At 23.5% G+C, this 121896-nt stretch overlaps 9 protein-coding genes across 14 annotated transcripts; 4 read left to right on the top strand and 5 right to left on the bottom strand.

Moving 5' to 3' along the window:
* Window positions 1-1708: 1708 nt before the first annotated feature.
* Window positions 1709-34903, top strand: LOC129619205 (RNA-binding protein 24-like). Of its 3 annotated transcripts, none has more exons than XM_055534343.1 (8): window positions 1709-1890; window positions 2599-2892; window positions 14088-14683; window positions 14763-14889; window positions 17660-17732; window positions 33104-33245; window positions 33461-33545; window positions 33676-34903. In XM_055534343.1, exons 3-8 carry the CDS (start codon window positions 14336-14338, stop codon window positions 33828-33830), a joined length of 930 nt encoding a protein of 309 aa, XP_055390318.1. In that variant the 5' UTR covers window positions 1709-1890; window positions 2599-2892; window positions 14088-14335; the 3' UTR covers window positions 33831-34903. The 3 variants fall into 3 exon arrangements, with proteins under 3 accessions (XP_055390318.1, XP_055390317.1, XP_055390316.1); XM_055534342.1 differs by having other exon boundaries at window positions 1709-1911; XM_055534341.1 differs by having other exon boundaries at window positions 1709-1971.
* A 6378-nt stretch (window positions 34904-41281) lies between these two features.
* LOC129619317 (xaa-Pro dipeptidase-like) lies at window positions 41282-64915 on the bottom strand. The gene is made up of 11 exons (XM_055534556.1): window positions 64724-64915; window positions 46914-46995; window positions 46715-46844; window positions 46429-46620; window positions 46057-46104; window positions 45933-45994; window positions 45826-45870; window positions 41882-42378; window positions 41589-41819; window positions 41384-41522; window positions 41282-41318 (listed from the first exon to the last, which is right to left on the bottom strand). Exons 2-11 carry the CDS (start codon window positions 46967-46969, stop codon window positions 41282-41284), a joined length of 1437 nt encoding a protein of 478 aa, XP_055390531.1. The 5' UTR covers window positions 46970-46995; window positions 64724-64915.
* Window positions 42707-45024, bottom strand: LOC129619311 (FAST kinase domain-containing protein 3, mitochondrial-like). The gene is made up of 2 exons (XM_055534549.1): window positions 43854-45024; window positions 42707-43795 (listed from the first exon to the last, which is right to left on the bottom strand). The coding sequence occupies exons 1-2, from the start codon at window positions 44916-44918 to the stop codon at window positions 42860-42862; spliced, it is 2001 nt and encodes a 666-aa protein (XP_055390524.1). The 5' UTR covers window positions 44919-45024; the 3' UTR covers window positions 42707-42859.
* Window positions 63819-64776, top strand: LOC129619312 (bolA-like protein 3). The gene is made up of 6 exons (XM_055534550.1): window positions 63819-63835; window positions 63898-63977; window positions 64053-64139; window positions 64300-64346; window positions 64415-64466; window positions 64529-64776. The coding sequence occupies exons 2-6, from the start codon at window positions 63933-63935 to the stop codon at window positions 64616-64618; spliced, it is 321 nt and encodes a 106-aa protein (XP_055390525.1). The 5' UTR covers window positions 63819-63835; window positions 63898-63932; the 3' UTR covers window positions 64619-64776.
* Window positions 64916-65303: 388 nt separating the features above from the next.
* LOC129619310 (uncharacterized) lies at window positions 65304-73373 on the bottom strand. 4 transcript variants are annotated; one of them, XM_055534546.1, is made up of 11 exons: window positions 73245-73373; window positions 69569-69962; window positions 68268-68712; window positions 67792-68198; window positions 67100-67712; window positions 66895-67034; window positions 66666-66805; window positions 66354-66497; window positions 66187-66289; window positions 65789-66085; window positions 65304-65723 (listed from the first exon to the last, which is right to left on the bottom strand). In XM_055534546.1, the coding sequence occupies exons 2-11, from the start codon at window positions 69651-69653 to the stop codon at window positions 65587-65589; spliced, it is 2511 nt and encodes an 836-aa protein (XP_055390521.1). In that variant the 5' UTR covers window positions 69654-69962; window positions 73245-73373; the 3' UTR covers window positions 65304-65586. The 4 variants fall into 4 exon arrangements, with proteins under 4 accessions (XP_055390521.1, XP_055390522.1, XP_055390523.1 ...); XM_055534547.1 differs by having other exon boundaries at window positions 73298-73347; XM_055534548.1 differs by lacking the exon at window positions 73245-73373 and adding an exon at window positions 73031-73047.
* A 1131-nt stretch (window positions 73374-74504) lies between these two features.
* Window positions 74505-76290, bottom strand: LOC129619275 (chitinase-3-like protein 1). The gene is made up of 4 exons (XM_055534447.1): window positions 76159-76290; window positions 75848-76030; window positions 75409-75688; window positions 74505-75342 (listed from the first exon to the last, which is right to left on the bottom strand). Exons 1-4 carry the CDS (start codon window positions 76235-76237, stop codon window positions 74586-74588), a joined length of 1299 nt encoding a protein of 432 aa, XP_055390422.1. The 5' UTR covers window positions 76238-76290; the 3' UTR covers window positions 74505-74585.
* Window positions 76291-77161: 871 nt separating this feature from the next.
* LOC129619316 (chitinase-3-like protein 2) lies at window positions 77162-80854 on the top strand. Its single transcript, XM_055534555.1, has 7 exons — window positions 77162-77219; window positions 78295-78345; window positions 78427-78606; window positions 79353-79641; window positions 79707-79942; window positions 80125-80636; window positions 80843-80854. The coding sequence occupies exons 1-7, from the start codon at window positions 77162-77164 to the stop codon at window positions 80852-80854; spliced, it is 1338 nt and encodes a 445-aa protein (XP_055390530.1).
* Window positions 80855-81864: 1010 nt separating this feature from the next.
* On the top strand, window positions 81865-84646 carry LOC129619288 (acidic mammalian chitinase-like). Its single transcript, XM_055534469.1, has 5 exons — window positions 81865-81928; window positions 82022-82189; window positions 82931-83207; window positions 83372-83610; window positions 83699-84646. Exons 1-5 carry the CDS (start codon window positions 81907-81909, stop codon window positions 84199-84201), a joined length of 1209 nt encoding a protein of 402 aa, XP_055390444.1. The 5' UTR covers window positions 81865-81906; the 3' UTR covers window positions 84202-84646.
* A 20806-nt stretch (window positions 84647-105452) lies between these two features.
* Window positions 105453-107488, bottom strand: LOC129619341 (ecdysone receptor-like; the record flags this gene model as incomplete). The annotated part of the gene is made up of 4 exons (XM_055534588.1): window positions 105453-106354; window positions 106420-106572; window positions 106651-106800; window positions 106928-107488. Coding segments are annotated over 4 exons (1641 nt in total), but the record flags the coding sequence as incomplete, so codon positions are not given.
* Window positions 107489-121896: the final 14408 nt, after the last annotated feature.

Here is a 121896-nt window from a genome sequence, read left to right as displayed (position 1 = left end):
TCATTAATTCCTAACCCTTTATTCCGTAATGTGATATACAATGACACAAGTTTTTTTTTTCTTTGGCAATAAAGTGAAATTATTTTAAAATTATCAAATGTATATAAATTTTAAATTAGTTTTTATACATTACTATAAGTAGATTCCCTACGCACAAACGTTAAGTGTGATCTATCAAACATCTATCATATATTATGAAAAAATAATGCAAATCGGTGATTTCATACTGTTAAGGTGATTTGATGAAGTTCGTCTTTGACCCTTTTAAGATTATACTAAATTTATCCGATTGTTTATAACCAATCACAAAATTATTGAAAAAAAAAAAACTTGAATAAATTATTTCACTTGAACATCGCTCAAAAACGTTACTACAAATTTTTACCCATAAAAGTTTTACTGGAAAATATCACTCAAAAACTTCAACTCATGAGGAAATTATTAAAAAATCATGCAAAAAAATATACAAATATGTGTGTGTGTGTATTTGAAAAAAAAAAAAACAAAGTAAAAATTTTGATTACGCTTTTATGCCTTGCCTAGACTAAACTAATGCAAATGAGAACGTGAATTGAGAATAAAAAGTGTCCAGTCCTTTCTTTATATTACGTCAAGAACTATGTAGCAAAAATGCTTATTCATATGTACGTATGTATATATAAATATGTATATTTTTTAATGTACACATTATATATTACCAACAGTACAAATTGGATACAAAAGTATAAGGCGTGTGTATTTTATACATTATGACATATTTTGTGTAGAATATATGGCTAAGGCTAGCACATGTATGTACATATGTAAATACAAAATTAAATTATTCTTTATAAAAAAAACGAAAATAACCAAAAAAAAATATTTTTCATTGTTGTATGAAACAAAAAAAATAAAACCAAAATAACAAATAATATCTTAGTACAAAAATAAAGAAAACGAGACGTATTTTGTGGCAAGACTCGTACATATCGTAAGCATTATACGATTTTACGAAATTATTGTTTGTATATATGTAGAGGCTTCAGTTAAATACTTATGCAATCGCATTATTATTGCTTATGATTTTATATATGAAGTTTACACCTATATATAAGAAATCCATACGTACATATGTATGTATGTTAAATGTATGTGAATATTTTCCACATTTAAAATAGGTACATATGTAAATATGTATGTATGTTTGTACAATATTGTGCTGCCGAGCACTGTACTGTGCTGGGGATCACATATTGCACAAATACATGAGAGTAACGGTTAACATTTTTATTGTCACATTTTATTTTACATCTCACCATTCCTTTAAGCATATGTAGTTTGTTTAAATGTGCTCAGTGTTTGGCTCAGTTGGTCATGTCATGTTGTAAAGGAACAAAGCGAAAAATAAAAAAAAAAAAAACAAAACAAACCTAGAATAAAATACAAAAAGTTGATAATAAAAATTTATTCCTATATTTTTACGAGGCTTCAAAAAAAAATTTTTTTTTACAGTATGCACATTGTGTAAACATACAATTAATATGAGAGTATCACATATGAATATATACATAAGTATATGTCATATGTATAAATTACAAATGTGTTTGTAATACTCGCTTTTGGAAGAATACACAATCACACATACGTACATATTTGTATTTACAATGAAATGCTGAATTCTATATACAAAAAATTACTATTTTTAAAGAAAAAAAAGAAAAAATCAAAGCAAAAACAAAAAAAAAATAATGAAATAGGAAGAATTTCACACACAAAAACATATTCACACTTTTAAAAATTTCATTCGGTTGCCGTTGCCGTTGTTTACTGTCAGTTCAGCAAAAATTTTATTCAGTTTATTGGAAGTAATATCGTCGTGTGGTTTGTTGAATTTTTTTTTGAAACCAAAGAGTAAAGATCCAAATTATATTTGTGTGTATTTATTAGTTATTTTTAGTATTTATTTTTTTTTAATAAGAGAAAAAATACCGGGTAATTGATTCAAAAGATCTTATTATACATAATTATTTTGTGAATACTAGTAGCTACTATATAAAATTTGAAAAGTCAAAATTTTTATTGCAATAAAATATTTTTTTAATAGTACAAATTGTATTTGAATAAGTTTTATAATAAATTTTGTGTGTTCTCTTAAAAAATTATCAAATAAATAAAAAATTATTCATAAAATCTGAAAAAAAAAAAATTAAATTGTAAATAAAATAATTAAAAAAATCACAAAGCAAATGTTATATAATTAAATAATTAAAATATAATATGCGTATAACACTTTAAAATTTTAAATTTAATGAAATCCAATTAATGTTAATAATTTTAATAGTTTTCTGAAATTTTTTAAAAAATTAAAAAAATAATCAGTAAATTCTTGTTTTATTTTTGAAAAAAAAAAATCAAAATAATTTAATTATATAAAATATAACAAAATAAAAAAATTGTTTTATAATTACAAAATTTTTTTATTCTTATTACTTAATATTTAATTGAAAAATTTAAATGATAAATTTAAAAATTAAATATTAAAATATTTTTTATAAAAATTTTCTTTTGTAATTATAAAACTAAAAATTTTAAAAACCTTTGACTTTTTAACTTTTAAAGAATTAGAACAGTTATTATATTCAACCGTTATCAACTGACAACCGAATTTTATATATTATTTAATCTACACGTTATTTTTTGTATAACTGTGAGAATAAGAAGAAGAAGAAGAAGAAATAAAAATAAAAATAACATAAAAGAAAATATTATTTAATGCAACATACTTACAGATGTACAAACATATTTCTTTGAATTACAACAAGTCAGTTAAGCTTACCAATTGTACATAAATGTAGTTATTATTCGTTTTAATATCATCTACACATCTACATATGTATAAATTTGTATTTGAAGGTAAATTTTATTTTAAATTTAAAATTATAATAAAAAAATTGAGGTACGAAAGGTGCCATACCTATCTATTTAATTTCAAGAACGGATAAATTCGAAAAGTGCTGATAGGTATAACCCAAAAAAAAAAAGAAATTTTTTATCTCGCAGTAATTCTGGCAACTTGATATATTAAGTTTATGTGCGCCTATTTATTTGTTTTTGCATTAGTCATTTTGCATTTATCCGTTCTTGACATTAAAGTTAAAGAATGTTAATTGTACTAACGCAATATTGTATTTGTGCATTTGCTACGAAAGCATTACTTATGGATATTTTGTTAATTTTAAATTATTTAATTTTTTCTTTTATTTTTTATTGAAATATTTCATGCAATAAAATGGTGTTTATAGTATTGTAAAACATTTTGGTACGTTACTAGGGGGTGAATTTAGATGGAAATTATTTTTATATTTGTATATGCAATTGTACACATCCATTTTAACGAGTAACATACATACATACATATAATAGTATACAATACTTACCAATATATGCACTTATGATATTATATACTTTCGAATCCGTATCGTGTTTATAAAATGTCAATCAATGTGTTCGATTGCGCATGCAATTAAGCTTGGATTCACTAAGTTGCATTATTGCATCTTCATATTAAATTTGAACTTCAGTTCAACTATTGAATTAAGCCGTTTAAATTGCTCTTATAAACATTCGTTGCCGCAAGTTTTTTTTTTTGGGTATGCTTTAAAATTTTTTTTCGATGATTGTTCCTGCGCGGTAATTTCTGTAGTTTACATTTAAATACATGGAATATATACTGTATACCGTATCCATTTAGGTTTAGAACTAAAGTTGCTACATCAACATTTCTTGAAAAGAGAAAAAGAGGATCTATTCTAATTAAAATTATAAGATTCCCGTAATTATAAGATTCCCTTAAATAAAAAAACGATTACCATAAATTGTGTTAATAACTGATTAAGTTTTAAATTTGTAATTTATTGGGATTTTTGGTTGACTGATAAACATCTGATAAGTATATGATGTTTTCGATTACGGACACAGACCTAATGGGAAGCAATACTTGTAACAGAATTTGTAGACTGCGTAAGCAAAAAAAACTTAGTTTTCGCTACTGTTTAACGCCGACTTAGAAATTTTAGTTTTAATGTAGAAATTTTAGCGCAGCGTGCATAAATGAAAACCCCCAGATTGAAACCCTATATGCACTCATAATTTAGTGTTCATTCGGTTCGGATAAATTTTAATACCGCTCATTTTATAAATAAGCTCTAAGGGTGGAATTAAAATGAATAAAAATTAGATAAAAATTAAGTTAATGTGCAATAGATTGTTTGCACTAAATTAGAAGAAGTTGTAAATCAATTAGGTGTATGTCGAGAGTTAAGCTCAATTTCTTTAAAGCATAAATTGTGATTTGAAAATAAACACGACCGTAGACCTGTACTTAAAATTTAAAACCAAATTACAATATTCATGGGTCAATGAAGTATGTATGTACGTACACAAAATTCTGTATGAATATATTAATTGAGTTAGACAATAAAAGTTTTTTTATTGAAAAAATTTTTTTTTTGGCATTACTATATTTTAGCCTGGATGTGATTTCCACTGATGAAACCTTGTGTGCTTGATCCGAAACAATTTTGCACAATAGTTCTCAATTCTTTTGTTAAAAATTATTTTTACTTGTTAATATGTTTGTATTGTACATGTTTCTATTTTAAAATAACAAACAATTATTAATTTACTATACAGATCTATATTATGTATGTTAACACTTACATGTATCAAAGTAGGAACATATGTTTGTAATATTAGTTTTATATATTTATATGTCTATTTCTTTTAAATAAATATTTCGATTGTCAAAATTATGTATTAAAAGGTATACCATGTTAAAGACCACATGTACACATACATATGTATGTTTCATATTTTAGTAATTCTTAATATTTAAGTGCCATCGATCATAAGATCATGATAGTGGAATAGTAGTATAGAAAATAGTCATCATAATAAATTTTTTTGTATGAAATGAAATGGAAAAAATCATTGGTCCCTAAAATGTATTTTGATATTTACCTACATAAGGTACCATACACATATTGTACATAAAACTATATTTTACTCAGATTAAATAAAAATAATCAAATTCAAATTAAATGGTAGATTTTGTCTCGTATATGTAAAGAGTAAGTAACATAGAGTACGTGCATATTTAGTTTATGTTAACATCTCCACATTATGTACACATGTATGTAGGTAAATTTTGACGATTAAAATTTAATTCAAGTAATCTCTATCAACTCATCTTGCGAGCGCTAATATTGCTGAATTGTTTATACTTAAAATTAATTTTATCGTTCCGTTTTTTTTAACAGAAATTAAAGAAACTCATATATATATATATGATTTATATTTGTTTTAAAAACACAAAAACGAAACCTGTTTTGTTTGATTAATTAATTTTTGGTATTGACACCAAGTACAAATCCTACTTATAGTGATGCAGCGGTATAGTGATGCAACTATCGAGTTACTCTTTTCGATATTTTTCAAGTAGATTAGTTACATATGTAAGGTTAACACTATAATAAAAATTGAATCAATATAAGTAATTTGTTTGTTATTATTTCTTACAGCATTTTAAGTTCGTATTCCTGAAGCCCTAGTATTTAGCTCTGCACAAAATTTTACAAACAATCAAAATTGTTTTTTGAATCCATAATCAGGAACTTGGAACATGTACAATACGTATTCACATATACATGTATAATGCATACAAATTCATTTACAATGAATTTGTATTACATGACTTCGGGTGTACGTATATATATATTTTTAGGTAGCAAAATGAATGCTTGTATTGCTTTTGAAAAATATATTGAAGTACTATAAATTGCCACAAAGTTCAATGCAAAATTAACAAAAAAAAAAACAAAAATGTGCACCCTTCAAAATATTTTCATTTGTTCTTTTTTTTGCTTTTTTTTTACAAAAAAAGGGACCCCTTTTTTAAATTTAATTCATAATAATAATTGTATATATAGTATATTGTACATATATACAACACAGCTGCACATATATTTTGACATATACATTGACAAGAATATTTACATCTCTCCCTTCATTTTTATATTATTTTATTTTATATAGTATAAGCAATTTCTTTAAGGATTTTATTAAAAAAAAAAAAGAAAAAATTGTAATTTTATGAATACAGATAAAATAATCGAGCCAAAGAAGCATAGGAATAAAATTTATGCTAAACCAACATGTATACACATATATACCTACACTCATATAAAATATTGTTCAATACAATACAATTATAAATAGCAGGAATTAGGAAAGACGATCAACAATATTGTTGAGCACGTGAATGAAAGTATAACAAAAAAAAAAAAACAATGAAACCAAACAAACTTTGTTGTAAAAGCAAAGAACACCAACATTTGAAATTGTGTTTAATACTCTGAATATCCTGTACATACAAGAATATAATGTACAATTACACATATACAAATGTATATTGCTTTGAGTGTTATTTATTGGACAAAAAAGGAAATTTATTAAAAAATAACAAAATAAAGTAGGTAATAGAAGAAAAATAAAAATTATCTTCTTCTTTCTTGTTCAATAAAACTTATTTCAATCTCGTTTGTATTAAAATCATAACAACGTTTGATATATTACAAAGGTAGATGTGTGCATAGTATTTAAACAAAATTTTCCTGAAAACGAAGAAGAGCCGCTATAAAACTGGTTGTTTGAAAATAAATTTTTTGCATCAATCGACAATCAAATCAAAAACAAAATATTAAATAAATCCTAAACTTTCAAAATAATTTTAATACAATATGATTAAACAAGGTACTAGAATTTTCAATTTTCTTTTTATGCCTACCGAGCCCCTTGTTCCCTTTTCACGTCAACCTATAGGATGTTTTATGATTTCCATCCTCACCTACGTTGGCACTATATCTAGGCCTCTGACAAATTGTAGTATAGCAGCCACCTCAAGTCGCAAGACATCCATAGAGCTAGCTCACAAAACATTTCCAAAGCATCTCAACGAGCTACCGCCTCGTACTCACATAATAAGTGGTTCACAGCTTCGTTTTTTTCCAGACAGATCCTGCCCTCCACCTTGCCCATCTTTTTCATATGGATCATCGAGAGACACCCACCAATCAAATTCCGACGGCCAAGTATGGCCATCAAGTATGGTATAATTTAATCACATTCCCTTAGCAGTTTGGATCCCACTACATCAGACGAAAGAGTCGTAAAGACGACCTGGCCCAACTGTCCGATATAATAAAAATCCTGTCCGTATAAACGCCAGGTCACACAATTCAATAGCATATGTTGTTAGATAGTGTCCGAAGACACTTGTGATATTTACACCCTCCCCGTGCACATCACACCCACCTCATCAATTTTTTATTTTGGACAAGTACTGCTTTTAAAGCTTACAGAATGATTTAGTTAGATGATTAATTTTTCACGTTCTTCTGTGTAGTACTGCAACGATGTATACGTCGATACTATAATGATTACCGGTCTAACAATTTATTCAAGATTTGCGCTACATAGCCTTTTTTGGAATGATCCTACTCGTATCACATCTTGTCATTTTACAAAAAATACAAGCGTAATATTATATTTCTTAGCTTACAATAATACTTTTTATATATTATATTATACTATATATATATATCTGTAAATTGAAAAGCAATATTTCAATTGACCTAGCTGTTATTGTAATATCATTCCCATGATTGTTTAAATTTTTCTTCTCCTCCTGAACGCATGCAATAACATAACATAATATTGTAATTGTGAAACGTGTAAACAGTTTGTTTTTTTTAATATGAACAAGGGGATGTTTCAGGAGTCCTTTTAATTTAAGAAAATTTTTGATATGAATTTTTAATTAAAATTAACGCATGTGTAAATAGTGGGATTTGCATTTAAAAATGCCAGCCAAAAAACATAAAACTGAAAAGAAATTTATATTGCATTTAAAAAAAATACTTAAGCTCAAAATCAGTATCCAAGGAACTACTAGAGTTTTTTTTTGTTGCTTACTAAAAAAAAGGGCTTTGTGGTCCCTTTCATCTTGATCCACAAGATGTTTTGTGATTCACAGTCCGCTTACATAAGCCCTATTTCTAGGTTAGTTCTCAGTATTATGTTTGGTATGAGTTTGGTAAGACTTCCGAAAAGGTAATAAAGCCCGACTCGTAGGACCTAAGATAAAAATTATTTAGAAAAAAGATAAAAATTTTAATAATAAACAGTACATACTGAACTGATATTATGCCGAAGTTATACAAAGGGATGTTAATTTTTTCTTTGCGCAGATGTCTATAAGTCAAGTTTATTATCATTTGCAGGTATAGGGGTACAATATCAATAAAACTTTGAATATCTAATCCAATTTTAAATTTTTGTTTTAATATTCCATTAGAATAAAGTTGGGTCAAACCAATGGTTTGTATTGTAGCACTTTTCCCTTAAACAAGTGAAAATACTGCTTTTAAAAACAGTCTATGTATATCCACGACACTATTAAAATTATTTTCATTTATAAACGAAACTATTTCTAGGATTGCATATATTTAGGATGAACCATTTATGCAGTCTTTGAAATAAAGCAAAATTTAATATAAACAGGGGTTAACATAATGCTCGATTTTAAGGGTTAATTGTGTGAGCTAAGAAAAATAATTATATTTTTTAATTTCATGGAATTTACTGTTAACTTTTTACGTTTATAGAAATTTGAAAAAACTTGCGGTTTCAGAAATATAAGGTGTCAAAAATGCATATTTCACAAATTTCAAGAGGCCATAACTTGAGAGGGGGTGGAGATGGAAAAAAATTTTCTTCTAACGAAATGAACTACTTGTTAATGTCTAAAAGCCCCTAAAATTTCAAGCTTCTACAGGCTGGGGTCTAGAAGAAAAACGACATGAAAAATTTGGAAAAAAAGGACTTTAGATAACGGTAAATTTGAACGGCCATTTTGTTTTTCTAAAGTTTAACTATAGTATACCGCGGTAGGGGAAGCAAGTCACTGCCCTTCTGCGTTTGCAAAATTTCAAAAATGCTTATGGTTTCACTGCAACAAATAGTTAAAATAGGCCATTTTTAGTGCTTTGGGGTGGTATAACTTCTAGAGGGGGGGAGATAGGTAAAAATTTTGTTCTACGAAAATAAGTTTCTAGTAAAGATCTATGTACGTATTAAATTTCAGCTTTCTATCTTTAAGAATGTAGAAGTTTTGTAAACAGACACACGGACAGACGGACGGACGGACGGACGGACGGACGGACGGACGGACGGACGGACGGACGGACGGACGGACGGACGGACGGACGGACGGACGGACGGACGGACAGAGTGAAACTAATAAGCACTTTTTTTCAAAAAATTTTTGGAAAAGTGCTAAAAAAAAACACAAAATATGAAGACCAATGCAAAGTTTCTTTGAAAACTACGATATCATATGGCATTATAATACGAAGTTGAACAAAACATTTACTATATTAACAGGAGACATAATATACAGGAACGATATCCCAGAAAAAAAATTTCCTCCATGTAATAAAATTGCGTCGAATTAAAAAGAAAAAAAGAGTATAAAAGAATTTAAGAAAATTAATGAGATAGAAATAAAATTTTCAACTAAAATAACATTAAAAAATACAAAAAAAAAGGAAAAAGAGAGGAACATGCATATGACACGGATTATTTTTAGAAATTTCTTTCTTTAATAAAGAGGAGAGGTTATTGACTTGTGTTTTTTAGGGAATTTTTAAAAAAAAAAAATTTTTTTTTATGTTAAGAAAAATCTTCCTTTTTCTCTTTAAAGGCAAGAAATTGTGTATTAGGGTTTTAAATAACACAAAAGAACTAAGTTTCAATTAAAAAATTTTTATATTAATTATATGAAATATAGATAATGATATGAAATTTTCGAGGATTCTTCGTATTCAATAATTTTTTATTAGAAATTTAATAAAAATTGAGCACGTGACTTTTATTTGATTAAAAAACTGTACGCTCTTACGACATATACATGTGTGTATGTTACACAACAGGAAAAGGATTTTCTCTTTTAGTCTCTCACAAAAAGACTTAATTTAAGACACATTTTTTAATTATATTTTTACCTCCAACATAGTAGTGATACTAAAGGAAGGAGCATATTTGTATCTATCTCATTCATACTCCCTAAAATATCCTGTATATTGATTAGAAATAAATACAATGAAGTTAAAAATTGAAGGTAGGTGTTGGAAAATTTTTAAACTGAAATTTCTTAAAATTGTTCAGTCAATTGCACGTTATATAGGAAATATGTCATGTTTGTCGTATTGTTTGTGGTTTAGGCGTTAGAAATGATTATAAAACGAGTTAGTCGTGCGTTGTTGTGATGTCCGAAAAAAGAAAGTGGCTATTTATTCTTGTGGTTTAACAAACTTGTGGAATGTTGAATATACAAAATTTGTATACTGCGCTCAGAATTGTTTCGGTAACCGCCAAACCAAATTTTGTAAATCTATCTGAAATCTTAACAATAATATGACCACAAAATTTGTCGACCTTCAATTTTAAAATAACAGAGTTAAAATAAATTTCCCAATAGATTTCTCATATTTCCTCCATTAATAAATATCCTTGAGTTAGTTTTTACAGCATATACGATTTTGATACATTGTCAAGAGTTCCTAAAAAAAAAACAAAACAAAAATATAAATTTTCATATTAAATTTAAATATTTCCATCTTAAGCGTCCTTTAATAGAAATGAAATTTTACTTTTTTCAAATTCTTTTTTATCCTTTTGCTGGGTTTCTCGCCAAATATGCTATTCCAAAACTTGTGCAGTGTAGTGATTCGTTTTTTTTTTTTTCCAAAACACTTCTTATCGAAATAAAGAATAAAATTGTTTTCCAAGTGTGCTATTAATAGAATGATATAATTGTGTGCTCATCTATTATAAAGGACACAAAAGGCATGATATTCGTCATTATATCAGATTATAATGTGGCTACAATGAAAATGAAATTTATGCAATAAATTAATATGTATACAAATACTTACATAATTTGATTTCTTCAAATAAATATGTCTATTTGTATTTATAATAAGATTTTAGCTTATCTCTCATAATTTCGTTAATTTCTATGTGAAAATAGAATAGGTATTATGAAATGAGAAATAAAAATGTTAAAAAAATCAATACAGTAAAGTAGTTAAAAATATGTCCTTTTTTATATTATTTTCCTCTTATAATTTCTTTGATATTCTCTTATCAAAAGATCAGGTTTTTTAATAAAAGTAAATTCAATTCAAATATGTAGTTATTGTGAATACATCTGTGAGCATACATAGTTGTACATTTCTTCCGTTTGTTCATAGTTACCTATTTTTTGAAAAGAAAAAGTTCAATTTCAAAGAAGAATTGTAATTGTATAAGTATACTTACGTATATGTACCTTTACCGTAAATTTGAAAACCAATGTTGTTTTTGATTAACATCCTTTACCTTATAAGTTATTCGTTCTTTTTGCATTAAGAAAATAATTTGAATTTTTGTATAGTTGGTTTAAAAATGTATATTGACCTAAACAGACCTGCCTGATCTCTTAATAGAATGGACAACTTGAAATGTAGCCGTAGCCAACATTTACTGTCGTAGTTTGGAAAATGGATTTTCACAGAATTTTCGAGTACTTAGTTGAGCAGTTTACGGAACTATTTTATGCCAAATTTGCAGTTTTACCCTAGTTTAAATCGGAATCCGTATATTATGTAGTTGGTCGAAGGAGTGAAATATTACAAAATTTTTAATAAAAGCTCAGCAACAAGTTCAAATTTTATGTCTCGAAGAAGGAACGATATATATGTAGGTCCGCCAGAATCAAAACTATTTCAGATAATTTTATTTCTTAAGCTGTAATTTTAATTTCTCCGTACTTTTATTTAATTTATAGTACACAAAGTATACTATCACTTCAATTTCTTTAATCCTTAGTCATTCTACATCACAAAACCATGAGTTCACGTATTGATGCTTACAATATTGCGCACTTATTATTGCGCATACTTTTTATTTTGAATATGATATTGAAATATTTTATTGCGCAGCATGTGAACAAAAAAAACCTTCTTAACTGTAATTTTTAAAAATTTTAATCAACATGCAAGATTTTTAAAAAGTTATTGTACTTGTATGAACTTGTAATTTCTTTCAAAATTGTTTCATAATTTTTTGTTGCAGTGTAAAATATGCAAAATATGAAAATTTTGTGTCATTTTTTTTTTTGATTAAATTACTTTGTATTCGAATCATGAAAGTTAAAAGAGTTATTAGTATTTAAATACAAAACAAAAATGAAAAAGACAACAAAATTCAAAAATTTCAACATTTTGAAATATAAATCACCCCCTTGATAATGTAAGAACTACCCCAAGATTTTACTAGGATTTGTAAATTTTTATATGTAAACAAAAACACACAATACATTTAATAATATACCTATATGAATGTATGTGTAAGATATATGTATATTATAAGGTTGAAATATGTCATTAAGTATATACATATACATATATATGAAAGTAGCTAACATTAACCCATACATGTAAAAAAAAAAGAGTGTTTATAGGAATAAAGGAATAAAATTTAAAAAGTTCCCTTTTTTATCCCATTATTTTTTTGGTTCAAGTTTATAGAGTACGAATACGAGAACCATAAATCGCACGAGGGCAGATGTTTTAAAACAACAAATATATATGCAAATGTATTATTAATGAATACACACATATACGTATGTATATTGCTTCGAAACAAGGATATTAGAATTAATAACATTTCGAAAAAAAAACGCAGTTTTTCAAACCAATACAAAAGCAAGTTCCCAATTTTAACTATGAATTTTCACTGCATTTTTTACTCTTTGTTATAAACAAATACATTTTTAAGGAATTACTGCTTTTGTCCTTTATTTTTGTGTATATTATTTATCCCTTATTTATATTCTGAAAATATTTTTGTGATCTTATAATATTACAAATATATATTTCAAAATATATGTACATGGTACACGAATACATGTAGTATGGGATAGTTAAATTGACGGTACGCTTATAATATTTAAAGACGTGAAATGTAGAATATTTTAGCAAGTCAAATAATGTAAATACAATAATACTCGGTTTGAAAAATGAATGTATGGGTTCACTTGCGAAACCCCCCGTAAGCGTAATCCTACAAATTCTTTCGTACAAATCAAATTTTTATTATATTTCATCAGTGATAGATAAGTTTTTGTTATATTGAATTTGTATAGCAAAACAGTTGACTATGATATGCAATCCCTTTAGTATCCTTGAATTGAACGGAATATTGAGGTAATAAGAGAAGAATTTTTTTTTTTGATAAAAACCACTACATTTAAAAATATGAAAAATAAATAAAGTTTTTACGACAGGGGGATGTTTTTTTTTCATTTAAATTTGATATACATATATGATTTATTTGATATATTTAAAATCGTCCTAGTATTTAGAGAAAAATTAACAAAAAAAATGCTTAACTTTATGTAGCTAGGTATGATGCACTAAATGCATTAATAAAATCAGAATGTCATACAAATCACAAAAACTTAAAGAAATCTAATTTTCCAATATAACAAAAATTATTACGTCGAGAAAATATATGAAAATTTAAGGCTATCCCCAACTACCCATCATATACGATTATGGGCAGCTGGGACAAACGTACATATAAATATTTAAATTAAAAACTGTTATACTTACAGTTAACTGTTATACAAAACATGTTGATTGAGATGCAATATATATATACCTATGAAAAATTTTGTAAGATCGAATGTTGCTAGAAATATAGCGGCATTATTTCTCTAAAATAAAATTTCTTCATTCACCCCACATCTCGAGCTATAGTTCTTTAAAGTAGTAAAAAACTATGTACTGGTCGAAAACTAAAAGCAATTTTTGATTCCTGTCAAATCAACACAAAGGTCAAATTAATTTCTTCTACCACATTTTTAAATGTACTATCTAAATAAATATAATAAGTATAATTTTTATAAATTTAATAAATTAAATATTTATTTATTTTTATTTCAGAATTTTTATTCAATCTTCAAAAACATTAAAGTACTGTACCGAAACTGATTTCGCAGAAACAGTGTCCGTCCATTCAATATAACATTTTTTAAAATAAAGTCAAGCTTTTTTTCAAAAAAGGAACATAAGTAAATTATTCTTGTCCATTCAGTTAACAAAAAGGCATCAAAATAAAGAGAAGCCTACCCGAGAGCGGCGATTATAGTGCACCAAAGATTTTAAAAACAGCCGCCAAAATTCATTTCAAAATGTTAATGCCTGGTGCCACTGAGACAGACGCTGCGGCGTTAGCGTTAGCTGCAGCCCAGGCAAATTCACAAGCCGTCCTGACATCACCAACTGCAGCACAGTTAGCTGCTGCAGCAGCAGCTAATCCTGCATCAGCTCTGGCATCAGCCGCTAATCCTATAGCAGCTGCTGCTGCTGCCGCAGCTGTACAACAAAAAGACACTACGTGGACAAAATTATTTGTTGGTGGTTTACCATATCATACAACAGATAAAAGTTTACGGGAACATTTTGCTGTTTTTGGTGAAATTGAAGAAGCTGTAGTGATAACAGATAGACAAACTAATAAAAGTCGGGGCTATGGATTTGTAAGTGTTATAATTTTCGTTAATATTACAATTTTTAAAAATACATAAACAACATATTATGATATTATATTTTATATAGGTAATTATGGGTGATCGTGCTAGTGCAGAAAGAGCGTGTAAAGATCCTAATCCAATTATTGATGGTAGAAAAGCAAATGTTAATTTAGCAATATTGGGTGCTAAACCTCGTGGTAATATTACGCCTGGTAAGTAGAAAAATTTTATTACATTTTTATAAATAAGTTCTCTGTAGGCTTCCTGAAAATAAAAACGAAAATTCAGAATGAATTTTCTATAAGACATTGTTTTTCGGAACAATAATAACATTTAAGAGAAAATTAGGAGATTACGTAATAGGTTTTTAAATACGGTAAGAGTTTTACATACATATACGAGTATAAACATTCACATATCGTATAATAATAAAAATATTTACATAAATATATACCTACGTAGGTAATAATATACCTATTTCGTACGTAGATAAGTAAATTTTCACTAAATTCTATTGCCAACTTAGAAGCTAAATGTCATAAGAACAATTTCGTGTTTTTCACTTTTATTTGAAATAGAAATTGAACTTTTGGCTTATACTAAGAGTTTTCAAATTGTCGCAATATTGTCAAAGGTATAATAGTGACATAATACGAAGATGTATATAATGACATATGATGTACACAAAGTGTTTGAAGTCAGGAATATCGAATACCAACTGACGGAGGGATCAATCGAAAAATTTCATGTGGCTCGCTTTTCCAACTTGTTGTACGCATTTAATAATCCTAAATAAATATGGCGACCGGATTTTCCTTATTAGAAGGGACAGCTTCTTCTTTTTAAATATTTTATACTCTATAAAATTTCAATTTGCTAATTCGATTAATTGATCTAAATTGTGTTGGAGGATCTATAGTATAATTTCAGTTTCTTAGCGAAATTCTGAATAAAAAGGTCTGAATAATTTGACAAATAGTTTTTAATTAAGCTAAACATTCTATTGAGGGAAATTATATTGTAATTAGAAACAAAGGGTTGTTAACAATATTTACCCAATTTTAGAATAATTCAATGACAATGTTAGTCAGACTGTTATAGTTATTTTCATAAACGCAATATGTCACAATAAATATACAGTCAAAACTGCACTGTATGAATGTCATAAATAAAGTATTACGAATCAGTTTTGTTTATAAACATTTCCAATTTGTGGCTAGTTAGACTAGTGTAGTATGGTACGTGACCCATATTTATGATAGAATATTTGTTTTGTTCTGTTGTTTTAGAATATTGTGTTTATGAAAACCCGTAATATATTACACAATATATTATTTCACATTTTATGAACCTGAAAAACTTGTTCTTTTCAATGTGAAAAAAGACCTGGTCACTTCGTTATTTAAAGTACATATTTTAATTTAATGAACACATACATATATTACGTATGTGTTCATACGTTTATTAAAATAAATTTGTGAAAAATACTTTTAAAACAATATTTAAAAAAAAAAAGTAATTTGTTTGTTTGAGTCCGATCGAATAAATTATTATAAAATGTCGTGCGTGTATACTAGTGACGATAGTGTATTACATACATGATGTATGATCGTTTTTAAATATATTGTGTCTCTCTTAGTATTAAAATTCTCTTTTAGATAAATATCGTTTCACTCAGTGGTAAAAAACATAAAAAAAATAAAAAATAATCAAAAAAAAAATTTTCCGATTGGTTGAGTTTTGACTTTGAAATAAAATTAGCTCCAACAAAGAAAAATTAATATAAATGCCCAACTGACGACAATATGGTAATGATTTTTTAGCATACATTCAAAAATACATATATTTTTTTTTGTTTTTCATTTGTTTTTTTTATTTAAAATTATATTGTATTATAAGTTTTACTGATATTTTGTCAAACGGGAACAAAATTATATAAAATTGAAAATGTTTTCCCAATACACTACTGATGAGTTTGTTAAAATTACAATTGTACATATATGTATGTACATATTATGAGCATTGTAAATCATTATTGTACTGTGAAACAGGGTTGTCAGATGTTACTTATACAATAGTATGTTTTGTAGAACTAAGATTTTCATTTTTTCATTTTTATTGTTAAACTATCGGTCTATCGATTTTTTTTAAGATCTATTACGTAATACTCTTAATAAATGAGCGTTTACTCATCAGATTAATTTTATATTTTTTTATGTCAAATTTTTGACAGCAATATTTTTTGAATACGTATTTACAAGTATGTGAAATTCAGAAAAAACAACCAAAAATCAGCTGTATTTTTAAAAAACCTGACAGAAAATCTGATAAATGGCGAGTAGTTTTCGAATTTTTTTCATCAAATTTAATTAAGCTTCGATTATTTAACAGATTCCTATTAGATTCCAATTAAATTTAAAATTTAATTTCAATTTTAATAAGTTCAAAATTTACAAAAAGACTTAATTTGATGTGTGAACGGAGGCACTTAAATACATTGTTGCAATGAGAAAAATTATCTTTTATGATTGAGTTTTGTAAGTCTTTATAAATATTTACTGCTCATTTTTTTTTTCAAAATTTTTGGTACAGTCTGAATATCCTAAAAAATATTGGTTATCTTCAGGTATGTACAATATTTTTTATGAATCTTTCATTGTGGAAATCGTTTCCGCCTGCCGGAAGTTGTTATACAAAAAAAAAAGTAAAAAAAGAAATAAAATTATTAAAATGGAGTATGAAAATCAAGATATTATTTTATATAAAAAAAAGTGTTATTTTAAAATTGGTTCTAAAAGAAAAAAATAAATTATTACCAAAACTTTTTTATATTGTTAAATTAATTTAGAACTTAGTAATAGGGAATTGTACACATGATGTAGTTTTGCAAGAATATAATCAACTAGCTTTTCTATACAACAAAATCTAATTATAATTGCTAAAATTATACTCTCATTTCTCCTATTATTCTATTTTCTATAGGTTTTCCTTTTGCTGCTGCTGCTGCCGCCGCTGGTTTACGCACTGGATATCCAGTTATACCAAATCAATTTAGGTAAGTACCTATTTATCAAAATATTTTGAACACTCTTGTGTTTTTTTTTATATTGCAAAACTTAATTGAACTGCAATAAATTATTATTGTTATTGTAATTATTCTAAGAAACTATAAGGCAAATTGTATTAATTATTACCCTTATTATTTTTATTTAATTCTTTAATTTCTTCCAAGTAATATACTGTAGTATAATTATGGGGTAAAAATTAATTTGTTGGTATATCTTATTTTTTCTAAGATTTATTGCCAAAGAACGGTTTTCAGAAAGTATATTTCCTACATAATTATTCCTACAAAATTATTCGTCTATTTTTGTATTAAAACTAAAAAATTATTGCACTATATTACTGGGTATTATTGAAAATATGCTGATTAGCTCAAATAGCTCATATTTCATTAGAAAATTTGAAAATAATGTTTATTAATTATAAGAAAGTTGGACAATTCATTTTGTAGAATCAAGTTTGTTAAACAATTTTAATCAATATTAAATGAAATTTGTTATTCAAACTATGTTCGTGAGATCATACTGACTGTCATTTTATAATATTTTAGAATAATATTGTATTATGCTAATTTAATTAAAGTTTTATTAATTACTGTCATAGTAAGTCTATACAGAATGAAAATTAAGAAATTGATTTGAGTTTAAAAAATGTTTATAGTATGAAAATATTATTATTATTATTATAACAGTAATCTTCTATTATCAAAGAAATTCTGAATAAAATTTTTTTAATAAATTTTAATTTTAATAAGTAATTCTTTAAGATAATGTAGGCTGGAAGCACAACATATTAATTTTATTCACTAATTAAAAATATAAAATAATAGAGGTTATAAATTTCGACCTCTATGAAATAGTTAAAAAATATTCAATAACTTAATTAATTAGGAAATTATTTTTAAAATAAAAAATAAAGCATGCACAAAATTAATCAATATTTAAATTTATTAAGAGTCTCTTATCAGATCTCTTAAAATAAATTGAGAATCATTTCTAATTAATATGTAATTTTTATTTAAAAAAAGACTTAAGATTTATTGATTAAATTATACAAGATTAACTAAATAATTATTTAATTAATTTCATAATAATGCAATATCATAAAATTTGATTGTTTTCTTACTTTATTCTTAATATAATGAAATAAGTGTTTTAATTAATTTAAGTAATTGAAGAAATTTATTGTCAATTATTTTCTTTAACAAAATTGAACTTCTGTTTATTATTGATTTAAAGTGATAAATCCACCATTTTCAAATTTTATGAACTAAAATTGAATAGAATTGAATTTTTAAGTATTAAAATAGTGTTAGGGTAGGTTTACACTAGTTAGTGACAATATGACATGAAATTCATGTCAATTTAGTAGCTTAATTTTAAAAAAACTTAAAGTATTAATGGTTTGTTACTTAAGTATGTTTGTTATTTAATTAACTCGACTTTTTTTTTTAAATATAATGTATACTTAAACAAATTTAAAATATAAATTATTTTACGAAATAATTATTATTATAATATATATATATTTCAGAGTTATCAACTACAAATACCTACGTTATCTATGAATTTATTTGAAATAAATTACACAAAAAAAAAAAGAAAATGATCATTTGAAATCCAAGGGAAAAAAATCAAAAACTTGAAAAAGCAAAATGTCATATTTGAAGTTTGTAATTATATAACTAAAAACAAAAAAACGTTAAACTTTAACAATTATTAAGAATGATTGAAATTATTGAAAATTTAAAGGATAATAATTGTTATATTGACATATATAAGCCTCGTATATATAATATAGGAATACAGAAACAACAAAACATGAAACACTTTCGTTATATTGTACTCGTTGTTACATAATGTGATTTACAATGAAAAAAAAAAACATTCTTCTAAGCTATAAAAAAAAGTAAATTTCCATGCAATTTCATTTTTTGTTTCTTTTCTTGTTTTCTCTTTCTGTCTTTTTTTTATTATAATCATATATTTATCGATTAAGGATATTCAAAATACGTTAAGGAATCATAATGAAATTATTATAAATGTATAAAAGATTTTTCTCAACGAATAATGAATATTCTTAGTGAAAAAGTTTTTTTTTCATTTTTTGCTATTTTCATATATTTTTTTTTCTTATTATTCTATTTACATTTATAATAGGACATCTACCAAAATGCAGATCTAACGTTGATTTGATTAATTCATCAATCCAATTGTAATTGCTGCGAATAAGTCAAATTGACGTCAGATTTGCGTTTTGGTAGACGCTCTTAGTTTACTCCTTAAGAAATTGTATTTTTTTTTTTTTGATGTTATTTAATTTATATTACTTATATGTAAATTGTTTGAAACAAAATATGATATTTTTTAATTGTTTTTTATTGTTTTTATTATTTATTTTTTTTTTTAAATTATAAATTTAAATGCTATTAATAGCCTTGATTATATATTTTTTTTTTTTGTGATTTATATTAAAAATTTCTTTTTTTATTTTTGAAATTATTATTATTACAATATATATATATACACATAATATATGTATGTAACTCAATAATAATATAAATTTTATTACTAAAAATGTATACAAAAATTGTATGTGTATATTAACAAAAAACGCACCACTTATAATACAAAAGAATTTTGTTGTTTCAATCACACAAAAAAAAATTTTATAATATTTTAATAATATTTTTATTTATATGTATGTTGATCGCAAATTTCTCTCACTTTTCAGAGTGAATAAAATCTCACTTATTAATATTATATTAATATAGCTACATATTCAGAAAAGAAAATTTATTATTATAATCATTTTGCAATTAGTGATATGTGTAGGTTTTCAGTTTTTTTTTTGCTATAGTGAAGGAAACGTGTATTTATGTATGTATTTGAGTAATATTGTTTTGACATTTCGAAGCATTTTTTAGGCTCGTGTCATCATTGTCACAAAGAAGTGAATAATAGGAAAAATTAGTGAAAGAGACCAATAAACTTCTTTTTTCTTTCACCAAAGCAAAATTTTTTCTCTCAACAAAATAAAAATGAGTATCTAAATAGTGCTGTATCATTAATTTTTTTTTAAGTAACGACACCGAAATTTTTTCCAATTAAAATTGCAAGATGGCAACAATTTTTGATATCGATTAGTTTTTAATGATGATCAAAAATTAACGTTAGGTTCAGAAAAATCTGAACGATGAAAACAATATTTGTGACCGGGCCGTTATTGTACTTTCTCCTTTTTATTTCTTAGTGTCCAATTATAAAACGTAAAATAAAGCCGAATGTTTAAATTTGAGAACGTACATACATACATACACACATATTTTTGCTCTATCCCTCTTTGTTTTGACGGAATTACAATGAAATGTTTGAAAGTTGAAGTTGCATTATGTATAATTCTTAGATATTTTGTCAAAAAAAGTGCAGTTTTAATGTAAATAAAAAAAATTTTCGGATATTTGTCAACAATAGACAAGTTTCCAAGAATTTTGTTAAAATATTACATATTATAATATTTAGCTAAAATATCAACTAGCTACAAATGTATGTATATGTATGCAAAAATTGTTTATTTTTGTTTTGTCAATTTTTTTCGGATTTGTAGAAAAAAATGTGATTGTTGTTGTTTTTTTTTCCCAAAGCGTTGTAAAATAATAATCTATTGGTAGTTTTTTTTTAGAAAATATAAAAAGAGTAATATTTTTCGAAATTTATGAAATTAAAAAGGGGCCCTCCTATAATTTTTTGTTATATGAAAAAGCTACAATTGAAAATACATCAGAATCAAATTCTGCAGTAAAATGAAAGAAGTTTTAAAGTTAATTGTATTGACATAAGCGTGGAATTAGACTGTTGAATAAGTCTTCTATTGTTTACCTTTTAAGAGAAAGAAGGTTATCGTTACATTTTTAACTTCACTGACATTCTTTTTGAATTACATTACAGCTTCGAAGAAATTAGCGAATACAATATACTTTCTCTTAATTTTATAATTAAATACAAAATGCCGACCTAAAATATTAGCCTAACCTACCTACCACTATAAAAAATATTTTGGATATTTGTTTTCCCCTTTTATAATTAAATATATTATAATTAAATAAATTTTAAGATTATTTTTAAATTTTGAGCGCATCATTACATTTTTGAAACTTTTTAACGCCTAAATAAATTAGCAAACACATAAAAATTAAAAACAAAAATGTTAAAATTTCTTAAAATTTCTAAAATTAATTTTTGTTTTCTTCTTATATTATAAATAAATTGTATATAGTATAAAGATAGACCATATAGTATACAAGAATTTTTATAATAAAGAATAATGAGATTTTACATAAATAGAATTTAAAATGAGGCGATTTCGAAGAACTTTACATAATTTTGTTAAGTGTCGTTGAAAAAAAATCAAGAATATAAAATAATACTTGTAAATTATTGGCAATCTTATACCGAAACGAAAAGATTGTGTACTTAATGTTTCTGTTATTGTAAAATTCCTGGTATTGTAAAACTGTTTGAATTTATTAATATTCTGTTATATTTTACGAAAGGTTTATATTATATTGGACAGTTGTTCCTAAGTCTTGTTTTTGACTTTAATTTTGTATAATATGTAATATTTCTTTTTATTCTCTATTTAGGAGATGAACCAGAATTTAGAAAAATACATGCGTGATTATATTTTATATTTATATACTAAACAAATTTATGATTAAATAAATTTATAATAATATAGGTATAATACATTTATTGCATTTGTTCACGAATGAGTCGGATTCTTTAGCAATAATTCCAGCATAATTGTTATTCGGGGCTTTTGTTGTTGTTTTTTTTTATCAATTTCCAAAGGAGCATATATATAAAATTTTATCGATCTTTTCTGGTTTAGATCCATTTTGTTTTATATAAGCAGGGATATATCGGGCAGAAAGTTATCTTAGATAACGCACAATCATCTTGAGTTGGCTTTAATCCTCCGGTATATATTGCGCTACAACCTATCCTTGTCAACTAAATGACTCGCGCAATATAATATTTCAATATTCTCTCATATTAAAGTTAGGGAAGAAAGAACTTTCAAAGTGACAATTTGATATTTGGAAAAATATCCTTGACTTTACAAAAGTACTTTTTGCAATAATACTGTATTAATACGATTCAAAAACCTAGTTGGAATAGTTTCCTAAATGAAAAATTGAAATTATTTATTATAATCAGTGTCAACTCAACAACTTTAAAAACACATACATATGCCAATTATTTTATTTTAATTTTCATAAAAATTTATTTGTATAAAATAAAATTCTGTTCAACAATAATTATATTTATTTATTTCAAGGCTACATTTTTTTTAAATATTAAATTTACATACATATACTCAATAGACAATCACTTACATACATTAGAATAACGTGAAATCAAAAATAAACACAAATTTACTGACATTAAAAAAGGGTAATCATGTCATTTTCAATCTTATAAAGTAATTTTTAATTTGATTTTTTTCTTTTTTTTTTTTTTGTTTATGTCGTACTGTATACGAATGAGTGAAATTATTAATGTAATTTTTTTTTTTAATGTTATTTATTTATTTTTACTATCGTAATTGGTAGTTATACTAATATAACAAATAATGATTAAAATAAAAATATAATCGAATGACCATAGAGTTTGAATGAATTGTATTTTTTTTATGTTGTCTATACCTACATATATATGTATAAATACTTTAATACTAACCCTTAATACAAAATAATACAGTAAATGTACATAATATTTGTACTTAGGTTATGTTTGAATGAGTAGGAGGGGTGGGTGGGATGGAGGCGGAAAGGGGAACTGGCCGGGTTGTACTTTTAATGCAACTAATAATCTAAAAAGCGTTATTTATAGTCACTTTAATATTATTATTATTTTTTTTACATTCAAAATATTTTTTTTAGAAATATGACAGACCTTCAGAAAACACTATTTTTTTTTCTGATGTACGAACTAATTTATGTGCACATGCATGTACGATATTACGGAATGACAAAGAGTTCCTCATGTTTTTATAGCTTATTAATTATTAATGAATTTTTTGAAATAAATTACTTTTACTGTACATATTTGTATTTTTACCATTAAATAATTTTTTTTTATTTTTTGAAATTTTATTGACATATTTACATAGTGGCCCAAACATATTTTATAAAATATATCGATATGTATTATAATGAATATTAATACTTGATAGATACTTGTTCAATGTATGTATCTGACTGAGTTTTATGAATAAATTGATATATGTATATATTCTAGATCTGATAAAGTTGAAATGAAATAAAGTAAAATTGTGTATGACAAATAAATTATATACTATAGTATAATTTGAAGGATCACGCGCACATTTTTTTTTTTTTTGAAAAGTATCAAATGTGATCCATATGTTAAATCCTGTGTGTCACAAATTTAAGACATATTGTCTTCAATTTATAATTAATAAACGTAAAAAAGTATATGAATATTTAGGACGAATTTTAAAAATTTAGAATGAATTATAAAAAAAAATACCTCTTCCGTCATGATGACGACATGAATACATGAAAGATTCAAAAATATAAAAAAAAATATATGACGATTCCAAAAACGCTATGAATTTGGCGATCAAGTCAATCACGTCAATCGTTTTAACTTGTAAAGTAAAACTCATATGCAGTTAAAGTGCTCATATTTAAAAATTATACTTACTAAATCCAATATAACATATAAAAGAATGGAAACAACTGAAACAATGACAATTATTTAGGCTAGCAATTTCTGAACTTATGACAGTAGCGTTATACTGTGTTGGAATCGCCTATTCCATATATTCAATAATAATTGTAATTTTATAATCAATGATTGTAATTTTTTCGGATTTCAAAATTTTTAACATGTTTTCATACTTTCAATATTAAGATGAATTTGACGTAAAAACTCAAAAACTTTTAAATGAGCATAAATATCCCAAATCAATATTGTTTAAAATTTCAGTACAACATGAAAACATAGTTTCTTATTTTTACTTATCAAATTTCATTTCATTACTGTACTCGTACAACTTCAACACCTTTTCACTTAAATTGATTACGTAAAAATTAAATTAGTATTTATTATTCATTGCTTTTACTATTCTACCAGCGGCAATTCCAGTCCTCTAATGGTTTTTCGCGTTTGTCCTTGTTTTCTTTTTTGTTGTTCACAACAATTAAATTTTTTTTTATTGATTGATTAAAAAAAGTATGACAGTTTTATATGGAAATCTAAATAAAAAAAATTAAAAACCAAAATCTGAAAAAGTTTCCTACAAAAAATTTCATTAAAGATTTGTGTATAACAATTTTAAGCACGACAAGCTGACTAAAAACCCAAAAAAAGCAGCAGAAACAACTGCCATTGTCGAATAATATGTAGAAATGTTCAAAGTCTGTTTGAAATTCACGTAACTGCGAAATGAAATCATTACACAATGCAGCGCAAGTTTCCAGTTTTAATTTTCAAATGTCAGCTTTTTTTCCAATGTTCTTTTTGGAAAAATTCGTCAAGTTCGAACTGCATCAGCATTAAAACACCTAAAATAAAATTTAAAAACAAGATAATTAAGGTAACACCTACATACATAAATTATAAATTTCGATTTCTTGAATTTAGATTTCCTTATCTTTACGTCAAAAACTAAATCAAACGATTTGCTTATATAACAATAAATAAGTTTTCTTAATAGAATTTGTTTTAGCTTAAATATTCCTAATATATTGTTATACTTAAATTTTTACAAAATTTTATGAAATTCTATAAAACCTAAAAAAAAAATTTTTTGTCATTTTTATTTATCAATTGTGAAAAATAATTTATTATATATTAATTTTCTGTTATATCGTAAATATTTTATATATATAGTACTTATTTTTAAAACAACGTGGTGAAACAAACATTATTTTTTGATTTTCTATATAGAAAGAGGCAGCCAAAAATTAGCTTCTCTCTAGAAGAAAAATGTGTTTTACTTAAATAAAAATAAGACAATAAAAAAAATTCTTATTTTCTTTTAGACAATCAAAAAAAAACCTTTTTACATACATACAAACATATAAAAGCGATTTGTATAATTAATCGTACAAAATTAATATGTATTTATGTATAAAGTGTTATATGCTCTCCCAATACTTAGCTGTATAGCTTATACATATGAATAAATTTGAAAAATAATTTTTTAAATTGGTGTTTCTACTATCCAATTCTAATTTTGCATTTTGTCATCTGAGTATAATTTTCTAGAAGATCTTTGCAGAGAAACGCATTTATTTTAAATTCGCATTGCAAAAAATTTGAAAATCATTTAAATTTTAATTGCAATATGGAACAACGCACACAAAATTGATAAGTAACAGTATATGGACAAACGTATGGTAATGTTAGGTTGCTACATTTATTGCTACATAATTGTTAGATGTTTTTAAACTTTCAGCAACAAACTTTCGATTATATCTTAGTATAACAGTAAATGTAATAGACTGCTGGAGTTATAGTATTTTTATATTTGTTCATGATTAATGAACTGGATTCTTTATTTTGTTCATTGATTATTTATCATTTTAGTTGTATTCCTTTGACTTTTTTCACTTTTATCATATTGTGTTTATGTATTGGACAGTCACACTATTGAACTACGTATTTACAGAAAAAATAATTTGACGCATGAGTTAATTAAGTTTCATGTTCCTTGAAAAGTCTAATATTTTCAAAATCTTTCTTCAACGAAATTCCATTCTGGCCAACTTGATTGTTGCCCCGTTTCTGATGGATCGCATTTATTAATTGCATTAATTTATATTAAATTTTAAACCTTTAAAAATTTAATGACTGTGTTACTATTAATTCTTAGGATCAAACAAAAAGTGTGTAACGTTCAGTATGTTGTTAGAACTGGAACAAAAAATTGTCGATCTTTCTCATCTTTCGATTGTTTTAAACTTTTACAAGCTTTTTTCATTTACAACTTACAAACTATAAAATACTAATGGTATATCTTGTATCTTTAGCTACAATTCAAAAACATATTGATTGCTCATTATTGTAATTAAAATTTTAATATGTGTTGTATATGTATAACAAAGGAGCGGCGCTGATGTTTTGCTTGCCCCTTTTTGTTAAGAGAATTATTTTTCCCCTGCATTTAATACATTAATAATAATGAAAACTTCGGTATACTCATAAATAGCCGGTTTAAACGTGAGGTAAAAAAAAAACACAAATAAAGCACGATCAAAATTTAAAAAAAAAAAAGAACAAATATTTCAAAACTATTTCTTGTGTATGCCAACTTTTTTTTTTAGAAAACAAAAATTATAAGAGCTACAATATAATATACAAGCCCTGTATAATATGAAAAGCGAAGCAATTTTTAGAAAATATGTGTGTACCTACTTACAAACATACTAATTTACTGATTTTGTTTTTGTTTTCTGATATTTTCCCTCGAGAATGATCCGTTTTTCTTATTTTTCTTTTTTGATGTATTTAATTGCTTGTTGTTCACATATGCCAACGATATTTTTAGATTTGAGGCTCAACTATACTTTCAAGATAAAGAACAAAAAAAAAATATTAAAAATATTACAAAAAAAAAAGAACGACGAAAAAAGATCTGAAAAAAAAATTAAAAAAAAACAATAATGACAATTTACGGAAAATGGCGACATTTTTTTTTATAATTTTCTTTTAAATTAAAAAAAAATAAAAATAAATGAAAATTCTGATTTTATTTTAGGGAAAATGCAGGAAAAATACTTAATACATATAAAAATACATCAACTATAATGTACATTTAATATGTATTTTACCTTATATGTATATGTTTGTATACATAGTATGTACACATGTTCTGGTTAATTCAGTTTAATCTTATTGCCATAAATCACCTTAAAAGGGACAATTCTTATTTAGATTAGAAAGAATGATTCTTAATTTCAAATATGCCTGCCGAAAAATTTAATTTTTTTGATTTGTCTAAAATATTCTTGCTAAAAACACCTCACTCTCTTTGTATGATGATCAAATGAGTTTTCAAATTCTATTTATAGAAACATGATGACCATAAACGTCACAAATAATGCATTAATAAAGAAGAAATAAGGCATTTATTCTCTTTTCTCTTATAATTTTAATGTTGTATTAAAACTTATTTATAATGTGTGTATTACAATAACTAAATTAAATTTGAATTCATTTAAAAAAAATTTATTAAATTTTTTTTTACGGATAATTGCATAATTAAAAAATAAAACTTGCAACACAAATATAAAACTTGTAACTGTTGTATGACAGACCAAAGGTATTATTATTGATTGATAACAAAGACGGTGTTTTATTAATATCGTTTGACATACCATATTACTGCAATTTTGAAGTCGGGTATTCTAAAAAAATCAAAAATTTAGGTTTTTTTTTTTGGTTTTATTCATTTTAATAAAAATTCAAAAATATTTCATGACACCTCCTCCTTCAATATACAAAATATAAGGGTTGCCCGAAACAAAATTGCTACAAAATTTTTATAATATACAAACATGCATATGTAAGAATGTACATATATCACAGAATCTTATTAAGTGACACAAAAATAAACGTGAAATAAATAAAAAACAAAAATGCGAGAAAATTTTATATTCAGAGTCCAAGACAAAAAAAAAAAAATAGTTTTTATTTTTATATAGTGAAAATCATTTAAAAAAAAAAGAAAATATTTTTAGATGTTGAAACTGCGATATAATTCTTTAAATTTTCAACAATAATTTTTCTTTTGTATGTGAATATAAATTTAACTTAATTATAAAATTTTCAAATATATTTCAAAACTCTTTTGTTATACAATACGAATGGTAGAGAAAATGAAAAATTTAGATAAATAGGGCCTCTACCAAAATGCTGCACATCTGTAACGTCAACTTGACTTGTTCAGCAATACAGTTTTAACTGCAGAATAAATCAAATTTTACTAGTTAGAATCAAATTAATTAATTGATTTTGATTACATTTTAAGAGGCACCTTTATACTTAATGCATATATAACTTATAAATTACTTTATATGTTTACATACATGTATGTGTACCCATGCGTCATACGTTTCTAGTTAGAACTTTAATTTTTTGAAAGTTCAATACTGAGCTGACAGATTTAAGTCAAATTAAAAAATGTTTTATGTCAAGAACTAAGAGAAAATCTAAGTTCCATTCCTCTAAGATATTGAGAGAAAATCTAGAGTGAAAATAATTTGAAATCGTCTTTTGCTTTTTTGACATTTATGGTTTTCATTTCTGTAAAACAATATTGAATCCTAAAAACATGTAAATCTTCATATCAATAAAATGAAAAAACAATAATAGTATGAAGTTTTATCTTAGAAAATAATAAATATGGGATAAAAGAATTTTTTATTTGTTATATGTATAATTTTAATTTGTTGTCCGCTAACATGAAAGAAATTTTAAAAGTTTTTGAATTAACTAGAATTTTTCAAAAATTTGCCAATTTTATAATGAATGAAGATTTTGAAATTTTAAGAAAATGTTCTTTTCAATCTTTTGTATTATCATCTCTCTCAATTATCAATATCTTACTTAATTCTTCTATTGAAAGCATCAATGAACTATGAAATTTTGACAGCAGATGATGCTTGTGAATCTTTTTACGTTTATTTGGCAAATCTATCACCACAGCTAAAGCAGTATGCGTGAATTACTTATTTGAGAAGTGAACCGTGGAATTGTGTGTATAACATTTGAATTTGTGAATAACAATTAAATATAACGGGTGCAATATTGCATGAATGTTATTTTAAAACAGAATTTGATGTTAATTGTTTTAAATAAATTGTTAAATATGTATTTTTAATAAAGGTGTATAACTTCACACGTGTCATAGAGATAAAAGAAACTTAGCCTCAAACATTTATTTTTTTTATATTTTTTTTAACATTTTTCAATATTATTTATGTTATGTATATTTTAAGAACTCCCATCAACTATATATTGTTAAAATTTTTTTGTTTTTATCTACGTACATACATACATACATATATTTATTTTAATAATAAATTTATTTCAATATTTTATTTTCCTTGAACTAATTTTGTTACTGCGTTAATAATGTTGTTGATGTAACCGCTGTTGCTGTAGAGCATGTTAAATCCTATATATATATTATGTAACTTAAACTAATTAAGAACTTTTAATTGTCTTGTAATTTTCAATAAAATTTTGTATTCCAACTATATTTTTTTTACTAATACCGACGACTAATTTTTTTATATGAATATAATCTAATAACTGGTACGTAATTCAACAGTTTGACAAACACGATTAAGTATTTACATAATAAAAATAGGCACAAAGTTAACACACATTCAATTGCCAGAATAAATATGTGTAGCCACATTTATTATGAAACATACATATTTTTAAGAAAATTATTAATAATTTATTAAATATTTCTATTCATTCTGATTGTATAATATTTTATTAGACAAATGTGATTAATAGAAACTTAATTCAGTTCCTGAAAATATAGAACGAAATAAATGGCAAATTCATCAACGTCACAGACATTCTCGTAAGCTGCCAAACTCGCCAGCAATTTTTATTAGTTATTATATATCTATGGCGAATTGATTTATTTGTCAATTTTTTTCAAACATAATGGCAGCATTGCATGGTATTGACAATATTTTAAAGTAAACTATCGCATAAATTTCTTTATTCTTTTGACAAATTCGCGTATACTTGTCATATAATTTTTTCATTTGTCAGATTTTTAATTGAATTCACGAAACATAATACCAAATTGTCTATTAAAAATTAGAACTGTAAAATATTTAAATTAATAGATAATTTATACAATTAAATTGCAGTGATTTTGATTTAATAAAAAATATTTTATTAAAATCAAGTTTTAATCAATTTTATTAAATTTCTCATGTCTTTTCTTTTCCTTTTGTTTTTTTTTCTCGTTTATTTTTTTAATATGTTGCAGTTTTTATTGCTTTAGAGACGTTTGTAAACTATGATAATTCTCAAAATAAATATCACAAAAAAAATCGGCGACAGTAATAAATGATTTGTTTATTATTTCCCTCTAATGATGGTAAATTTTTATGTTGTTCCGGTGCAAGTATCATAATATTATTAGTACTTACATATATCACAGTACACGTAGTAAATAGTAATAAACTCTCATACAAAGCTCTTTAAGTCCACTTGTCAAAAACGGAAATTGTCATTTTTGGCCAATATCTCATATGTTCTATAAAATTACAAAACTATCAGATTTATTACATAAAGTTCTTTGTGTAAACTTCCTCAAAATAATGTGTATAATGTCTGAGAGTTTACCACTATGTACTACACTATATTTATATACTGTGTCAAATAATAAGCAATTTTTTTTTAAATTAATTGTGCAATTGTTATTGAATTTGTTTAGCAAATGGTTTTATATATTATTTTTTTTTTACTTTTGTAATTTAAATCAAAAAAATAAGCTCATCACCGTTAATTTAAATAGAAAACTTCATATTACTTATATAAGAGTGGTGTTTACGATTATTTTCATTTAGAGAAATTTTTCAAAATTATCATATGTATGTTACATACCAAATACAATGACTCTACTGTAATCAAAGCCGCTTTATTTATTAGTCACTGAAAATTATTATTTCCAACTATTAGTGCATCGATTATATCTAATCGTTATAGGTGAGCACTATAAATTTTTAAATGTTCAAGATTTATGAAATATTTTTGAAGCCTTTATCTATCCAAATTTGAATTCGGAGATCAAATTCCAAACAATTTAAAGCAATCGGGATTCAACCAATTTTGAAATAATGAGAGTACTCTGATTTTCATTTTAATTTCAAAAATCCTGTCATTGTATTTGAAAAATTAGTATATTTTGTTAAAATTCTTTGTCGCACCTCTACTAAATTTCTCTATTTGGAAAATGAATGTACACTGCGTTCAATAAGACAAAGGTAGTTAGTATATAAAACTCATGACCATAGTCCAGTGTAATACCGTTATAATGTGAAATTTCGAAAAACTCAATAATGTGAATGCAATAATATAAAAGCTTCAATTTTACTAAAGAATATCTGATACATTTCACAAGTTGTTACCAGTTTACTAGATTTTCTGAAATATCAGATAAAATGAAATATATATATACATTATTTTAAAGATTTAAGCAAAATAGCAACTTCAAGAACAAGTTTGAAGTCATCAGAGTTTATGTAAAACACTGTCACTCCAAATTGAATTTTAAAAGCTATTTTAAAACCAAATGGTTTGTAAAGTACATATTATATTGGCTAGCAACAGATGATTAAAAAATTTTATGATTATTTTATATCATACCGGTTGTATTATCCTGTTGCATACAACATATTCAATACATTATTTTGTTAATACAAAAGAACAAGCAAGAAAATGTGAGCACAAGACTTCGCTAAAATCATTATCTCCAATTTATTGCACAGGGTTGTCATTACTGTATTGAATTTTTTCGTTGTCATTATGACGGTATTATAAATGTAATTGATTTGTTTTTTTTGTGAATTATTCTGCGTTTGTTTTATTGAACGGCAGTTGTTTTTATTATGAACTATTAATAATTTTTACAATATTTTCTTTTACTTAATTTTACTGATGATGAAAGGGCCCTTTGTATTTTTATTTTTTTTTTTGGAGCAATATTGTGCTAGTTTTTTTTTCTGCAATATTAGATATAATCCAGATTTTTATAATGATTTAAGTAAAATACTTTTTAGGATTTTAAAAAAAATTTAAATAAAAAAATTTTTGGCGGGAAATTTGTAAATGAATAAAAAAAAATTCGTTCACAATCAAAAACGAGAAATTTGTTTTAGTTTGGTTTTCATTTACTTATTATTTTTTCTTTTTTTTTTTGTTTGTCTTTAAAAATTTATAAATTTTCAATTCTTATTTCAAGTTTTATCAAAAATCAAAAAGAAATTAATTAATTAAAATACATATTTAAAAAAAAAAAAGAATCAGATAAAAAAATTTGCAGAGTTTGACGTTTTTTATTGCTGAGAGTTTCGTTTTCTTTTAACACTAAAAAACTAGACAAAATGAGAGTTTCTTACCAAGTTTTTTTCTTGCATAGTGGTTTTCAAGTGTTCATTTTTTTTTATAGATTTCATTTTTTTTTCAATTTTTTTTGTGTTGTTTTTTATTTAAGTATGAACAAATTTTTATCAATAACTCTTTTTTTTTATCTCATTTTTATTTTTCCTTTCTCAACTGTTTTCAACTGATCCAGTGTGCCACCATCTTACGTGTATGGTTCACCATATTTAGCAGCTACTACAGCTACAGCTGCGGCTGCTGCTGCCGCTAATCCAACTGCCGGTTTAGTCCCGATACAAGCAGCAAGTCAATTAAATCAATTTTATGAATATCAAGTAAGTTAATATTATTTTAAAGAAATTTTGAATACATAATTTGGGTTTGGTAAACGTAAGACAATTTTAATAAATACGACAAAATCTGCAAATAAATCAGTATCCGAAGAAAATTTGATTTTGTCTTATATATAAACTATAATTTTTCGGGTTAAAGAATTTAATATTGTTTTAAAAAATTTATTTAAATCTTGAAAATTATTTATATTTTATAGAATGCTGTAGCTGCTGCTGCCGCTGCACCATATCCAGGACAATATGCGGGCTTTGAAGCATATCCTTATGCTGGTGCTACAGCTGGTAATTTCTCTATTATTATACTAATATAAAATTATATTATAATAATTTTATTTTGAAAACAGACCAAATATTTTATATTTTAATCAAAAATTTTTTGTTATAACATAATAATATTTTATTTGTTTTTTAGCTGCTGCAAATCCTGGTTATATAACACCATACGCCTATGCTCTACCACAAAATTCCGCTGCAGTTGCAGCGGGAGCATTTCCTGGTGCAGCAGCCCTCAATCTCTACCAACAAGCTGCTGCGAATGCATCCTTACAAGAGGCCAGACTGCAATAATATCATGAGACCAAATTAAATTATTTTTATTATTTAAAATAGTTTATTTATATACATATATATTTTAAATATCAACAATATACATACATTATTATTATAATATTACATAATTTTAATTAAAAAACAAAATGAAGTTTAGTTATATAGTTTAAATATGCACATTATACATACATATATACATAAGTACATTATCACAATATTATTTTATTAGTACTTATGTAAATTCTACTCTTTTAAATAATTTTATTTTAAAACCAAAAACAAAATTAATATCTTGTAATAAAAAAAAAATCTTAATAGTTTTTTTTTTAGAACTCAATAGTCAAGAACTGATATATTGATGTACCAAAGATGTTATATATATATACATATATTTTTATATTACAGATATTATGTTATACAAAAAATAAGTTTTCTTTGGTTAAACTCCAACGTGTCCAAACAGAAAATATTGTTTTTTTTTTTTTTTAATATTTTATAATTTTCAATTGAAATAATTTATTTTAATAATTCATTTTGTCATGAAGCAAATAAGCTGTATAAACTTTGTACTTGCAATCATTAAAACAATTTATAATAAAAATAATTTTGTATTGGCACAATATCTTTAATTCGGCGATAGCTATTATGTCTCCGAAAAAATGAATATAAATTATTAAGAAATTAATACAAAAATGTAAAATGAATTATATTTTAAATCAATGTAAACTTCATTATTATATAAACCTATATTTTATTTAATATTATAAAAAATTTAATAATAAAAATTAAATATATATTTTTGATAAAAGAAAAAATAAATATAAATGGCTCAATCACAAAAAAAAAAAATTTTTTTGAGTTAAAAACTGAATAAATTTTCAAATTAATATTTTAAATACACTATCGGTGCGCTGTTAATTTGTCAAACTATTTAATTTTAATAAAAATAAAATTTAACATTCATTTTTAACAAATTTAAAATTTTTTTAAGAATTTTTTCTTTATCTACTCAAATTTGACTATAATTAAAATTAAATTGAGCACACTCTTTTGTAAATTTTAATCACTTTTAAATTTAAATCAGCAAATTGATTAAAATCAGTAAACAAATTCTTTTAACTTTTCCAACAGTAGCTGAATATAAGGTGATTTTAATGCTACGAATGTTATTTTTTTGAAGTACAAAATTATCAAACTGCTCTCTTATTTTTTTGAGTTTTTTAAATTAATTTAAACCTAATACTTTAATGTATATTTATTATATATTTATATGTATATTTGTTTAAATTATAATTTATTCAAAAATTTCACAAATTACAGCGTAAAAGAAAAATGAAAATTTATCATATTAATTTAGATATACATATATATATGTATAACATTATAATTTGCAAATATTTATAATAAAAAACTTAAGTAAACTATTTATTTTTAATTGAATATTAAAAAAAACAAACATTTAAAAAAAAACAAATAATTTTCTAATTAGTTAGGATTTAAATGAATTATGATTTTAATATGGAAAAAATCAATTAATTTAATAATTACTTATTTAAACAAAAAAGAAATTAGGAAAATTACTTAATTGTTAAAAAAATTCACAATTTTTTTTTTTTCGTTTAGTTTATTTAATAAGTTCATATAAAACTAAAAATAAATAATGGTTATTTAAAATAGAGATTTTTATAAACAATATTCAATATTCCTATTGTTGCATTGCATTAAAAGTTTTTTTTTTGCAATTGCGAGTAGCTATATTGTTTTTTTTTTTTATAAAAATCATTATTTTTTACTTATTATTTTAAAATTAAAATATGGTTAAAAAATTGACCATTTACACTTAATTAAGAAAATAAAAAATTTATATTTATTTGCACAATCATAACTTAAATAATTATTAAAATACATACTTTGAATTTTTAAATAGATTTAAATAATAATAACAACAATGGGTAAAGCAATTTCAAACCTAATTTAAAAAAAAAAATAATAATAATAATATGTAAGTAAAAACTGTATTATAGTTTATATTTATAAATTATTTATATGTATATTTATAAATAAACTGGAATTACAAATAATTTTTTTTTTCTGTTCTACACTATTAATTTTTAAGATGTAATCGATAATGTAAAATTGAGTCTATCGATAATGCTAAAATATAATCGATAATGCTAAAAACAAAATGACAAGTAATTAATAGTGCTGATTACGTGTCATATTATTAAAAATTTTTTTTTTGGCAGTTTTGTAATAAAACAAAATTTCAATTGCTGATTTTGTTTTTTATGCAAAATGAAAAATTTTGAAGAGGATAAGAGTAATTTTTATTTAATGAAATTGAGCGCTAGGAAATATTCAAATGATAAATAAATTACTAGAGCAGTTATCAACCGATTGCATTAATATAACCAGTTGTTTTAGCATAAATTCTTAATTGCCGGTTCGTGACCGTCAGATACAATCTTGTTATCGACCAACATTTGACATTATCGATTACACTTTAATTGAATACAATAATATTTTAAACAATATTTAATATTGAAAACAAATTGCTAAAAACAAATATTTCCAATTAAAAAATAAAATATGTATGTATTTATTTCAATATTTTATACAATTTTAACATTTTTGTTGTTTTATATACATACATACATACATACGTATATTTTCAATATTGTTTTGTTTATTTACAAAATATAATATTTTAATTTTATATTATCAGTTTTTATTACTTAGAAATTTAAAAACAAAAGAACCAAAAATTCTTGAATATTGTCAACTTCATTAATAATTTTATTAAATTTTTGAATTAAAAACTTTACAATATAATTAATTAGATGAGATTAGAAGAGTCTCTTAGACTATTTAAACATGTGATAACCATTATGGTTTTCAATGGTGCACAATTTTTTGCAGATAAAAAAAGTGCAAAAAGTGCATACAACTTTTTGTTCTCAAATTCTTTTCATATATTTTTTTTTTTATTTTTGTTATTTCTTTACAATAATTTTATTCAACGAAACAAAGAAATATTTATTAAAAAATTTGTACTAATTTTAAAAAATAAAAATTTTTTGGCATCAAACCTACTTTGTTGATTTTATGTTTTTGCTGTTTTCGCCAAATCTATTTTCATGTCAAGGCTTATGCTTTATTTTTTTTTTTTTGTTTCAAAAATAATAACGTAAAAATATTTTATATTTAAAAAAATTATTTTATGTACGTAAACTATTTTTAACAGTTTTTTAACAGCACCTTTGTTTTTTATTTGTTTGTTTTCATTATAATTCGATTTTATTGAATTAAATTGACATTTCGAATTTGATTAAATTGTAATATTTAATTATCATTGTCAAAAAGTAATATTAAATTCGATTTAAAACGTATAATTTTTTTTGAATTTGTTTTTTTTTTTTTATGGAAATTAGATTAGAGCAATTCTCTAGATTTTCTGGAACAAAAAATTAATTTTATATTTCAATTTAATACATAAAATAAATAACTTCAAAATCGAATTTAATTTATGACTTTATCGTAATTGACGAGGGAGAATACCTTTGCAAGTCAAATGAACTTGAATCGTGAACTCAGCAATATTACAAATCATAATCAGTGAATGAATTTCATTCATCAGATCCAAAATATAGCTACATCAAAATACATACATATTTTGCTTTCATTTGTCGAATAAAAATTTTCATTTGATAATCACTAAGCAGAATTTGTTTGATAGTATTGAAAACTGTATAGTAACAAAAATTTTTATTAACCAAAAATGTCATTCGCTTTGCCTGTATTATGATAAGGTCTTTTTTAATTAATCACAAATATTTTCTTTCTTTTCGATAATTATCTTAAAATTTTACATTGCACAAATTTTAGGAAAACCACGGTTTTTTATATTTTTGTAATCAAAGCCAAAGAACCTCTGTTTAGTGTATATCAAAAGCGGAGTACAAAAGAAGTGAATTACTTTGTTATGTTAAAAATATTATTTCATTAAAAGGTTCTTTACTTTCTTTAAAATAATAAGTTCTAAAATTCTTTATTAATTTTCTAGTAATTGTAGTATATTTTTGAATATACATATAAATATTTAATATATAAATATATATTTTTAAAATTATATGCATATATATAAGGGAGAACGTACTATATTTACAATCATAAAGTAGAAAACACCAGTATCCAAGCTTACAAAATAAATATTCAAAAATGTTTAAACAATTTATTTAACTATTTATATACATATATTTAAACAATACAATATACATACATATATATGTAGATAAAAGTGATTTTAAAAAATATATGTAAAATTCATTTAATACTTTTAATATATTAAAAAATATATATATTTCTATAAGATTATACTGCAACAATTTTAACAAAAAAAAAAAAAAATATAATATATAAAAAAAATATTTTAAATTTCTAGTCAACTATAAGACACTTTTATTTTTATTACTTAATAATCAATTATTTAAAAATAAATAAAACAAAAAATAAAATACATTATAATTTAAGGTTAAGAAATAAAATGAAAAAATTTAAAAAAATAGATAGAAAAAAAAAAAACAAAAAATAATAATATTGTTAAAATAAACAAAAAAAACTATTTATTAAAAAATTTAAATAAAAATTTCATATAAAACAAAAAAAAAATGAACTTATAGTTAACAATTTATCAATTATATACAATAAAAGTAAATTTATAAATTATGAGAAGCTATAAACAAAGAAATAAAAATAATAATTTTCTCGTCTTTTAATTGCAAAAAAAAAAAAAAGTAAAATAATTAGCAAAAAAAATCACATAACAGTTGACCCCACATTGAAGAACAAAGACTTTAAAAGATTGAAAATTAATTATTAATCTTTTCAAAAATAATTTCATTTACTATTAATGCTTTCGTTTTCAAAAAAATTACTAGGGTCCTACAACACTAACCACTTTATATTTTTTTTTTTTATAATCAATTAATCAAAAAGTTTGCAAAGTTTCTTTTTGGTACCGGGAGTCAAAACGCAAACAGTTAAAATTTAAAAAAAAATTAAAAACTTAATAAGCAAATATAAGAGTGGTTGGTGAAATAGGGCCGCGCCCTGGCTATTTATTGTTCATTACATGAACGTTTTAATTTATTAAATTATTTTATTAAAAATTAATAAAAAGGAAATATTTTGAGTATTACAAGAGCAGTTAAATAATTGTATTGCAAAGAGGTTCTCATAAACGCAATACTGCAAAATAACAATGCCATATTCCGTTAATCGTATCGCTTATACTAATTTCGCTATAAATAGCACAGTTTTCGCTATATATTACAATTTATGCGATTATGAAAGCGTCTATCAATAATAATAACAATTTGTTTCTCTTTTTTAAATAAATATTTTTTGATAAATATTTTATAAAAATTACAAAAAAGTTTTGGAAAACTTCAGTTCGGGTCTTCAGAAAAATTTTTTTTCAATAAATAAAATCATAAATATTTCAATATAACAAAATAATAAAGTTGAAAAAAAAAATGGCAATCAATTATAAATTATAAATTAATATTTATATTTGATTATTAACAAAAAAAAAAACAAGGGCACAATATGATAAACGTTTCAAAAAAAAAAAAAATAAAACAAATGAAAAATAATATTAATTGAGTTAATAAAAACAAAATAAAGAAAAGAAAACCAAACGTAACAAACTAAAAATATAAAATAACAAATTTAAAATTTGAAAATGGAACGTACAATTATTTTTTGAGGCCTTAAAACCTAAATTAACAAAAAACAAAACTTTTTTTTCAAAGTTTTATCAAAATTATAAAAATAAGAAAAAAAATATCCTTTTTAAAAATTTTACAAAAAGAAAAATATAAAAAACGATTGTAAATTTACATTTATTTATATATAAAAAAAAAAATATTTAAAATAAAAAAAAGAGAGAAAAAATTATATAAAAATGTAGTTTAGCATCAAAAATAAAACAAAAAAAAACCTATACAAATAATCGTAACCATTAAGATATTATATTTTAAAAACTAAAATTTAAAAATTGTAACAAAAACAAATAAATAAATAATAATAAAAATTATATAAACATTATGTATAAGTGCATATTCGCTTTTTCCTTCCCGTGTGGTGTCCTTTTCATTTGAATCAATTTTCTCTAAAAAAAAGTTTTTGCGAAATCACATATTTTCTGAGTCACATATGAGTAAGTTTTGACCTTTCATATCGCAACTTTCCCAAAATAAAGTGAAAGAAAACTACTTTTATGAGTTAAACTCGTACCACAGGTCTCACAACATGAGAAAATTAATAATAGATTTGATTTTAATTTCTCTTTCATGATCCTTTTTGGGAGCACTTCAAAAATATAAACATAATTGTCGATTTCCTCTCAAAATGACAGCTATTAGAGAAAATTTGAAGTAACACTGTTTAAACTTTTTTTTTTGTCACTCAGAAGGAAAAGAGCTGTGCTTTTTTTTTTGGTGACTGACATGAAATGAGAAAGTGCGTTGCGTTAGATTTGCGGTAAGAACAAATAAATTTTTTTAAGTGGAAAAGATCAATCAGAGTGATAGCTTTCACTTATTATTTCATTAAAAATGATTAATAAAGATTCATTTCATATTTTTTGAAACCACTAAAAATTGTGAAAATTTATTGAATAATAGTTCAATAGAATTGAAAAAAAGGGTAAGTTTTTTCAACACAAAAATTAAAATTTCAAATTTGATGCTAAATTTGGAGTTTTTGAAATAATTTAGACGTACGCGCAAAACAATTACCTATTAACAAATTTTTGCACGTTTTGTTACCTTTAACATTTAATTGTTTTTCTTTAATTTGAAAGTTTTTCATTTAGACGTAATTCACATTAGATGTTATTAGTTTACAAGTAATTTTCTTTTAAAATATTTTTAGCGATGCGTAGCGACATCTATTAATTTGGAATAGCACCTAAATACATATATAATAAAATTTACGGTTTTTTAATGTGAATACAAATTTTTATTTAACATGAAAACAATATTATAGAATTGATGGCGTATTAATTTAAGCAAAATAATTTAAGATTTATATTCATAATATGTAGTTGTTTGACAACATTATGCAAAGCTATCTTATTAAAACTTTCTCGACTAATAATAAAGATAAACAGAACAAATTAAATACCATTATATAAGTATATACTTTTGCAAAATATGAATAATTTTACATATCTGTAATTTAAATATTTGTAAATACGCAACCGTATTTAAGATTTAACAAATTATTTTCAGGAATAAAAATCTTCTAATTTTTTAGCTCAATTCAATACAGCCACCTTAATAAGAGTTTTAGGTAGTATAAAAAATATAATATGTATATTTATATGAATTAAAATGATAAAATACAAAAAATCCAAAGAATCATCTAATCAAGGTGATTAAAATTGAAAAAGAAAATTCAATATTTTATTTGACATTCATGAAAGCTTCAATTTCCTCAACTCTAAAAGATATAACAATAGTTGAAAAATTCAATTTATAACAATTAAATTTTTTTATAAAACTCACGTTCTTGGAACAATAGCAAAATTTTCGCAACCATCTTTCTTAATTAAAACGCAATCTTCAATTCGAACACCTCCAAATGAACGAAAATCTTCAAATACTTCACGATTTATAAATTTTAACAAATTGGGATCGCCCAAAGCTTGAATAAAATTTATAATAAGGTTTATTTACTGTGCTTTTAGAAATAAATCATTATGGATTATACCTTTATCCATTAAATAATCGATGAAATAGCAACCAGGTTCAACTGTTACATACATTCCCTCTTTCAATACTCTAGCAAATCTCAATTTATTAAAACCAGGTTCTTTTGGACGTTCAGGCTCACCATTCAAATAACCACCAACATCATGTACATCTAGCCCGATTAAATGGCCCAATCCATGTGGTTGGAAAATTGCATTCAATCCACTAGCAATCATTTCATCGACATCCCCTTTTTAGAATACATTTAATTTCCTTTTAAATATTAAATATAAAATATAAAATTTGTATTACCTTTTAACATATTTCCATCCTTTAAACATCCCAACATAACTTTATTTGCTAAATAGTGCATATCTACCCATGAAACTCCTTCTTTTGCAGCCTTTAATACTGCATTACGGGCATCTAATACAGCATTGTAAATAAACTTTTGTTTTTCAGTAAACTTTCCATTTACGGGGAAACTACATGTGATATCGGCAGCATAACCTGCATAGTTTCCGCCCATATCAAATAAACACATGTCTCCATCTTTTATAATGCGAGTATTTGGTGCACTTGCATGACCATAATGTAAAACTGATGAATTATGACCAGTACCGCAAATACAGGTGTAAGATACATGACGACAACCACCGTTATAGTAACAGTAATTTAAAAAAATACTTTCGCATTGATATTCAGTCATGCCAGGTTTGATAGACTTCATTACTTCTTTATGCGCATCTGATGAAATTTTTGCTACATAGCGTAAAACTTCAATTTCCTCTGTTGATTTGATAACTCGGCTAAAAGAATATATGCAAAAAGATTATAAACATGCATACGTAACGTTTAAAACGCTGCTTAAGAAAGTTTTAAAAATTTGGATTGATTCCTCGCTTAACGTATCTTCAATTTTGATATTTTAAATCGAGTATATTATTTATACAAATGTATGTATGCATAGAAATTTATGCAAGAGATATGAAAAATTTTCAATATATTACGTACCAATCGACAATTCATGTACTTTTATTACAATACCGCAGTCTAAGCAAAGCTCCTAAGTAATTACATATATAAAAAAAGGCAAAACAATTTACTAATTTATAATTACAATTTTATTAACAATTTTATAAACAACTACTACCTTCACTAACTATAATTGTACTCTATTATGTAAGAAAGACAACTCGAACTTAAAAAAATAGCGTAAACTTCAGATTGATTTATAATAAAACATTTTTTATTTACAATAAAATTTAGAGAAATCTAATAAAGAATTACTTAAATTTCTTTAGTTGGCAAGGCTGAATAAGTCTCTTTCATTCTTTCTACCAAGTACTTATGTAATTGAACTGGATGCATTCTAAGTTTGGCTAATCTATCATAGTTTAAAGTTGCAACCTTGATTCCCATTTTTCTCAAATGCCTTATGCGCATATGTTGCGGACCAATTAAAAATTCTCCTTTTGAATCATAATATTCTGGTATCATAATCAAGACGGCGACTAAGACATTGTAATCGTCTTTTATATTGAAAGAAAAAGTTTTGAATCCAGGCGGATGAACAAGAACATCCACTATATAGAGCGAATTAACCGGTAATTTTCCAATTATAACACCTCTTGTTAAATTATCAGAGCTACCAGCAATTTTTTCAAAGTAGTCCATTGTTTGATTTACAATACGTTTAATTCTACCATCTTGCCAAATAGATTTCGACAAATTATCTTTTGGCAAAAAAGGTCCTGAATATGTTTCAACTTCTATCGTAAGAGCAACATCTAGTAACTTAAGGTCACTTCGAATTTTTAGAAGCCTTTCAGGATCAATTGAGCTATGTATCGAATCAATAAAGTGTGGATTAAAAACTGATTTAACGAAATTCAATGGATACATTTCCAAATAGCAGCAATTTAAAAATATTTCAATCAAATGTATCGGATTGAACTTATGAAAATTTTCTTTTATATATTCTTCAATAATTTGCCAAAATTTTATTCCATTCAATGGTTGATAATGTAGGAAACCAAAAGTTTGAATCAAAGTTTTTAATACATCTGGCGAAAATCGATTCCAATTACATATAAAAACCTCGGAGAAACCGTTTAATATAATATGATTTCGAAGCCTAAAATGTAAGCAATGTTCCAAAATTGCAATTGTCAAAGATTCTGATGTTATTTTAATTCCCTTGGCTTTCACATATCGACTTAGTGCCTAAAATGAGACAAGTTGAAGAAAAAACCTACAAATATTTGTGAAAACTAATTTAAACCTTTTCTATTTCCGAATTAGAGAAATCTAATTTTGTATATGATTTCACGATTACTTCCAAATGTTTTCCATTGACTACATGTATATTAGTATTTAACCATCTTGCGAAAAATTGCATAGTTCTGAGGGCTGTACAGGTTGAATTCATTTTAGCTAAAGCTTCAATACTTTCTGTTACGGCTTCCGGTGTTAAAAGATACCAAAAGTTGCCAATACGCTTTTCCAATATACCTAATAGTAATCTTCTACTTATCTTTAACTTTGGTAAAACTTTATAAATAAATTTTATATTTTGTTCGTTAATTGATTTTTCAGCATCAGAAATTCCAGTCCAGAATTTTTCAGCAGCGAAATGCTGCTGACAATCAATAAATCTATCAATACATTCACAAGTTTCCACAATTGATAAGGCTCCATCTGAATTTCTTAATAACAATTCATCACAAAAGCGTTGTACAGTTTTTTGTAAATCAAGAAATGTTTTTAACATTTCCATTATATCCAAAAGTAATTTGTGGTCCCCACTTTTAAGAATACACCTAATTAATTTTTCAAAAACAGGACTACTTTCTTCCAAGTTTCTTAAACCAATTACAGTATCATTCCTAATTAATTTGTCAAAAGCATGTGAAGCTATATCTGGATTTAAAGCACTTTCCGGGATTTCATTAATAATGCTTAAAATTCCTGCTGATGTTACGCAATTATTTAACAGCTTTATGGCTTCTTCAGATTTAACTTCAATTTGATTTACTTTATTTAATGTTTGGTTGTTGCCATCAATCATTTCGGTGTTATTTGGTTCTGACCATATTGTTACGAACTCGTCTGTTTTTATCTTACGAAGAACTACCGGTAATTCTTGAATGTCTGAACCATGTTGAACTAAAATTGATGTTTGTCCTACGCTAGGACTCGTTTCTATTTTTTCTGGGTCTGAACTTTTCGAATTGTCTGAGCAAGACGAATTACAAAATAAACTAAGAGTTTTTAGGCGCTCATACTTGGCAAATATTGAATTTATATTAGAATTCCATTTAAAAATATATATGGGCCTTAATGACATATTTCCTTGATATATTTTACTAAGTTTCACGAAAAATATAAAATTCTGTTCATAATTTAATCGAAAAAAATATTAAAGGAACTCACAATGAAAATTTTCAAAATAAAAACAAAATAGGTAAATTGTAAATGTCAAAATACTATTAGTTTCTTGTCAGCTGTAAGTGAAAGTAGTGCCATATGTCAGGATTTTTCTTAATATTATAATTCAAAGTATTTTGAAAATTTTTTTCTTAAACAAATTTTAGAATATTGTTAAATATGTAAGACAACAGTATTAAATTTTAACTCAGTTATCTTTGTAAAAAAAATAATAACTTTTGTAAGAATATCTATTATCACCAATCTATTATTTTGACAACGTATATTTTGACGTTGTCAAAATTGATATTTTGACGTTGTCAAGATTGATATTTTTGCCACTAATTTAATAGCAAAATTAAGGTGACATATAATAACGAGTAAATAACGGTAAAAAAAATTTTTTTTTTTTAATTTTTAGATTTACATTACACAAGCAAGAAATGACTAACGAGAATTGTGATTAATGTGCATGAGAATGGTTAACATAACATCCCTAAGTCTTGGATGATCGATCTTCTTCTCTTCTTCTTCTCTTCTTGTTATTATGATTCTCTAATTGTTTCACAAATCGAAATGCAGTGCTACTGTGAATATAACAGGTTTTTTTGTTAGGAAATCAAAAGAAAAAACTTTCATTTGACGAAGCTAATTTAATAATTTTTTTTAATATTCAGATTAAGTGAAGACGTACCAGTGTAGTAAATTCAATAATGTTTTTATAGAACACAATTTTTAAGTGTCAATCGTTTTACCTATCGATCATCGAAGAGAATAATAGGGGACCTATTCCTTGTAATTTATTCATAGAAATTTTATTTACTTACCATTCAGCTATAACGGAATGTAAGACATCGCAATTGCAAATAAACCTTTAAAGCAAAAATTTTTAATTACAGGATTGAATTCGTTAAAAAAATAGTAAATTGCATACTTATCTATACCCGTAAAAGTAGCGGGCTTAGATTGTAAGTTTGAGTCAGTATTTATCCCACACTAAAAGTTTTAAAAAATACATTCGTATATAAATTGAAATAGAAATCCAATAGTTTTCTTACCAACGTAAAAATGACGGATACTTGAACTTCTTCAAAGAATTTGGATAACTAAAAGAAATAGGAAAAAAGAAATAATGAAACAAAATTTCTTTATAAACTTGCTTAAACGTACATATGTATGTAAGTACATACATACATATATTTTTTTTTTCGCAACTTTGAAATTTCAATAATACTATATAGCATAATTGAAATATATTTTAATCTAAGAAACTAAAGAATTATTTTTAGACTGGAATATACATATTTGATCTAAACTCTAATGCACAATTACTTAGGCATATTATTTAAAAGCAATGAATATTTCTTATTCGTTATCGTACTACAGTTGCTAAAAAAAATTGTTAAAATCATATTATAATTAATAATTACTTCATCGCAGTAAAAAACTTCATCCACTTGATATATTTTTTTAAATTCATCTAAAGTATTTATATGACCCATCCAAACACCATACTCATCGGGTAATCTAGGAACAAAAAGAATCGACTTTCCACTCTCAATATGTACTGCACCATAACAACCAGGTTCTTTAACACCAAACATATATTGAAAATAGGATTCCTAAAATTCATGTTTATTTTAACAATAACAAACTTAATTGACCCAGAATTTATTGTTTAACAAATTTTTTTACAAAAACCATTCTGATACTTACTTGCCTAAATAAATAATCAACATCCGTATCATTGAAGCTAACATCATTTCCACCTTGTAGTAAAATATATGACTTATTATCTACAAGTTTATGGTTTTTCATTTCTCTTGCAACTTTATTTCTGTTATTCCTAAAGATTTATTAGAAATCATTAAATATTTTCTAAATTCTTTAATATTTTCTAAATGTATTTTATTACCTAAACATAGTCATTGGAATCTCTAGCGTTCCGGGACCCATTTTAAAGAATGCCATTTTTTGAATATTATGTTTAATATTTCCTGTAATTGAACAAAAACAATTAAAATTATTTGAAAATATTTTACTACACAATAATTTTAATTTAAAATTATACCAAAGCTTAATATTCTTAGATTTGAATATGTGCATTAGTTTTATCGTTGCAACTACATATTGACATTTACTTGTATTCCAATTATTAGGGTAAGAAGGATAATATTAACAGTACATTTTTCGCTTTCTCATCTCACTTTTTATTCACTTTCAAATTAGAATTCTTCTTTTTTCTAATAGATATTTCATTTTTTCCAATTGGATTACTTAGATCTTCAATTACAATTTTTATATTATGTTAAGTACTCTATCGACAACAAGTCAGTTAAATATTACATATTTGTATAATAAAGCACTTTTTTTGTCGGGAATTTAGATTTTTTATTTATTGACAAAAAAAAAATTGCAAAAACATAAAAAAAACATACCCCGAAACTCGAATCAATTCTCTCTCTCTAAGTTTATAAATCTAATACGGCTGGCTCATTGACTGAGCTACAGATTTCAAATATATGTAGGTATATAAATTAATATTTTGTCTATTTTTCAATTTACAATATGGAATTTTCAAATTAATTTTATCCAGAAAATTATGAGATTTTTGAAAAGTATTTAATTTTTAATAGATCGCCAGATCTTAACATCCACAGTCTCAGTTCAATACACAAAGCACATAATAAGTGAACTACAGTGCTACATTGTAAAATTTTTTCGTGTTATCTCTTAATTTCAGTTTAAATTTTATAAGGGTAGTAGATTTGAGGATGCTTTAATTTTTGATAAGAACTTACTAATCATTTTTACTGTTATCAAATAAATTTACAACGATTTTGTTTTAATACCGGCCCTAAAATAAAACACCTTTATTACAATACTATACAAATTCTTTTATTTTAAATTTTCTTGTATGCTTTTTCATTTTTATGTGTTTTTTTTTAATTTTTAATTTTTTTTTTTACTTTGATTCAAATTAAGTAGTAGCTGAATTATAGTTAATACATTACATATTTTAATTATAATATTATTAACTTAAAAAATAAATATTTAAATTGAAATTCGAAAAAAAATCATAAATATTTAAATTTCTAGGTTATTTTTTTTTTTTAAATTTTTGAATGTTATTTCTAAAAAAATCAAATATTTTTATAATGTATTAATGTATATATATATCCTTAAAAATAAAAATTTGTTTTTTACAATAATAATAATATAATTATATGTGTAAGTATGTTATTAATATAGTATGCCTTTTTCTATACTATATTATTTTAAATAAAGATGAATTTACAAAATTCATTATTAAATCATTATGAATACTATCATAAAATTGTTTTCTATTATAATTTGTTTATTTATAATATTTTTTAAAGTTCTTGCAATTTAATATAGTTTTAATTAATAATTCAAACTTAAACTAACATTTTTGATTCTTTAGCATTATTAGAGCAACGTTTTTTTTTTTTGTATTGTTTTGTTTTATTTATTTAATATTATGTATACATAGTTTGATTACATTTAAATTTAGCATTTTTGTAGTCTTATTATATTGGAAATAACAAAATTAAGAAATGTGTAATAAAATACACATAGGGCATTTACCAAAATGCAGATCTAATGTCAACTTGACATATTCAACAGTATAAATATAATTTATAATTGCTTTAAATAAGTCAAATTAACATTAGATTTGTTTTTTGATTGACAGCCATATTTGTAATTCATATATGTATATTTTTGGATAAGTGTTAATTATTTATTGCAAAATTACAATGTCTACATACATTATTTTTCTCGGTACAATATGCATATAATTATTGAATTTTATTGAAAAATTAAAAAAAAAAAAAAAAAAAAATTGGGAAAATTTCCAAGTTAATCCCGATCTCTTGACGTAATCGATTGACATTTAATTCAGATATTACTACTCATAAATTGCGTATTATAATATCTTAATATTGCAATTTTGAAGTCGGACTATATAAAAGTTATTTAAAAAGAATATTGCTTTGAAACAATTAAAAAAAAAAAAACATGTTGGTATTTAATAAAAATTATAAAATTTGCAATTATCGCCGTTTTATTATTAATGCATTTATAAAGTGTAAATTACTGTAGCTTAGTAAATTTCTGTATGTATTTTTTTTTATATTGCTAGGGGTTAACATTTAAAATATTAGGGCCGCCTACCAAAATCCATATCTAACATCAATTTGACTTATTCAGTTATCAAAATTTTTTTATTGAATAAGTTAAGCTGTACTTGTTTATACTGACTGTAGGATGAGTTGGGCAATTGGCAATTTTCAACCTTTTGAAGCACTGATATAAATGGGATATGCCCAGTGCTCTTGCAGCTGGGTTGGAACTGGTATTGCCGCACCCATATACGAATATTTAGAAGCAATTTGGCTCTCGGGTATATTCCCGAGTCCTAGCGGTTGGTTCGAGTGATTTTCATACCCAAGATGAGTAAGAAGAACTTGAAGCAAAAATTATTCATACTTGACATGTCGAAGTCAATCAGATCAATCAGTCTCACTTCTTTTCTATTGAAAGCGATCGGAAATCGAGTCTAATGTACTCGAAGTCTTGTTGACGTTAGATCTCTATTTTTGGCAGAGGCCCTTATATTTTATTTTATGAATATGTACATATATATGTATGTATTTAAGTTCTGAAATACTTATTTTAACATCAATTGATATAGAGAATAAATTTATGAAAAACATGCATTTAATACTTTATATACATCAATTTTTTAAATTTAATACTATTTAGTTTAAATAAAAGAAAAAATTATAACTTTTTACAAAATACATTTGAATTTTCATTAATTTAGCTTTTATTACAATGTTAATTCTCTTGAATATGAATTTGAACTACAACGATCGATTTCAGAGAATTTATACAAGATTAAAAAAATTTTTTCTTTTAATTTCATTCAAAATTCATTCAAAATCAATTGCTTTCAACTTTCCTCTGTTAAAATTTATTATTTAAATTTAATTTATATGAAAAAGAATGATGAAATCTGATGTTAAACACCTGTTTTTTTTTATAATTTTTTAAGTATATTTAAATATGTATACTTATTATATATTAATTATGTACAAATATACAAAACATATTGTGTCATGATTAATAATTTTTTACTTAAATTCTTTTACTCTTTTTATGGTTTTTTAATTTTTAAGAAATTAATCTCACAGCTCCCAAAATATTATTTTAATTAATAAAATTTATATATTTATATTGGTCCTTATTATGAAAAGATATATTACCGAGTGTTATAAAATTTTTTTATCGGTATTGTAGCTGATGATCGTATTTTAAAAGAGGTTCTTTTTATTATACATTGGCATATAAATTAGCATTTATATTATTATAAAAAATTTAGTTTTAAAATTTACCGATCGATTTTATCGGATAATTTTAAGTATAAAAAATTCAAAAACTTAAACGAATAAAATTTTGATTAAAATTTCCAAGAAGTTAAACAGTATAGAACCACCTACAAGAGATCCTAGAAAATGGTGAATGGTAAGTTAAATAATACATATGTAATTCATAGAAACTGAAGAAGATATTATTAAAACTATAAAGCTGGATATACCCCAAAACTCAGCCACGTGTGTAATTTAAAATGTTTGAATGTTAAATGTCGGTTTATAATACTGCGATAAAACGATAACGATACACTATTGTTATTGTACCGTATATCATATTTTTTCATAATAAAGTCCATATATATATACGTATATATATATATATATATATATATATATACGTATATATATATATACGTATATAGTCAAATCCCTACAAGACGAACTTTCGTAAGACAAAATTCTCCTTGATGTGAAATTGTTTTGTTGCATTTTACATCACAATTTTTTTCTTATTCGTACCGCACAATGCGAATTTTGTTGCATGGCGGTCGGACTATATATATATCTACGGCCCCGGCAAACATGTAATTTTTAATTTTGCAATTACAGTTTGAATGCAAATTAATTGCGCGGACAATTAATCAACCAGACTATTTAAACTTATTAAATTGCAATTAGAAAATTTGCAAAAATTACAAACAGTTTGATTGTTTAATTGCATTCGATCATACAGCTGCATGTGTGCGTGCTTGATTATACACCTATAGAAAACAAATAAGCAATCAAGCACTTTCAAAACTGAAAATTGCATGCCTGCCACAGCCCTTAAGTTAGAGACATAATATGAATGTCTGGTGAATTTTAAATGAATGGAAAACATTTCTATATTTCTTCCAAACTCTTCCAAACCCAAATGTTTTTCATTTTCCTATATATTGTTTAATATTAATTTTGTTATATGTTATGTATTACATTTCTGTTATTTTAATATTTTTATTAAATTTAAATGGGTGGTAAATATCCCAGTCTTAGGTACTGAGTGGTTAATTATACAATAATAATGATGTACTTTTTAAGTTTCGTTCTAATTAAACATATATGTAATTTTACTTATTATCTTTTTAATTTATTAAGAAATATTTATTATAATTTAATATACATATGTATAGAAAGTTAGTTTTGATAAAAAAATTTTATTAAATAAAAAGAAAAACAAATGAAATATTTTTATTTTAATATTTACAATTATCTGTTTTTGCTTTTTTATTTTTGAAAAGATTTCGAGATCAATTAAACTTAATCTTCAATTTTTATATTTATTGATTTGGGTAAGTAAAAAAAAATTATATTTCAGGTGTATTATTTAATTATTTTTCTTAAAATAAATTGCTACTTCACAATGTATTTAAATTTTTTTTATTTAATTCATTTATGTACATATATATTTTATAGCAATTATTCATACTTAAAATTTTCTTTTCTTTATAACGTAGTATAAATATATTTTATTAAAATGTTATAATGTAAGACATTAAGAGAAACATAAATTTTGATTTAATCCTTTCAAATCATTGGTACAGAACCGATTTTCAAACAGACGACGGAGTTTTGTTCAAGAAACTAATTGTGACATGAACCAGAAAGTTAAATTAACAATGAATTTAAATTTTTTAGTATAAGGAAGTACCGACAAATATTACTCCAATAATTGAGCTTTATAGTTAATAAAGTTTTTAAAAGAACAATCTCAAAAATTATATTTTCAATCAATTTAATAAGTATTAATTAAAATTTGATATGTAAAAGTCCATGATTTTGGATTGAAGAAAAAATTTAAAGCCCCCCAATTCTCATAAACCGTAAACAATATTTGACTTCTAAACAGTATCTTGCACCTGAACGAGGAACAACCAAATTTTCGTTCCCGCACAATAGTTAATTTCGGCTCCTAGTTTTGTTTTCAATTTTTTTCCAAGGTATAATGGATTAAGTCTATATCTTTGTGGAATTTTGAAAAAGTTATCAATTTACTATCACCTCATATAAAATTCTAGTACCATTAACATCTATCATATCTTACCAAAATATCTCTCATACTTCGTTTCATTACATAAACATTTTTATTGTACAAGGCGATGGAAAATTCTTCGCCCCAGAAGGATTTGCAAATGGTATAATTTAACCAAAAATTCTCCTGGCATCAAATTATCTAGAAATCATATCATATAACGTACTCAATTTTATTATGATTTAATAACAAAATATTTAAATAATGATTTTGTTTTTTTTTTATACACTCATTCAATTAGTTTTCTACACGAAATTCAGTTTCCACAGTCCACACTCTTCTAATAAATATTTGTTTGTTTAAAGTGCAACCTTTCACGTATTTTATATATAAAACTTTTAAAAATCACATTCAGAATTTCATTAAAATTGAAGACTGTATGTGATTTGATTGTTAGACGAGATGACATTGTTAAGATTAAATTGAAAATAAATAAAATCAAACTATTACAGCTTACATTAATAATATTAACTATTAATCAAATTATCATAGCTTACATTATATGTATGTATATTGAAAAATAAAATAATTATGTTGTTTTATAAAAAAGATAAAAATTAGATTCATCTTCTAAGAAGTATTCTATTGTTTATATACTTTTAATGCAAGAAACTTTTGATCCAACATTTTTGTGTTGCATTCTTTTATTTAAATTACTTCTTTATTAACAATATTAATTGTTTTACATACTTTTTTTTTTATTATCATTGAAATTTAATTTTTGATTCTTCTTATAGTTCAAGCTGACACATTCTAAACATTGGTGAACGTGATTCTTCATCACTTTCATAAAAATATGAACGTTGTTTTGGTGAAATATTATTTAATTGTAAACGTCTAACAGCTTCTTTAACTAAATTTTTGCTTTTTAATAATTTTTGTAATAATTCATATGGATCATCAATATCTTGATCTTTTTTTTGATTTAAATGATGAAGAAAACGATGATGATGATGATGATGATGATGAGAGCTACTATTATTAGAACTATTACATTGATACTGATTTTGAGTTAAATTATTTTTACATGTTTGACATTCTATATTATTTTCACTAATATTATTATTGCTACCTAAATTATTACTACTTAAATTATTACATTCTGTACACACATTACTATTTATTATGAAATTTTGTGATTGTTGCTGCGGTTGCTGCTGATCATTCCAAGATCTACATGGTATATGATATGGAGACGGTCTTGAACGTCCGCCTAACTGATGTGATGTTGGTCTTGCTTTTAATCTTAAATTTTCTTTAATTTCATGAACCAATTCTTCAACAGTTACAAATTCATTTTTTTTAGGTTGATGTAGTTGTAGCTGAATATTTGAATTTTGTAGTTGCTGTTGATCTTCTTGTTTTGAATTATTTAATTGCTGTGGTTGTAATTGTTGCTGTTGCTGAATATGAACTGTGCTCAAATTAATGTTATGGCTTGTTGAAGGAGGCATTATATCTTTGCTTGGCATTATTATAGTAATAAATTTTATATAAAACTTTAATATTTAATAAAGAATGTGTAGATAAATTTTTTGATTTTTTTTCTTTTACAGTTTTTTACTCTTTTTGGTTTTATTCTATTTTTCCCGTTTTTTTTTACTCGTCTTTAATAATATTCTCTTTTCACTAAGTGTTTGCTATTTTCTTTATTTTTTTATTACTATATTAAAATTGTACGCATAAATTTTTACAATTTACATTTACAATTGCAATATTTTATTTTCAAGTATCTGTTGGTATTGTTGTTGTTGTTCTTTCAAAATGTGCAAATAAAGGTATGTTTACAATAGTATTGAAAAGATTTCTATTCTTTATAGCACAGGTCAAGTTTCTTCACTTTAATTTTGATTTTCTATATGAAGCATAAGTAAAATTATTTTTTTATATTAATTTCTTTTTTTTGTCCAAATATTCAAACTAATTATTTTTAAGTAATTTAAAATATTTTAAAGTCCAATTTGTGACTAAGAGTTTTTTTTATTATTAAAACGTTTTTTTTTTTTCTTTATTTTAAAAATTTTATTTAATGCTCTATTTAAACAGAATTGTTATTGTTTTCCTCCACTGTATTTATAGAATTGTATGTACGGTTGTTTTACTTGCATGTGTTATTTTTTATAAACAGCGAAAAAATATATTCTAGTTCGTAATAAAAACAAAATAATATAAGTCACACATAGAACAAAATATATATTTAAGAATATATTATTATTTTATGTGTATAAAAATAAAATTTGAAAAATCAATAATATAAAAAATGTCTGACGAAATATTATTATTTATGTAGGTAATTCTGTTTATGTTTTCCCTTTTTTTATATAAAAATAATGTTGGTATGTATGTACGTTCGTTGAAAATTTTTCAAGCTCAGCTAAAAATTTTTTGGTGAGCTCTACAATATTTTTTTCTTCTATATCTTATGTGTATGTATAAGTGGACCAGTTTTCTACAAAATATTTATGTACCAACAAACACACTGTCAACATCAAATATAGTTAGTTGTTTTCAGCTGCAAAAGTTCAGCTTTATTTTTATATACAATATGTATTATAATTTCTGGTGAAAATTAAAAAGTCACATTAGCAGCAATAGAAAACAAAAAATAAAATACGGCTTCTTATAATAAATACATCAACATCATTTAAAATCAACAACGGCAGCCAGAGTAAATTATTATATATTTATGTACTATTTAAGTAAATGAGGCTCGTATTGTTATGTGTGTGTTGTATTAAAAAGCGATGACAGTTATAATGAAATAGATTCGTATATATTTTGCATGTGTGTGAATTATTGTTGTATTTTAATAAAGGTATACCATATCCACGAAATTGAAATGTAAATATAAAAAATTCCAGAAATAAAAACAAAAATGGTGGATACACACAAAATAAAACTTTTTTTCTTTTTCTTTAATTATTATAAATTAATTACAGAATTCTTTTCTTTTCTGAAACCTAAAATTTTTTTTATTGTCGAACAATTTTTTATATTATAAATTATTAAATTTATTAAATTTCAACCAAAAAAAATTTTTTTTTATTGAAAATTTTTTCTGTACACACTTCTCTTTTATTTAAATAATTTTTAGATTTTCCAATAAAATTTTTATTATTAAATAATATTTATGGAGTCCACTATTGAAAATATTTAATTATTTATTGTTGCGGTTTTAATTTAATAATTTTAATGTTATGCATGTATGTACTTATTAACACGCCATATATAAAACGTAGCGTAAGTAGGTAATATAAATCTTATTTTTTTTCCACACAGTAATTTTTATATTCAAAAACTATACATATACATATGTAAGTATATATCAATGTGCAGAGAATAATATTTTGTTTTTATTTCCTTGATTTTATATTAAAATATAATAGTATGTTTCACTCGTAGTATACCGTTCAACAGTTATTTGCCGACTGACTAACTTTAATTTATAAAATACACACGCTAAAGAACTCTCTTTCGCACTCGCATAGTCGCATCGCACAGGCATAACTAAAAATAAACACAATATAGGGGAAATTTTTGGGAAATTCTTTCATATATAATTTTGTTATATTCTGATTTCTTATTAAATAGCAGATACAAAAATGTGTAATTGTTTATTTATAATACTACTATGAATTATAGAGTGAATTATAGATATTTTATTGTTTCCAGAGATATTATTGTGGTATTGTAGTAGTAAATACTACATTCCCATAATGTATATAAAATTGTATATTATTCAATTCACGATATTACGAATATTGTTGTTTTTGTAATTTATAAATTCCTCTCGTATTTCATCTATACACACTATTAATTTTTACTTACTAAAAATTATAATTTACAATATGTTTGTGTTAATGTATCTGCATGATAAACAGAAAAACACTAGACGGCACTAAAATATTGTAATCGTGCAAAAGTTTTTTATTTTGAATGGAAAAAAATTGTGCTTTGTTTTCAAATTTTATTTGTGTACTTTTTACTCTTAGACTATGTACATACATATACATACATATGTACATATGCATGTACGTTTTTAAATAATAACATTATACGCCATAGAGTCCGATATTTGGATATGTTAATGATTTTATCTTTGGCCTCTGACAAAATTAATTGAGTAGCACATAATATTAGGCTAGGGATGGATATTCTAATATTAACAGTCTAATACGAAATAATAGACCAGCGGTGAATGCAGTACATTGGACTGAAAGTTGTAAATCAAGTACATATGCTCGAATTCAAATCCAAATTGTAGGTACATACTCTAAATACTCTAAAATTCGTGCCCGCCAAAACAATCACCTTTGCAATTATTTATTCACTTAAATCAGAATAAAAATGTGTTGTATAAATAAGTTTTTTACAACCACGAACAGCGTGCGTTTCCAAATAATCTGTATGGTTTCATAAATGTTACGGCAAATACAAAATGGTTTTTAAAGTCTTTCAAATTTCAATATTTTCCAAATTAATTTTTTTGAGTTAACATTTTAGGCACTATATATACATATAAACATTCATACATACATACATACATATATCCATTTTAGTTTTTGTACCTGGTATAACCAGTGAATGAATCCAAAATTTTAAGATGACTGCTTCAATTCGTCATTATTTTATTAGTAAACAAATATATGTAGCACCTACATACCTAAATACATATGTACATATGCATGTATATTTTTTTTTCAAATAACCAGAATTTAATTAGTCATAGCTGGATCAAAATAATTTTTTTTTAAAAACAATGAAAACTATATATAAACAAGTATCATGTTGTTATTTTATTTATTTATTTACTGTGCCAATGTATATATAACTACACATATCATTTCATTGTTTATTTTTCTAGCGAAAAAGTCAAAATATGTAATTTGTGAATTGCGATAAAGTCTCTGCACTCACACTCCGACAAATTATATTTATTTATAATATTATAAACATATGTGAATATACTATAAAGAAAAGTGAACAAAGCGAAATTAAATATTTTCCTGTAATAATACGATCAGGGTTGCCTTGCCATGAAAAATAGAAGCAAAAATGTAACGCAAATATCGTAAAAGTGTACGTAAAAGCTAAGAAAAATTTAGTAGTAAACAACGAAATTTAACAAATAAAACTCGTAAAATTTAATATCGAAAATAAATATTTTAGAATTTTCTGTGTTATATACAACATAAAAGTTTTCTCGCATGTACATAGTTAAGTCGCTCCATTATATGTATAAATAAATGTATTTTAAAGCAAATGTTTTCATTGGTAGCAGTAGAATTCACTTCAAGCTTTATTGTTTAAAAATAGAACCATAAATGAATTATATTTTAAAATAAAACGCACAGGATAATAGGAAAAATTTAAAAAATTCAGATTCGCATGATTCAAGATATATGTACATGTGTACGCAAAAGTTATTTGGTAATTGCGTGATGTCAAATTTATAAAGGTTCGTTTGGTTTATTTTCGTCTTTTCCTAAGTTTATTACCTTTGTTTCTCAATATCTTCGCCAAGGTTTTTGTTCTACGTTTATAATATTCGTCGTTAAGTTTTGATACATATATCAATCCACATATACATATAAATATATTATGTATATATACAACTGCGATTTTACCCCGAAATATTTCAGTTTTGTTTTGTAAACATTGGTACATTTTTCCCAAAAATAAAGTTTTTGATATATTTTAACTAAAATAAAAACAACATAAATAGATGTACATATATACTTACATCCATAATAATATTTTTCCTTACACTCATGCATACACACAACTATTAATTTATTGTATTACACATGTTTTTGTTGTATATAGGGGCAAAGGCATTAAGTAGATTAAAATTTTTTTTGTATGCCTAAGTCGAAAATGTTGTGTTGAAACACTCGAAGTGCAAACATATATGTTAATATGTATGCTCATACATATTGTAATATTATTCGTATATGTACATATGTATGTATTTATTTGCAGAAATTGCGGTTTTAGAAGTGCTGAGAAAGCTTAAAAGAATTTTTTCTTTTAATTACCGAAAGAAATTTCTAAATTTAAAATTTTGTTGATTTCGAATTAATTGGATTGTAATTTTAGATTGAAATGATTATTTTTTTATACTACATAATTATAATAATTTTAGAATTTAAGGATGGTTTTAATATTCGTATTGCTGGAACTTACATTATCTTTATTTTTATAGCAATTATATTATTGGTTTATATACTCTACTCTTATAATTGTATACTATTATTGTCAAAAAAGTGTGAAAAAATAATGAAATAAATTCGCTCAGTTTAAAAGCGACGAACCTCACCTTTATTTTTTTATCTTTAACGACCTAGGTAGAATACGGTTTTGAGAACAGATGTACAGATTTGTAAACAGACAGATGAAGTGAAAAAGTTTGAACACATTTTGTTATTTTTTTTTTTTTTTGAAAATGTTCTGAAAGTAAAACTGTGAATTTTTTTAATAACGTGTAAAAAGTATTTCTTTAAATACGAAATTTAGATCATTGTTTTAATTAAATATACATACATAATACATCTTAGATACACACGTAAGTATATACATATGTACATATGTGTGCATGTACATTTCTCGATTGTGGTCATTCACAACGGTTCTCTTATTGTCAAGTGAGATGTATACTTTATGTTATAGACTTACAACATATTAATTCAATTTGTACATTCATAATACATGCATATTTTGTGTATCTATTGTGTTATAAAAATTGTAAAATACCGCAATTTACATATGTACACATATATAAATGTATATAAATAAAAATAATAATAAAAACCGTTAATTTTTTTGCAAATTATAAAATTTACGTCCATATTTGCAGAAATTTGAGATGCGCACTGATGCGCACTTTCATTGACATAATATATTTACGGTATATAATTATATTATTATGTACATATTGTCAAATAGTTTCAGGAAAGCAGTTTAAGGGAGAAAAATTGTACTGTTATTGAATTATAATGTTATACATAATATATTAAAAAAAAATATGTATAGATAAACAATAACATAACAATTCCAGTTTTTAAATCAATTGAGAGCATAATAATAATTGTTTCAACAATTCAAGTCAAAAACTAAAAACACAAAAAAACCGATGAAATCATCATGGTGTGTGTTTTATAATTTTAACCGTGAATAACCTAAATAATGAAAGAATTGTATTGAAAAGAATAAAGAAAACTAGAAGGAAAAAGAAGTAAACAACGTTTTGATGTGTTCGTTTTGGCACGGGGAAAAAATAATAATAAAAACAATAAGACGAAAATTATTAATTTCGAATAATCTAAAATACAAACACCTTTTGGAAAGTTCAATAGTCAAAATTAATAATAATACATATAGGTATATGTATGTACATAAATAAAAATTTTTCAAAATAAATAGAAATTACAATTCATAAGCCTTTAAGACAAAAATAAATAAAATATCAAAGCTTATTTAGTTTTATTTATATTTTTTGTTTCTTTCTACTGTTTATAATATTATATGTACATATGTATGCACGTATGTACAGGGAAAGCGAGCACGTTTTTTTTTGTGTTTTTTTCTAAACACTTATAATAATAATAACAATAACAATATTATAATGTATGCCTGTATAATTTTTAAAGCAAAAGTGCTCTCACCTGATTGAAGGCTATCCGCTTATGTATGTATGTATCGCTTTCTATTTATATGTTTGTGGTAACATCCAGATATATGTATGTATGTTTGTACAAACATGCTTATAGAACATTTCAATTTTAATTTACTTATTTTATACATAGGTACATAAATGAACATGAAAAACTTTTGATACAATGTATACGTTGTACATTAATAAAATATTTATTATTTATACATATTTTGCGAGTGATGAACTTGATGTCCCAGGCCAGATGATATACAGTACGACTCATGTTGTATATGTACATATGTACGTATTATTATTATTATGCGATGGGCATAGATTTATAACGGAGTAAAAATTTTTGGAAGTTTTTCTTTTTAAAGAATTTAATCATATTCGGAAATATTTTCAGATTTGCTGAACGACTTCGGCTTAAATTAATTCCAATTTTATGTTTACCAATTAAGAAGTGAGAATAATAATATTAATGACTGTTAGTTATAAACATGTACATATACAAGTACATTATATTATATATTTTTATTGAAGACATTTTATTTATGTACACACATATGTACTTATGTACATATTTGAATTGTTATTCTTGTTTAAATATTTTTCCACAATATTTTTTTTCCACTAATAATATTTTTATTGCGTACATATAAGTATATAGATATGTATGTTACAGTATATAGATATGTATGTTAATATTTATTTTTAAATTTTTGATTACATTTTTGTAAATTGTTTATCTACATGCATACATATACATATTGTCAACAACAAATATTCATTATGTAAAGCAAAACCCTAATATTTCAATGCTTTACACGCATAAACATACATACGTACATAATTATATTAGTTATAATTTTATTAACACAATTACTTTATATTTAGTGATATTATTGTTATCATATAAAAATTAGCTCAAATAAAAACTATAAATATTCTTATGTAGCAACATATACATTTGCATGTATGTATGTATGAATGTACATGATTTAAAAATTACGATTTATACCTAATAATTGAGTTAATCAGTTAACAAATAAAACAAATTTTTATTTACAAATGAAACATGTTTTGTAAATATCTCCATAAACACATTTGTATAAATATAGGAATATATGTATATACATACATAAGTATGCACAAGTATTTATGTATGTATGCATGTACTTATAAAATTCACTTAAATAGCACTTTAATTTAACACCTTTCCTTAAGTTTCAATATACATATGTACATACATATTTACATAATTATGTATTACTTGCAATTTTTGCTTTTGATTGTAAATAATATACATACATATGTACATATTTATGCATGTATTTGCCTATGTAGGTTTATAAAATAAGCAAAAATTTTTATATTTACCTTTACGATTTAATAAAAATTACTTTAAAAATTTATAATAATAGAAATATGTTGACTTTTCGCAATTTTAAGTCTTTTTTTAAAAGGCGACACCTATACTTTAATTTTTTTTTTATTATAAACATAAACAAGTGTCACACAAACATAGTATGCTTGGAATGTTTTCAACACACTAATCCAAAAATTTATACAATTTATAAGTAAACAACTATTAAAAGTTAATTATAACAAGTGTTTATTGCTCATATGCATTGATAACTACTGGACTTTGAAAAAAAAATTTTTTTTATACTTTTATCATTTCAATAAAAAATATAAAAAAAAAAAAACAATGGAAAATATGAAAACAAAGATAAAGCGGGACTTCAGAATTATCTGGCGTCTTTTTTACAGAGTAAAGTTTTTGAAGCTATTTATTTTGAATATAGGCTAATATAAAAAGTTTATAAACTGAACGCCCTAATTGTATATCATCCATATGTGTATTATATACATATTTTGAAGAAAATCATATATCATGCTTATGTAAGACTTCATAATAACAAAATTAAGTTTTCTATTAACCAAATCCGACCACGAAAGTGGTGAAAGATTTTTGCTGTTAATGCTGAGAACCGCAGCGGAACCGCTGTCAATCACCTGCTCAGTATTTTGCACAGATTTTGCAGTTACACATTCCATTTAAAGCAGATGATGTCAAAAAAATCGCCTGGAATGGGATTTAAGGATTTTTTCGATAAAGTAGGATTTTAGGCGTCGTTATTTTATCTATTTTGCCAGGCGTCGGTTAAATTCGCTTCATTCTGCCTGGTCCCATTTATATGTCTGTATTCTATAGAAATTTTAGCATTTCGCCGCGTAAAATCACTCTAGTTGTTTTTACCATAAAGTGTCCGTTCACGTCGGTGCATAGTACATACATATTTAAATTTTTTCTAGTAGTAATTTTAAATACATACGTAAGTAGGTATTGTGTTGGCCTATTAAATTTTAAAAGAGTTTACATAATTTTTTTACACATTTTTTTCTACTTTTGATATAACAGAAGAAATGGCAAATTTATGATATTCTTTGAATATGATTTTTGCACTAATACGCCGTTTGAATGCGTATCTCTATTATTTTTATGAAGTTTTGCTAATAAAACTTTTCGTACGAATCATACACTAAAATATACAATCGAACCTCCATCACAAAATTATCGAGTTAAAGAAAATTCGCATTAAAGGGGTAAAAAAAAATAAAATGCAAATTAATTATTTTCATTCCCATTTAATTCAATATAAATTAATTAGGAAGAGAAGAATTAGTATTTTTTACGTTTGTAACATGAGAAAAATTAACGTACAAGATTCTCTAGTAAAATTTCCGAGTAAAAAATGTATATTAGTTAAAGAGATTGTTTAGATTAAAATTGTCTGATTCTAAGAATATTCCAGTTTGAACAAAGTTTTTATCTACAGATTTTGGTTTATCAAGGGCTCGTATTGAGAGATTAGAAATTTAATATAATTCTGCTTATGATGCAAAGTACAACAAAACAGCTTATGTTAAGTAGTATCTACTTTAAGTTCATGTTATAAGAGTTTGACTGTGTATATCGATAAAAATGCGTTCTTATTTTGAAAATGATAAGTGTGATTAGAATTTATTATATTGTTATTATACAAAAAATTAATATACCTGATTGTAGTAAATATATCGCAAATTTCAATTATATGATTTATGATAACCAGAATTAATAAAATTAAATAGATTTAAATATGTAGGTTGCATAACGGCATTAATTTATCTACACAAGATTAGTGTTTTCATGCCTCCAAAGCATGTTAATTATAATTTCATTTGCAGCCATCAGAAATTCAATTTAGATTTTTGATTTATTTGAATTTAAAAAAATAATACCCAAAAGGTTTCAACATAATCTAAGCTTATCCCATTACTACAAGTAATTAAGAGTTAATTTGAGGACCTGAATACAAAAGTCAATCAATTCCGAATTTATATTCAAAATGCACAAATTAAAAAAACTTGTGAAAAATAAAAAAATTTACTGATTTATTGAGAAATAATTAGAAAAAATTCAAAAAGTTTTCACAATTTTCGAAATGTTTTTCTCTTATAAGTATTGTCTGAGTAATTACTTTGATCATTACCGACATATTTTTTGTTAGTGGGTAAAAAAGAGTTACTTTCAATAAATTTTAGGGTAATTTTTGTTTACTCTGAACGCAATTTGACACCCCTACTCAAACAGCTGAGAAAATTTTCAGCTGTTTTTTGACTTTTTTTAATGTCATGTGGTTATGAATGGAGAAATTAAATAAACGATTCCGGTAAAAAATTTATCTGCAAGATTTGTTAACATATGTACATAATTTTGTATAAGTTTTTTTAGTATAAAATAAACTAAATTTTATAAGAATTATAGAGATGTCACGATTATTTTCATTTTTGAAAAATAGCAAAAAATTTTTGGTAAGACAAAATAAAAAAAAAAAGTTTTTTGTAAATTCTATTTACAATGGTATTTTTGTTATTGAACCCCTATAGGTTGTGCCAAGGTTATTTGCTCAAACAAATGGATCTGAAGTTTCCGAATCAAATCTAGTATCAATTTTAAAAAATAAATTTCCAAAGGTATAACCAGAAATTGCGATGGTGGATTATTTATAGCATTATATTATTTTAATATTTCGAAATTGATTGGCTTTTTGCATTTCACCATTTATTCAACCGCTAATATACATGCATATAATTGTGTTTTGAATTGACTTCATGTTAATTCTTATAATTTTAGGCGAATGTTGTCGAAGTAGAAGATATTTCTGGAGGATGTGGTGCAATGTAATTATTAATATTTGAAATTTTTACAAAATTATTTTAAATATTTTCATATAACATATATTTCATAGGTTCAAAATATTCGTTGAAACATCAGAATTCGAAGGAAATACTGTGATAAAGGTAAAAAGATATGTGTACTATAATATTAACAAATCATTCTAAATATTTAAATAATATTTTAGCAACACAAAATGATAACAGAAGCGTTAAAGGATCAAATTAAAGATATGCATGGTTTAACAATACAGACTTCTATACCAAAAGTGAAATAGTAGTTTCAAAGTGAATAACACAAATAATTTCCCATTTACTTTAAAATAAATAATATAACGTAGCAAGAATTAATTTTTGAAATGTTAGTTTAAAATTAGACTTACCGATTTCAAAGTTAATTTGTATGTGAATTTAAATATATATCAAGTGTTAGATATAAAACAAAGTCGATTATTATATCTCACAACTATTTAGCTGTTTCATCAAAACAAAACTGTGCTGATTATTTATGTGGCATTTAATCAAATTGAAGTTTTACATTTTAATTTAATGTGTCACTTCATAATTCGCTGCGGCAAAATTACGCAACTTTTTCCATATTTGGTAATAGTGATGTCGTTTTCGGTATACTACAAGTAGTGAATATATATTGCGATTTGTTGTACTTATTGAGAACGAAATGCTTTTCAGGATATTTTTTAGTTAGTTTCATTTTTAATCACCAATTTCGAAAACTAATAAATAAAAATATGAAAAGTAAATATATTTGTGCATTTTGCGCAAAATATTCAATTGTGAAACATTTAACTGTAAAGTTTTTACGTTTTAAGATGTGACGTCATCGTGAAGATATTTTTATAAGCAATTTAATGAGGATGCCTATATATGTATAGGCTTTTCATGTTCATTTTATTAAAAATACCTTTTAAAACCACAAAGTTGATTCCGACACCGACTCTCCCCTCGATTGATGGATCTGCATGATAAATCCATTTCAAAAGAACATTTTGTGATATTTTGTACCCTAATTAACTAAAGTGAAAAGGACTATTTTCAAACCATCGGTTTGACAGACTGTATTTTTTATTTGGTAAAAAATTATATTTACATAAATTACATTTTTTACATAGTAACTATATGGCAATCACAGTAGTTTTCAAGCATTTTTTTTTCATATTGTTAAACAAGGTAAGAAAATACCTACATATGTACTTAAATATACTAACTTTGGTTTTTTAAATAAAAATTATTTTTGTAAATGAATGAAAAATATGAATAATAAAATATAAAAATGGTATGGTTTAACTAATGAAGCTGTATTACAGCCCAAGCGTTTTACACCAACATGATATCGTATTTCATCCGGAGAACGACATGTGAGCTCTAAAAGAAACATAAAATTAACTACAATTAAAAGATTTTTCTAATTTAATCTTAATTCATTTTACCAGTGCATCTTATATTTGTTGTGTCTAGTTCTACAACAAAATTAACAGCTGGACAGTTATTGTCATCCACACATGAATCGTTAATTTCAAATAATATTTCACCGGACTGTGAATTTTTAGAGGTAATACACTCCGAAGGCTGATTATCAACGTTTTTACACACAGTAATTACCCCATAAAGGTCAGCAACTTGAAATTGTACCAATATATGACGATTGTGCAGCATTTCATACGAATTTATGCGATAAAAATTTTTAAATTCTGTACCAATATAATCTTCATATTGAGAAAAATCACCTAATATATAAAGACATACATAGATTTAGTACATACGGCTTTTTTATAAATGAATTAAATTTATTGTTATAGCAAAATTTTTGTTTTACTTTATAACGTACAAGATAATGGCCTTAACCACTTAGGTATAAATCGGATTTTTCTTAATAGTTCCGTTGATACTGCTTTGACATCCAGGTTTTCAGTTTTAATAACCGTAAATTTCTATAATTGAAAAAATTTATATACTTTTATTAATTGGTTAAATTTATTATTTAAAATCTTTTACGTCTTTTGAATTTAACGGATTCGCCTTTTCGCTTGCTACCAAATCCTCAAATCGCGCAGCATCATCCGTTACAAAAAGAAAATATATATTCTGGTTGTATTTAAAAGATCCTTCTATTAGCCTTTTAGCATCATCAAAGTCGTTCTAAAATAGCAGAGAAATTTTGTAGTATCATGGCCAAAACCTAATACTCAGTATTAAATGAAGTCATTAACATAATTTTGTATAACATAACATTAATTTTGTTCTGGTTTTAAAAATTATTCAATTATTTACTTATGTACATAATATATGATATGTATGTATACTTACATCAAAAATTCTTTGGCTTTGTGAAAATATTATAATAACCGGAGATAATCCAACAATTTCAGAGCTTTCTGAATTTGTAGAGTTTTCAAGTGAAAATATAATAGTCGATAGACTCTTCGTTAAAGATAAACCTTGAGGGGCTGAAATGAAATTTATTCCAATACAATTTATAGTCTGTCAACATATAACTGTATAATATGTAAATATAGTTGAATGTATAAATTATTACGTCTTCCATTAAATTGTTTCAGTTGTTGAAAACCATTTATAATACTTTTAGTTGATTTTATCATATACTGTCCAGTCATTCCATTTATTACTGAAATTTTTGTTGATAATGGTGTTACGTCCGAAATCTCGCTAATGTACCTAGAATTCGTAAATTAAGTTTAAATAATTCTTATTCACATTCAGTAAATGAAAAAACAACGCACGATATTAATTTAAAATTTTCCGATTGATTTCTAGATCCATCAAGAATTAATGTAATGTCAGCCATAGCTCGACTATAACCTTTACATCCAAAATTTTCTATTAAAAAAGAAGCTCTTTCAAAAAATTTATCAACGGCATTATCACAAGCTATTTTTAAAGTTTCATCTTCAACCAAAGGTGTTTTAGCAGTATATTGCATTAATTTGGCGAACAAATAAGTCTCATATTTCAGTTTTTGTCTTTCAATATTTTTCAAAATATCTCTACGTTTGCAAGCGCTATTAACATCTGAATCTATATCATTAAAAGATTTGAAGAATATTCCACCATCATTACTAATTTCCTCATTTCGTGTGTAAAGTTTCCTTTTTAAGTTATCGATTTTAAAATTTGGTATACCTTTTTTACTATAATATAATTCTATAACTTGTGATAACCGTAATAACGATAAACTTGATATCCAACTATGAATATTATTAGATATATAATAGCCATCAATTGATGTTAATATTTCACTATCAGTCATAAACCAATTAAGATTATTACTATCCTTAATATAATAAGAAGTTGGATACTCAAAACTGTTCCAATTACCCGGGGTACCTACGTGAACTAAAAAAAAAAAGAAAATGTACAGATTTCTTTAGAAATTTTCTTATACGCAATATGTAAATAAAATATTTTATCTCACCATTAGTATTATAATAAGGGCTTTGAAAGATGCAAACTTCAGCTAAATCTCCAGCTAAATTAGATGCAAAAGTATTATTAATACGATCATTCATTGTACTTAAGAGTGATATCTTATAATTGTGCTTTGATATTTGATTTCCATAAACTGTGCTATAATCCATATTATCATCATTGTAATCACGAGCTTCATCAAAATTATTATTTTCCTTATGAAGCCGTTGAAGATATGGGAAAAGTTCCTTAAGTTGTACAGCTTGTGGCTGTAAACCAGCTGCAATTGATGCTATAAGAATTCCCGGAGAAATAGTACCAAAATTTCTTGTCCGTATTGTACCACTTTCAATTGGACATCTTGATATTTGATATGAAATAACTGTGGATCTTGTGCTTTCATTTTCAACAATTCTAAAAAAATTTTTCTTTTTAGTAATGGAAAACTAAATGTGTGACTATGTATATTAAAAAAAAGCTAACCTATTGGCTGGAAAATCGTACTTATGCCCATCACATGTTAAATGCTCATCACCTCTTACAATTGGTTCTATGGTAGAGCTCAAAATTTTGTGTAACGTACATATTTCTAATGGTGTTAAATATTCTTCAAATTTTAAATCTCCAGGTACATTTGAAATTAGTTTTAAAAGTATTGAATGCTTTTGTGATAATAAATCATTCGGACTATATGGTATAACGAATTCTGATTCGGATGCATTCAAATTTCTTTGCATACCATCAAATCGCAAATGATGAAGTAATTTCACGCTTAATAATCTTATATCTCCAGCTGTATTCAATGAATTTTCTAATTTTCTTATGATTTCTAATAGAACTTGTAATGTATTTGGAACTAATGCTTTTAAATTTTCTCTTCTATAACATTCCACCAAATTGCCATTTAATGATATTGTATCACATGAAACTGAAATATAAAAAATTATAAATTTTTTTTGGTTTTAATTATCTTAAAATATTTGAGAGGAGACAGTACATATTATTTCTTTAATTTTTTACTTATGTTGCAACATTATGTGTTTTCAGATAACGATAAAAGAGTGAGTAATCCGTTATTCCATTAATACGATAATAAATAAAACATGAACATTTGAAATACGAAAATATTTTTCTTATTTGATATCAGGGATTTTCTGTATTTTATTGCACGAACAATTTTTTTTGAGAATCATTCTTAAAATTATGAAATTTTCGAAAATTAATCTTGTACAGTATTGTATGCGCAATATATTATGAAGTCCATGCAATTGGTAAAATAAATTGAAATATGTAAAACATTAAATTTTTTCAATATTGTCAAAAAAAAAAAAGCTAGATTTAAAATTATTAAACAGTGGGGGGTTTATTCTGAGTATCGAATCGGTAAGTGATAGTGATAATAATCGTAAAAAGTTCAATATTATTATTCTAAACACAAAATCAATTCATACGAAAGATTCGTGTCCATAATAAATATCATTATCACACAGTGATTCGATACTCAGAATAAGTCGCAGAATTTCATACACGAAAATATTATTTTTTATAACAATCTACAGTAAACTGTATTTATATAGAACAATTACGAAAGATTCACATTTACGTTATAATACTTATGTATACAGTAAAATTAATTTATTTCTACAATATTCATGCAATTATTAGTCTTTTTGATTTCAATATTTATGCACTTATTCAAAATTATGTTTATAAATTTTTAATATAACATTATCTGAAAACTGTACTAGATAAGCGATTAATTTAAATTATAAAAATTCACTTACCATTCTTTTCAAAAAAGCTTAGCAATACTAATCCGATTAATGTGTACTTTGTAAACAAATTAAAATTTATAAAACTTTTTACCATTTTTTTTTGTTTTTTAAGTTAAGAAAATTAGCTTGAATAACACATTTAAATAATATATTTTTTAAGCTTTAAATTTTGCAAAATAAATTTTTTATTTGTATAATAAAATTTTACTTATATAAAAAATAAACTTTTATACAGTTTTATTTTTAAGATCACTTGATTTTTGATTTTTGTATTACAAACATATACATATATTATTTTAACTACACATACAAACGCATGATATAAATGTATAAATAAATCATGCGCATATCTCTCTTTAATATTGTTATATAGCAATACTTTTAGAATATAAACGGCATGTTCCTGTAAGATAATGAAATTCACTAAACAAATAAACAAAAAAACAAATACTATTTACATATTGTACTTTAGATAAAAGAATTATACATATGCAGTAAGTTACACATTGTTCAATAATTAATTATGTATATATTTATTATAACAATCTCTATTTTATGATAATTTTATAATTATTATTATTTAAATGAGCATTATAATTATAACACTTATTATGTCATAACAACTAACTGAATTTATTTTACTACTAGGTAATTTGTTTATTTTTTTTTTGTTTTCGAAATACTTAGGTGTGCTTTGTACGTATATTTTCATATATTTTGTGTGTAAGTAAGATATCTCAATATATTATAAGAATTAAGGCCAGGACATTAGCTTTTCCTCTCAATATTGTTGAACAATTCACATTGAAATTTCATAATCTTAACTCACCGATCAACATTATGTTTATATTTTTTTGTTTCAAATCATATAGTAAATATATGTTAAGTGTTATAAATAAATTTTAATAATTTTCAGTAGAAAATTTACAAAGTAATCTACATAATATTCTTTAAAATTTTGAATTAAATGTTTTCTTTCTCTCTTTTTAAGTTATTAGGCCCGTATTTTCTTTACTTTAAAAATCATAAAAGTGCACTAAATATTTTTTATCGTAAAATGACAGTAAACTGACAGTATAAGTACTGAGATTTTAAATATTAGAGATTCTGCATTAAATCGATTTACAGTTTAGTTAGGTTATTTGTTATCATATACAGAATAATATTCACATTTATTACATTACATTTATATAATATTATAAAATAAGCGTACATCAAATAATAATAGGAGATTCGAGTAAAATAAAATATTATGAATATTGAAAAATTAAAGTTTAGCAAAATATTGTTTAAGCATTTTAAAAATTAACTTTATTAACTTAAAAAAAATGAGAGAGCAAGTAAAAAGAGAAAATAAAATTAAATGCTGCAGCACAGCAGTTTTTAGTACTTCCATTATATTTATACATTTACTGTCATTTCGAAATATATTTTTGTGAAAAATCTCTTACCGTGATTAAAAAATAAAGAGAAAGAAAACCAATAGTTTAGCTCTGTATAAATATCTTGGAATACACAAGAGAAAAATTATTTATTTTTTAAACGAATAGGTATAACAATTTAAAAAATATTAAAAATACAATTATTTCATATTTTTTTTAATATTAATTTTTTAAAATTTCAATAGAAATAAAGCAACTTGTGTAAACATCAACATAAATTTTTGCTTTGCCTTTGCTTTTAAAAAGTTTATTTAAAAACGAATGACAAATTTTTCACCACATACAATGACTGCATTATTATATGATATTGCGATTTTTTGTTTTTTTTTTTTAATTATTTTTACTATTTATTAATTTAATTCAACAACAAAAACAAAATTAAAATGCAATCGATTCGATCGCGCTAGCCTTAGAATAATAACTGAAATTTAAATTAGTAAAAAAAAAAATTATTAAAAATTGCTCGAGAGCTATTTTTATAGTGAAATACACAAAAGCTTTTTAGAACATACACCATCATACATACATAGAAATGTACATAATGTATTTATGTACATAAAATTATAATACACGTGCGTGTGTGCATATGTATTTGCTTTTTATTGCTTGAATAAGTTCTAACTTACGCTCTTCTTTTGTACATACCTACATACATATATGCATATGTTTACTGAGGTGTACTAATTTTTCCGCAAATTATAATTTGCGCGCGCATTTTTAGTAAAATTTTAAAAATTCGATATTTTAAGTTTTTGTTTTGCTTTGTTTTGTTCTTTACGTACATAGGTACCTACTGTAAATAAAAAGTTTTTTTATAATTTGTGCTTTGTTTTGGTTTTTTTTGCTATTACTCATTTTTGCAGCCTAAATACTCGAATGTTACATATGCTGATGCATATATATCAGTGAAGCTAACCTAAGTGAATTAAATTTAGGTACAAGTAACCTTTTCTTTGCCTATAAACTAAATTTAAACTAAATGTTAAATGGTAAATAACGTCAAAAAAAAACAAATAGCGAAAACTTTATTTGAACAAAATTGCATTTGAATTTTGCATATATACTAGGAATGTATATTATTATACATAATATACATATGTATTCGGATATGTATGTATGTACGCAAAATATGTAAATATAAATCATATGGTGTAAATAAAATGTGTATGTATGTTGATATAATAATATAATTCAAGTTTTTAAAATTTCTGAATAGAAAAAAATTATTTTAAAGTCCTAAATAAGTTAGTAATATAAAAAACCGCATGTATACATATAAACTACATAATATTGTGCGTATGAATCATTTTCCAAAATTATTATTATTTACACAAGAGCACTTTTAGTAACAATAACTGTAATGATGAATTTAAATCAACGAAATTAACGGTTCCTAATTAAAATTTTCAATTTCAAGAATCTAGAGTTGGAGTTTAAAAATTAACTTAATGGTTTTTAAAGTTTTACATAGACGTCAATAATATTTTTATTGTAAATTGCACAATACGGCGCGATATAACTTCGATATGATTAATTTTGATTATTGTGCACCATTTCCATTAAGGCTTAGCAGTTAAGAACATAATGGAGGATTATGTATTAATATATGTATGTATAAACCTACTAACAATTTAAATATCTGTTATGGCAGAATATTTCATAAAATGAACCCATCAAATTGTGTATTTTTAAAAAAAATTAAATGAAACTTGAAGACTTAAACTTGAAGTTTGTACACCAACAACATTTTATAAATATATGTACATATATATGTCTGTGTATAATACATAATATGTACATACATATGTACATTTTGAATGCGAGCAAATTTTGTTTTGACATGTATAAATTGTATTATACATGTCAAATAAACTTATTTGTTATGTTGTTATTCGAATGTTATATTATTTTAATGTATGTATGTGTACATAAATTCTGTAAATAATTAAGTGCACTTTTCATTAAATTAAATTAAATTAAAAAAAAAAACACATAAGATATTAGAAGAGTAGTTTCAAATGAACCTCACTGTATATTAATATAGATAACACATATTATGAACTATTTTATTTATTCCAAATAATTTGTAGGGTGTACAATCGTTTCCAAGTTCTTGTTTAAGGCTGAATTTACAAATAACACAATATATTTTTTTAATATATTTTTTTTATATTAAACAAATACAATAAAAATGGTGAACTAAAATTTTATATTTTAATGTCCTAATTTGTTATTAAAATTACCGATAAAATTTCAATAAGAACATAATATTAAAATACAATTAATATTAATTTACAATTAAATGATCTGACATAAATTCTTTATTTTATGCTTCAACTTAGGATGACTGCCTTGTATTTTCAACTATATCAATTAGAATACTAAGTTTGTGCATTGCTAAGCGTTCCAAAAAATTGGGAACATAAACTCATACCTATAGGAATTTCTTCATATAATCTTATCTTGTTAAAATATATTATCTATATAGGTATAGCATAGATAATTACGATAAGATAACAAATTTTGAAAAAAATGAAAAAAAAAACACTTGATGTGAAGAACAACCCTATTTTTTTAATTCATTTCATTAATTATCCAATGAATTCAATACTATAATAAAAAATTAAATACAAAATTTCGATATTAATTATTCAATCATATCAATGAGCTTTTATATCTTTGAACTTTGCTATTTGTATATTATATATGCGTATATATACGTATGCATGTGTGACGGTATTTGAATTTGTCAAATGTCAATGATATATTATGACAACAAAGTTAATTGAATTTTATATATAAAACCAGCTATAGTGAATTATATGATTGAACAATGAATCATTAAATTAAATTTTAATGACTCAAATTCCTTAAATATAAGTTACACACTTAAATATAACAATTTACGGGAGAAATTTTATTTTTTCTGAATATTTGCAAAAAAATATGAAATTTAATGTGTTAGGATTTAGTATGGCAAGCTTTTATTCGCAAGTCCTTTTTACCGGTATAAATCTAATTATAACCAACCGAAATTTTTGGCTTATTTTTCTGAATCTGTAAGCTTTTCCAAAATTTTATATAAGGAAAAAGCTAATGGAAAGTGTCTTTTCTTAAAAAAATATGATTAATTATATATTAATTTATCCATAAGTAATAGTCGAACGCTTCTTAATTGTTATCCTAAAAATATGCAATTTTTTTTTAAGTAATAAGATACGGTTTTTTGTATTAATGAATATAATTTAACTAGGCTATTGCTTCTTTTAAAGTAAATCGTTAGTTTTGTTGATGGGAACTTTCTACAAAATAGTCGTCTGGATGTTCCAAGTTCTTGATCAAGATTTTAAATGATCTTGAATGATCCAAATTTACTTATATTATGGAACATTTCTGACTTCTTCAAAAATTTTTCTAATTTCAGGTGAAGTAAAATATATTTTAATCTAAGTTTATTAAATTTCTTAATATGAGTGATTTTTAATCACAAAAAAACAATTAAATTATGATAAATTTTATGTTTAATCTGATATATTGTATTAATGATATCCATAAATTACATACATACATATGATAAAATAATTTTAACTTATATCTAATGGTTGTGACAAATGATAAACACATTGAGTATATTGGTCTTTTAAATTTTTCTTAAAAACACTAACATTTAATATATACTCAAATGAAGATTCACGACCAGATCGTAAATAACCGTTTAATAATTTAAGACGTGCATATTTTTCACCACAGAATCCTCTAAAATCATCATCTTCAACAAATACAGCAGCAATACCAGCTAATTTTCTATCAATAACATATCTTGATTTTATTTCTAAACTTCTTGTATTTTCGAATCCAATCCATTGATCATCTTTAAATGCATATGGATTTTTTTGTGTATCTTCCCATTTAATAGTCCATCCTTCTTTATCTAGTACTTGACATAATTCCATATAGCTCATAATACCAGCATATTGTAAATGTTGTGATTTGCGACCGGGTCCAACATGAAATGCACCTGGTTCTGTTTGATTTTCATATTTTAATGTAAATGTTCTACCAAATAATGGTATACCCATTATTATTCGTTTTGGTTCAGCACCACGATTTATCCAATTAGTTACAACTGAATCGACACTTAATCCTTTATCTTCTTCATTTGGATGAAGATATAAACCGCTAGCAATTCCAATATGTTTACTCCATTCCCCATATAAATCATATGAAGTCAAATAAATATAATCAACGTTTTGAGAGACATCTTTAACATTATACGAATCATCTATTTGACTTGTTAAACCTTGACAAATTGCGACAAGCAAAAGATTTTTTTTAGAAAATCTAAAATACAAGAAAAATATTTAATAATAAAATATTTTTCATATAGTTTTGTATATAATAACATACTCTTCTTTTAATTTTCTTAGCAGTGACGTTAAATTGTGCTTATCTCTATTTACATCTCCGCCATTTAAACCAGGATATGTCCAATGAAGTGCTAATCCATTAAAATTATGTTTCACTATAAAATCAATAGTGCTTTTTACAAATCTATCTTGATTTGCTTCATCTAGAAATATTAAAGAGTATCGTCTTGAACTTTCAGTTGGATCCCAACCACCAACAGCAACAAGAGTCTTCAGATTTACATTATAATGTTTTTTGTTATTAAATTTTCTAATATTACCTATAATAATAAGGATTCACAATATATTGAATATACTCATTAAAACATAATTTTTTAAAATCTTAAATAGTATGTACAATATACCGCTTTTAAATTAGTGTACAAAATAAATTTAATAACATTACTCTACTCTACCATATTTGGATACTGTATAATTACCTCGGCCAGATTTTTCTTCAAAATCTAAAATGGGATTTAATGATTTAATTACACCATTGTCATCTATACCCATATAAGCATATATTAGATGTGTACAATAACGTTCATCAATATATTCTACTTGAAAATTTCCATCGGCTTGTCGCTCAGCTGATCTTGTCAAATACATACAGAAAATCAATTCTGAAATTTTTTTTTTAATTATTATTATCTCAACATATTTGTTTATAATTATTATATATAAATTTTTAAAATGAGTGAAATTTTAAATTATATTTATGTAGATGTATATATAAATATATCAAACTCACTATCATCATCATTAGCTGCATTAATTATTTGATAATTATTAAAAATCAATAAAAGCAATATCCATACTGAAAGCAACATCTTCCCTATATTGAACTGATCTCAAAGAGCTGTAAAATAACTTTAAATATAAAAATCTCAGAGAAATTTGTAAAATTAAAAATTCTTATCTATTTTATTATAAAAATGGAAAAATTAATTAAAAATATTATATTGTTGTATTATAGAAACGAAAATATATTAATATACATACGCAAATTTAATAAAATAATTATAAACATATTTACTTATACAAATGTACGTTTTAACCCTTATAAATGTGTTGAAATTACTTGTGTTTTCGAATAATTATCCGTATTTCAAATATTTGTACTACAATCCCATTTAAAATTACAGCAAGTATAATGAAGGGAATTTAAGAAATGGGATGAAGAATTATGAAAGCTCATTCCACGTCCAAGCTCATTCCAGCTCCAAGCTCATTCCAGCGATATTACTGGCGGCTTTCTTAAAGTGTGTCCAATCCATCTCCACTTTTTTCTTATTTGTCTAACGACTACAGAGGTTTTCGTTTCATATATGTGCTTGTCAGAATATTCGAGATATTATTCACTATCCCAAGTGCCGTACAACAGAACCGGTTTTAAAGAAGACCGGAATATTCAAAATTTAGTCGCTCTGGATATCCGGTTGTTTCCCTAACCAGTTATAGTTTGACTAAGACTGTCCTTGTCGACTTCAGTCTGTTGTCTTTATCTATCTGAGCCTCACCATCAGGTATTATGGTACTGCCCAAATACAAGAAACAGTTGACCATTTTTATTTGTTGGCTATTGAATTCCAGACTGGCTATGCTAGACGAATTTATTTCATCGCCTTATTTTGTCTATATTTGTTCCTTGTCTGGCAAGTTGTTGCACTCAAATCATGCGGTTTACTTTTCCCGGAGTTCTCTTTTCCCATGTTGCATCGCGCATAATTGTATCGAAAGCCTCCTTGAAGTCGATGAAGAGCACATATAGTGGTGTTCTGTACTTTATTGACTGTCTGGCTACTATTCGAAGTTTGTTGGCTTGATCGACACAACCCCAATGCTGGCGGTACCCAAACTGCTCTTCACGTATTATGCTTTCTAATTACTCTCTGGGTTCTATGAAATAGATGATTTTGGATAATTTTTGCAAAAACTTTGCATGCTATATTTAGTAGGGTGATACCTCTGCAATTATCGCAATGAAGTCAAGTTGTCCTTTTTCGATAGTTTGATGACTAATCAGAGTCAAATATATTTAGATTTGTTAAATTATTCTTTTTATTGAAATTAAAGGTTGAAACTGATATTTCATTGTCATTGTAGCTGTTTGAATTAAAGATAATTCTGCTTATGTATGGTTATTCTACATGTTTATACATTTTATAAATGAACATTTACATACATATTATGTCAACAAGTAATAATCAATTATATTTTTATACAAATTCCATGCACGGAGGCTTCCGCCGAACTTCAGTATTGCTTTTTTTAAAAGCTCAAAAAAACAAATTTAGAAACTATTTAGTTACATATCAAATTTTCTTTATAAGTCACCTTTTTAAGGACGAATAATCTTCTACTGAGATCTTATTTAACTTCAGAAAATTTCCAAAATATTTAATTTTCTTTTGTTATTTAATATTTAATAAATTAGTTTGAACTTGTATGCATACATGCATATTTTACGAAAAATCCATATATGAATCTATAGATTTGGCTATTCAAACGTTTTTTCAAGTATAGCTAAAGGCTATAATATTAACGTGAATGCTATATGGATTGAGATTAAAATACGATCCGGTGAAATTTGTTGCTGGCCTGAATGTAGAACCTTTTCTTCCTTTCAAAACAAAAATAATCAATATAAGGTTATAGCTCACCTAAATTATTTTTTAATTTAAAATTGACCGTGCCCTCGAAATTTTTCTTACATACATTATAAATTTAATTACAAAAATTGTGAACGAATCTATTGAAGTTATTTGTTGAATTTCTAATAATTTTTATAATATTTTTAGTTAGTAGTTGCGTTCATATGAGAAGATTGATACAAAGGAAAAAAAAATGAAATTATTAAATAAATATTTAAAATTATTATTAATAGGTTTTTACTTGATAAGACTAGTTTTTACAATTGATGACAATAAATCAGATAGTAAGCAATAATTACAATTAAATAAATTCTAGGAATCCTATGTATTATCAATTTTATTTTTGCTTTTTCTGATCATTTCAGAGAAAATATTTTGTTTACATGATGCAACATCATCATACAGCAAACTCACAAATTTTGACATCAAATCTATGAATCCATTTTTATGCAGAAATTTAATATATGGATATATTGGAATATCACAAAATGGTGTTATTGATCTACGAAGCACTGAATTTAATAAAGACATGGATAATAGTACTAGTGAGTTTTTTTTCAAATCAAAATTCAACAATAATATCTTTAGGGCAATTTAATAAAATTAATCGTAAATATATATGTACATATTATGTACATAAATTGATATAAATAATCTTCGGTTATTCAAGAGCGAAAACTACAGAAAAAAATTTTTAATTTTGTTGTAAGCTAATACGCTAAAACAATGTACATTATAAATTTTATATGAATGTGTACATGTGCATGTATAACTGTTGACATCAACATCTTTTACACTCTTGTCATTTTTAACTTTATACTTATTTTAAAGTATTTTAAATATTTTTTAGTGTATCTATATTTTAAATATTTAAGCGTATATTAATTAACGGCACAGTAAGCGATAATCAAAATTTTTATTGTGATACATAAATTCTATAAAAGCTTCCCAAAAATGTTTCGCGGCAACTACATACATATGTATATTGAAATCTCCACTTACTGTATATGTTTCGATCCGTCCCCTTCTATCGACGGTCAATGTCTGCCATTAGGGGTGTTCTGTTTGAATATTCAAATCAGATTTTCGCTGGGTGGCTACTGAGGGATGCCAATATACGAAGGTTTTGCCTCCATCTTGCTCAAGGAAAATCTCTTTAAAACTTACTGGGGATGGATCAAAATTGTATTCGTGTTATTACTGGCTTCTTCAGTGCCCATTGTTAGGTGAAATATAACTTGCACACACTGGAAAAATGAATAATATAACAATTATTTTAATTTTTTTTCAGGATTTCGAAATAAAATGAATTATTTAAAAAGTATTAATCAGAATATGCAAATTTTAGCGGGTATCGGTGGTTGTTCTTTTCCAGATGAAACAACAGAAAATTTACTGTTTTCTATTGAAACAACAACTAAAAGAAGTAAAATGATAAATAATATTTTGAAATTTGGTCAACAACATCATTTTAATGGTTTTGCCTTACATTTATGCAATCCAGAGTTTTCGATTGAGAGCGATAATTTAAATAATTTTAGAAAATTGTTTAGTACCTTTTTAAAAGCCTTTAAACAAATGTAATAAAAGTATAATTTTTATTTAATTTTTTATAATATTAACATAATTTTTTTTTTAATAATAGGTTACATGCTAAAAATTTAATTTTAGTTACAATAATTCAAAGTGAAATTCCAACGATTGTTTATCATCCAAAACATGTATCGAATTTTTCCGATTATGTCTTGTTAACAACATATGATTTCGATAAATTTAAAATGAATGAAAACATTAATATTCACAACGCCCTCTATAAAAATCCACAAGACTTAGATGCGAAATCGAATGCAGATTATGCTATAAAAACGTGGATTGCAAAAGGTTGACATACGCTATTTTTTGTCACTTTTATGTCAAATTTCATATAATTTAGTAAAGTTTATTTTAAAAAATTCATATTTTAATTGTTTAATTTAAAATTAATTATTCAATTTAAAGTTAAAATATTTTTAATTGTTTTTTTAGCTTTATACATTTCTTAATTGTGTTATTTTCAATTGTAGGTGGTAAAGCTGAAAATCTTTTGATGGGAATATCACCGCACGGACGCTCTTTTAATATTAAATTTCAAAATAAAACAGAACCTGGTTCACCCATTAAGTGGAATGATAATAGTGAAATTAATAGTAATAATTTTATACCTTACAATCAATTATGTAAAAGGCTTGATTTATCTAATTGGATTATTAAATGGCAAGAAGATCAAAAAGTTCCATATGCTTATAAAAATTTCAAATGGATTAGTTTTGAAAACAGAAGAAGTATTGAAGTAAAAGCTGAATATATTATTAAAAATAATTTAGCAGGTGGTGGTTTTATGAATGTAGAAAACGATGATTTTGAAGGCACTTGCGGTAAACCAAATTACCCTTTAATAAGAATATTAAATCAAAAATTGATTGGTGTTGATATCGAAGATAGATTTGATGAAGATAGAAAAATTAAAAAAGAAATTGTAATACTAATTAAGTTTTCAAGAAAAAATATAAATGCCATGAGTGAATCATCAGAAAAAGTTTTTAATAAATTAATTACCTTTGAAATAAATTTGTGAAAATTAGAAAATCTACTTTAATTTTTACAATAAATAAACTTTTCAAAACTAAATTTTTGATATAAACTTTTTTGATTTGATCAAGAGGCAAAATTGAATTTTATATTTTTTCTAATTGGAATTTAGTATGAATTGGTTCCAATAACTGAATTAAAAATTTTTTACAGAATATTGCTTGATTTATTAGTTGACTTGGTACGTAAATGTTTTTGTGAAAATTTGCTAAGCAAAGAAATTAACTGCAGCTATTATTCCCTAGAGCCAAATTAGTCCCGTGAGCAATGACTTTTTAATTGAGAAACTACAATTTTTATTTAGTTCTTATAGTAAAGAATTCTTTTTTTAAATTTTATATCATTTACTTCTTCCGTAAAATCAATATTTCACGGGAGAGGGCCTTGTAAGGTTCTGTACCTCTATGTATTAGTGTTAATCATACTTATATTGCTTCGAATAAACAACACTCAGTACTAAAATAATGAAAGAAGATGAGAGTTTTTGAAAATTTAATATTTAATAACAGATAAGATATTTTATTATATTATGTATGTACGTAACGTTTGTATATCGATCTTTGAACTCAAGATTTTTTTCTACATATGTAAGTCATCATTGTGCGACGTACGATTGTATAAGTCGCACAAATATTAAAATAATCTGGCATTTTGACACTTGAGTCTACATAAAAAAGCACTCCGGCTATAGAAGATGTACCAACTCAATTAGTGCTATGTTCAAATAAGCTGTTCATTGGCTATTAACAGTTCAATTGTTTGTTTTGTAAATAAACTATCATTGATTAATGTAGAAATTAAGCATAAATTTATTTGACAGAATGAAATTTAAATGACTGTAAAATTAGCACTCTCAATTCAATATTTATTAAATCTGAAATAGATAGGCATATTTTTGAAAGCATTGTTCCTAAATGAATTATAAAAGTAGTTATTGGTGACAGTATAATATCGATGAATCGAGATGGAATATTTTTCACTGACGGGTGCGACATAATAATTTTTTGTTTACAAACTTGTATGGTGTGCATAATATACACTTATAGAAAAGGAAACGCACGAGTTCTATATGTATTAGTTCATTTAGCATTTTAAATCCAAAATACAAAATTTAATAATTTTATTTAAAATAGAAATATTCAAGTGAAAATAAAGAAAATTGTATAATGGACAACGTTAAATTTTATATATTTTCATATATACTTTTTATTTTAGTGATGAGTTCAACTAAAGCTAAAAGTAACTAATTTAATAATTGCATATTTAAATTATAAAATTTATAGTATTTCAAATAAGAAATAAAAAAATTAAAATTTTTTTTTTCGATTACAGAAGAAGTATTTTGCATCCATCATATTTTAACAGCTTACGATAAAGAAACTGGCTTTACATTAGATGACATTGATGTTAATTTGTGTACCTATTTGGTTTATGCCTATTTTGGTATAACAGAAAGTGGTCATTTAGTATCAAAAAGACCGATGTTAGATCATTATAAAGGTTGGTAAGTATATTTAAAACTTATGAGAGTATACCCGGAATATACGAAACACTGATAAATATAACAGCGCATATGTATGTTTTATAATTACATGCATATACATATTTCGAAACAAGGTGTAATCAAAATTATTAAACATTATCAATTTTGTAGCTGTAGGAAAACGTCCATAAGAAATGTACACTAGGTTTGTACATATGGAAGAAAATAATTTTGACAAATTTTTCACTGTTTTACTTTTGTTCTAATTATAAGTGTACATAGGTGATCACGACCATGTATTATACAAACCTTTTTTGCTGATTTTATAGGAGCCTGTATAAAATCGGCAAAAAATTAAAGAAAAAGAACAAACTTTTCTTAATTTAGTGGCAATTCTAAATTTAGTGTAGAGTATTTGATCGTGATTTTTTTGAAAAATGTAGCAAATTTGCTATTCGCATGCACGGAACTGCAACTTTAATTGCTCTAATTACCACAACTTACATTATTTGCTCATAAGTTCTTAATTTGCGAATTAATTTTGATTTTTAAATTTAATATTTTTCTTGTTCGATTAAAATCATGAAAACAAAAGTTTATTTCATATTTTATTGAAGGTTAATTTTTAAATTTTATTTACATACTAAGAGTTTCTTTAACCGATGATTAAGAATTCAAAGTATTAAAAACATACATACATACGCAAATTAAAGAGAAGGAGTATTGTACTTATATATTTTAAATATTATCTCTTTCAGAAAATGTTATTAAGTTCAATAATTTAAAAAATGATAACGGTGAATTGAAAACTTTACTTGCTATCGGAGGCTGGGAAAATGAAAATTCACCAAAATATTCTAATGTGGCAGCCGATCCAGGTAAAAAAAGGAATTTTATTAGAAGTACTACAGAATTTATAAAGAAATATAATTTTGATGGGATTGCTTTACATTGGTGTTTCCCTGGAATGTTTGGAGGTGATCCAATCTATGATAAAATTAATTTTTCGAGATGGTTAAAACAGATAAAAAATGAGTAAGTATATGCAACATATAATTAATAATAGTATCTTTGAATTTATTGTAATTTTTATTTATAATAAATTCAAAAATAATATTGTAAAATCTTTAGTATTGAATGAATAGATGTAATTATAATTCTTGTGTTTGGACATTTTGTTAATATTAAAAATATTGTAGGTTTGCAAGGTTAGACTTTAAATTAATGGTAATGGTTCAAGGTGAAGTAAATAACATTGATCTATCATATGATGTTCCTGGTATAAATGAATCGGTTGACTTCATTTTTTTAACAACATATGATTTATATGGTAAATGGAGAGATCATATTGGTATTCATAGTGGGTTGTATAAATCTCCTAACGCAAATGTTGATTATTTAAATGCTGATTTTGTTGTACGAAATTGGATTGAAAACGGTACCTATATAAATTTTATTTCGAAAATAAAATAAATGCATGCACATTTTTTACGATATTAATACGTACATATATAAATATTTTTTAGGTGCCGCACCAGAAAAACTAATAATGGGTATTCCATTTTTTGGACGAACATTTACGCTTGCCGATGCAAATGAAAATCAACCAGGTGCAAAATTTTCTTATGTTGGTGAACATGGAGAATTTATGGATTATTTAAATATATGTAAAAATACTAAAAATGGTAATTGGATTCTTAAATGGGATTCTGATGCTATGGGTCCTTACTCTTATAATGGTAATCAATGGGTTGGTTATGATAATATTCAAAGTATACAAATTAAAGGTAAATATATAGATAAATATAAATTAGGTGGGGCAGCTGGTATTTTTATAGAAGATGATGATTTTAGAGGTATTTGTGATAATGAAAAATATCCATTGTTATCAACATTAGCGAAAGCTATGGGACTTAATGTTAAAAAAGAAATTTCTAAGCTTCTTATTAACATAAATTTACAAAAGAAAAATAAGAAAAATCAAGAGCAAGAAGTTGTCCTTAATCATAATGAAAAATTTGAATTGTAACATTGTATTAAGTATTTCTTATCCTAAAAGCCAGATGATTAAATTTTATCTAAATAATGCTAAGTAATTAATAGTTTTTATATAGCTACTGTAATATATAAAATGCATGTCTTGAATAAAGTATGTTATATAAACAAAATGCCATCAATTAGAGATATTAAGCATAAGACAACAATTATATTATGAATACTAAACTAGTTTATTTATATTCAACAAATTCGGTAGAGTATTTTTAACTGTCGCATACAATATCATCTTAAGATTTTATTTATAGGAATATAAGCATAATTATGCGTGTATAAAATGTTATTTACAACATGTCACAATCTTGTATGTATAAAAATTATAATTTAATCATATCTTAAGTTTCAAAGAACATCCTCAGATCTAGAAATTTTTAGTATAGTCATAAGTAAAGAATGATTTTTGTTGCCAAATTTTTGTAAATATATTTCACGTTAAAACCTTATTTTCAGTATTTTGCATTATTTACATAAATGTATATATTTCTTTTACAACAATATAAAAAACGAATACGAGTACTAAACATGAAGGTTGAGTTCACTATAGTAGTACTAAACTAGATCTGCAAAATATGCAAAGAGTTTTATGGAGTTTTCAGATTATAGCATATACTTTAAGTTTGTAGTTTTACGAAAGTTTAGCGCATCACTCTCTGCATACAGTTATTTTTTTCTGCCAATTTGTCATATGAAAAATTTAAATATTTTTGTAAGTATGTATGTATATATTATTCTTTAATTATTTCTTAATTTATTGAACACTTGCATATTTTTTTAAGAATTATAATCATGGAAGAACTTGAAAATGGAAACGAATTCAATTTACTTTGTTTAGATATTAATGCTGGGAAAAAATAAACAAACAATGAAGAAAAGTTGATGAGTCTAATCAGACTAAGAGTTGAACGTTTGAAAATGCAGTGTTGTTTTGAATAACATAAAAAAAAACCTTCACCTGATTTAAATTTTCTTCATTACAAAATTTTAAAACAGTTCCAAAGTTTTTAATATTCAAAATAAATTCCTGGCGTTTTTAGATAATTGCAGTACAGCGATTGAATTGATCCGCACACATTATACTTACTTTTGCAAATTGCAAAACATGAATTTAACCGAATTCCTAAATGAATTCAAAATTTTCAAAACTTCATGTTATTCCGGCGCATAATAAATTTTCATTTCAATTAATATCGTTGTCAGAATAGTATTTTTAAACATATTATTTAAATATATTATGGGAATATGACAGCTAATCTGCTCTCAACAAATTTAGAAATGCCTTATAATTCGTAATTGTGCTGTTACTGGAAAATTCTCTTTGATTGGTTCGTGCTTTGCTATCTATCGTTTGAATATAATCAAAACTTTTTTAAATGAAACAATCATTTTTTATTAATTTTAAATAACATTTTGTTATTATTTTTATTTATGTATTTATATAATATATTTATTTTATACTTGTATATATATTTATATATATATATATATATATATGAATGCATAATGCACATTATTTTGTAATCTTAGTTTTATATTTCATTTATTTTATGCAATATATATATACATATGTATGCATGTATAAATATTTTATTATTAACTCTTTTATTTCTGAATTTTTTTTTTTACATACATATTATTATTACATATAATTTATATGTATATGTACATAAGTATATAATATATTTTTTTTAAGTATAAAAAATGAATTAGAGAAAAATTATTTTTCGCATTATTTATTTTTTTTTTTTTTGTTTTTTTTTTTAATTTGTTCTATATTTAATATTCAAATCGGTTTTTTCGTATAATTTTCCTTAAATTTTAAACAAAATTTTCTTAGCATTCCTATAATAGCCTATAGCCCATGTCTTTCGCTCTCACGTATTTTTTGTAAATATTTTACTTTTTATTTTGTTAAAAAGTTGTATAATATATGTATGTGTGTTTGTGTTTTAAATAGTTTCATAATATACTCTTTTTTAATATTTAAATTTCGATTTTTTTGTTTTTTTTTTTATATCAAATCTTATGTGTGAAAATTAATATTTTTTTTTTACTTTATTAAATTAATTTTTTTTTTTGGTTGTTTAGTTTACATTTTTGTTTTTCTTTTTTTAACTTTTTTTTGTATCTTACATGTTTTTTGTAATTTTATTTATTAATTTATAATAATATAACATTAAGGTATACATAATTCTAACATATTTGCATTATTTAAATATTTAAATTTTATATTGTATGTATTTCATATATGTTAATGCTTGCTGTATATTTATTTTGAAAATTAGTGGAAAGGTCCTTAAAATAAAAATCTTTCAAAATGAAAATTGTGAGCACTTTTTTTGCAATTTCTACAGAAATTTTTATTAAATTCTTTTAAAAATAATATTAAAGAATAAAACAATTGGTAGTCTAATAAATTTTATTATGTAATTACGCATCACAATATTATCATGTCATAATTTTATAAATGCAATATATTTTTTTAAACTCGTACACTCTACAAATTCCACTCGTACAATTCTACAAATTACGAATTTAACTACGACGTAGACTTTAAAATGATCACATGGTTTAGAAACTCAAACTCAACAAAAAACAAATTCAAAACTTAAAAATTTTAAAAGTACTGTTCTTCTTTAAATTGCTTGTTTTGTGTTTTTGTTTCTTAATTATTGATAATCGGAGCAAAATTTTATTAATTCCGAATTGACAATATAACATTCGTAATTTTCCGAATTTTAGGGTTACAAACGGTTCTTCTTAAAATTTTAAACTATCAAAATAAATTAAATAAAATTGAAAAACAAAAAAACAATTTAAATAATGCAAATATTTCTTATTATTATATGATTTCACTTTAAATTAGTATATATATATATATACATTAATGTTTTTATTATAAAAAATTTCATTTTAATATATAGATATTATTTTACATGATATATATATATATAACTACTTTAATGAGTATTAATAATATTTATTTTAAAAATTTATTTACAATAATATTGTTTGTTGTTGTTTTTCTCAATTTTATCATTTTATATTGTGTAGTTTTTTTTTTGTATTTTTGTATCATTATGTGAATTATATTTGATATATATTTATATATATATAAATTATATAATATAATATTTTCATTCATCTTAATCAATAATTAATAAACTTAATAATAGATTTTATGGAAAAATTTAATAATTATTAATAAATATTGTATAAACTAGTTGTTATATATATATATATATATATATATATATATATATATATATATATATATATTATATATATACTACATATTTAGCAGTAAAATTATAAAAAAAAATATATAGACATATATATATATATATATATATATATATATATATATATATATATTTATGTATATCTTAACGGTTTGTTTTTTGTGATTTTCTTTTGCATTCTCTTCTATTTTTTTTGTTTAATTTATTTTAATAATTTTTAATAATATTCAATTATAATTTTTCTTTGTTGTATTTTTGTTAAATTTACTTGTAATATTTTCATGATTATTTTTACGTATAATTTTTTTTTTTTTAAATTTCATATTTATTTTTAATTTTATTCTTTTGGTTATTATATTAATTCTTTTCATATGCATATACAGTTTTTTCTGTTTTTTATTTTTACTATATATATATATATGTATGTATATCACTTAATTGTTGTTTTTTTTTTATTTTATTTTAAATTCTATATATATAAATAAAATTATTTTTTTTCGCGAATCTCAATTAATTTTTGCTGATAATTTGATTTTCTTTTGTCTATTATCATAATATACCAGTGTATGAATATTATGTATTATATATTTTAATATATATATGTCATTTTAATATATATATATATCGGCCACTGTCATCATTGTCAAAAAAGAAAAATGAGTAAAAGAGAAAAACTGCCATTCACAAAAGAAACAAATGAGTGAATGATAAACAGCTATATCATTCAAAATGGCAACTATTTTTGACAGTTTATTTATTAATGATGACATAAAAAAATGATAAGTTTACAAGATTGTGAATGATAAAAACAATGATGACAGATCTCATAGATTTTTGACATATGTATATAAAAACATTTTATTTTTTTCATTTTATTCTTTATTTATTAATTACTCAACACTCTAAGCTTTCGAATTCAGTATCAATTTAAATATAAAAACTTTGATTTCAAATTTTATTACTGTTTTATTATTAAAATGATTGCAAGGATTTCAGTTTACTTTTTTTAATTAGAGTTCTTTTTTTTTTTTTAAATATATCAATAATAAATTATGTGATATAAAATATTTGAAAGAAATTTGAGAAATTAATTAAAATATGTAATGCAAATAAATTTTACAAAACAAAGAATACAGAAATTAAAAATGTGGTAGAACTCTTAAATTTAATTGTAAACATTTTGAAATTTAATAATTTCGATTTCATTTCTTACTTTAAGTTTATTAATACTATTTTTCTGGTATTTTCGGAATAAACATTATAGGGATCATCGATTATCATTATTATAAAAATTACATATTTATATAAAAAATGTAATTTGGAAATTATGACAAATTATTATTTTCAAATTAAATAGTGAAACTAAAACAATATACATAATAATAATATAAATATTTTTATTAATAATATAAATATATATAAAATAGGTACAAAAAATAATATAAATAAAAAATATTTTTTATATTAAAAAAGTATCCCAGAATGATTTGAATTTTAATATAAATAAGAATAGTAAAGGTTTTTCGTCTGAAAATGCAACTGCAAGAACAGTGAATGACAACTGCAAGAAAGTAGAATTAAAAAGTTTTTGCAAATCTTTTGCTAATTTATTTTTGAAAATGCAATTTTTGTACTAAATTGAAATTGTCATTATTTTATTTGCCTTATATATGAAAATCAAAAAAAAAAATGGATATTCGGAAGAACTTTTTGAAAAATTATAAATCTTAAAAACATCTAAAATATATTGTTGAAGGAAATAGAGGTAAGTGTTTAAAATTTTTTTTTTTAATTTTCAATTAATAAACTAAAAATTCTATGCTGCATGAAAGTTCTTTTTTACTTGCAGTTGTATAGTTTTCCAAAAATCTGCTATTGCATTTCTAAAATTTTAAAAGAATTGCTTTATTCTTATTAAACATACACACTGCAATCTAGAATTGCGTTTTTAAAAGAACCTTACATTTTAATCAATAAATTTTAATTTCATATATTAAAAATTTTTATATTAACCTTTGAATTGAATATTATTAGAGTTAAAATTAAAAAAAAAAACAAAAAATTAATTCAAAAATGTAGCTAGAGCTGTTTGTTTTTCTTACAATATTATAAAGCGAAGGTACTTTTGATTATAACATTGAACGGGCATTATTGTTAAATATTTTATTTTATTGTTTGTGTTTTTTTTTTTAAAGTATGTTTTTTATACATTTATATTATTTGAGTTTAATATACAAAAACATGGCAGTGTTAAATGTGTGCTTGTTTTTTTTATTTCATTTTTATTTTATTCGTTTTAAAAAAGTTTTAAATCCGAAAATATAATATAAATTAATTGTATTAGAATAAAAAAAAAAAATAAAATATAATAATTACAATATTTTTACAATATTTTGTTAGAAATGCATTTATTGTATTTGAACTTATGTTATTATTATTTTTTTTTAATTATATATTGTTGTTTTCTTTTTGAATATTTAATCATAATTAATTTTTTAATATTTTATATAACTATTCAATTTTGATTTGAATTGTAATTAAATTAAATATTTCTTATGTATTTGCTTCATTGTTTACATAAATTGGTATATTACATTAATTAAAAATAAAATAAATAAATACAAATATTTATTAAAGAATATTTGATTATCTAATTTAAATTCGATTTATCAATTGAATTTTATTTAGTACAATTAATTGAAAATGAAAGAAATTTCTTGTCAATTTCAATTAATAAAACTAATTAATTTTTTTAAAGTAAAATTAAATTCAAATCGGAATTATTGTACGAAAAATAAATAATATAACAAAAACAAAAATACTTTCAATCATTTAAATTTTAAATTGACTCAAAATATTTTAATAATATACATTTGAGGTACTGAGAAGTAAAGCGGTCCAATCCGCATAAATTATTGATTTCGAATTAATTGTATAAAAACTATTTGGGTAAAAATTTATATAATTCTTATATAAAACGGCATAATTCTAGCATTTCAACTGACAAAAATAATATTGTAATGCAAAACTTTCAGTTTTTTAGCTTCTAAAACTAAATTAAACCATTTTTCTAAATGCTAATTTTTCTTCGTCTAATCAAACATATTTTTAGTACAAAATTTTGTAAATGCATCCAATCCGTGATTTGGAAGAAAAGTCTAATTTTAATTATTTAAAAGATTTTCTTTTACACATTTGTGTCAAATATTGATATTCTGTACAATATAAAATTAAGTTCAGAGTTTAAAGACAAATATTTCTGAAACTTTAAAATACAATTTATTCTGAAATTTAATTTTTTTCGCCTCTGACCCCTTTACTATTGAGCACCTCATTTATTTAGGCATATATTTGAGTAAATACACAGAAGAACGCTAAAAGTTATCAGTTTTTAAAATTTAATTTTGTTTTTATTGCAATTTATATGTATACGATCCCCAAATTTTCATATTCTTTTTGTTGTTCAAAAATTTTTTGGAATTTTGTGTTTTTGCCTAGCTCAAATTTACACGAAAAATTCCTTTTATACAAAAGTTGTTTACTAAATATTATGTTCATTTAAGTAAATTAATTATTGAATTTGTTATTTGAATTCTTTTAATGAAATATAAATTTTTATAAATTGCATTTGAATTTTACAAATTTAGGAGTTTCTCCTACATAGTTTTGTACTCAGTTTATTATTAATATTATCATATTATTTATTATACTTCATGTAACATGTTTTACTTTTAAATTTCTTTCTCAATTTTCCAACTTTTTATCAATATTAAAGTTTCAAATATGTATTTTTTTTTTTTGTAGAGAATATACATATATCTGTTTTATTTTAAATAACAGCAATTGATTATGTTATCTGCTAGCTACTAGCTTTTACTAACATTGTCTGATTCGTTTTTAGTACATTTGTTTATTTATTATACAACATTATGTATTCATAAATTTTGTTAAATATTTCTTAATAAATTGTAAAAGTTATTTGAAAAAGTAAGTTAAAAAAAACTTGAGTATAAAAAAAATAGCAAATAATTTTTGAATATTTTTTAATAAAATTTAGAAAATTAAGTAACAAAATGCTTAAGATATTGCCAATTTTTGGCATTTCAAAAAACTGATTGAAAATTAATGTTACATACGAGAGCTTATGAGGCTCTTTCTAATTTTAAAAACATTCAAAAATATTATCATTATTATATATTTCAAATTTTTAGATTGTAAATTAAAAAAATGTACTTTATTTTCCAAAATATTATACTCAAAATTTCTAATAATATGAACTAAGGTAGGTTTTTATAATTAATTGTAAAATGCTTTAAAAATTTTGTTGTTAATGTTGAATAGAGGGTTTTTTTTTTCCATAAACTCTTGAATTTATACAAATTTTTTTGTCAATGATTTTGCTTTATATAAACGTTTGGTAATTCAAAACAATTTAAAATATTTATTTAAAATAATAGAAATATTTAACTTATTTGTTTTCAAGCTTTGAAATATTTTGTTTTACATTCTTTTTTATTGTTATATAGAATTCAAATTTTATATTCTTTTTTATTTTCTATTTTCCATTATATTTTGTTATGAAAAATATATGTAACATTTTTTATTATTTAAATTTTAATAATTTTAATTCTAAGATTTTACATACATATTTTTACAATTTCAATTTTATTATTTATTTTATTGTATATATATACATATATTTTTTGTCAAATTAATAATAAATACATAGAATTATTTATTAATAATAATTATTCCTTAATAATGGTAATATCATACATAATTATTTATTTATTTATTTATTTTCTTGAGATACAAATATTTTTAAAATGAAAAATCAAAAAAATTGTTTAAAGGCACTTTTATGCTTAAATTAAAATTATAATTTTATTTTATTTTTTTTTATTATATTTTAACATTTTTATTCTTAATTTTTATTTTCATTTTTTTGAATATTTTTATTAATATAGTTTTATATTCGAAAATGGAAAAGTTCTAAAAGAAAACAAGAAAAAGAATAGGAAATTGGAAATTAACTGAGATTTTATATTTGTATATAAAATAATTAATAATAATAATAATAAAGAAAATTATGTTTTAGATAGTTTTGTTGTTCATTTTAATAAAATTAATATTATATATTTAAATATTATGTAATTATATTGTATTTATTTATATTTATTTATTTATTTTTTGTACAATATTTTTTATACTTCTATTTTTTTGTAATTATGTTTAACTGCATGTTTTAATTTATTGAAATTTTTTAATGAATATTTTTGCAATATTTTTTTACCATTATTTAATTTATTTTTGTCTTGTTTGTTTTTTACTAAATTTACGGGTTTTTCTTGCATGTTTTTGTTTATTTTACATTTCTAGATAATAATTAGATAATTAAGTTTTGTTTTTTTTTTAATTTCGATTTATTGGTTTATTTAATTTATTTTTTTTCTTTTTCAACAAATATTATAGAGTTTTTTTTTTTTTTGTCATTGAGGTAGATTTCTAACTACTTTTTAAATATGTAGATTATAATTTTATTAAAATATAAATATATATATGTATGTATATATATTTCAAATGTTATTTCTAATTTTTCAGATTAATATTTTATGAATTACAATTTTTTGTTTTTGGTTTGTTTATTTGTTTTGTTTGTTTGTTTGTTTATTTCTTTTTAAATTTTCTTTGTTGGTTACATAAAGCATACTATTATTGCAAAATTTCAGGTATTCCTAAAAAAATGTGTGTGTGTGTTCGAATCTACATAATAAACATTATTATAAATAAATTTTATTTTATTTTTTTTTTTTAAATTACAATCAATTTTTTTTTTGATATATTACAGAAATATTATGGAATGTGTTTTTATTTTTGTTTTCTATTAAGTTATTTTTCTTTTTGGTTATTAAAAGGTAAAAATGTATGGTTTTTTATATTTATATACTATTCATATATATATATATATATATATATATATATATATATATATATATATATATATATATATATATATATATATATATATATATATATATATATATATATATACTATTACTATATATATTTGTTATACGAGTTTTTATCAATAATATTTTTGTCTCATCAAAAATTCATTTTTTTTTTTTAATTATTGTTAAATAAAATTTTTTATAGGTCAGATATAACAATATTTTTTTTTATTAACTTTAACAAAAATTTAAATTCATATATTTTAGGTACAAACAAGTGAATTCGCAAGATGTTTCAACAAGAATTATAATTAATTGAATTGAATTAATTGAATTTTACAATATTGAATCAAAAAAAAAAAAAAAGAAAATCTATTTTCAGCAAATTTATTAAATAAAATTAAAATAATTTATTTGTGAATATTCTATTTTTGCATTTCATAAAAATGTAGAACAGGAGTCATACAAAGTTTGACTTACAAATTTTAGAAAGTTAATAATTTTTCTATATTTATTGTTAATAAAGATTCCAAGAATTATTACAGTCGTGATTGGAATTTCAATGAATCAATTAAATAGAATTGTTCTCGAAAATAAAATGTCTAAGAATTGAACCGTCTAAAATATTCAATTTTCAATTTAAATTTGAAATATGAATTTTTTTTTTGTGTTTCTTAAAATTCCAAAAATTAAATATATAAAAGAATCGAAAGAAAGGCTTTCTACGAAAATGTAAATCCAACGTCAACTTGACTTTTTCAGTAGTAACTGTTTTCATTAATTAATTAATCAATTTGACATTAAATTTCCATTTTCGTAGATGCAAAAATTTAGAAATTTTTGAAAATATTATATTAAATTTCGATTATATTCACAATTATTTTATTATTATTTATTTATAGAATTTTCTATAAAATTATAAATTATATTAATTTTATATATACATAAATTAAATATTTTTAAAATAAATTTCTATCAAAGTATGGTTATGAATAGATTTTCTGAATTTAAGAAAATGAAAAATTTATAAACAATAAGTTAGTTTTTGTAATTAGAAACATTGAATAGAAAAAATGGTAACAAATTGCAGGTCTCGGTTTATTTTTCAAACTTTTTGTCTTTTATTTAATGAAATTAAATAAAATAGAAAAGATTTCAGGTTCTTTAAATTTGTTAAAAACAAAAGAAAAAAATTATGTGAAAATTTTTTAAAAAATTTTCAAAATAATTTTTTTTTTAAAAATATTTGAAATTTTGTTTTTTTTTGTTGTTGTTTGTTTTTATTTTAATAAATTTCCTCAAATTTTAATTTAAGCATAACAATATATTTTTTTTTGGTTTGTTTTTTCTTAATTTATTTTATTTATAAAATTAATAAATCTAAAATAATTATCACTTATACTTGAATTTTTGTGGTATTTATTTTATTTTATATATTTTTTTTTTGTTGTTGTGTTTTAATAAGTTTTATATTTTTTTTTTGCAATACTTATATATCAAGATATTATTATATTATATGAAATTTAAAAAGGTTTATTGAAAAATTCATACATACTTATTGATTATTACTTTAATTGCAATTTATAATTTTATATGAAATTATTGTTTTAATAATTTAAATCATTTAATTCATACAAGTTTGTTTTTTTTTTTTGTATTCATATATGCTTCCATAAGTTTTTAATATAATTTCTTAGATTATTTATAATGATCTTATATATGTTTTTTTAATTATTATTATTATTATTACGAGAATGCAATTAAAAATTATAAATACTTTATACAATTGTAATAAATTTTACATATATTTTTTAATAATTTTTAAAATTGTATAAATATAGAATTAAGAAATATTTATTTTTATTTTTGAATTTGTTTTCGTTTTTATAATATATTATAATAATTAATGCACAGTACTTAAATTATTAAATAAAATGAAAAGGCTAATTAAATAAAAAAAAAAAAACAAAATTAGTTGCAATTGTTTTTGCAAATATTTCTTTTGTAACATTTAATTTTCATCTTAAAACTTATGAAGGAAACTCAAAAAAATAATTGTATTAAATATACTGAATAATTTTTTTCTACGTAATTTTTATATTTTTTTAACTTTTCATCAAATCTACTTTAAAGTTTCCCAGTCTAGATTAAGCCTTCTCATTTGTATTCTTTTTTTTTGTCTATAGTTTTAAATATACATATACGATGTATTTAAAATACAAGGTATCGATCACAGCCGATCCGCCATTACAATTTTGTTTTTATTAAATTAAGTTATAATTATTTAAATATGTAATTATGAAATTAAAGAAAAAATAAGAAATTAAAACTTAAAGCAAACTATAATGTTATGTATGTTACGGGTAATTTTGTTTTCTACGTAATTTACATGAGATAATTAACATAAATTTTTTAATAAATATAAAATAATATTTATAAATTAATATAATTAAATAATTTTTATAATTTCATACAATTCTACAAGATTGTGAAGATTTTAAGTCTTTAGTTGTAATCGATTATAATAAATGCCGGGTAACAACAATATTAACAATATCTGACGGTCATCAACCGGCAATCAAAAATTTATCAACAAAGAAAAAATTTTTGCATATCAGTTTTGTAAGTTTTGCATACAACCGGTTGACATACTGCTTTAGTAATCAATTTTTTGCCATAATTTGAAATTGACATTTTATTTAAATATTATTTCATTAAATAAAATTCAAAATTTTCAAATGAATCGCAATTGACATGATTAATTACGTGGCAATTGTTTTTTTACATTATCGATTACACCTTTTATTTAAGTTTTAATTTCTTTTTTTTTTTTTTGTTGTGTTTGAGGGTTCGGATTTGATTTATTATTTGGAAAACAACAATTGACATAAAAAAAATTTTTTTGATTTTTCTTCTTTTCTTTTATTCATAATTAAATGGAATTTCCTCATATGTCCTTTTTCTTCAATTAAATTTTGATTTTCTTTTTTTCTATTTTTGCCATTTTATTAAAAGACCATCTTCATACTATGGAGTGTTCCTTAAAACCTAAAATTAAAATTAAAATTAATTTCTTTTGTTTTTACACATTTGTTTTTTTTTTTTTTAATTTTAAGTCTTTAATTTTTATGCTTGCATAATATCATTTTTCTTTTTTATATAAAATTATTTTTAATTTTAAAATTTTATTTTTTAACCTAAATTTTTTTCGTTTTTTTTTTGTTTTTATATTAAAAAATTTTTTAATTATTCTTTTTCATTAATTAAGTCTTTTTCATAACATTTTTTATCCAATTCTATTTTGACATTCAAATTATATTTAATATAATTTCTTGTACAATGAATTCAAAAACAAAAAGATACTGAAAATAAATAAAAAAAAAAATATTTAAAAAAATAAAGAAATTATTTTTTTAATAAATAAAATATACTTTAATTGGAATAATTAATATTTTTCATGTTTTCCGATTGAAATTCCCAATTATGTAAGATTTCGTAAAAAAATTTCCAGACAATCAAATATGTAGAGAGAAAATCCTCGGTCTGTCAATATGTTAAAATTTATTTTTGTTCAAAATATCTGAAGTTCGTATACGTGTAAGTCTGTAAAATTTATTTAAAATAAAATTCCTTAAAAAAAATAAATAATAATAAAAAGTATTCAAAATAAAAAATTTAAAAAAAGGGAGATATTTTAGATTTTGTGTAATTTTTAACAAAAGATTTGGAGATTTTTGAAAATTTAATTCTTAGATCTTAATAAAAAGTATGTTCGCTAAATCTTTACTACAAAAGAAATATGTTCGAAAATCGTACCATGCTTAAAATTGTATTCTTTAAACAATATTTTCTCATTAATCTCTAAATACATATTATAAGCATGGTGAGAATAGTGGATTAAAGCATGTTTTTAGTTGAGCATGTTATGAATTTATATAGCCGTATGCCCGTATGTATAAAATAGTACTAGTCTCATCACCAAATTTCGAATATTTTCAAATATTTGATAGTAATTCGGAAATAGTTGGGCACATTTGTATAACAAAAAATCTTAAGAGGATTTATTAAGTACATACTTCTTAAACATACTCTTGGATTCGGTTCAATATCAAGCCTTTTTTGGCTTCAAATTAAATAAAAACCAATTTAATAAAAAATCTTGAAAAAGAAAAAGGATACTTAAAAAATAAAAAAAAAAACTAAAATATTAATAAAAATAAATAAAAACACAATTATTTTCAATTAATTTTTTTTATATATATGTATGTATATATAAATATATGTACATGTATATTTATTTATATATATATACATATATATATACATTTCAATGTATATTTTCTAAGAAAAAATATTCTTTATTGACTAAATTTTATAATAAAAGTATTGTTTTTTTTTTTTTTTTGTTTTTTTTTTCTTCTGTTTTACTCTCATATACAAGAACAATTTATTAAATTAATTAAATTGTTTTAATTTATATATATATATATAATATATTAATGTTTTTTGTTTTTATTTTTTCAAATTTTCAAAATTATAAAATTTCTTAAAAAAAAAAAAAATTATTAATTTATTTATTTACTTATTTTTTTTTTTTTGTTTTTCTTTAATTGTTTATTTTATATAATTATTTCAATTGCACAAATTATAAATATCATTTTTACTTCGCTCTCTATGCTCTGAACCTATACAATAATATTTTGTAAAAAATATTTTCAAATTTTCTTTATTTTTCTCTTTTATTTTTTTTTTTAATTATTAATTGTTTTAATTATACTTTAATATAAATAACCATTTTTTTTTCTTTATTTTTTTAATTTATTTAATCAAAAAACTAAAATTAAATATTAAAAAAATAAAGGAGAAATAATTTTACAAATATAATCAAAACTTTTTCATAATTATTTTAATACGGCGTTTTAAGAAAACAAATTATAAGAGGATTGAAAATTATAATAGATTTGTAAATCTATATAAGAATAATAAATTTTAAAACTTAATTTTAATTAAATTACATGAAAATAAAAAATCTTTATGTATAGGAGGCTTGAAGGAATGAAAAAGGGCTTCTCGATTAAAGCCGAAAATTTTATGTCTTATGCAATTTTTGAGCCTTATTCTAGTTGTCGAAGTAGAGCGACAATTGTCGTCACGACTTGAATTTGATATTCTAAATGGCGATTAAAGTGACACGTGTCGTGGAATAGCGGGAAAATGTGTTTCAGGTATATTCCAGTTATCGTTGTAGAGCGACACATGTCGTAGTGAAACGACGTTTTTTGTCGAAAAGTATTTAACAAGTGACAAGCGAGATGGATACACCAAAAATGTAAGTTTAAACAAAACAATTTAATAAAAATATAAAAAATAATAAATTTTGTAATTTAATACATAAATTAAACCATATAATATATGGTTTAAAAGTGTGTAATAGCTTATAAATCTGTGAATAAAATAAAATGTTTGTAACTAATGTATTTGAAAATATTATTATCTTACACTCCATTTGGCAAATCCAATGGATTAGAGCTGTCCCTAATCTTAAATCTTTTGATCCTTAATTGTTGCTTTTTTTCGATTTCGGAGTCTGATGAATCCATAAATCATAATGCAAATGACGACATTTTTTATTTCCCTCGTATTTAAAAAAATAAATATATACACCGATTTTTTTTTTTAGTTTGAACTTTACTCGCCAAAATTTCTTTTTAAAATGTATCAATTTTACTTGAAACGTTTCATTTTCGTTTATTTCTCGCAGTCACGTCACTCGACAACTAGAATACCACATTTCAAATGATGTGACAACGACAACGACAAATGTCACGTAAGTGACGCGACAACTAGAATAAGGCTCTTTATATTTTATTGTAATCTTGAATAATGTAAAATAATTTTGTATTATAATAAAATATTATTAACTAATTATATTTAAATATTTTTTTTAACGATTTTCAAGACATATTATGAAAATCAATAATTTTTTTATAAATGTTCTATTACTTTAATTCTTTTCAATTAAATTTTTCATATTGGCATTCATATTTAAAATAATGAAGTAAAAAGCCGCCAAACAAATCCAATTTTTTTTGAATAATTTATACAATTTTCATATTTTGACCCTATTACAATCAATTTATCAGTTCTTTGAGTCTCCATGTAACAGAAAATTTGCAAATTTTTATAATTAATTGATTAATTAAAAAAATAATGTAAATAGCAGTTTATTGCCAAATGGTCCTGATTTGAAATTTTATAAAAAATGCTAAATACTAAAATTTTCATCAATAAATAAATAAAAAATGCTAATTCAAATAAATGCTATTAAAATAATTAAAATGTTTTCTTCATTTTGTGTAATTTTTTTTTTTTTTATAAATATCGTTTAGTATTATTATTCTTTCGGACACTTTTGAGTCGATATTATATACATAATTAGATTTTCATTGAAATTAACTTGTAAATTAATGTGATTAAAAAAATAGTAAACTAAATCTTATGAATTGAAATAATTTTTTAAAAAAGAAGAAGTACATGAGCTATTCAAATGCATTCAAATTAAATTCGTAAATATTATTTCAATTTTTAAGTTTAACAATATAAAAAATTTTGATTCAATTATTGTAATTTTTTGTAATTTTATTGTAAATGTTTGTTATTTATAATTGCATAAGAAACATAAAAAATTTAATTAAAAATATAAGATTGAATTAATTTTTGAAATTATTTTGATTTATTATAAGTGATCATTATTTCTCCTTTGTAAAAAAAAAAAAAAAACAAATTTTGTTTTTCTTTTTTCTATTTTGAAAATTTTTTTTTCTTTTATAATTAAATCTGTTTTTTAAGTTCTTCTCTTTGACATTTTTTTTCTTTCTTTTTAACATTATTTAAACATTTATTTATATTACAATTAAATTTTAAATATAAATTATTTTAATACATGCATCATCCAATCGAATTTCATTTCAATTTTTTTTCTTTAATAATTTTTAACCATTTTCAAAGTTTTTATTTTTTTTTTTCTATTAACAATAATATTATGAAATATTCTCATTTTATATATATATATATATATATATATTAATTTTTTTATACGTACAATATTATTTAATATTTGAAAAAAAAAAATTACCCTTAATTAATCATATATTTTAATTAAATAATCAATTAAATTATTGTTTTAAATTAAATTTTAATATTAAAAAAAGAAATATATATTTATAATTTTGTTGTATATGTATGTATATGTCTAGTCTTATTTTTTATATATGCGTATATATATATATATATATATATAAATACATATATATATATATATGTAGTTATAAAATTATAAAAGCTAATATTTCCGAGAATTAAAATTAAAATGTTAATTAAAAAAAAAAAGAAAGAAAGAATAGAAATCGTGCAAAATATAATTACAAAAGATGTTAAAAACGGAAGTAGAGCTACAAAAAAAAAATTTATTTAAATTAATTTTTCACAAGAGTTTTTCTTTTATTTGTTAAATTTTATTTTCTTTTATATTATTAAACGTTTTCCCTTTTTTTCTTTTTTTTTTTTTTTGTTTTTGTATAAATAATAAGGCCCAATTTTTGAAAAGTTAAAATTTCCCTTTTGTCTTTATACAGCCATTTTTGATAAATATTTAAAATTTTTTTAATTATTTATTATTATTTATTATCATTATTATTATTATTACTTTTATTAATATTTTTATTAATATTTTTATTATTTATTTTATTATTATTAAATTAAAATGAAAAATTAATATTAAAAACACACAATTATTTTCTTATTATTTAATTTTTTTGTTTCTTCTGTATTTTAATTATGAAAATAATTTTGCAATTATAAAACTAGATGAGATTATAACAAAGAGTATGGGGGAAATTTTCCTTAATCTTGAAAATATAATAATTTACAATTGAAACTGTTCGTAAGTAAAATGTATAAAATTGTAACAAGCTCAAATAAAATTGTGGAATAATTTTGAAGCACAATTTGTCATGTCATAAAGGTCAATTTAATACGTTTTTGAATGAGTATAATTTTCAACGTTTAAACCTTTACAACATAATAATTATAGACTCTAGTATAAAATAAACGTCAAATGAAACTTTAATGTAGTTTAAAGGTATTTCGATTTTAATTGATTAATTCGATATTGGTGTAATTTTTAAAATATATCGAATCATTGCTTTTCAAATGAAGTAAAAAATCATTTATTTTATATCGAATTAAATTTGTGGTGGCATTTAAAACTTTGTAAAAGATTTTTTTTTTCGAAAATATTTTTAAAACATAAATTAATTTTGAAGTATTCATACGAATTCTAAAGTATTTTTACATATATAAATTTAATTTTAAAGTAAGACATTCTTTATATATTTTATTTTTAAGTTGAGTTGGAAAAACTTTAAATATACCAATAAAATTTCATAGGTAAAAAGGCTGAAATATTCAAAACGAAATACATACTAGAGGTTAATTCGGTTGGCAATTGATGATATTATTCAAAATTACTAAAAAATTAAATTAAAGTAAAATTAGGAAAAAGGACACTATATTTTATAAAAATCGTTACTATTGAAATGAGAAATACTAAAATACAAATTGTTATTATGTATAACGTCCAGCGTTATTATAATTTTATTTTCGACATATTGTAAAATATTAGTTTCAATTAAATTGTATTTTTTAATTTTTTTTGCTATTAAAACATAATCGTTCCAATAATTTATTAAAACTGACCATAAATTAAATTTCTATCTTTTGTTTTTCTACAATTTAAAAATACTTAGGCCATATACTTATATGAGAAAAAATATTTGAAATTACAAATTGCATTTAAAAGGATTTGTTGCTTTGTATTTTTTTAATTTTTAAAATGGTTTTTGTTCCATAAAGATGAAAAAAAATTTGCTGAATTCAAATTAATACTCAAATATAATTAATAAAAAAAGCAGTAGATATACTAATTTTTCTTTTATTCAGAAAACATGATTCAAAATTAATTTTAATCACATTTTTAATATCTCTTCTCCATTTGTGAAATTAATAAACTGAACAAAACGAAATTGGAAATAAAGTTGAACGAAATGGCGAAAAACGCAAAAATAAAATCTAATAAGGCAAAGCGATGACCTGTGTTTTTACACAACCAATAAATGTCTCAGACATATGGTATCGAGTATCTTCCAAATGAAAATGCATACAATCGTAATGTCTGTGTTGAACAAATTTCAAATAGGCTTTTGGAGACACTTAATATTTATAATGTTGGCCATCCAGAGAATTGAACTCATATTATACATGATAGTATCAATTCTATTTTTCATTTGATATTATTATTATTAGGAGACATTTGCGTGTGTGCAAAAAAAAAAATAAGGTGGCTTATATTTTGGCAATGAAATCTGTTATTATAAAGGAACCTAGGAATCTAGATAAGACTTTAAAAAACGATTAATCATGCTAAATAAATTTAAAATTTAAAAGAAAAAATATTAATGATATGTTAAGCATTTAAAAAAAAAAAGAAATTAATTTTAAAAATTAATTGTTAACATTCGTATTTTGTTTTTCTTTTTTTTTAATAATCTTATTATAAATCTAATTTTTCTTTTACACGAATTCGGCATTCATTTACATAATTACACGCTCTTTAATTTTGTTTGTAATTCATTTTTGATCAATTTATTATTTTGGTTTAATATTTTATTTAAAAATTTTTGTATTTATTGCATGTAATTTCTTACGTAATAAATTTTTAGAAGAAATAGAAAAAAAAAACAGTATATATTTTGTATAAAATAATAAACTACATATATATTTTTTTTCTTATCTACAAGATTTTAAGTGTGACAATATTAATAAAATTTTAAAGGGAAGAAAAAACAAAAATATTTGATATTCATTAGAATCTTTTTTTTTCCTTTTTGAATATTTATAGATATAATTTATATAATTAAGTATGTAAGTAGCATTTAATATTAAAACAAAATTTAACAACAGTACTTTTATTAATTTTTTAACTTTTATCATGCATGTGTTTTTCGAAAATAAATTTTTCTTTTTATATTTAAATATTTTAAATCTTTGTTTTACGTTATATGTACTATTTTATATGAGTTATTCATTGGATATTTTTTTAAGAACAAAAAAAAAAAATAATTTATTATAATCTTTTTTTTTTTCATTTTGTACAAAAATCTTATTTAAGCATATTTGTTTTATTGAAATTCAATATTTAAATTTCTATATACAAGGTTCTGCTAATTAAAAAGAAAAGAAAAATAAAAAATGACATCTCATTTAATCCAAAAACAAAAATGCAAAAAAAAAAATAAAAGAAAAATGAAATAAACGTTACTAAAATGGTTTGGAAAAACAAAAGATCTTCATTTAATAATGTAATTTTGTTCAGGTTATTCGAATATTTTTCAGAAATACACGGTTTACTATTTATTTTTTGTATAGTTTTTCGAATAACTTTTTTAATATTTCTTAGTTTCCTTTTAATATTTGTTAGCTTTTGAATCAAATAATAATTTAAAATTATAAAAGTTAATTGAATTAAAGACCAATACACGGAATAAAATTATTTTTAATACATAAGCTCTGATTAGAATTTCAGCACTTAATAAGATCTATACTTCTGTTAACGAAAGCCGCATTTAAGTTTAATTGTCATCATTTAATACAGATTAATTTAAAGTAAGATGAATGAAGTAAAAATTTTATAAAATAATTGCAGCAATAGATATGTATCATTTTTCATAAATTCCCTGATTTAAAGTATGCAAGCTACAAGGATTAGTTATCATACCAAAACTTAAGAAATTTATGTGCAATACAACAAATGCAAATTTAATTATATATGAATTTAAAATCTAAATATTGCTGTAAAGGTAATGTAAATGTTCTGATATCATAAGAAAGGGATCAACAAAGCATTTTCATATTATTCATACATTAAATTATATCTAGGAATAACTTAGAAAATCATCTGTTCTTCCCTCTATAAGGAAGAAGGAATAAAGAATTCATATAAAATATTTGCAATTAGACTGATCGAATTTAATTTTAATCAAAATTATATACTATTATTTTCAATAAATTCATTTCAAATTTGTTATACAAAATTACATTATTAAACATAAAATTTTTTTTTTTATATACAAAATATTTTAATAATATAATCTAATAGGAAAATTGTATGTTATATGAGTTTTTTGTTTTTTATTTTATTTTTTATAGAAAAAAAAATGTTTAATTATTTTTTAATTAATCATTATGTTTATTATTAAAAGTTTTTATTATTTCTAGTTAGCTTATTAATATATCAAAAAACTTATGGAGATATATTTAAAAATAAAAAAAAAAAAAACAATAATTGTAAAAAAAATTAATTTACAAAACCTATTTTTAAAAACTACTATTTATAAATTGATTTTTTTTTATTAAATTTTTTACATTATTTCTAAAATATTTAAATTTATTTTACTTTTTGATTGTATATATATATATATATATATATATATACATATATATATATATATAGTAATATTAATAATAATAATAATAATATAGTAATAATTTTAATTATAGTGATAATAATAATAGTAACAATAAAAATAATAATAATAATGAAAATAATAATAATTATAATATATATAATATGTACGTGTGTCTGTGTGTGCACTTAAATATATAGTTTTTTTTTATTTAAATATAATATAATATACGTATGCATTTAATAATAATATGAAAGTGTTATAATAGTTAATAATTATTAATTTTTTGTTTATTAATTAATTTATTTAAATTAAAAAAAGAAATTAAACGTAATTTTATCCATTATTTGAAAATATTTTTTTTTGATTTTCAAAAAAAAAAAAATTGTTATAAAATGAAATTTTTTTATATAATTATTTTTTTTTTGTATATGCATGTTTTTTGTTTTTTTTTATTAATTTTTTCTTAATTTTTGTAAAATTAATTAATTAATATTTGTATTAAATTTATTTTTTTTTTTTCATTTTCATTGTTTTATCTCTTATTAATTTTAATATAATATTTTATAATAATAATTAATATTTTTTTTTTTAATATATAATTTTTAATATTTAATTTATATTCTTTAAAACTATTGCTATGCGGCAGTTAAATTTGTTGTTGTTGTTGTTGCTGTTGTGCCGCTCCCAAAATTACCTCCCATATTTGTAGCACCTCGGCTACTACTATTTTCTCCATCATCACTAATCATACCACTATTGCTATTGTTACTACTACTACTTCCACCACCATTATTACCACTGCCTATATTATTACCACCGATAAGACCTGTATTACCAATAACACCACCATTTTGTGCTGCAGCTGACGCTGCTGCAGCCATCTGTTGTTGATGTTGTTGTTCTTGTGTTGCTTGTAAATGCGATTGCACTGATGGTGGTATTGCATGAACATCCCATATTTCTTCTAAAAATCTTGGTAATTTACGATTCTTTAATTTTAATGAGAAACACATTTCAGCATTTTGATTGCCTAATGTTCTTAATTCAGTTAATATTGATAATAATTTTGCAAAAAATACTAAACATTTTGGATCACCGCCATGCCTATTTAATATGTATACACGTAACGTATCAATATAGTAACTTTGTATAGCTTCGACTAGTTCAGCTTCTTCAAGACCAGGTCGGTCAGAAAAAATCACAATGGCAGTGAGGAGGGCATACTCAACATTATCAACAGTCATTGAGTACATACGACGACAAAAATGCAATAAATCTTCAATATTATCAGCCATACCGGCCATTTTATATGAATCACGTGTATATGAACGATTATTAGCGAAATATATTGAATCTGATGCAGCATCATATCGGCGTGCCATACGTAACATCATTACTTCACTTGAACATGCCTAAAATTACAAATATAATATCATATATAATAAAAATATCAAGTATAATAAAAATTTTCACTTACTTTCAATAAGGTAATTTGGTCCTCTTGTGGTATTTTGGTAAAAGCTGGTAATCCTTTAGCAAATTCCACAATCAGTTGTACTGTGAGAATTGTAATTTCCGTGATGTGTCTAAAGCTTATATCATGCTGACTTTCATTTTCGTCAGGTGAACTCTACAATATGTCAAAGTAAAACGTAAACATTTTAATTATCACATATAATTTTTTAATTAATTTTAATTTATTACTTACAATCATTATTCTTTTGAGATCCTCTTCAGATGGTTGTTCATAACCATCTTGATACCAAATTAACTTATATATGACAAATAATTGATTTGCTGTTAATGGGGGTATATTACGGGCACGGTTCTCTGCGAGTAATTTTTCTGGCAGTAATTGCTACAAAATTAAAGAAAAATTAAAAATATTTCAAAAAAAACTTTTCAAAACAAATTTAAAAAAAAATCTAATTAACAAATTTTAATTTTCTTCATTTCAAACATTCTTATATACATATATAACTTACCATACATCCAGGATGTGGCGGATCACATTTCATTAACTCTAATATTTCATTTCTACGAGTATTTGTTGTACTAACAGCTGATACAATTTGTGCTCCATTACCTCCACAATTACTGATATTACTACCAGTACCACCACCACCGCCACCGCCACCACCTCCACCACCTCCGCCACCTTTATCCTTTTCTTTTTGTGCTTTCTTTTCTTTCCTTTTCATAGCACATTGATTTTCGGGCACAACACATTCAGGTCTCATACCCACAGCTAAACATTTTTTCAGTCGGCACTCTTGGCATTTTCTTCTCATATACATATCCATTTCACAAGCATGACCAAATTTACAACAATAAACAGCATTTTTGGTAACACTACGTCGGAAAAATCCCTTACATCCTTCACACGTTAAAGCATTATAATGATAACCGGATGCCCGGTCACCACAAACTAAACATAATTCCTCTTGCATTCTTGGTGTTGGACCTTTTTTACTTTTTTTAGCGTCGCAACCGTCATTACCATAACCATTTAAACTACTAGATGGTGATAGATCTTCACGACCTAAAATTAAAAAAAAATAAAAACAATAATTTCAATTAGAGAACATTTTACTTTGTTTTTAAAGACTTTTTTTTTTTAATTTTAAATTTAATGCAAATCATTTCATTCCTCTAGATTTCATAAAAATAAACAAAATAAGAAAATCAATAATTCGTGATTTTGAATTCATTGAAGGACTTGTAAGGGTATTTGACGCTTACAGAACAGAAGCAAAATATTTTATTCTTTTTAGAAATCTTCCCTGTCTACTTCTCCGCATCCCATATACTTTCATTGTTTTTGTTCTCGTTTCGATTTTGATAAGGATATTCTCATTTTTTTTTAAGGAACAATAAAAACTTTTGTGAATAAACTTCTTATTTATTTCAGCAAAGCAAACTTATTTTAGGAAAAGCTTATTAAACGACAATATACAAGTGCTATAGATCACTTGCAATATGATTATAATCATAACTATCTACAAATATGCACATTTACAACAATATTTTCAATGATGCCCTTATTAATTTCACTCTATTCTATAATCAGCCCAGCCTGTCTGTGAATTGGAAGCTTCTAACATAAAAAAGGATCAACTCATATTTAAAATAATTGTGGTTAAGTTGTTCTTCAAATTAAAGTTTTAAAGAATTTTCGTATTGAATTACAAGAAATTTTGTCATTTGAAAAACTCAAAAGTAAATCTAAGAAATCTAAAGGAGTTTTTATAAAATAAATAAAAACTAAAAAAAAAAAAATTTTGTAATATTGTTTTAGAAAGGCTAAGGGTGGGATGACGAAAACAATTAACAAGCAAAACCAATTTTTATGCTTTCTATTTTGTTGGTGTTTTGTCTTCAATTTTTTAATGCATTTTTCAACTTAAAAATAAATTTACAATTGCACATTACATTATGTACTTAATCCAATACATTGTAAATAAAAATATACATCCATAATACATATAAGTATTATATACAGTCGAACACGCTTACACGAAAAGTATTTTTGGGCAAAATTTTTTGCCCGTGTTGCAGAATTATGAGATCTTCGTTTTGCAAAATTAAATTATTGTGTCACCTTTGTATATAGGGTTGACAAAATGTATAATTTTCGACATATTAACCGAGATGGCTCACACGTTTTTTTTTACCATAAATTCTCAAAAATTTTGTTGCTTGCAGAAAGTTTTGTATTATTTAAAGAGTTGTAGCCAAACATTGTCATTATTATAAGGAGGTAGAGAAATTATGTGTATGGGCAAAATATGTGTATACTAAGCTTATAATACGTTTTATAGTAGTTATAATTATCTGAATCAATTGGAATAAATCAGCACATAGCTTGTTGTTCAATTCCAATTTCCTTTAGTTGTTCGATCATACATAACTGCAAATTATCTTAGCACAATTAATTAATATGTTTTAATTATTATGTTAAATAATTATGCTAATAATGACATATGAGTCAAATCATCAATGAATGCTACATTATTCAATTCATATTCGTATACTGATCTGTAACATTGATTCTATAAAATGCATTCAGTTCATACAAAATTTTCAAATGCATTCAGCTCATACAAAAATGTAACAATGTTTTATGAATTAGAATAAATTATGATTATCCTGAATATTTTCACAATTTTCATGCATAAAACTAATCGGGCAATTTTCCTTTAGATTCATTGAAATTTAGTTCTCAGTATGTCACTTTAATAAAAATAAAAATCTGGTCTGCATTAATCAGAATATTCAGAGATTAATAAAAAAACAATAGGAATGACAGTCAAGTTGAAGTCTTTATGCATACACATGTAAATACATACGTAAGTATGTGTTCGATTCAGAATTTTGGCAAAACCTGGGGTAATTTTTGTTTTGGGTAATTTAGGGTAATTTTGAGTAATTCATATGAATTTGAGTACAAAAATTATAAATTCTAAGGTAATTAGACAATATCTAAAGTTTTAATTATGAAAATTCAAAAATTCATTTTAAAAAAATATTTGCTGTAAATTTTTCATCACGTAAATGACTCACTTTTTATGCTTATGTCAACTTTAATATTTATCATTTTCAAGTTAAACTGCAAATATAAGAACAAAAAACGCCTAATTTAGATTTTATCTGGGTAATTTTGAATTTTCTATTTGGTAACTCCGGTTCGATTATTATACACGCACAAACATAATAAATGCATGCATTTTTTTTTAAATTTAGTACAAAAACATTCATGCAGTGTAGATGAAGAAATATCAGCAAAAAGAAAAAAAATGCCTTTCAATTTAGATTTGGTTATGAATGCAAAAGAATTTTTCTATACATTCGAATTTAAGAAAAAAAAAAAACCGAGAAACGACAAAATTTAACAACAGAAATTCAAAAAAAAAATATGAAGTCCTTTTTCAACAAAAGGATTCAATTTTATTGTTTTTCTCTTTTTTTTTTTAGTTTTGTTTAAAAAGGACAAAAAAAACCTTTCATATTTTTTTTTTTTTCTTGAATAACAAAAGAAGAAAAGCTTCTCACATCTCAAAATTTTAGCAACGATTTTTTTAACATTATCGTATATTTTTCCCATTTGTATTAGTGTTAGTAATTCACATAAAGCGAATGGAATGCGAATGAATGCAATGAGAATTAAAGAAAAAAAAAATTGAAATTTATAAAATTTTCGAATGTAGTGGTTAAAAAGCAGCAGCAGCAGTAGAGTAAGCATCATAGAAGCATAACAATTGAAGAGCTCATAGCAGCAAAATGAAAACAAAAAACAAAAAATATGCAAAAAAAACCACAAATTAAAAAAAAAAAAAGAAAAAAATCAAAGCCCCATCAGGCTTCTCTTCATTGTTAAGAGAAAAACCATTATGAAAAATGTAGTACAAAAACAGAACATGAAAAAAATTAAATAAAATAAAAAATTAAAGACAAATAAGAAATTTTGCACTTGAATTTTTCTCTCTAGTCTCATATAGTAGAAGTAGAGAACAGAACTACCACCTAGCATTGAAGCAAAATAAAAAAAGTTTTTGTTAATCATATATGCTGTACTCGTCATGTTTTGAAATATAAGTATGTATAATAACTTTACCGACAGTCATAAAATATATTTTTGTGTGAGAGTGGTGTATATATACCATATTTTATATATTGTACACCATATTTTAAAAAAATAAAAGACCACTTTAATTTATTTTTATATTTGAACTTTTTGTGAACACACGTCGTAATATTGTTTGATTAAAATATTTCTGCAGCAGTGCAAAATTATGACACAAAAACAAATTTTTTTATTTGTAATTATACATAAGTAGATATTTACATATGCTTGTATTTTGTACCAAACTACAATGGCAGAACCTCCATTTTATTGGAATTTGTTCTAAAATTTTGAATTAATTCAAAAATCAAATTGAAAAAAATTAATATCTAATACCGTAAAAATAATATCGTAAAACAATATCGTAAAAATAATATCGTAAAATGATATCGTAAAAATATTTACGATGTACTTTCATATAGACTTTGATATATACACAAAACCACAATACAATAAGTCAAAAATGGCTGCGGTGGCTTGGGGGGATGCTCCTGTCCCACTCGGTTCCCTTAGAATCTACAATACATAAAACCAAATATGCCTATATGTAAATTTAAAAATTTTATTAACAATTTTGTTTTTTAAAATGAACTTTAGACCAATACTGTAGATTCATACATTTATGTACATATTCATCCTAAAATCAATATCAAATTATGTATATGTATATATGTTTTGAAATATATTATGTGTACATACAATTATTAAATGCAGTTTCATAAAGTTTGATTCCATTCTGAATGTATATGTACGCAAGGATCAGGATAAAATATTTTTATAATCAAATACATTTACAGAAATATTGTAAGCAAATACAAACCTTATATATCAATATGTAGCATATATCTTTATATATATATACATGATTATATTTAAACATTATTCCCAACAATAGTATATATATCAGCATTGAAACTATAATAAATGTTCAATTATTTTAGAGTTGTGCTAGGTTATATTTATGTAATTGAAAAAAATTTATTGTAGAGAAGTATGTATGTATATTTTACAATATTGATTGGTATATATTGCAGGGTAAATTATAAAATTGTCTTATACAACTATGTATAAATATAATATAAATAGATTTCGCTGGATAGAGAACGATTAGTTTATTTGATCTTTTAGAATTCTTGTATAAATCAGATTCGACTATATGAATATTCGAATTTTTAAATTAATAATTTTATTAAAAATTTATTGAAAATATAGCTCTTCTGTTAAAATAGTATGTAAAATGTCCAATACACCTTTAAAAATTTATATCTATTAATGTTTATGATTTTTGTCCGAAATGAATCTATGTATATATTATATGTATGTATATGTATATGTATATGAAATCAGAATACCAAATTCAATTCTATAATACCGTATATGATTAAATGCCATGAATTTCGAAAGAAGTCAAAAATCAACTTAAAATCATATAATATTATGTACATACATCTGTATACTATATGAAATCTGTATCGTAACGTATCTCGAAAATCTAGTATAATATCGTATTTTACAGTACAATTTCACGTAAATATATGAATATATAAATCCTTTAAATTATTTAATTTTTTTCTATTTTTCAAAACATCAAAATATAAAAAATGTCATTAAATCTTTTTTTCGATTGCATAGTTTTAGGGATAAAACATCACAAGTTGAATTAATTCAACAGTAAAACTTGAATTCAATAGTCTACATACATAATTGGGTGAGTTAGAAAAATTGTAATTTTGTGTCAGAAAGCTTTTACAGTTTCAGAAGTATAAAGTAAACCGAAATATTAAATTTCGCCAATTTTATAGGGGTGGATAATAATAAATAGAAAGGGACTGTCGAAAAATAACAAAAAAATATAAATTCTACATCGATTTTCTGAATAATTCTATATGGTCTAAAAATTTTATCTGAATTTCAAAAAAACAAATGTGATTCTTAAATTCCATTCAAAATTGCGATATTCGAAAACGAGTCAATAAAACAAATACAAATAGTCGCAATTATAAAAAAAAAATGTCGATTGTTTAAAATTAAATAAAACACACAAAACGACTACAAAACATATTGAAATTGCATAATGCTCTAGGTATACAAAAAAAAAAAAACAAATTTTAAATGAAAAACAGAGCAAACTGCACAGAAAACAAGAAAAAAAACTCAAAAATATGAAAAAGCAAACAAAATACCAACGTAACTTTTATTTTTTTTTTAGTCCTTTTTTTTTAAAATATTGTACAAATTTTTTTTTTTTAAAACACATGTCCAAAAACACACATACATGCTTAAACATATTTTTTTTTCTTGCAACAAATATCAAAATCAAAACACAACATCAAAAATTTCATGTTTTTCTATTTAAAATGGAAATAGAAAAACTTTGGACTCAACATTCATTTTTAAAAATGTTTACAATATAAACGAGATGGCACATAAGCGTCACACAGAAGCGCAGCACAATACTGCAAATCTAAAAAAAAAAATTAAAAACATAATAATAAAAAAACAAAACGGTCCTATCTCAACATTACAACCATAATTTTTCGGTACATGCAAATAACAAATATGTACGATATATGCGATATACGATATTGGGACATGGATACGACAACGATGATAAACATCATCAATTTTTCATTTGTAATCAGAACAAAAAGCATACACAATATGAGTACATATATGACATAATATACCGACACACAATTGATGTTGATCACATTGCGATAATAATTATTATTATGATGATGATTATTATTGCCATGATACTGTTTTTTTCTATATATACAGTGATAGTGATTTGTATATGAAATGCTGCCTGTATTTTTTTTTTTGTATTCAATGTTGAATGAATGTTGTGATGCTTGTTGTCGCTGCTGTTTTTTTTTTTTTGCACTTGTTTTCTTCTATAATGTGAATCTCTCTTTTTACAGTGATGAATCCCTTCGGAATAATTTTTTATATTTTTTTTGGTTATGTTTTATAATTCTTTTTGTTGATAAACATAATATAGACAGAAATATATCATAGCAAGTATAATAATAACAATAAGAAGAAAACAACAATTTACAATTTAATCTATTATATCGAATGTTATGTATATGTACAATAAAATATACATACATACATACATATATGTACATATAAAAAAATTCTATAGCATAAAATGATTTAGAGTACTGCATCTCAATGTACGTATGTATGTACATATATTTTTTATACATGGAAAATACTATTTAAATAAATATTGAAAAAAATGTATATTGTATGTTTGGATGTGTATGTAACAGATATAGAACAGATTTATATATAGCGTATATAAGAGATTATATTTTTTTTTGCTTCTGCTAAGCTTCTGGCATATAAGTAAACCATTATTAAGGGAAACCAGAAATAAGTAAATGATGAAAATATTTAACAATACAAATACGAAAAAAAAAAATTAAAAATGAAAATATAAGAAGTTTAATTTCGGTTTTCTAAATGCAAATTAAAAATTTGAACAATAAAGTATGTACAGCAGTTCTAGTACAAGAAACGGGAGATTTTGGATTATGAGAGAAAAATAAATGTAAGCAAAAACGTTTATAAATCTAGACTTAATAGTGTAAACGGCAAAAATATAATGTAAACAACGTTTTTAGTGTTGTCAAAACTGTCAAAAGAAAAATATCTACAACTGTCAAATATAATAAAGAATAATCAACTGATTACCGATTTTTTTATATTTTGCCAAAGTGCTTCTGAATTTCGACGGAAAGTATGTGATATGTAAATTCTTATTAAGTCTAGATTATTTGGACGTAATGGACTTAATTACTTTCATTTTATTATTTTGACATATTTGCATAACCACTTCCAGGACAAAAAAAAAAGCTGAAAAATTTTCAGAACCTATGTCAATTTATACACTTAAATGCTGTCTGTCGTAGAAAAAATTAATTACAAATTAATGATAATTTGTTAGCACTGTCACTAAAAGTGAGTACACCGATCACGATCTAATTCGGATTTTCTGACTGAAAAAATAAATGAAAAGTTTTGATCAAATTCCACTGAGAATCGGAAGAAGCACAGATATTTTTTTTGACAGGTCTGAATCTATAATTAGATCGAAAGAAGAGAAAAACACTCTCAATAATTTATGTTTTTGGTCTAATTAAATTTTATGTAAGGTGTTTCACTCGATAATTTTTAATACTATTTTTATTGATCTTCTTATATATTTATGTATTTATGTATGTACATCTAAACACATACATATATAAAATATAAGAATTCATTTATTCAAAATGTTTTCATCGAAACATACATAATATATTCCGCAAACTTCTATTTTGCAAAAACAAAAAAAAAATAATTAAGTGTTATATAAAAATTTCTATAATATATATGAATAGCATACACATACATACGTTAATAAATTTCATATCATAATGTAAAAAAAAAGAGAAAAACACAAACTATATCAGGCACGAAGAAAAAAAGGGTTCCTTATGCTTTTATTTTTTCTACTTCCAAAGAGATGAGAAAATATTATGTAAAAAAAAAAGAAAGAAAATTCAGAAAAAAAAACATCATCGTTTTTTTTTTTATTACGGTTTAGTGAATAAAAAAAAAAATTCTTAGCAACATTAAAAATTTATGTATTGGGTGTTTACAAGAGAAATTGCTTGCCTCGCCATCAACTTTCATGACAAATTACTAATCCATATATGCATAATTTTCTTAAATTTATTCTTAGAACGAATAAGTCCCATGAAAACAACAATAAAATATCAAATACGAGTTTATGTACACGATTGCACGTCATTTGTGGAAGCATGTTTGTTAGGTAAACTGAAATTTTTCGCCAGAAATTACAAAATCTGCAAAACATTTGAGAAAATGACATTTCAGCAAAGAATAACTTCTAATACCTCATCGAGACTAAAACGCAATTCGCTGAATGTGGCGTTTGACAGTTAGTCGTTAGCATTCCGTCTCTCTTGAGCTCTCTATTGTGACAAAACAAATGTTTCGAAATCAATCTCACTCTATTACCACAAAAGCGTTCTCATAATTTAATACATTATATTACACACACTCATACATATATATTTAAACGAAAACATTTGAAAATTAAAAAGATCCGATTAATCATGTTACTCTACTTATGCTCGTAAGATTTTACGTTCTAAATTCACTTTTCACATCTTAATTTTTTGCATTAATCGCATTTATAAAACACTCGATATTTAAAATGCATACAAATATAATTGCATATTTATTATAAAAATTTGTTGTAAAAATACGACAATTCACATTCGGACATACATACATATATGTATATCTACGTTATACAGACATACATTTCATAATATCTTATCAACATTCATTTCTGCATAATAGTGGTGAAAATGGGAGAAAATATTGTACGATGCTGAGCTGAAGTTGAAGTTTATCATTAATTCTTTTTTTTTCCTTTTCTTTTCTTCTCTTTTTTGTTTATTCATTTAATTTTTTTATGTCTCTATGGAATTGGTATGAGCCTAGGTTAGGATTGATGAAGGCTATACCCTTAGAGAAGAGCAAAAAAAAATAAAGAAAAAAAAATGCATAATATTGGCTGAGAGCAAAACAAAACAAAAAAGCATTAAAAGCATTTTTATTAAAAAGTTTCCATGTATTTGTAAATGTAAGCATTATTTTTTATAGATGCATTAATATTTTGTGTTATACCTAAGTATGTATGTACGTAATATGCACGTTCGAGTGAATTATGTATAACAGTTTTGTATTTTTATATTTATGTATATATGTTAAGTATGGAAATGTATGTATGTATATATTTTAGAACAGAAGGATAAAGAAAGAATAAAAATAAAAAATAAAAACAAGGAAGAAAATTTGGAGGACTGCTCAGGCAAAGAGCAGCATTGCTTTGCTTAATAATTGTGTTTTGTTTGGTTGTGTGTTTGTAAATATTATAAAATGTTCAACCATGGGCTTGATTTACACTAAAAATATTATGCATTGCCATGACTTTTATTCAAGAATGAAAGAAGAAAAAAATAAATGCTTTGAAAAGAACAAAAGAGGAAAAGAAAATAAAAGAAAATTTTTAAATAAAAAACTCAACGTCAAGGCAAGGCTTTTTTTTCTGTCTTTTTAAAGCAGCGTGACTTTATTTTTCTATTATTTTTTGTGTATATACTTATATGTATGTAAGTATGTATATACATTAAAATAAATTTTGATATACAAAATATGATATAAAAATACTAGGTATATTTGTAGGCCTAAAATGTCCCATGAAATGGCATAATATGACTTTATTATAATATAGTAGATATTTGTAAGGAATATTTTAAGGGGAGGGAGGGGAGAGGGAGAGAAGGACAAATGTGAAGTGGAGAAATGGGGAATCTTTCTCTTTTATTTTTGTTTTGGTTATGTGATGACGCTAGCTTTCACAAACCCACTTTTGTTTTTTTCTCTTTTTTATTCTATTTTTCGATTTTTTCGCTTTTTAATATCCATGATTTAGTGCTTATGCTATGATGATATCGCACAGCAGCAAAACAAGCCCAAAAACAGAAAACGAGAATGAAAAAATAAAAAATTGTATACTGAATACAAAACAAAAGTGGGACGTAGAAGAGTAAAAGAACGTTATAAAGAGAAGAAAAATAGAAAAGGAAAAAGCAAAAAAAAAATATTAAAAATAGTTTTGAATGAAAAAAAAGTAAAAGAAGAGAAAATGAACTACAATACAATCATTTTTATGATGATAATAATGATGATGACAATGTAATGACACTGTCATTTTACATCATTGGTCTTAATTTTCAGCTCTGTAGCAATTCTTCAAAATAAATCTTAAACATTTAACAGGAATAGAAGCAAGTTGTGAAATCCAATTTGAATTAGATCACTTAATCATTACACAATTTCTGCAATTAATTAAGATATTCAAGTAGATATTGAACTGATAAGCTGAACTAATTTTAAAATAGTATTTCTGTATAATTCCTATGCCAGAGATTCTAATTTATTTCAATTAAAATTATAATATGTAAGTAAATGTAGCAGTAATCGTCCACATACCCAAAAATATACATATAGTTTTGCAAAATTCATGCAAAATTATTTCATAAGAGAATTAAAATTTTAATCAATTGCGTGATTGCCAATTGCACGTGCCAAGTTTTTAATCCAATTACTGCATGCTTTTAATTCAATTACCGCACGCTTGGAATTCGAAATTTGATTTTAAACGTTGTTGCGCGGCTTTATCGCAGATTTTGTTTAAGACGTAGGCTCATATGTACCAATAGAAATTTTGACAAGACAGTTGCCGTGAGCCGTGTTAATTTAGGTACACAACTTACGACATCTTTCGTAAACAATTACTTATGAGTTTCATTTTTCATAAATTTTCTTAAATTTGTTTGTACTTAATATTTCAACACTTCTCTTGTACATAACATGAAAAGTGTGATTTCTCTTCAATATCTAAATAAATACGTAAAAATGCGGCAATTTGGTTCTATCTTATATTTGCCTATACATACATGTATAAAATTGTACACAAATACTACTGATATAGTTTTGTCGTTGATATTATACCTATACATAGTTTGATAAAGTTTTTCAAATGCTTTCGCTGTCATTGCCGTGCTGCCGTTTATGTTTTTTTTCCGATTGTTTCATCGAGAAAAAAAAAGTAAAATAAGGAAAAAAAATTAAGAAAAGTAGATAAATTAAAGAATTTCTTCTTGCGTCGTTTTCATGTGATCTGCTTCTTCTTCGCTATATTTTATCTCTCATACAACCTCTTTAATTTTTTGTTTCTTGTATTTAGCTCATTTTTTTTCATGTTTTTGTTTTAATCGCTAGAAGGAGAATTTCTTGTTTTTGTCTTCCTTTTTTAACATAAAACATTTTCTGTTTTCTTCTTTTTCTTTTCGATTGTTTTGTTTTTTTTTTATTTTGCACAGCCATTTGTTTGTACACTTGTGTTATATTCCGAAAACAAAAAAGAAAAATTATTTTTTTGTTTTTTTCTTGCCCATTCCAAATGCAATGTTCTGTTTTTTTTTTTTCTTCTATTTGTTTTTATGTACAATATTATCAAAATGTGCATACAGTCAAACTCCTATGAGGAGAACTGTCGTAAGAACTTTATGAAACAAGAACTGCTTTCGCTCTTAACGAAAACTGTAGTTAGAAGAGACTTCTCCTAAACAGATTTCACTTTAATGCACAGATCGTTAATGCACGTTCGTTTGTATGGTTATGTAAATCAGAAAAAATTAAAATTATAACAGTCGATTTTAGTTATAACTGGTATACAATTTAAAAATATTTATTGCATTTATTTCTTCAATTTGATTTCCTAACTTAACAATAAAAATTTTATTGTTAATAAACCATGTAAATGGCGCTGAAGCAATAACATTTTCTATAATCAATTGTTCTTTAAAACCGATTTAGTTTTCACGGGTATGAATGGGCGTATAAACGCGATTCTTTTCTGCTTCTCCTAAAAATAACTTTTATATATATATGTATAAGAGTTTTAAGCCCTCTATGTAGACGCGTATATGCGCGTATGCCTTCAATGTATACGCGTATAAATAGACTTAAACGTTTTTGCCCTTTATAACAGATTTCTACTGTACTATATACTTATTCATAATATAATATATCATTATGCATATATATACTATGTACATAAATTTAAAACTATTATATTTGTACAAAAATAATGATTTCATACGTTTACATATACTTATCTATTATAGTATATTTTATATTTTTTTTTGTCGCTTGTCAAGTATAATGGAGTGTTTTCCGCTTTTCTTTCTCTCAATAGCAGTTAGTAAAAAAAAACATTATTGTTAATACGAACATTATGTTTGCGTATGTGTAGACATGTAAACATATTTATATACATATGTAAATATAATACATATATGTACATTTTGTCCTTTTAAATAGCAAAAAAAAATTGCGAATTTATTTTGTCATAATATAAAACAAAAATAAAAAGAAAATATATTTTAAGTATAAGAATAAATAAAAACAATAAATATAATAGAACAATTTTCAAATAACACAGGTACATATATACATACACATACATATATATATATATGTATATATATATGAGCATATTCTAACACATTGTGTAAAAACAAACAATTGAATTTTAGAAATAGCTTTAAATTAAAGGAATTTAAGACTATGTGCATGCTTACATAAATGGCTAAGCTAAAGTTATCGTGTAATTATTCAGAGTGATTTTAAGAATTTTTTGAAATTTATTGAATTTCACAGAATAGTAAAATGAATAATCTATTCTATTTTATTTCGCGCGAATACTCCCTCCACCTTAAATTCTGAATCCATCTGTCTAATATCTGAAATATAAGATTAATATTAGTTTTATAAGGTATAGACAAATTGTTCCAACAAAATAATATCTGAATTTTCTATATTTTTTTATTATTTTAAGTCGAAGATATTCTTAAAATTTTCTCTTTTCGAAATAAATGCTTAAAGTAATTCACAATTTTTAAATTATTTGAAGAATTTAAATTATTAACCATGCCCAATCTTACAATTATACCATTATAACCATGCGATAGTTTCAAAAAATTAATCAGTTCGGAAGTTATAGAATAAAAAATCGATTTTACGCATTCTTTTTAAATCCTGTTACATCTAAATTCTCAGTCAACAAATTGAGGTCATACGATGCATTGTTGAAAATGTTTTGGCGGTATCATAAGCCACTCATCACGGCGGTATCATTAGCCACAATCAAGAGAGAAAAGGGAAAATTTTAGCAAAATAATGTTATTATTTTGGAGTGTTAAGAGAAACACCATAAGAACGTTCGAGAAATTTTGTTTGTCAAAACATTAGAATAAATAAATTTAAAACCTTTTGAGAATGCTCCAAATACGTGACGTATATTAGCCTGTATAGCAACATTGAATTAAATTTGAAATTCACGTAAATTATATAGGAAAAAATTAAAGAAAAACTTCCTTTAAGGACATTAACATGAAATATTTGCTGTATAAGAATTTTTTCATTCAGTTATGGACCAAAAAAAAAAATACGGATTTCATTATGCATTTTAATTATTCCTACTCTCATTTCAATTTCCTTTTTTCTTTTTTTTTTAATTATTAATTTTTTTCATCATGCAGTTTTTTCTTTCTCTCTCTTTCGCTCCTCTATACGTTCACAACCGAAAAATATAGTTGTGTCATATTATGAATCATATTAATTTTTTTTTATTTTTTCTCTATTTTAGTTTTTCTCTTATTTTTCTCTCATTTTTTTTGCATTTCAATTCATAATATCCATATCCTTTCCCAATAATAATAAACTTCCGGTTTGCTTACCAAGCAAATATTATTTTTGTTTTGTTTGCATCTTTTTTTTTTATTATTCTTTCATTTTTCAAATAAAAAGCAAAAAAAAAAAATAATTATAACTTTTTATATGGAACCTGTTCTATGTTTCCAATTTGTAGCAAAAATAAGATAAAAATAAAAGGACTAAGAGAATTTTATATTTGCGCATAATGTAAACGTATTGTGTATGTAGAATCTACATTATTCTAAAGGATAATTTACTACATACATGCATACATAAAACTTATTCATTTTTCATAATATTAATATAAAAAAATTTTTTTAATATTTATGCATTTTATAAAAATTTATATAACAACTTTTTAGTGGCAATTTGTGAAAGTAGGCCTCATATATTTATTTTAAATAAAAATAATCCCAAGTTGCTATAGGTACCACGTGAATTCTTTTAAAATTATAAATTCAACTATCATACAAATTACAAGCATCAAATATCATGCAAATTACCATTGTAAGAGAAAAGACAATTATATCGCATGCGACTATGAGATTGCTAAGCAAAATCGTTATAATTTAAAAGAGGATGGAAAATGAAGATGATGAAGAAGTTAATAAGCATTTAGAGCTTATTGGTATCGGGAACACAAAACATAACTTACTAAATTTAGTTAGATGCAATTAGAATTAAAATTTCATTATTCGTAAGAATTCTATTTCAGAATTGAACATTTTTTTGAGTGAATTTTTAAAAATGACGCACTAATAGAAAACAGCTCATTTTTTTGAGTATTTTTTTTTGAGCGATTATAATAAAAATTTTCAACAAAATTTTTGAGTGAAATTTTTCGAGTGAGTTTTTTTGTAAATTTTTTTATTCTACAAAAATATTGAGTAAAGTTCAATTTTTGAGATTTGAGAATTTTTTTAAGTGAAAAATATAAAATTTTTAAGTGATTTCGAGAAT

The sequence above is a fragment of the Condylostylus longicornis genome, unplaced genomic scaffold (genome assembly GCF_029603195.1).
Source record: "Condylostylus longicornis isolate FDR11 unplaced genomic scaffold, ASM2960319v2 ptg000011l, whole genome shotgun sequence".
NCBI classification, from domain to species: domain Eukaryota; kingdom Metazoa; phylum Arthropoda; class Insecta; order Diptera; family Dolichopodidae; genus Condylostylus; species Condylostylus longicornis.
The sequence above is the reverse complement of the archived record's forward strand: the minus strand, read 5'-3'. Positions and strand labels throughout refer to the sequence as shown.

Bases quoted from the DNA above. Each gene is read 5' to 3' on its own strand.
- LOC129619275 (XM_055534447.1), bottom strand. From the start codon at position 76,237: ATGTTGCTTTCAGTATGGATATTGCTTTTATTGATTTTTAATAATTAT. The intron at 76,031-76,158 runs GTGAGTTTGATA...AAAAAATTTCAG, and splicing joins TGCAGCTAATGATGATGATA to AATTGATTTTCTGTATGTAT. The intron at 75,343-75,408 runs GTATGTTATTAT...CTTGTATTTTAG, and splicing joins CTAAGAAAATTAAAAGAAGA to ATTTTCTAAAAAAAATCTTT.
- LOC129619205 (XM_055534343.1), top strand. From the start codon at position 14,336: ATGTTAATGCCTGGTGCCACTGAGACAGACGCTGCGGCGTTAGCGTTA. The intron at 33,246-33,460 runs GTAAGTTAATAT...TATATTTTATAG, and splicing joins ATCAATTTTATGAATATCAA to AATGCTGTAGCTGCTGCTGC. The intron at 33,546-33,675 runs GTAATTTCTCTA...TTTGTTTTTTAG, and splicing joins TTATGCTGGTGCTACAGCTG to CTGCTGCAAATCCTGGTTAT.
- LOC129619288 (XM_055534469.1), top strand. From the start codon at position 81,907: ATGAGTTCAACTAAAGCTAAAA. The intron at 81,929-82,021 runs GTAACTAATTTA...TTTCGATTACAG, and splicing joins GAGTTCAACTAAAGCTAAAA to AAGAAGTATTTTGCATCCAT. The intron at 83,611-83,698 runs GTACCTATATAA...AATATTTTTTAG, and splicing joins ACGAAATTGGATTGAAAACG to GTGCCGCACCAGAAAAACTA.
- LOC129619311 (XM_055534549.1), bottom strand. From the start codon at position 44,918: ATGTCATTAAGGCCCATATATATTTTTAAATGGAATTCTAATATAAAT. The intron at 43,796-43,853 runs GTTTAAATTAGT...GTCTCATTTTAG, and splicing joins CTAATTCGGAAATAGAAAAG to GCACTAAGTCGATATGTGAA.
- LOC129619316 (XM_055534555.1), top strand. From the start codon at position 77,162: ATGAAGAGCACATATAGTGGTGTTCTGTACTTTATTGACTGTCTGGCT. The intron at 77,220-78,294 runs GTTTGTTGGCTT...TATTATTAATAG, and splicing joins CTGTCTGGCTACTATTCGAA to GTTTTTACTTGATAAGACTA. The intron at 78,607-79,352 runs GTGAGTTTTTTT...ATTTTTTTTCAG, and splicing joins AGACATGGATAATAGTACTA to GATTTCGAAATAAAATGAAT.
- LOC129619317 (XM_055534556.1), bottom strand. From the start codon at position 46,969: ATGGCATTCTTTAAAATGGGTCCCGGAACGCTAGAGATTCCAATGACT. The intron at 45,995-46,056 runs GTAAGAAAACTA...TAAAACTTTTAG, and splicing joins TATCCGTCATTTTTACGTTG to TGTGGGATAAATACTGACTC. The intron at 41,523-41,588 runs GTATAATCCATA...ATTTTATTCAAG, and splicing joins CGATTATTTAATGGATAAAG to CTTTGGGCGATCCCAATTTG.
- LOC129619310 (XM_055534546.1), bottom strand. From the start codon at position 69,653: ATGGTAAAAAGTTTTATAAATTTTAATTTGTTTACAAAGTACACATTA. The intron at 67,713-67,791 runs GTGAGATAAAAT...TTTTTTTTTTAG, and splicing joins CCCTTATTATAATACTAATG to TTCACGTAGGTACCCCGGGT. The intron at 66,806-66,894 runs GTAATAATTTAT...ATTTCATTTCAG, and splicing joins GAAACAATTTAATGGAAGAC to CCCCTCAAGGTTTATCTTTA.
- LOC129619312 (XM_055534550.1), top strand. From the start codon at position 63,933: ATGTCACGATTATTTTCATTTTTGAAAAATAGCAAAAAATTTTTG. The intron at 64,140-64,299 runs GTATAACCAGAA...TTATAATTTTAG, and splicing joins TAAAAAATAAATTTCCAAAG to GCGAATGTTGTCGAAGTAGA. The intron at 64,347-64,414 runs GTAATTATTAAT...TATATTTCATAG, and splicing joins TCTGGAGGATGTGGTGCAAT to GTTCAAAATATTCGTTGAAA.